General features: G+C 41.7%; 5 protein-coding genes and 1 long non-coding RNA gene across 15 annotated transcripts; 3 read left to right on the forward strand and 3 right to left on the reverse strand.

Moving 5' to 3' along the window:
- Positions 1 to 10,889: 10,889 nt before the first annotated feature.
- On the reverse strand, positions 10,890 to 26,692 carry MEMO1 (mediator of cell motility 1). 2 transcript variants are annotated; one of them, XM_083604356.1, is made up of 9 exons: positions 26,132 to 26,692; positions 19,129 to 19,210; positions 18,296 to 18,364; positions 17,414 to 17,526; positions 16,039 to 16,150; positions 14,572 to 14,714; positions 13,278 to 13,354; positions 11,883 to 11,987; positions 10,890 to 11,537 (listed from the first exon to the last, which is right to left on the reverse strand). In XM_083604356.1, the coding sequence occupies exons 1-9, from the start codon at positions 26,190 to 26,192 to the stop codon at positions 11,406 to 11,408; spliced, it is 894 nt and encodes a 297-aa protein (XP_083460482.1). In that variant the 5' UTR covers positions 26,193 to 26,692; the 3' UTR covers positions 10,890 to 11,405. The 2 variants fall into 2 exon arrangements, with proteins under 2 accessions (XP_083460482.1, XP_083460483.1); XM_083604357.1 differs by lacking the exon at positions 26,132 to 26,692 and adding an exon at positions 19,728 to 19,848.
- Positions 26,693 to 26,845: 153 nt separating this feature from the next.
- LOC310758312 lies at positions 26,846 to 33,032 on the forward strand. Of its 2 annotated transcripts, none has more exons than XR_014545701.1 (2): positions 26,846 to 27,040; positions 31,595 to 33,032. It is a non-coding gene; the product is annotated as an uncharacterized lncRNA (long non-coding RNA). The 2 variants fall into 2 exon arrangements; XR_014545702.1 differs by having other exon boundaries at positions 26,846 to 27,002.
- Positions 33,033 to 35,614: 2,582 nt separating this feature from the next.
- On the reverse strand, positions 35,615 to 39,785 carry DPY30 (dpy-30 histone methyltransferase complex regulatory subunit). Of its 2 annotated transcripts, none has more exons than XM_083604413.1 (5): positions 39,464 to 39,785; positions 38,567 to 38,634; positions 38,436 to 38,483; positions 37,221 to 37,363; positions 35,615 to 35,794 (listed from the first exon to the last, which is right to left on the reverse strand). In XM_083604413.1, exons 2-5 carry the CDS (start codon positions 38,600 to 38,602, stop codon positions 35,722 to 35,724), a joined length of 300 nt encoding a protein of 99 aa, XP_083460539.1. In that variant the 5' UTR covers positions 38,603 to 38,634; positions 39,464 to 39,785; the 3' UTR covers positions 35,615 to 35,721. The 2 variants fall into 2 exon arrangements, with proteins under 2 accessions (XP_083460539.1, XP_083460540.1); XM_083604414.1 differs by having other exon boundaries at positions 39,433 to 39,628.
- Positions 39,786 to 41,909: 2,124 nt separating this feature from the next.
- On the forward strand, positions 41,910 to 76,366 carry SPAST (spastin). 5 transcript variants are annotated; one of them, XR_014545672.1, is made up of 19 exons: positions 41,914 to 42,283; positions 42,695 to 43,494; positions 47,146 to 47,232; positions 49,478 to 49,561; positions 55,105 to 55,200; positions 60,236 to 60,423; positions 61,951 to 62,084; positions 62,412 to 62,505; positions 63,396 to 63,470; positions 64,381 to 64,452; positions 65,891 to 65,966; positions 66,341 to 66,432; positions 66,837 to 66,916; positions 68,170 to 68,212; positions 68,910 to 68,989; positions 69,410 to 69,480; positions 70,479 to 70,519; positions 72,365 to 72,755; positions 72,963 to 76,366. XR_014545672.1 is itself a non-coding variant. In XM_083604315.1 (18 exons), the coding sequence occupies exons 2-18, from the start codon at positions 43,083 to 43,085 to the stop codon at positions 72,485 to 72,487; spliced, it is 1,845 nt and encodes a 614-aa protein (XP_083460441.1). In that variant the 5' UTR covers positions 41,913 to 42,283; positions 42,695 to 43,082; the 3' UTR covers positions 72,488 to 76,366. The 5 variants fall into 5 exon arrangements, 4 of the variants coding, with proteins under 4 accessions (XP_083460443.1, XP_083460442.1, XP_083460441.1 ...); XM_083604315.1 differs by having other exon boundaries at positions 41,913 to 42,283; positions 47,149 to 47,232; positions 72,365 to 76,366; XM_083604314.1 differs by having other exon boundaries at positions 72,365 to 76,366.
- Positions 76,367 to 76,925: 559 nt separating this feature from the next.
- On the forward strand, positions 76,926 to 94,122 carry SLC30A6 (solute carrier family 30 member 6). 2 transcript variants are annotated; one of them, XM_083604330.1, is made up of 14 exons: positions 76,926 to 77,715; positions 78,973 to 79,579; positions 79,633 to 80,187; positions 82,270 to 82,312; positions 82,666 to 82,731; positions 83,246 to 83,326; positions 83,935 to 83,970; positions 84,467 to 84,561; positions 85,901 to 85,949; positions 87,795 to 87,914; positions 88,005 to 88,107; positions 89,373 to 89,420; positions 90,013 to 90,081; positions 90,234 to 94,122. In XM_083604330.1, exons 3-14 carry the CDS (start codon positions 80,160 to 80,162, stop codon positions 90,732 to 90,734), a joined length of 1,239 nt encoding a protein of 412 aa, XP_083460456.1. In that variant the 5' UTR covers positions 76,926 to 77,715; positions 78,973 to 79,579; positions 79,633 to 80,159; the 3' UTR covers positions 90,735 to 94,122. The 2 variants fall into 2 exon arrangements, with proteins under 2 accessions (XP_083460456.1, XP_083460455.1); XM_083604329.1 differs by having other exon boundaries at positions 78,973 to 79,059; positions 80,103 to 80,187.
- On the reverse strand, positions 92,904 to 114,683 carry QPCT (glutaminyl-peptide cyclotransferase). Of its 2 annotated transcripts, none has more exons than XM_083604352.1 (7): positions 114,585 to 114,683; positions 102,467 to 102,613; positions 98,548 to 98,829; positions 98,273 to 98,452; positions 97,246 to 97,345; positions 95,266 to 95,382; positions 92,904 to 94,858 (listed from the first exon to the last, which is right to left on the reverse strand). In XM_083604352.1, the coding sequence occupies exons 2-7, from the start codon at positions 102,539 to 102,541 to the stop codon at positions 94,713 to 94,715; spliced, it is 900 nt and encodes a 299-aa protein (XP_083460478.1). In that variant the 5' UTR covers positions 102,542 to 102,613; positions 114,585 to 114,683; the 3' UTR covers positions 92,904 to 94,712. The 2 variants fall into 2 exon arrangements, with proteins under 2 accessions (XP_083460478.1, XP_083460477.1); XM_083604351.1 differs by lacking the exon at positions 114,585 to 114,683 and adding an exon at positions 108,324 to 108,802.
- Positions 114,684 to 114,885: the final 202 nt, after the last annotated feature.

Here is a 114,885-nt window from a genome sequence, read left to right on the forward strand (position 1 = left end):
TTTATGTATGCTACTACTGCGGCCCATGTTTTGTTAGCCCCAAAATGGAAAATGAGTGAGGTCCTAACTAAAGAAGAATGGCAACTTAGGTTGACAGAATATGCACAACTCGCAGACTTAACATATAGAATAAGAGAACAAGATGAACATAGGTTTAAAGAAGATTGGAAAACATTTATTGAATATATACGAAATAATTGTGTGCAGCTGAAAACGCTGGCAGCATTAAGAATTTTTTTTGTAAAATATGCAGAGATTTATTATATGTAAAATGAATCATGGAAAGAGAAGAAGGGAAGTCATAGATATCTTAAGGATGTAAAATAAGTATTTTAAATTGTAAAACAGAAAACTCAATAAAATTATATACAGTGTAACCTCGAGTTAAGAACTGAATTCGTTCTGGAGGTCCGTTCTTTACCTGAAACTGTTCTTAACCTGAAGCACCACTTTAGCTAATGGGGCCTCCTGCTGCTGCCGCACCACTGCTGCACAATTTCTGTTCTCATCCTGAAGCAAAGTTCTTAACCTGAGATAATATTTCTGGGTTAGTGGAGTCTGTAACCTGAAGCTTATGTAACCTGAAGCGTCTGTAACCCGAGGTACCACTGTACAAAAAAGAGAGAATCATTTCCTCACCATCGCAACAACAGTAAAAAAAATTTAAAAGCAGTTGTAGCTACAAGGGTACAATGTTAAATCTGAAAGGAAGTTTCCCACTCAGTCTCACTAGATTTTCAGGAGTTAGGAGAAGATGTGTCCATAGTCCTATTTCTTTCTTCCACTATCAGTGTGGAATTCAGGAAAGCATGGTAATGGGGTCACCTGGGGCTACTAGTCAGGATTAGCTAGTAATCTCCATTGTTGAAGGTAGTATGCATCTGAACGCCAGCTGCTAGGAATCATAAGTGGGGTAAGTGCTGTTGTACTCTGGTCCAGCTTTTAGGCTTCCCAAAGGCATCTGGTTGGCCACTGGGAGAGCAGGATGCTGAACTAGGTGGACCACTAGTCAGATCCAGCAGGTTCTCCTTATATTCTTCTCAGACAACATAAAAATCCCCTCTGTTTCAATCTCAGTGTTACACTTTATAACCAGACCCAATGCTGAATCAGCCCTAAGATATTCTGCTTCCACAATATTCATTGCAGAAGGAGAGAAGAAATAGTGTTTTCACCGGGTTTTCTTGGGATGCAAAAAGTCCCATGGTCAATTCCTGGCATCCCTTGGGAAAGACTGAAACCCTGGAAAGCTGCTGCCAGTCTGTGCCAACAATACAAAGTTATAAAGAGCAATGGTAAATAATAGGTACCGCTCCGGCGGGAAGGTAAACGGCGTTTCCATGTTCTGCTCTGGTTCGCCAGAAGCAGCTTAGTCATGCTGGCCACATGACCCGGAAGCTGTCTGCGGACAAATGCCGGCTCCCTCAGCCTATAGAGTGAGATGAGCACCGCAACCCCAGAGTTGTCCGTGACTGGACCTAATGGTCAGGGGTACCTTTACCTTTAAGGCAGCTTCCTATGTAAGAATACAGACAATTAAATTGTGATCAAATCAAAAGATTGCACATTGTTTAACTACAAAAAGAGGGAACACCATTTTGTTTTTACAACGTTAGCCTGCCTGAAAGATGAGTAAATTTCTGTTTGCTTACTTTTTCCTCTTTTTTTAGACAATCTACTGTGCTGTTGCCACATCTCTCTACCTATTGGTCTCTTCCTCAGCAAGAGGTGGATGTGGATTGCATAGACCACCCGCCTCGCTATGCAATCCACATCCACCTCTTGCTGAGGAAGAGACCAATAGGTAGAGAGATGTGGCAATCTGATTCATGAGGTCACTAGCTATGACTCAGGAGGAGTCCCCAGATGTTTTGAGCCAGTGAACCTAAATGGAATTTTGAGAAAGCACTGTGGGCACCAGAGTGTGAAAAGATTCAGAATAAATCCTTAATATTTTTGTTGTGTGGCATATGTACAAGCACCATCCCACTTTGATGGGCATGGTTGGGGAGATGTGTGTTTCGTGCTGCTTCAATCTGACCAGTACGAGCTGTCAGTTTGCGAGCTATTCACTACAGAGAAGAGATATGGCAGATGGCAAAGGGCATTCAGCAATATGCCATATTTCAGACAGTCACGCGTGGTTCCTATCATCTAACCTCTTCTAATCTCCTATACTCATACGATGTTAGAATTCTGGAATACTAGGTAATATATGTTGGTTCAAGGAGAATGTGTGTGTGTGTGTGTCTGAGAGAGAGAGAGAATTCCATGAATGCCAAGATCCACGTTTGGGGCAAGTACGTCTGGTGAGAAAACCCCAGCAGAGATCTAAAATCACAAAATACGCATCAAAGCAAGGAAATATAGGCTGTTAGGCTTTTAAAATATGCCCTTGTGAGTTCTAAAACTCCCCTCTTCCCTAGCATAGAAAAAGACCCTACGTTTGGTAAGTTTAGAATGGTTTACTTACAAATTCTCCAAAGGTCAGATTCCTGGGCTTTTCCATGCAGCATTCAGAAAAGTTGCAAGGGCAGTAAAACGTTGCTTAATTGCAAAGCAGTGAAAGTTCATAAATTATTGGTATAGGTGGCTTGTAAGAACCATGCAGTTGGAGAATGGAGCAACCAGCTCAGACCTCACAAACTGAGCTTCTCAAGTAGACCGAGGGAACAAGGCTTGATTACCTAGTCCCTCCCAAGGTGAGCTAAATCTAGCAGGGCAGCTTGCTTTATGGTTTGAATCCCTTCATGCATTAATTAGACTTAAACATGTTGGTTATATGAGCCTAGTTATCCCTGTATATCAATCAGATCTAGATCTAGATCTAGATTGACAGATAAGCTGCAAAAGCGCTATTCCATGTGTATGTTCAGAATTCTAACGTTTACTGGCTAGAGGCACACCAGGGAATATAAGGGCTGTGACTACAACCTCTGAATTTTTTCAGTTCCCGTACAACCTGCCAGTAATGTGGAAAGGAAAACCCTGCCCTCACTCCCCAATAACAGGAACAATTAGCAAAGGTGCCAAAAATCAGCTCCAAATTCACTCTTTAAAATGTCAGATCCAACAACAAGTATGCCACTCTAAATTGTAAGTGTAGAAAGACCCCCCCAGGCTGTTGGCTAAAATAGAAAACACTTGAAAAACGTGAGGGCATAATGCATGGTGGCTGTTCTGCATCCTAACATTTATGCAGTAGTTCAGAAATGGTTAAAATTCAGAAAGTGCACACCTACAAAAAGGCAGTTTCATGTTTGTGCATCATTTCTGATCTCCTGGCTTGATCTATAGCCTGATATTAACACAGGTAGCTTCCTTGAAAGGAGCAACTGACAGAAACGCATTTTAAAAACCCAATAGCGACATCTGCTGTTTAAGCTGCACATTATGCATTTTATACTTCCTGAATATACCAACCAGTTGATGGTACTATAACAGATTCATCATTTGTAAAGCAGTTTTTAAATTTTGAATGGGACTGTATTACAGCAGTTTCATTATCACAAGTCCAACTAGGATTTTATAAGTTTGAATGATCTGCTCTGCATCTGCCTTTTAGATTGTGCTTCTGGATTTAATATTATATTATCTTCATCATCCTCATCAATATACAGTAATAAAGCATCACAATTACTAAGCACTGTACTAAGCATATTCAGAGGAGGAAAGAACTACAGTATATGCACAGGCTTCTGGCTTCACTATTTTGGAAGGCAACAAGCGTTTTAAAGCTACAAGGATGTGATGTTTACTCCATTGTGCTTCAAACATTAGCAGATGTGAAGGCAAAGGAAAGCCAGCATACGACATCAACATCCATTTATCTTATGTACAATTTCTGTTGCTTTAGAGTATCCCCTTGGCAAGACTTACTTATAGCACTACATATGTCACCCAGGAACAAGCCAGAAGAAACAAACACGATATGAGAAAATTCACAAGGAAAGCATTCATAATAGTTTGTTTGTTTTTTAATACAAAGACCGCAGCTAAATTTAAGAGACCTTTTCTAGGCCTCCTTGGATCTTATTGCACTAAATATGGAACATGACAGCTGGCATATGCAAGAGAGTTGTGTTTTATTTATTGCATATATGAGACGCCCCATAAAATAAGTTCCCTAGATGTTGTACAAAGATTAAAAACAACGTAACAAACTTAAGAGGCAACCAGCAAAAAAACAACCACCACAAACTCAGCACAATAAAACAGTACATACAGCACAGAACTAAAACAGCCATCAAATGACGACACAAAAGAGGTGTGGGAAACCTTTGGCCTTGAACTGCAACTCCCATCAGCTCTGGCAAGCATGGCCAATAGCCAGGGATGACAGGAATTGTAGTTCGGAAGCATCTGGCGCAGGAGGGCCAACTTGAATAAAATATTGTGGGGGTCCAGGTAAGCCCCGCCCTACATAACTACCTATCTGTCACATGATGCAGTGCGCACGTGAGCACACACACACACACAAATATTTTATTGTGGGCAGCGGCATAGCTAGCTGCTTCGGCTAGGGGGACGGGACAGGGCAGGGCGCACCAGAATCCCAGTTCCTAAGTCCCATTCTACTCTGGTGCCCTGCAGGCCCATGTTGCTTTTTTGGGCAGCACAGAGCCTGCAGGTGTCCGAGCCACTGCATCACTCCCAGGAGAGATGTGTGGCTTGGGTGCGGTAAGTGCTGCCCTCCTGACCCCCTTCTGATTGTGGGCGTAGTGTTACGAAAAAGGAGCAATGCTGCCGAGTGCTCCAGGTGGCTGGAAAGCCAAACAGGATGTTGATGTTTTGGGACTGTACTGTGGGAACAAGGGACAGTCTATTATGTGCACTGAGCACCGGATGTTAGCTCAGAGTATCACATGACCCTGTACTGGAAGTACATGGGAGGAGTTATTCACTCTCTGCTGTTGCTGCTGAGGAGTGCAGACATGATTTCTCTGCACTGCTGGAAAGACAGAAATAAAGGCATGTAAAGACATTTCTGTCTGTCTCTTTCCCCTCCCTGGGGATGGCAGGGAAGAGGGAGGAGGGATGGTTGTGTTCTTCTCACGTTGGGAAGGATCGGCCAATAGAGATCTCGCCTTGTCTTGCCGGGAGTCGCTGACGGGGGAGATCAACAAGGAATCCAAGCCGGGCACCTGGACAGTGGCTGATATGGCTTCAGATTCCAACATAGAAGCCCCCACGGCCTCTAGGAGTTGGTTCCTATGATCTGGAGCAGCGGTCAGCAAAGTTTTTCAGCAGGGGGCCGGGTCCACTGTCCCTCAGATCCTGTGGGTGCCGGACTTTATTTTGAAAAAAATAATGCACGAATTCCTATGACCCACAAATAACCCAGAGATGCATTTTAAATAAAAGCGCACATTCTACTCATGTAAAAACATGCTGATTCCCGGACTGTGGGCCGGATTTAGAAGGCGATTGAGCCGGATCCAGCCCCCAGGCCTTAGTTTGCCTACCCATGATCTAGAGGGACAAAGTTTCTCCACAGCTGCACTAAAACGAGAAACCATGTCACAGAGACTCAAAACCAGGCCTTAAACGTCCTGGGAAAGGAAGAAAAGTCTTAACCTGACACCGGAAAGAGAACTACCTCCAAATGGGATTATTGTTCTTCTGCAGGATGTTTGTTGATAGGAAGGAAACCCTGTCAGCATCTTCCATCGCTGTCCAAAGAGATGCGCTTGCTGACAATTGGTTACCAGGCCAAATTCAAGGTGTCAGTATGTAAAGCTCCCAACACCCTGAAGCCAATTTACTTGAAGGATTGCCTCAACCCATCAAGCCCACTGGACTGCTTTGATCTGCAGAACTGGCACTTTTGCAAGTGCTGCATAATGCTCCTTCCACACTTCCACTGAAGTGACCCTTGTGTGTGGAAGCACTCATGCTCTGAAGCTCCTTGTCTATCAATATTAGGCTGGTGCCTTTGTTGTGTGGCTTTCAGTGCCTGCTAAAAACTTCCTTACTTAAACCAGCCTACTCAGACATGTACTCTTATTGTATATATTTCCTTTAAGATTGCTGATTTTATCTAGATAAATTTTGTTTGCTTGGTTTTTTTAAAAAGAAGTTTTAGAAGGTATTTTTATGTATATGCATGGGCATAGCCAGTGGGGGGGGGGCAGGGGGTAGCTGCCCCCCCATAAACCAAGTAAATCAATAAAAATACTTAACTGAGGTTCTCCCCCACTCCACAACATATTTCCTGGCTACACCCATGTGTGTATGGTATGTTGTTTCATGTAAAGTGCTTAGATGCTGGTTAGACTGTTAAACGACATATAAATATTGCTCAGTAAAAACATTGCACTATATTTTACTTCAAAAATAAAGGCTAAAGCCTGAGGCAAGATGAGTCCTTGATCCTTTTCTAGCCATAGCTGTCAACCTTTCCCTTTTCTTGCGAGGAATCCTATTCGGAATAAGGGAATTTCCCTTTTAAAAAGGGGAAAGTTGACAGCTATGTTTATAGCACATCCATTCATCTCCAATATGAGATGCGACAATCAATTGAAACCACCTCTCCAGACCCACGAAAACATCTGGAGAGACTTATTGGACTAGAGTCTTTAATATGCATCATAAACTTGTTCTAAGCAGTGGTTCCAACTTTAAGCTGCTATTAAGTTTTTCCCACGAAATGACAAGACTAGCTGCTATTGTTGCTTTCTATGGTATTTTAAATTATGTGTGAAAAAGCAATGAAACATATTTTTAAAATAATAATAAAAGCTAAAGAAAACATTTTTTAAAATGGGTTCCACGATGCTTTGACCTATTATCTAATGTATTCAACTGGTATTCTACATTTTTCCAGTAGTGATACTCATATTGTATAACAGAATCAAAACTTTATTATTTAAAGGTAAGCTGTATATATAAAATACACTCCAAACTCTAGACTTTGATAGGGAAGTACAATTTGCATGTCTTCAAATGGGAGGACAAGGACTCCAATTTTCTCCGGGACAAGAGGAAAAGTTCCCTGTAGTTTCAGCCAAAATCTATTTCTATTAAGGTAAAAATTAGCTGCAAAATTTAAGACTAAGGATTTAAACGAAGCAAGGTGGCAGACAACCCTCTAGGCAGGATGTATTAGCATATACATATTAACACTAATACTACCTATGATACATGGAATATGGACAACAAGGCCCACTAAACATATAAATGAATTTATAATAGAGGGGACAAAAAACTCATTAGGATTAATATTGTTACTTAGGAGCTCAGCCGTGCTGCTATTTTAAAATATCTCCTTAAGTACCTTGACTGTAAAACTCTATTTGTCTGGAAAGATAGATAAACTCATGCTGACCAAACAAAGGAATGCAGTCTTCAAGCTTCTGCCAAAAGACCCTATATCACACAAGGCTAAAAGTATCTAGGCATATAATTATTATTTATTAAATTGCCCTTCATCCAAATATCACAGGGTTGTTGACAATACAAAAACACAAAAATACATAACAAAATACCGCAATCCCCGCCCCCCAATTTGAAAGGCCATAGTTTAATTGTTGCCTGGTTCCTAAATATAAATGAAGGCGCCAGGCGAGCCTTCTTGGGGAAAGCATTCCACAAATGGGGAGCCATCACAGAAAAGGTCTGTTCTCCTGTTGCTGCCCTCTGGATCTCTCACGGAGGAGGCACATGAAGAAGAGCCTCTGATGATGATCACAGGGTCCAGGTCGGTTCATATGGGGAGAGGCGGTCCTGGAGGTATTGCGGTCCTGAGTTCATTTAAGGCTTTATAGGTCAAAACCAGCACTTTGAATTGGGCCCGGGGAACTAATTAGCAGCCAATGCAGCCAATGCAGTCAGGCCAGGATTGGCATTATAAACTCATACTGATTTGCCCCCTTTCTCCTTTAGATTTTCAGATCACTCATGCTGCCCCCCAGCAATGTGTAATTTATCCCGTATCATCTTCTGTCTGCTATATATTGCCCTTTTTTCATTTGGAAGCCTCTGCAGTTTTATCATTCAGCATAAGCACACAGCTCCTTCTCAACTTATCTGTCGTGACCTCGTCTTCTATAGATTTGCTGGTCTAGCTTAAATACTCCCCTCTGTAAACATTCCTTTGTGCCTGTAATAAACTGCCCATTTTATTAGCCCCAACACTGGCTCTCGACTTACCACTACAGTTGTACTTCGGGTTAAGAACTTAATTCGTTCCAGAGGTCCGTTCTTAATCTGAAACTGTTCTTAACCTGAAGCACCACTTTAGCTAACGGGGCCTCCTGCTGCCGCCGGAGCCCGATTTCTGTTCTCATCCTGAAGCAAAGTTCTTAACCCGAGGTACCATTTCTGGGTCAGCGGAGTCTGTAACCTGAAGCGTCTGTAACCCGAGGTACCACTGTAATTGAAAGGTCCAATTGTCCCCATGATGAACCATGATTCTCGGCTCAAAGACCAACACATGCTCCTCCTGTGCACATGTGAAGAGCACACACTAACAATATGCACAAATGCAGTTAATTTCAACCGAGTTGAACCAATAAGGACTTTAGGAGGATAGGCATCAAACTTCCAGGAGAAACAAGTATGTGGATTTGGCAGGGTAGAGATGTCGGATATTTATATTATTATTCTGGAAGCCCTTCCCACATGATACAATCTTGCAAGTCACATGGCATTGTATGCTTCCAGTTATCATCTAATCCTATTCTCTGTTTACAATTCTAGGAGCTACTACACATCTCCAACTCAAAATATATTTACTTTTTACTGGATTAAGGAAGAAGACAGACCAAGAGTTTTTCCTACAGGAATTTTTAAAATTCTCAAATGGCCTGAAGAACAATCTGTACCAGCAGCACTAAATTTATAGATGAACAGAAGGGACATTTCATTGACAGGATAAGAAAAGCTTATGTGATGTAGGCTCTGGAAAACAGAATTATTTTTAACTGTTGACTGAAAAGAGAGAGACCAAGTAGGATGGGTTACATGGGCATTTATTAGTAGCTGTTTTAGTTTTTGTTTTTTTTTAAGTTGCTTCCCTTAATAATCAAAGCTGGTTAGCAGTAGGTCAGAGAAACTGTAGTTACAACTGCCCTGATTATGTAACACTACAGGAAAGTCTCCTCCCTGCGCCATTTTTACCAGTACTAGAATTTTTCCAAGCCTATGTGAAGCACCAGTTTAGATACCTTAGGGGGAAAGTAGCAAAACACCAGGTGGGTTGCAAAGAATGACAAAAGTGAACAAAGAAACACAAGACAGAAGTGATCAAAGTCATGGATGCAGCATAAAAAGCTACATTAGAGCTTAGACACCAGGACCTGCACAGTAAAAAAAAAAATTTAATGTTATCTAGTGTGGTACCTTGTAGTTACTCCTATCTGAGAAGATGGAACGCTGCAGTGTCTTCCATCTTGACTCTAAATGTGTCTCCTCTGAATGAACTTGTACATAACTGTACTTAAATCATAATCTAATAATCAATCCAGTGCATGACATCGAAAATCTCTGAACTACACCTAGTAGTGCCCATAATTACTCAGTGAGCTAAGTGGATTAAGTTCATTCAGAAACTCTGAATGATTTCTAGTTCATCTTCACATTCATTCCCTTTCCTCTTCTCCACCCGGCCACAAAGCACTGAGGGCCCAGACTCTTAGCTTCTTTTTAAAAAAATTGGGTGGAGCAAGTAAAGAAAGTTGGGAAGTAAACAGTCAACACAACCTTCTAAGGCTTATTAGGCAAATATGGAGGCACTCATGTCGCTAGGGTTGTTTAGTCACTTAATCACTAAGAAATCAGAAGGAATGTGAGGCATTTCATGTATCTTCCTTGCTGAATAGATCTGCGGGCTTGCAAATGGGGCAGCTTGCAGCAGGAAGTACAGAAGCAAAGCAAACAATGCCTTGCACCTTTAACAGCTGTATGGCTGGCATGCAAAGTCCTTGCATCAGCTCCTACACTTTTAAAAACTGTCATTCTGCACCATGTGCACAGGGAGAAAGGGATGCCAAGGGACTCCAGGAAGCACCATTGCCACCAGCTGCCTTCACATGCAGCACTGTTCTTCCAAATCTGCATACCCTTCTCCTTGGCTACATAGCTCTATTTTGGCATGCTGGGACCCTAGGGGGAAAATCAGTGCTGGGATTCTTGAAATTAAGGCACAGGAGGACCTCAGATAGACCTGAATGGCCTCACTTCACAGAAGATTAGTGCCGCATGAGAAGGCCAAATGAGGTAGCAATAGGGCCCTACAGGAGCTGTTCTGCACCCTGTTGCTGATGGATGTAAGACTGACATTCTAACAGAACAGGGTTCATTGTACTTTAAAGCAAGGGTGAAGAGCCTATGGCCCAGTGGCCAAATGCAGCCTTCCACACCTCACTATTTGGCTCTTGGGATATTTCTCAGGCCACATCCCTCACCAGCCCTACTTCATATCCTCGAGTGTTTCTGCCTGGCTGACATGTGTCCTTGAACTCTTGGTTGCATGAATGGAGAATAGATAGGGGTGTGTGAAGGAACTAGCCTCCTGTAAAAGGACGTTTGCAGTACATGCCGTGACCATTTTAGGTGCCTCCAATTGATGTGCAATTGCCAACGTGTAGGTCCTTACGGATCCAGAAGAGGGCATAACAGGGCACGCTTATACGTGCTCTGCTGAAGTGTGCCAGGGCCAGGAACAGAATCCCTGTGCAAAATGGTATTTATTTTCCTTTACCCACTTTTGCTTCTGACCTTGTCTACCACAGGCCTGAGGCTCCTGGAAGGTAGCTCAAATAGGAATAGGGCCTTTGGTCTGACAGCTTTGAAGAAATCACTCATGGGAATTTCTGGAGAGGAACAAGGAGAAAAGAAAACTTGCCTGTAGAAAAGAAACCACTCAAAGCAAATCACATCACACCAGGTTGGTTTGTGCAGCCCTTTATTAGCAACTAAAATAGAAGATATTTGTTGTACAACATGGGTAGTAATTGACTATACTGGAGTTTTATTATATTCTGATACAGGATCTTTTATAAATGCATTTTTTATTAAAAAGCTTCCACCCTCGTCTGTTTACAACTTGCAAAACTATTCTGAAAGCAGAGTACATGTGCACAGGTCTGCAGAGTGCAAATCTGGGATGTGGTAAATGCTTTTACATGTTGTACCTGCAAGGGGACCAGCGTCTGCCACCATCCCTTTATAGCCACTGGCTTTTAGAAGTCACAACATTTTGACACCAGCCTTCCTTCCCTTGTCCTAAACAAGAAAGCATTTTAAAATGAGTTGTAACTAAGGAAGGACTACACCTACTAGAAAAAGAAGAGTTCTATTAGTTTGAGGTTTCAGTATACCCAAAGACCAGGAACTGCATCTTTGTAAGGGCAAGGCTGGGACCCCACTGGGTGTGCAGGTGTCATCCCTGAGTAGTCAGAGGTTCAGTGGACCATGAGCGCTCCTGCTGCGTAACTCACTGAGCTGTCTTGCCAGTTTCGACACTGGCTTGACTGGGCATAATTCAAAAACGAGAAGCTCATGTTCATTCCATTCTTCTGGAGCTCTGTGATAGCCTAGGGGGAAGGAAAGCAAAAAGGTTCGCTGTTTTGGAAGTAAAGTTGACATTCCAAGAGAGGCAGCACTCCAGCGCCTTATTCATAATGGACTCTTGCAAACTTTGCAGGGGAGGACTGGTAGGTATCAATGCTCAGTCCCCACATTACTGAAGGGGAAATGCTACTGGAAATTCAGGGTTTCCCTCAAGAATTCAGTTCCACTCCAAACTCTGCTAAGAACACCACCCAGCTGAGTACGACAAAAGCTAAACCACAGAAGGTTTGGTCACCAAGGAGAGTGTATGATATTTTCTAATAATGGCATTTGCTGCTTTTGAACTCTGCTTAACAAACAGTACTTACATTTAGTAAAACCCCAATGGGATGTCTTCCACATATCGTATTATGGTATTTCTTCAAGTAATTGCTAAAGGACACAGGGTCAAGCTGCTCTATAATGCTCATACCCTAAGGAGAATATCAATATTATGATCAGCTATAATTTAGAGCTGCATTTATTCATAACCAACATTTATAGCATGCCAAGCATGTTACCCGAGAAATACAGATATCAAACACAGAAAGTGTTAACATGTAGGGAAATACCTAAGCTTTACAAACTTTTTTTGTAAAAAAGACAGTTATAATTGTATTACTGTGTATTATGAATACACAGTATCATATCACTCAATGTGATATGGTTGTCACATCACCTGCGGGGGGGACCGACACCAAATTGAGAAGCTATCAGTAAAGTGGAAGTTCTACATAACACATTAGGTCTTTTCCTCCCTGACCAGCATGATCAAGAGTTTTCCCCTTGAATTTTAGCTCCAAATCCAAAGAGTTTTGTGATAAATTGGGAAGGCCTAGGCCCAACACCTCCTCCCATTAGAGCAGGCATCCCCAACCTGTGGCCCTCCAGATGTTTTGGACTACAATTCCCATCATCCCTGACCACTGGTCCTGTTAGATAGGGATCATGGGAGTTGTAGGCCAAAACATCTGGAGGGCCACAGGTTGGGGGTGCCTGCATTAGAGTCTACAACTGTCTCTTAGAACAACTGGTAGCATGCTCTTAGCATGCTCTTGATGCAAAGAGCCCCACTGAATCAGACCAAGGGTTGATCTACTCTAATCTCGTTTCTAGATGTCTCCATGGAAACATCTACAAGACAGGCATGAAGACAACAGCCATTCCATTCGGCAGCTTGTATTTAGATGCAAAAGTGCCTCGGAACATGGAGACACCATTTAGTTATCATCACTAACAGATGTTGACCTTTTAAAAGCCTTCTAAGTCTGCAATCACCTCCTCACTTACCTGAATTCACTAGGACTTACGTGGTTATGATTGCACTGCAAGATAGCTATGAATTCTATAGCATAATTGTGCCTTGTGAAAAATTACTAAGTTCTCCCTGCTCCACCCCCCCCACCTGAAACTACTGATGATCAAACACCATTGGGAAATTCTGAATTCTAGCAATGAGGGAAGAAACAAGGAGCATTTCTGAAAAGCTTCCACAGGGATCATGGACTTCAAAACTCTATTTCCCAATGTTGTTGATGGCCACATGTACCGCGGCTATGGATTCCCTCCTAGACTAGGGATAGATGAAATGGTCTTGATCCAGTTTGCATCTCTTGTGTTGAAACAGAAATGGGAATGTGTTATTTGGAGCTCTGAAAAACTCCAGGAGCCCTCAAAAAATGCAGGAAGAGCAGACAACAGAAATTATGAAATTTAACACTTACCATTTTATCTAGGTTTTCAATGGACCTATAGATCTCTCCTTGAGACTCATCATAGTAACTGTATCTGAACCGCTGACCTTAATTAATCAAATTAAAGAAGAAATGAGTAACTAGACATATATTATGTGGTTATGATTTTTTAAAATGAAACAAAGTGGTATCTGAACAGGCAGCACAAATCTATGGTGTACTGCATCTTTAAAATACTCTCATTCAGTATACTGACTGCATTTGGATGATCAGTTTAATGATATATGATAATGTCTTCTGCCCATGCACAGAGTCTTTATGCCCATCCCTTTGTGTGAATAAGCTCACAAACCAGCAACTCTTTCATTAACTATTCTTTCCCTTTTCTTCCAGCACTGGTAACAGCTTTAAAACAAGCCATGGTGTTAAATCACAGTGTGCTTAAAGGCTCATTTGTATCTCAGGTTATTAAGGTATCTCAGGTTATTAAGGTAAAAAATGACTTTTTGAACTTTTCCATTATATTGCAATAAACCTAATCCCAACAAGACAGCAACCAATCAGATTAAAGTGTCCTCATAACGCAAACATGATTTCTATCAACATTTGGCACTATTTCTATCAACATTTGGCACTATTTCTATCAACATTTGGCACTAAGGAAATATAGTATGGTCATACATTAAATATTTATTATTTTAAAGTAAATTTAAACTTGTATCAATAGTTTAAAAATAAATAAAGACATCATTTTGGTTTATGTTGCTTTATTTGCAAAATGCCAGAAGAGCTGTTGTTTTTAACTGCAGTGCTTTAAAAGCTTGGGAAACTTTAAAATGACACAAAAGCCAGAAAAAACTAGTTCACAGCTGCCTTCTTTTGCTGGCTCTGCAATTCTAATTTGAGTAGAATGAAGCAAATATGAAAAAGAGTGATCAGATACTGGTTTGGAATGCAAATTATTAAAACTGCTGGTGAATCCTTGCCACCCTGACTCAACCATGGGAAGAGTTCTCATTTTTCATCACAAAAGAATGTGTCATATGAATTTCCTCTTTTAATAATAAATGTAACTCTTAAGACTGTGTGTATGTGTGCTTATCTCTGTGTATATGGTTGTGTGTGTAAAGTCAAGCTCATGCCTTAACTACGACTGTGTCTTTTGTCACCCCTGCCACACCATGAAGGTGCAACCAACACTTCAGCTTCAATTCGCTCTAGCAGGTTTGTCAAACTAAAATGCATTTGTAACATACACGTATTTTGTGTATATTTGCCAATGTATGCAACTGGAGTTCACAACTATTCACATGCCTCGACTTACCCCAATGACAGAAGTCAGAGGAAACCACAAAAAGATTACAAGGATCTGCTAAATATTTGCTGAAGAGTTTTCCAAATTCCTGTTCTTTTGTCTCACTCAGTGCTCCAACCAACACAGGAACAATGGTAAACTCATCCTTATGGCTTAAAGAAGAGAAAAATAAGTTTGCATTGTAGAGATTCAAGACAAGATCGGTGCTGAATGGTCCCCTCACCCTCCTGACTATGCTGCTCCCACATGCAACTCCCCCCCCTTCTTGTAGGCCTGCCTCCCATGTGAAAAGCACTGAACACACCCCATGCCACATATTCTGAATCCATGATTCAGCCTTATTTCTTAAAAAAAAAGGAAACAATTCTTTTTAAAGATCGTTTTGATCTGTTGCCATATTTATCTAACTAGCACTTTCTAAAAGTTTGCACCTCATCAGCACACTTTGAATAGCGCTTAAGCCTGACAAAAACAGCTTGCTGTAAAGCAGGCTTCCTCAACCTCGGCCCTCCAGATGTTTTGGGCCTACAACTCCCATGATCCCTAGCTAGCAGGACCAGTGGTCAGGGATGATGGGAATTGTAGTCTCAAAACATCTGGAGGGTCAAGGTTGAGGAAGCCTGCAGTAAAGAAACACAGTATGTTTCTGATGACCAAGCCAGACTCTCTCTGTATTTCAGAATCAGAAATAGGTACTCTGGTAGTGATAGCTTCATAAGGAAAACAAGCTGTGTGTTGTTTTCATTGTCTCATGCCCAAAGGGGCAGTGATTTTTCAAACACTGTTTTGTTAAATAGATATGTTTTATAGTCACACCTGAGATGTGTAGTCAGTAGCTTATGCTTAGACTTGTATTTTGAAGTGGCTGAGTTGTAGAGTTTATTGCTGAGTGAACCTTTGTAATTAATTCGACACTGTATTGCTTATATGTATTATCTACTATTACAAATTGTATTCATAGAACAGTTTTGTTTGGATTTTAAATTATGTTACCATGTTTTAAACTGACCTGAAGCTATTTGAGAAAGAGTGGTATATACATTTCTTAACAAACGTTTACAGGTAATTTATGGAAAGATGCTGCCGTTTTGTAGGATTTGGGTCTCCTATAATTGGAACAAGCTGCGCAAAGTGGGATAGTACACTTCCTTGATTTTTGCCAATACTTCCAAGTCACATAAGGAAGGATGGAAGGAACATATAATAACAGATGTAGTAAGATGAGATAAAAGCCCTGACCGCCTGAACTCTACCCAACCCCTACTGATTTCTACTCTAAGAAATTATCCGTGTGTCTAAAAGTTACAGCCTACAGCTCTCTTACTCGTTTTAATGAGCTTAAGACACTTGAGGATTCCAGCATACTGTATTCTACATTAGTGGAGTATGGGAGAAACCCATACATAGATTTATTAAAAGCAGGGATTCAATATGTACATTCTACATATGGTGCAGCTTCTTAAAAAGTAAATGTACCTTTCCATGGCTTTAGCAGTATAAGGCAAATGCATTTCAATACTGTGTTCATCTTCATCTGTTTGCAGAGACATGCGCTCAAACATTCCAGTCTTCCATAATTCTGCATAAACTAAGAAGTTTTGAATATATTAGTCTGACTAAAAAATAGCAGAAGGCTGCAACAACTGAATGAGAAGCTGTCTTTCTGCTTTATCAACTTTCTGGTTAGACTGCATTATACTCAAACTAGGATGAAGTGTATCTCCTCAACCAAGTTTTGTGATATAAAGTGCCAAGTTAAAACCTTTGCCTTCAGGCTGTATGGAAGAGCAGACAGTTTATGTATTAAGATTACCAGTAACCACTGGATAGAGGCAGAATCAAAAATAACCTATTGGGGAATATCTGTTTATAGAAAACAATGATTGTAGGTGCCTATAGATTTTTTCATGTGCTCAGAAAAGCTCTCTCCCTCCCAATCCTTCTATTAACTCAGCTAAAGTATTTTAACTACAGAAACTCTCCTACTAATTTACAGGCATGTCAGTCTCTTTTATGCAAGACAAAGATCCTGTGTTCCTCCAGATGTTGTTGGACTACAGCTCTCATCAGCCTTGGCGGTGCTGTTGGGGTCCAACATCTGTAGAGCCAATGGTGCCTCCCCTCTGATGCAAGATTTGATATAAAGACTATCACAACTGAAATTAGAGCTAAATTTTATTCTGTAACCCATCTCACTTATCTCCCAATATTTATTTTAGTTACAAGGAGTGGCTTTATATATTTTAGTGTACTGCATCAACTTTGTCAATGAAGGACAAGTGGTTACTGTAAGCAGGCAAAATCCCAACAGACTTTGTTCTACTAGGGAGGAAAATAAGATTCTAGGCTCCTGAAAGTGTTCAGTAGTATAACTGCACAAAAGCAGAACTATGGCTACCACAGGAATCCTTGGACAAGTGTCCATTTGGTTCATTCATAAGACACTATTCTGTTAGTCCTGTTAGTTCCCAAGGTTTTAAGATACAAACCAACCAAAGGTTTAAAAAATCAAAACATGAAGAAAACAAACAAATGAATGCCTTCTCCCAGATACAAAGCTAAGGTCACAGAGTGCAAATAAAACAGCTGGGTTTGCAGAAAAGCTGGTGACAGTCCAACAAAACAGACTGAATTATTTCAATGAACTCCTTTACTACATGAATTCTAAACAGTGCTCTTCCTTAAATAATAACCCATGTTAGAATTACTTCCTGTGCCGTACCCTATTTTTATTTTATGAGAATATTTAGAGGTAAGTCAAATAAAAGGAAACGTCACAATGGATTAATCGTTTTCTAAGAATTAGTTTTGCTTGTGTACTGCAGTGGTTGTGTATTTTATATACAATTACCCTTTTGATCAATTCGCAGATCATATAGTGGGGTTCTATATATATCCACACTGGAAAGTGCACACCGGGAGAGGGGCACGTGGTGGGAAGGCCCAAGGATGAATATTCTCCGTCTGAGGGTGAACAGAAAAGATGTAATATTAGCGACTGTCTACTCAACAGAAAAACAATGGATTCCATGACTAGCTAAAGACAGGTGAACGGTTCCACTATCAACGTTTGCACTCCAGCACACATGGACATGCCTCCTGCTCCCTGGTTACATCCCATTACAGTTGTGTCCAACCAAAGGGTTTTCTACTTGAAGGGAAAAGACAAGGCTCCCAGTTGGATGCCTTTATTACAGCTCTTTTTTATGTTATCACTGTAGTGTGGCAAGTGAGATGCTACATCATGTAGCATCTAATTTCAGAAAATGAGGACTGTATGGTCCTGATTGCATACAATTCCAGGCAATTTTAAATACAACCCGAAAAATGGTGCTGTGGTCCAAACTGTCTCCACCCTATATAGAAATGTCTTCACATATGTGTGCTCATTGGTGCAATCTGGAGCCAAAGCAATTTGGCATCCTGATGGCAACCACAATGCCAAAGCTAACACAAGTATTGGGTGGGTAGGGTCAAGAAAAGGGGGCATTGACACTAGAACTTCACACAACATTTATCCATTCATTCTATGAAGTATACTGTCTCTCAGAGGCATTGTTCAATTTGCCCCAAGGATTGGGACAAAACAGCAAGTTATCTCCATTATGTGTCAGCCACTACGGTACAGGTATCCCTCTTTGCCGCTACCTAAAATGACTTCTGTCTTAAAATCAGCATGTATGCAAATCAAGTTCTGTTGTACACACTCTAAGAATCTTCTAAAGTGACTTACGTGACTGAAGGATCCACTTGTTTGTACGCATGAGCTGCACACGACCCACAGTAAGTATAGCCTGCATGCCTGCAAAAAACAGACACGTTGTACAAGATTAACAGTCAGCATATTGCTGGTCCATATAGGGGAGCTTGCTGATGTTATGGAGTTGACAAGCAGCATATATTCAACTGGCCCTTGAAAAATGCAACAGCAGATATAAGCAGCATGCCCAGTTGGTACACTGACAATCAACAAGCAACTCAGCTTACTTACGTGACTCTCAGACAGCAGATATGTATATACCCTTATCAAGGTTATGTTTGCAAGACACAGCAGTGTCTTGCCTGAATACGCCTATGACCTAAAATTGTGATAAGAGACGGCTGTAATTTGAAGCTATGAGCATTCTACTTCTTAAAGCAAAACCATGTTTAAGATTGAAATATATGAGTAGTAGTCTTCTGAGCAATTACAAACAATGCTGAAATGAAATAGCACACTACCTTTCATGAACACAAGAAGTGTTCTCTTCTCTGGTGCTAGGGACTCAAGCGAAAGGAAAAAGTCCACACATTCAGAGTAAGGGGAATGCAAGATAAAGCACTCTCCTCCCTCTGAATTAGGATAGTTGATAGAAATAATCAAAACAAAATAGGACGAGGAAATCAGACTCTGAAAATGACACAAAAGAATCACCTGTATCAGGGCAGCTAACCAAACTGACAGACATGAACTGGCCTATTTCTCTCACTCCAAAAGCACCACTTTTTGCTGCAAATATTGGAGTGTGACAATTTGTAACAGTTCTTTTAAAATGGTCTACATGTGAAAATAAAGAAAAAACTTACGGTGCAATAATAGCTCTAGCAGGCCTCTTTGTAGATTGTACTTGAGAAAGCCAACCTTCTAGTTGTGCACTCAGCTGAGGTCCTAGAAAAAGAGATAAGGCTTTAAAAACATCAACCACAGGAGAACCAAAGAGCCATTCTTAGAATAAGCAAAATGGCCCATAGCGGCAAACCATAGCTATAACTGTGCACAAGTAGCATTCTGGTGCATGCTGTTCAAATCATGCCTGTCCTGCTCCTCCCTTTGCCACGATGGGAGGAAACAACCATATCACTGGTTTAGCATTAGGTGTGAACCAATGTGCATGGTTTCTCTCTTTCCAAACAAACCACAGGAGGAAGCCAGAGAACAATACACCACTAGTTCTATTCAGCATGTGAACAGTGTCATTTTAATGCTTCCGGGTGGCTTCAAAGATGATACCTTGCTAAATTCATTTTTAATCAATAATGTTTGATATTTCACAGGGAGTCATGACAGGAAATATACCTAATAACATTTTGAAGAATTTGAAAAACACTTATACATTAACCGGTCTATTGACAAACAGCCGCCAGCTTGATTGTTGCTTTGTATTAAACTCACATTAGCAACTGACCTATTTCAACCCAAAGGAAAAACTGCATTCAAGTGTGACCCTTTCCAATATCTCTGCAACATCCCCTCTCAGCGCTGCATCTAGTTGTGCCAAGAGCTACTGCTGCCAAAAACGAATTCAGAAGAGGATTGCTTCATTAACACACCACTTGGAAGTTCTATAAATACATGCTTAAACAAACTACACAATAAGGATAATTTTAAAAAGCTAAAGAGGAGTGTGGTAAGAAGTGCCTGGCTCCAAGGCATCATTGAATATTAACAAGGAAGGGTAAATATGTGAATTCATGGAAGCTGTATCGTTTAATGATCCACTGTAGTTTGAACATTTACATAGGTATTGGCATGGAACTGAGATGATTCTAGAACTGAAAGCACCTAATCACCTGATGCCATTGTTGCATCAGGTAAATGGCAGATGGGCAACCATCTGTCAAACTTGGTCTGAGACAAAATCCTGATAAAGATCTAGCCTGCAGAGTCAAGGTTTCCCACCCATGCAATAGTTTGGGTGGGATTTTACTTTGGCACATCCAGTTTAGAAAACCCAATTGACAGCCCATAGTTCAGAGCAGGGCCTTGACAGCAGGAGCTACAGTTTGTTCTTCCTCCTTTAAAAGTTGGCCTAAATTTGCATCTCTAGATATAAATTATTAGATGCAAAATTGTGTTCTGGGCATGTGCCGCAAGTCTTTTAAGTAGCAGCTCTCCACACCATGTATGTGAGCATCCATTTGATTTGGTAGTTCTCATTTCCAGTCTGCAGCTCCGCTTTTTTTACTGCTATCATAAAACCTAGACCTGGCTAGTGGATGAACAGTTGCCACACAATGACTTTTCCCCCTCCCTGTATAGCTGTGACAGGCAGCTACCTCCCATAAAACATTTGATGCAAGAAGATGCTCTGCATCAAGGCTACCTATGAGACAACACAAGATGGAGGGGCTGCAGGGAGTTGGGCGGTGCCTACTATTAAACCATTTCACCACCTGCAGCCCTCACATCCTGATAAACAGGCTCATCACAGCAACCAGGGCTTGTAGCAAGTGTTCCTGTAGACACATCTTCACAATTTCTGAGGAAAATTAATTAAAATGAGGAAACGGTAATCTTTGCGTCTCCCTGGAATAACTGGATTTGAATTAGGACCCAAATAGGCCTCTGTTTTTAAATTTAAAAGGAAATGTTTTAACGGTATCCACTGAAGCAGCCCATACTGAATCAACAAAATGTGACAAACAGCAAAATTTCAACCACGTGAACAAGTAAATTATTATACATGCTGAAATAACCTGCAGGGGTTTTTCTTTTTTGGGGTGGGAGGGAAGAATCTATCACTGGAGGCGGGGCCAGTTCTCCAAAAATTTGCTCAAGGTCACATTGCCTGTAAATGTGTGCTCTTTCTTTCTGCTATAGCATAAAATGTAAACCTTCAACAGTAGTTAAGAGTTCATTTTGAAGCTCAGGATCTCTTTTTCAAAGGTAGAGCGTCACTTGCCAAATTAACAAAAATACAACTATATACGATGTCCAATCATTGCAGGCTTTTCATGGGTTTTTTTTTTGGGGGGGGGGGGACATTATCTCCTCTATGCAAGTAAATCCAGCAATTGCTTTGGTTACTTCCATTCACGTACTAGTAATTAGTTCACCTAGCATGTAAAACCTGGGAGGCTGCTGAATTTCTGAAAAACACAATATCTCATCCAAAATCAGCATGTGTGGAAAGTACTTTAATGTTCACAGTGCATTTTCTTTTTTCCCCCTTTTTTAAAAAAATCATTTCATTTGTTCATTTAGCATGGAATGCCCCTTAATGGACTACAAACACCCAGTAACCTGAACTATATAAATTGCTAAAGTTCAAAAATCCGCAAATAGAAAACAAAAACACCTATATGGAAAAGCTTGATGCTTCCATTGGTAAAATAAAACAGTATATGAAGATCCATTGGTCTACAATGGACCAAAGTTGCTTTCGTAAGTTATCTTTCATTTTTATAGATATACTTTTGAACACCACTTGAATGCAAGAGTGTAACATCATATCTTCCAATAACGAATTTTTCCATGACACAACCTTTTGTACGTGCAGATATCTAATAAGAGTACACAGCTGCCTATGAAAACACATGCCACAGTATATGTTATGGTGGTAAAAACATACAAAGAACACAATTCAATGCATGTTTACTCAGATGCATGACCAGCTATATTCAATGGTATTTGTTGTTGTTGTTTAGTCGTTTAGTCGTGTCCGACTCTTCGTAACCCCATGGACCAGAGCACGCCAGGCACTCCTGTCTTCCACTACCTCCCGCAGTTTGGTCAGACTCATGTTTGTAGCTTCGAGAACACTGTCCAACCATCTCGTCCTCTGTCATCCCCTTCTCCTTGTGCCCTCAATCTTTCCCAACATCAGGGTCTTTTCCAGGGAGTCTTCTCTTCTCATGAGGTGGCCAAAGTATTGGAGCCTCAGCTTCAGGATCTGTCCTTCCAGTGAGCACTCAGGGCTAATTTCCTTAAGAATGGATGCATTTGATCTTCTTGCAGTCCATGGGACTCTCAAGAGTCTCCTCCAGCACCATAATTCAAAAGCATCAATTCTTCGGCGATCAGCCTTCTTTATGGTCCAGCTCTCACTTCCATACATCACTACTGGGAAAACCATGGCTTTAACTATACGGACCTTTGTTGGCAAAGTGATGTCTCTTCAATGGTATTTACTCACTAGGAAATGGATGTAGGACTGCAGCTTATTTAAGATACATTTCAGTTGAACAACAGAAGCATTAACAGCCTCTGGAATACATTTTATTCCCTATTTCTTTGGATCATAGTCCCCAAACTGAAGCCCGCGGACCGGATAAGGCCCGAGGGACTAGTTTATCCAGTCTGTGGCGACCCCCACTGCCCGCTCTTACCGGTGCTGCATGGCTGCCCACTTCCGGGTCGGAGGAGCACCGGAAATAGCATGTGCGCAGGCGTATGGGCACGCGCTCCCCCACCCTCTGACCCGCCACGCCCGGCCCGAGGTGCACTAAGTTTGTGGTGGTAGCTCTCACTTGCATCCATGACAAAAACAGGATACAAAACTGTCCAGACATACTGTTTTTTCTGAATTTGTTTGCCTTGTAAATAAAATATAATTTGGAGTGGGTTGGCTTTCCTTCTTTCCTCCTCATCACAGGGTAATTTGCATCTGGAAATTTTCTGATGCCCCAGAGTGATCCAATTTAGCATTTCTATTTTACTTGTATTTAGCATACAAAGCTAAAAACTTTGAAACTGCCAAGCTTAGAATCATAGAATCATAGAGTTGGAAGAGACCACAAGGGCCATCGAGTCCAACCCCCTGCCAAGCAGGAAACAAGCTTGCCTAAACTCTGCAACTGGCATCTATTCAGTTACTAATGAACTTATCAAACAGGAAAAATATCCATAGAAAAATAAAGCACTGTAAAAATTTTCACCCTTCATCATCGTTGCTTGACATATCCCTTGGCAACTTGTTGAGAATGGTCAAGGTGCTTATCTTGCATACATATAAGTTTTACAGAGCTGTCAAAGACTGACTTGTATTTCATGGCCTTCTGACACATCCTTTTACATATTTTTTCACACATACATACACCAAGTAAGAATAACACTTTGTGCATTTGATGACATGGGCTCTTTTCCATGAAATCTTGTGCCATAATAAATATGGTAGTCTTTAAGAGCCACAGGACTCTTTCTTCTTTAAATGAAATTTGTGTTTGCACATCACTTTGTGGTTTGGCAGTTAAGTATTTGCTGCAGCAAAATGGCCTGGCATATACAAGTTTCTCTTGTAACTGCTAAGCTCACATTAGGTTTTTCTGTAGAGTAAGCAAGAGACCCCAGGAAACCTGTCTAGCCAGCCGGTTCAGTCTTCTTTGTCTTGCTGCCAGCTCCCAAGAGCAGAAAATGTGTTTATTCAGCAATGCATCCAGCAAGCTTGGACACTGCATGTGTATTACCAACCAGTTTTAAATCCATTGCTACACCTGCTAGAAGTTGTGAATTGACACTTTATCTCCTGCAGCAATAACCTCCGCACCCTGATTTCAACCTGTCAAAGTTAGGAAGAGCATTGCATCATCCGCTTGCATGACTTGCCCTTGTTCCTCCATCCACACTGTATTTATTGATTTATTAAATTTATATGCTGCCCCTCATCTGAGGATCACAGGGTTGTTTACCATATCAAAACACAAAAATACATAACATAGTAAGAAACAAAAACAATACCCCCAGTTTAAAGGGTCATACCTTGTTTCATTAGCCAAAGGTCTGGGAGAAGAGAATGTTTTTGTCTGACTGCAAGGAGCAGTCTGACTGCAAGGAGCAAAGCTTTGGGGGAGACCTGCTTTGCCTCATAACAAATCCCAAAGCATTCAGAAGCACCTTGCTTCAGTTCTGGATTCAGGCTTCCTCCAAAGTAGGTGCACATTCATGGCATGTATTGCATCCCTAAACCTACACTTCCAGTTGGAAACAATCTTTCTTATGACAAGCAATTAGGAGTGACTTCTAAAGGTTAAGATACCTACTACAGTTGCTAACAAGCAGACATGCAGCTAGCAAGTTGCAAGTAGCCAGCTGCAATGTACATATGCTTGTCAAACCTGCTGCTACCTTCTCTCTCCACATCACATTTTTCAGGTAAGACTACAAACCATCAAGCCAGAGAAAGTAAGTGTTTGTTTTGTTTCAGTCCTGAAGGTTCTTTTGTTTCTTTGTAAGGCCAAATGAAATATCTGGTTGCTGCATACAATGCATATAGGAAGAAAACTCATTCTGGAACATGTACGCCTTTCATCCTGCAGAGGGCAGTTCTGTGTGCAGCATTTCCTCAGGAGGGCCAGAAGAAAGAAAAGGGGGCAAAGACTGACAACACCACTGGTCCTATTTGCTCTTTTTAAATGGTATCAGAAATCCAGAAACACCAATTAAAAGCATTATCTCCCTCATATCTTCTGTGCCTGTTCACTTTAAAAACGCAGGTATGGGGAAACACAAAGACTTCCCTACAAACATACAGTCCTTAAGTCCTTTGTTCTTCTTAAGAGTAATGCCTCATTCTCTGGGGGTTTAATAAACTGCAATGGTTATTTTTTAAAAGGGAAAAAACAGTACACTAGGCAGTACAAGATGCCGGACTTGACAAAATGCCTACTAGCTCGATTCAGAGACAACTGCTGCGTTCCCATAATCCATTTCTTTCCCCTCCCCCGTATTACCCTAAATGACCCCTTTTCATTCACACACTTCAGAGCTTTGTCGGTTCCTTTAACTCGACACCGAACTACCAGGGGATTCTTCTCTTGGCTTCTTTTTCACAATCGCCTCTCCCGAAATGCGCTGTTTCCTCAGGGTATAATAAAGGGAATAGGAACCAGTACAGTTTCCTTACAATCCCCGGGGCGATCTCTGGGAATCTCTTTTCTCCAGGCGCCGATCTCCCCACCCTTCTGGAGCTTGGCCGGGAATTCAACCACGGCAGCTTATGGAGGGCAAAGGCAACCGGAGGTTCTAGAAAGGGCTTCGAAATGCCCAGCGGAAAGTGCTGATTCAGTCGATGGCCCACCTGCCGGGGCGAAGGAGAGGGGGAAGCCTTGTTCCCGACACAATCAACGCCGGATTCCGCGCCGCGATCGTCGCCTGCTGCCATCCCAACCTCCCTTCAATTCAGCGCCATGTGTGTGTGTTGCAAAACGCTCCCTTCCTTCGCCCCATGTCTTTTTAACGCCAATTACACACGCACACACAAATGAGTCTCATGGCACCGTAGAGATTCACAGAATTACAGGGCAATCCTAAGGATGCCTACTCATCACAGGTCAGTCCTACCGAACCCCTCAACGGGGCTTACTCCCAGGTAAGTATGAACAGGGCTGCAACCTCATTGTGTGACAGCTTTCGAGGGTTACAGGCCGCTTCACCAGATCGCTGCATCCGATCTGGTAGACTGGCCACAAAAAGGTTGCGGGCCAGTAAATCAATTTGCCTTTAATTGGCCACGAGATTCCTCGCACCCTGGAGTGAACACTCTGGGATTGATCACGGACAATCGTCCGTGGGGCACCCATTATTCCCCCATTTTCGGATAATAAAAAAAATAGCCTCGCATTCCCGGTAAGAGGTTGAGTTCGGCCCACCTTTGCAACGACCGAGAAACCGCATCGTAGCGGCGCCGGGCGGTCAATTACTCGGGATTAAAAATCTCCAAGGGCTTTATTCGCCTCGGTCGTTTAGACGCCGATCCCCCGCGTATAAGAAATGGGCAAAGCGGGCTCACGGAGAGCAATCCCGCTCCACGACGGAGCAGCCTAGCCCCTCGCCCCCACAGGCCCCGGAAACCCCTGCCGCCCCAGCGCGTACCTGAGGCCGTGTACCAGCTGCCGGCGTGGCTGGCCTCCCGGCAGAGCACTCGGTTGGACATCTTGGTGCCTGAGCCGCCTATGGTGTTGGGGGAGGCGGGGGTGAAGGGAGGCAGGGGGGCCTGGGGAAGAGTCCGGCCGCGGCAGCCGCGGTGCTAATCCCCCTCCTCCGCCTCCTCCCCCAGCAGAGCCCAAGCCCCCGCGAGGGGGGGCGGCGCTCCCGGAGGCACGGCGAGTAGGGCCGGCGACGAGGCTGGGGAAGCGGCGAGCACGAGGAGCGGGAGGGCTGCGGGCTCGGCCGGAGGCTCCTCCTGGCCTGGCCCGGGCGGGGGAGGCGGAGGAGGCGGCGGCGGAGAGGAGAGCCCGAGAGGGACAAAGGCCAAGGCAGCGACCGCCGCCCGGGCGAAACCCACAGAGCAGGCGGCAGCCGCCGGGTTTGGCCTAACTCGGCTCCTGTGGCAGAAGGACTACACCAGCGCGGCTCCCCATTGGGCCAAGGGAAGCAAAAGCCCTTTGGCGATTGGGTCGCTCTTTGCCTAGTCCCTCGACGGGCGCAGCCGCGGCTTCCCATTGGGCGGCGGTCCGAAAAGCGCCCTCTCTATTGGAGGAAGCAGGAAGCGTGGGGGGGACCGTTTAAGATTGGCCGAGTGGAGTTGCCGTGGCAATGGCTTCTGGCCTTCGCTGATTGGCGGGGCTGTGTCTCTGAGGTGAAGGGAAGATTAGAGGGGGAAGGTTGGCTGCTGAAAGGGCCTCCGGGCGGGGAGCGGGGTCGGAGGGGCATGTGGAGCCGCCCGGCTGCTCGTCCTGACAGCCGGGAGAGAGGCTTGTGCGGGAGCCCCTGTGCCCCCCCCCCGTCGCGGAATGGGCTCTACGTAAGAGTTGAAACGAGAAGTGCCGTTGGGCGCCGGAAGTAATGTGGTTGTTCTTTCAGCCTCCGCTTCTATTCCGACCCGTTCTCTTTCCACTATTCTTTAATATGGAGACAGGGTTCAGGGTGGAAGAAGTAGTGCGTAATCACATCCACCTTCTACATTTAAAGCACACGACTCGCTCCCCAAAGTTTCCTGGAAACTGTAGTTCGTTAAGGGTGCTGGGAATGGTAGCTCTGCAATTCTGTAAATAACAGTTCCCAGGATTCTTTGGGGAGAAGCCATGTGCTTAAGATGTGCTTTAATTGTAGGGTGTGGATTAGAATAGAGCACACTGCACGCCTGAGATACTTTACGATGGCAGCCACAGCCTCCACTGTTCAGAACATAAAAGGCTTCACTTTATTACAGTATTTTAAGACCAAAGGTCTCTCTGGCTCAGGTCTTTTCTCCCAAATGAAGCAGCTCTTTGAAATCCAAGAGCAACCTAGTGTATTCTGCAACACTGCTGGGCATTATGCTTTGAAGCAGTTCAGAATGACAAAATGGACTGGGCTGGCCCTAAATCAAATTTGCCATAGGGACAGCTTTCTAAAATGGAGGGCTGGACCACAAGCTTTATCTTGCATCCTGGACAAAAAGGCAGGAAGGAATTGTGGCCAAGTCAGTGCAATCATTTCAGAAAGCAGCGTGAGTTTTGAGCTCAGGAGCGGCTGTGTGACAGAGTACTAACAAGTTCCAAATTTGCAGTCCTGCAAGCATGTAAACAAATGTTTAAGAGTTGAATAATCCAGTGACAGGAGGACTGAAGTGTAAAATGCACACCGTTTTTATAGTTGCATGCTTAGGTTCACTTTGAGGGAGATGAAACTGGATCATGGTGGGTTATACAAAGGCAGCCACTTAATCCTCTTCAGCTCTTCACCCACCCAATTTGTCATCTGGTATATTATTGGACCGCTGCCATGGAGACACCAGCAACCCTCAAAGGCCTCTTCTTCCAAAATAGCTAATAAGACTGAACTGGGGAGGGGGAGTGAACATGGAACGTCATTAGATTGGAGAGAGGGAGTGAAAAGGAGGCAGAGCCCTGGAAGTCAGCAGAGGAAAAGCTGAGCAACAAAGCCAAAGGGGAGGGAGTCTCTGCTTTACTCTGGAATATCCCATCTATCAAAGCTTGGTCTGTGCAAGTACAAACATGCACCCACAGCTTCACAATACCCTTGATTTTTTTAAATGTTGGATGTAGTAACCCAATATGAACAACTAGTTCCAGTCAGCAAATAGGCTGATACTGTAATTCATGGGAAGTAGCAAATGTGGCTGGATTTGGGTAACCATGAAATAATCTAGTAGCACAATTCAGGGTTGAATATCCTTTAAAATTTAAAAACCTAAACACTGTGTTGCTAAACTTTAGGTTAATGTTAGTCAGGAAATACTGGAAACACTGGTTCAGATCCAGAAACCTTTGTGGCTTACCCAAAGGCTTAAGGTGGAGTAAGCAACAAGCATTGCACATTTTAAATGAATGGACTGGAGTGTTCAGTTTAAGGTAGCAATGCTGTGCAGACTTGTTTGGGAGCAAGAGCTTTTTGTTCTCCAGACTTTTAAAGTTTTGAGCCCTAGGCTGCAATTCTATACCTGAAAGGCCCATTGAATTCAGTGAGGCGTCTGAGTTTACATGCACATGATCACACTGTTAAGCAATTTAACTTGATGTTGAGCTTAGTGTAATTTATTTGTAAGTGTGCCATGCATAGGATCCAGCTGGATTACATACAACTCTATTAATTTTAGGCAACTTGTTATCGGGGGGGGGGGGCACTGTGAGGACTGGATATGTGAAATCAGCATATCAAGTGTCCTGTGTAGTGATGCCTTTAGGTATTGCTTATTCTCTGTTTTCATGCAAGATTATTTTAGCAAATGGAGGAACATCTGGAGTACCAACAGGATTTTCTGAACCCAGAACTGTATATTGATTGGGCCCTTCACACAACCAGCATAGGGGAATAATAATACTGGCCTACCTTGCAGGGCTCTTGGGATTACAAAAATACTACGCATGAAATAATCTGAACATTTGAGATGTGCTATATAGATTAGTCAAATCTTTCGCCAGTAACTGTTCAAACTAGATTCTGAATTGCTTTGTGACATAATTATATGTCCCTTGTGCTGGTAGTCATGGCATTGAACCTAAATCCCCAAACAATCCAATATATAAATACCTCATGCTGGGAGCATTAGTCACCAAACTGGTTATCCTTTCAAGAAAACTGATAATTAATGCAATCCCTTTTATTTAATGGAGAGACCCTTTATCACCACACATTTGCTCCTGTGTTGATTGCTGTTGAAATGTTTAGGATAATCAGACATGATAATAGAAGATGGATTGATTCTTTGCGATTCAGCAAAAATTCAGGTTTGGGCAGTTCAGCAAAAATCTGAAGAAGAACTGGTTTTTAAAGTGTTGTGCTCAACCTATTATTTATCTGTATTAATAGCTTTTTCTGACTTGTAGTTTTGTGGTTCTATTGGAACATGCTGCTTTGAGTTCAATGCTATGACTCCATTTCCCACACACTTATTTTGCAGAATCATTATTCACCATGGAAATACATGGTGTGTGCAAGCACATGCACGCACGCACGCACGCACGCACGCACACAAATTCAGAATCCTGTTACACTATAAGCATTCTCTTTCCCACCCCACCCCCTCTGCAAAACATGCTTTCAATTAAAAAATATCATTAGGGGCCTGTGAATTGGAAGTAGGGAAGGTCACAAAGGCAGAGTGCTACAAATAGCAATTTTCACTTATGCCAGTTAAGGGTTGCTAAAACTCCCTGAGAAACTGAAGGCGCAAGCAGTTGTTATGAGAATCACATTCTTTGTCACTGGAATTGCTTGGCCAATTTTTCGATGGGATTCGATTGGGGTTGCCTGCAGAATGTCCCTGTTTTGCAAGAGGGATTTAATTGTGTACTGGAAATTTAGGTTTGTGCAACTAAATCACTCTGGATTAAAGCACTCTGTACAACAAATCCACTTTTAAAAAGGAGAGTATTGGGAAATGCACTGAAAATAATGACAGATTGACAGGTAGACCTATAACCTCTGTGAAAACTTATCCGGATGAAATTAGGGTGAATGCACATTGTTGCACTCTCCCCAGAAACAGATTAGAATGAAGATAAAGAGCAGGCATAATATAACATCTGTGTCAACTTTATGCAAGCAAATCAGGATAAGTGGTTGATAAACAAGTTATCCTCCAAACTAAATAGTGTATTAAGTATCACTATTGCTATATAAGTGGGGAACATGAAAATTCCAGTACTGTACCTTATTCGACCACTTGTTTTCCCTTATGCCAGTCCTGCTACCTCTGGAACAACATAAAATAGCTTGTTTTGAACATGCTTTTATCTCCATCTTCATTTGGCCTGGGAAAGCTCAGCCTTAGCATGCCAAAAGATGCTTCATGTTCATATGAGAGTTACTGAAAATGATTTTAGGCTCCATATCAAGTGTAAGAATTATTTATATCAGACTGCTGATATTTTGCTTTGCTGCAACCTACTATTTCTTTCTCACTTTGACTCCTTAATAAATACTAAGTGCTTTGCAGACTTAGGATCATCTCACCAGAGTGTTTTAACTAGCTTGGGTCCAGACCAGAGATTTGTGAAAAGGTATTGGGAATTACTTGATTGATTCTGGCTCCAGAGGACAGGCAGATTTGAAGGATGTTCCTTCCCTGCTCTCAATAAACCCCGTAGCTCTGAAGTGCCTTCTGCTTCAGAGCTAGAGAGATAATGCAGGTGGTTGTGATTTTTAAAGGGTCACTCTTTTCTTGGTGGCATTTCCCTTTTTGTTACACATCACAAATCTCCAGAGTTCTCGTCTATAGAAAACTACAGCCGGTAGTGCTGTCCTGCTAGGGCCCTTGGCTGGTTCTGCTATGTAGCAGGCTGAATTGACTCGCTTCTGGTGGCATGGGCAGAGGAAGATAGGGGACAGCAGGAATCAGTGCCTGAATTATGCAGGGAGATTTTGTCAAGCATTAGCCCTAGCGAGGTTGGGGTGCCATTAGGCTTTGCTTTAGGTAGCGCAGCATCTTGGATCAGCACTGCTGGGCTTAGAGGATTTGCTGCATTTTCAAAAATGCAAAACAGATTGCACTATGCCTTGAAGACTTGAGACATCAGAGTGAAAGCTGGCAGGCCTACTGAGGACAAAATGCAAAGGATGGTTCCCCAGCACATGCACACGCACCCATTTTCAAGGACCAGGAACAAACTAGGGTCCTCAAACACTCTGCTTTATTGGTTCTATCAGGTGTTGCAAGAATTTTATCGTACATCCTAGCATTGTTAACCACAGCAGAAACAGAGCTGTGCTTTGTTGTGTTAGAAAAGCAAACCCCTTTCAGAGTCGCTCAAATTTCTTGTTTCCATGACAGTCAGAAATGTAGTTTCTTTTACGGCTTCATGTTTCCTGCAGAAGACCTACCTAACAAGCCCTTTTGCAATGTACAACTTTGATTTGTGTTTTCTTCCATCTGTCCTTCCTGGATAACAGGTGACACATCATATACTAAGATATGTTGACATGAATGACAGCTGAATGATTGGAATGCTGATGGTGCCTGGCAGCTGAACTAAAGATTGGCAGGGATGTTAAGAAGATTGGTCTTTGAAATACCAGTTTGATCTCAAAAGCGCATGGCCTCTGAATTGTTTGGAAACTTCTCTGCAGAGTGCTTTTCAGGTCGAATTCAACAATTTATTCATGTGCCACAGATGATGTACCACCATCTAGTCTCGGTGTTTCATGAGATCAGAGGCGCCACCTTCACCAGAGGATTGAGGGGGCCTGTGCACAATGTCCTGATGCACTGACGTCATGGGGGGGGGGCTCTGAACATTGAGGGGGCCCAGCTGCTTAAAAAAAAAAAATCAGGGGATCCCACAGTGCTTCAGCCCCTAGGAGCCGGCGCCACTGCATGGAATACAATGGTAAATTCCAGAGCTAAAGAAAGATGGAAGCCATTGCATTGTACTACTTGCTTCATTTATGGAAAAATAAATGTTATTACTCAAGTTAGTCTAGATTTACACTACCTGGAAATCCTTCTGAGATTAGGGAGTTTCTGTACTTACACCGGAGAGAGGGAAAAATGAACTATGCACTTGGCCAGGATACTTCCATGTATTCTTGCTTCAAATCTTCCTCTGTCTAAACTGTGAAGTACACAGAGCTGAAGTACCTGGATTGTTCATTTGGTTAGAGTGTGGTGCTGATAACACCACGGTGGCAGGTTTGATCCCTGTATGGGGCAGCTGCATATTCCTGCATTGCAGGGGGTTGGACTAGATTATCCTCAGGGTCCCTTCCAACTCTAAAATCTAAGTAATTGTAATCTCCGAAGGCTCAACTCTGCCACCATCTTCCTCCCTTTCTGCTGATTCTTGTGTCTATTTTTAGATGCCCCCTTGAGGTAGCAAACTGAAAAAAAATATTCTTTGACTAGGTATATGGTGCTATGTTAAACCTATGCAGGTTGTATCCAATGATGGCTTTGCCTGGAAAGTGCTTCTGCTCATCTAAGTTGCCTGTGAAAGACATCTGACACTGAAAGCAGATTTCTTGGCTGTAGACCCAACCTGTCCCTCAGTCACAGATCCTTACAAACCGGCTCAGATGACAGTGATAAGAGGAAAGCACTCAGTGAAAAGGTACAGAGTAAGGCGGCTAGGTAAAAGAGAGGATAGGGCTCCTGCACTTTTAATAGTTGTTCAGAAGACCAGATTTCAGCAGGTGTGGCTTGCAGGACAAGACGGATCTGTTGCGATTCTTCTACACAACCAGTCATGCTTCAGGTCCCCCCGTTTCCTTCTCTTGAAACACCCCAAATCAGCTGCTTAAAACAGCTGATCCATAATGTACAGTGTTAGGTGTTGCTGCTTTTAACCCTGTAAGCTGCTTTATTTTGCATTAAAAGTGGTATATCTGTGTACTGTTTGGTGATTTTTGAAATATTAATATATATGTCTGAGTGTGTGTGTGTGTGTGTGTGTGTGTGTGTGAGAGAGAGAGAGAGAGAGAGAGAGAGAACTTTTAAATAAAATAAATAGCATGGCACAACAGTGAGGCTTTTTAAAATATATATACGGGTTTTTCAGTTTGGACAGAAATAAACACCAGTAATCTTTCAACCCTAGTTCAGCATCATTTGTGTAAAATGGCTTTAATCTTTTTTCTCAAGGGGTCCCTCTCCTGGCTGCTGCTTTGCCTGCAGTACCCAGGAGCTTAATTAGAAACAAGGGCTGAACATACTGAAGCATAAAAATAAATATCTGTATTAGAAAACAGTTTAGCTGCTGGAGAAACATGAGAAAGGAACAAGCAGAGTTTTACAGTAAAATGATAACAGATGCTAGAAAAGTTCAGCATATGGGAGGCTACGTAATACTGAAAAGTATGAAACGTTATGGCTAAAATAATAAACCAAGTATTTGCAGAGAACATGGGTAACACTACAGTGGTGCCCCGCAAGACGAATGCCTCGCAAGACGGAAAACTCGCTAGACGAAAGAGTTTTCCGTTTTGGAGGTGCTTCGCAAAACGAATTTCCTATGGGCTTGCTTCGCAAGACGAAAATGTCTTGCGAGTTCCTGCGGGTTTTTTCCCCTCCCCCCCTTTTTCTAAGCCGCTAAGCCGCTTATCCGCTAAACCGCTAAAAGCCACTAATAGCGCTAATCCGTCAATGGGCTTGCTTCGCAATACGAAAAAACCGCTAGATGAAGAGACTCACAGAACGGATTCTTTTCGTCTTGCGACGCACCACTGTATTCTTCAAAAGGCTGTGTTATCTTTCAGGGGTACAAGCTTATCAACTAATAGTTTATTTATCAGTGGAGTTTAAAGATAAGAGTACTGAGGCTATTTTGATTACAGTGTGTTATTGTTATAAATTATTTTTTAAATAAAAAATGCCCTTTAAAAATGAACAGAGATTTTTTTAAGTGAGAGTTCTCTGTCATCTCCTCCAGTATCACCAAAGGGGACATGTAACAATAAGATTTATATAAATATAATAAATGGAGTTTTTTTAATTCATCGGACAAAAAAAATCCAAAAGTTTATATTTAGCAATACTTTTACTTATTATATCATAAGTTAGATCAGCGTAGTCAAAGATGTCTTACTGAGCAGTGCTGGTCTCCTGATTATGGAACTTCCTCCCTAAATGGGTGCATTTATTCCCTGTCAGTGATTTTTAAGCAGACTTTGAAAACGCTTTCCTCAAAACTGACATTTTAACACTCTGCATTTAACTGCTGCTTTTAATGATTTATTCTTTGCTGCTTGGTTTTTGTATTTACACTAATGTTGTATTTTTACTGTCAACGATCATGTTTTAACTGCAGCTGTCATTATAACATTTTAATATTTTGGTTGTGATTTTGTGATTTGTTCTAATGAGCTTTTATCTCATGACCCACCCCGGTTAACCCTGAGAGGTGGCCTATGAATACCCAAGTAAATGAATAGGGCTTGTGTCCACTGCCATCTAGGCAATGAAGCCTGCACTTTCTTTTAATATGTAGTTATTACTATATTTGTTTTTGTGCTGCAATCTTTATTCTTCAGCTTGAAATCATTACTGTTCCCATTTAAGTTAGATCCATCCACCAGACAATTGTTCTTTGGATCTGGTAACTGATGCACTGGTTTGTTTGTTTTAATAAAAACTATTTAATGGGCTGTACTTCTCTGGTTCGCCAGAAGCGGCTTAGTCAGGCTGGCCACGTGACCCGGAAACTGTACGCCGGCTCCCTCGGCCAATAAAGTGAGATGAGCACCGCAACCCGAGTCGGTCACGACTGGACCCAATGGTCAGGGGTCCCTTTACCTTTACCTTACACCACTAGTGTGGTTTGAGGTGCCAACTGATGTCTGATGCCAACTCTGCCTTAGATCCTTTATAACAATAGCTTCGACATTTGCCATGTTGTATCTTCATTGCTAGGTTTCCCTTTCCTCTACACTGGTATAGTCTAGCTTAGCTAGCCACAGGATAGGACTCGGGGAAATAGTCGGGAGCTTGATGGGCTATGGGACAGTCGACCCCCTGCTCATTCTTTGGACTGTGAAGGGGAGGCCTCTCAGACTGCACAAGTCAGAAGGTTCTGCTGATGACAATCAGCTGGTTGCAGGGGGTGGGGGTGGGAAGGAAGGAATGAGAAAGGAAGCAATGAGAGCCAGTGTGATGTAGTGGTTAAGAGTGGTGGACTCCTAATCTGGTGAACCGAGTATGGCTCTCTGTTTTGTCTCTGATGTGACTGCATAACAAAAGCTGTCTGGCTCCCGCTTTCAACTCAAGCCGCCCAAGGCTGCTGTCATCAGCTTGTGTCTGTCCTTGTTGTACCTCCTGGCCCCTCCCACTGGCAAAAAACTTTTTATTTTCGCTGTGTTGTATACTTTCCCCTTTCTTCTAAGGCTGTGCATGTATAGGCTACAGTGTCGATTTTGCTGACACAGCAGTGGTGTTAGCTCCCCATGCCGCTGACATAACTCAAGAATAGGCTAAAGAAATTGAGCAAAAGTGATATTTTTGTTGTTGTAGGATTTATACATCAGACAGTGATTCATGGTTATTTAGCATATATACTGATCAGTCAAATGGTCCTCTGAAGATGAAATTAATTTCGGTCCTCAAACTGTGCCTTATTTTTTAACAGGTATGCTGCAAGGAATTCAATGGGATTTGGTGGTCTGAAAATAAAAAGAGAATAGTGGTTTTGTACATACCTACCAATTCAAGAATTCTTTTAACCTCAATTAAATTATCAAAATTACCCCCATAAAAGTAGTTTTAGGAATGGAATCCACAGTATGTAGTAGATTTAAAAAGACTAAAAGTACTTGAGTATTGTTTGGGATCACAAAACATTTTACTTTAATACATTACGGCGGCAGTCCTAACCCTACTTATCTGGGAGTAAGCCCCATTGAATTAAACAGAACTTAACTGAGTAGACACGGGTTAGGATTCTGCCATAAGTAGCAGGCACTTGGTAAATGTAGAGTTGCAAGTGAAAACATTTTAATTTCTTATATCATTAGCATTTTTCTCTTAATTTCATCTGTGGTAGGCTAAATTCCAAAGTTTCAAAGAATGTCAGATTTTTACAGCTGTTCATTTGATCTGCTTTTTTATTTTAACTTGGGGCAAGTGTTAAATTCCTTAAAATGGAAATGAATTCCTTAACTCCTATACTGGACTGGCATGGCTTAAAGCTGTTGAACTATAATATTACATGGTTGTTATTGGGCCTGAAAAATGAGGGGGAAATGCTTAGATTTATTTACTTTAGCCTTACTATCTATCCTAATCCCCTTCTGCTTGGGAAGGGAAATGAGAGAAAACTACTCTGTACCCCTCTAGACATATGGAAACAGGGATTAAAAATATGTAGATTTAGGAATGCTTGGCTCTAGGAGCTCCCACCATCTCATCCTACAGAAATAACAGGAGAGAAGTAGTGATCCAGTAGCAGTTCATCCCCTCCTTCCCCCCACAAAAAAACAGGATAATGAATGCTGTGGTCTCTCATCATAGCCATGTCAAGTCAGGTTGTATTCTATTTACTACAGGCCAGTCTTGATCTCCACCGTCGTTCTTTTTAGACCTCTTCCAATCCTAGCTTTGCTAACTCTAAAATGAAACTGGATACTGTACTCATCTGCATCATGCTGTTCATAGTGCTTATCAAATTAAGGCTGATGACCAGAGCCAGCATAACTTCTTCCAGTTTGTGTAGAAATTTTCACACTTCACACAAATGCATTAAAGTCTCATTCCCAAACACAGCAAATGTGGTGGCAATAAGTGTCAGGACTATATCAGTTCAAAATACAAGTGTGGGCTCACATGAATGAATTATTCTTCATACAAAAATGCTTGAAAAAAGCATATCAAGGGGTAAGGTCTAATGATGCAAAATGCTACATTTATTATGTGCAAATGATTATTTAGCATGCAAAATTCATTCACCTGAGCTCCTATCCACTGTTGTAAAGCCCAGCCATATATTTCCCACCTCACTTGCTGTTTGTAAGAACTAGGCCTATATAATGACTGCAAGCAGAAGTTTGTGAACGTTGTTAAGAATGAAATCATGAAAGATAAATATGTTACCTTTCTTTTGCAAGTACTGCAAGACCTTGTAGTAAGATAGGCACAACTGTCTGGTCCAGATAGGCACGTGTAGGTAGTGACTGAAGATCTACTTTCTGCTTTGATGTTTTCTCTGCACTTGCTTTCTCATTTTCCACTATTCGCTTGAAATGTAAACAAACACTAGATGAAGACAGCAATCCAGTGTTTAAGTTGAAAATATAAAGTCATGCATTTCGGGACTATCTAAAAATTGACCAAAAATCCATATGTTTTACTTATTCAGTGAAATAAGTACCGTATTTTTTGCTCTATAAGACTCACTTTTTCCCTCCTAAAAAGTAAGGGGAAATGTGTGTGCGTCTTATGCAGCGAATGGAGGCTGCACAGCTATCCCAGAAGCCAGAACAGCAAGAGGGATTGCTGCTTTCACTGCGTAGCGATCCCTCTTGCTGTTCTGGCTTCTGAGATTCAGAATATTTTTTTTCTTGTTTTCCTCCTCCAAAAACTAGGTGCGTCTTGTGGTCCGGTGCGTCTTATAGAGCGAAAAATACGGTATGTTTTCTCCAAAAAAACCCCATGCAGAACCCCCATTAAAAATGTTTGTTTCCTTGAAAATTCTGTTTGCTTACTGTGGCTCCATGAGACAGCCATTGCTGTTTCATTGCCTGATTTTTACAGATTTACAGCAAAAATGTCTAGATGAGGTGAATGGTGGTGAAATCACCTGGATAGTGAAATAAAAATTGTTTTGCACAAAAAATGCACACAAATATGCAAATACATTCAATAGGTTAACATCAATCTGAGGATCTTCATATATGCAACAGTCTTTGTAATACTAATGCCAGGATGAAAGCTTTTAAAAACAGCAAAATAAATCTCTCTCATTCTTAGCTGCACAAGCTCAGGCACTTCTATAATAAATACCTGAGATTGTAAAGTTGTATTAGACAAGCTATTCTAACACACAAGCTATTCTAATTGAGTGAAGCCCCTATCCCTAGCTTCACTCAATTCTATGAATAAACAACTTTAGCAAATTCTACTCTTTAAGTGTGTCGAGATGAGACTATTATTAATTTATTACCCACCCTTCACTCAAAGTTCCCAGGATGGGCAACAACCATTTACAATACTGTTTAAAATCTTACAATTAAGAAATACAATCACAAAAAATGGAGCAGATCCCAATTTCAACAGGGAATAGTTAACTCTAATGATAAACTTAGTTACCTCTACGTTCTCTGTAAGACCATATTCCGCATGAGGATTTTCTGGAACCTGCAAAGCATCACACAATTATAAAATATCTCTTACACACACAATCTCACTAAAGCAGGTATTGTTGGGGGTTTTGGCATTACCTGTGGCTGGCTCTCCATAATCTGTTCTGTCTCCATGATGTGTGGAAGTTAAGCAAATACGAAGTAGTCTTTGGGGGAGGGGGGGGAAACAGAAGGTTATTGATTACACTGTGACCAGTTTTAGAAACCTCTCTCTTAAGTTCATAGTTAACTATCTCTTAAGCTGATAGTTCATATGTTACCAACAACTTCCAAGTGTCTTTTGGTATGACACATTTCATATCTTCCTGTTAAGGGATTTTTTTAAAATTAAAAATAAAATATCTCTTAGCAACAAGATCAAGAGGTTTGAATGTCAGTTATTTTAAGCAGAAAAGTTAATTTCTATCCAAATGTTCTGGGGGGGGAGGGGAGGAAGAGCCAGAAAAATGGGAGTGGGGTGGGGGAAGCAGGATCAACTACATGCACTGCTGTAAAAAGCAATGATACGGGGGGCCTTTGGCCCTCCAGATGCTGCTGACCTCCACCTCCACAAGAAGCACAGAAAAGAGGTAGGGATGGCAGACCAAGAGCATTTGGAGGGCCACAGATTCCCCATCCCTGTTGTAATGGCTGCGTCTTGAACTTGCGCACGTTTACTCAGCTGTAAGTTCCCGTTATTCTAATGGGTCTTGCATTACTCCAGAGTAAGCGTGCCTGCAGCTGCAGCCTATGCGTCCGTAAGGAAAAGCTTCATTCGATCGAGGAGCAACCCGATCTGCCTGCCTGCCTGCTTTTCCTTTCTTTAAGGCAACCGACCCTCGTGGCCCCGAAGGACCCCCGGAGCCCGAGCCGCAGAAGCGCCAAGAGGGCAGCAGGCGGCCCGGGACATCCATTTCCCCGCTCCCCGGCCCCAAGGCTGCCTCAGCGGAGAATGGGCGCCGCACCTCGGTCCGCGGCTCGGCAGCCCGCGCTCACCTCCGCTTAGCCGAGCGACTCTTGGGTTCGAGGATGAAAAGCCAGCAAGAAAAAAACCACCCGTCGCGGAGCAACGAGCGAAACAATCCGCGAGACGAGTCGTAAACAAGGAACTTCGGCTGTCGTATAGCGGCGCGCCGTAAAGGAGGGAGCCGGGAAATGTCGCGCTTCACAGGCGGTAAGCGATTCGGGCCTCTAGCGCGCCTGCGTAGTGGAGAGAGCTCGCCAAGGCAGAAGCGGCGGGGTGGGGGTTCGCTTGTTTGAGAAGCTAAGGACTCTCGGTCGCAGCTCCTTCTGTAAAGGATGGGCTTTAGCGTGGAGGCTGGCTCATCGCACAAACGCTGTCCTCAGTTTCCGGCATGTGAAAATCAGAATAAAAAAAGAATACTTGTTCGCTTCTCTTCACCCCGATCAAATGAGTTTGAATTCTATTGTAGTATTTCTTCATTCTGTGTAATAATAAATCATCTTGTCTAGCAAATAGTACTCAAGTTTTGTGCAAAATGTAAAAAAATATGTAGGAAAGCAAGCAGTAAAACAGCTGGTGGTCATGGCAACCAGCATCTTTTAAAAGCTGGATCGAATTAAAAGAACATAAATTTCAAAGGGAACTGGGCCAGGGCTGTAATTCAAAATGTGCCTGTACAGAGAAGCCACTAATTTAGCTTGCTGTGTTGAATTGACAGAAAGAGCAAACTCTCTCATGAAGGGAGCAGGATATCCAGGTGGGATTGAGTAGTAAAGCAACTCTAGTAAGAAAGTCACTAGGTTCTAGTCTACTTTCTTCAACAGGTTTCTTTAATTCTAGTGTAACACAAGGAGGGCTGATACATCCAACATGGCAACTTAATTTTAAATGCTGAGTATCAGTCACTCTACATTGGAGTGTGTGAACCCAATATTCCCTTGGCTCTGCTAACATATGGGCAATGATATCATCCCATTCCCTGCAGTGGAGGTGAATCTCAGAAGCATCAATATTGCAGCGAAAGCACAGACTCATTCCATGTGCACAAAGAGGAGGAGGGGATGCTGGGATACAATATTAACATCCCAGGCAACCCTACCATTGGAAGAAAGGGTACTCATTCTCAGGGTATGACTGAAGTTTGCCTCCCGTATTCATCAAGAAAAAACAACTGCAGGTTTTCAAACTTTTGAGGGAAAACTCCTAGTTAGGAATATTCCATTTACTGATGTTATTCGACCCACAGGACAGATAATTGCATCCTTTAACAATGGATCTGATTGCCTTTCCTTGGCAGCATAATTGTGATAGGTACAAATTATAACGTCTGCAAATCCAAACTGATGCTTTTCCACTGCTTTTCCACAACATGCTTATAATTATTATTTGTGACATGAAAATTGTATTCTAGGAATTAGCTTTCATATAAATGCATTACTGATCCTATACAGTTAGGTATTACATTGAAATCAGTAGGTTCAAAAGTGATTAATTCTGCATAGGATTGCATTCTATGTGTACTAGAAATTAGATAGGTTGTCTATATTTTATATGCCATCTTCCAATTATTTGATTTTTAAAAATTATTATTAATAACCTCATCACAGCCTGATGCCCTCAAAGCAGTACACAAGATAAAATGAGATAAAAACAACAAATAATAATACACACTCCAAAAACAATAAAACCATTTCTAAATATGAATAAGTAATATTCCATAAAAGGACTGAGTCACACTTCAGGGAAAGTCTTCAAAAACATCTTCAGTAGCCACCTAAACATCAAGACATTGAGCGCCTGTCTAATCTCAAGCAGTAATTAATTCCTGGGGGCTAGAGCTTCAACACTCAGAGCCTTGTTTCCAGTACAAACTAAGCACACCTCTGAGGCATACAGTATTCTCAGCAGTGCTCCTCTAGAGGTGTGCAGTTGCCAGGCAGGGCTATATGAGGCAAGATAGTCCCTTAGGAAACCTATTCCAACTTTTTTTAGGGCTTTGAATACTGAAAGTAAAACCTTTAATGGTGCCTGATAGCTTTTTGGCAACGAGTTCAGCTCCTACAGCAGAGGTGTTATATGGTGATGGTGAAAGAATATCCCAGCCAACAACCTATCTGCTGCATTTTGCACCGCTGCAATTAAGTTCAAGGGTACATAGATCCCACATGGAGCACATCACAGTAATCTAGCCTTGAGGTTACAAATATCAAGACCACAGTGGCCAAGCATCTCTGCGTAGGAACAGCCAGAGCTGCCCTAGCAAAGCTGGTAAAAGGCATGCTTGGCTACCAAGGTAATTTGCACACCAAGAGACAAACATGGGTCCAGAGACGCACCCCCAGACTATATACCTGTTCCTTCAGAAAGAGTGCAACCCCATTCAGAACAGACAACTGGCCTACCCCCTGGACATGGGAAATTATATAGGAAGAAATAGTGACATTGTGATGAGCCATATGGTAAAATAATGTATTGGAATAGTGAATAGGGCTTCTAGACAATTCTTGTTTTAAATAGGTCCTTTATTCAAAAACATAACCAGCATCACATATGTCTCTTGATGCTTTGCTGCATCGTTCTGTAGAATGTAATTTTAAGTGTTTTATATTACTTCGAACACCCTCAGTTTAGTTTTTAATTGCGGGGATCTGTAGAAACCTTCCCTCCCTCCCTTCTTGACTTGACATTCTGTCAACAGGCTGAGGACAGAAGAAAGAAATCCTCACTCCCATTACGCATTGTATTCCCTTACTGACTACATTGCCCAGAGTGCACCGCTTCCACACAAAGCGGGAGCAATGTAGTGTGGAGGAAGAGGGGCATAAACCCTGCCTAGTACTGTGTTGGCTTTTGTTGTTGTTGTTGTTTAGTCGTTTAGTCGTGTCCGACTCTTCGTGACCCCATGGACCAGAGCACGCCAGGCACCTCTGTCCTCCACTACCTCCCGCAGTTTAGTCAAACTCATGCTGGTAACCTCGAAAACACTATCCAACCATCTCATCCTCTGTCGCCCCCTTCTCCTTGTGCCCTCCATCTTTCCCAGCATCAGTGTCTTCTCCAGGGAGTCTTCTCTTCTCATGAGGTGGCCAAAGTACTGGAGCCTCAGCTTCACGATCTGTCCTTCCAGTGAGCACTCAGGGCTGATTTCATTAAGAATGGATGCATTTGATCTTCTTGCAGTCCATGGGACTCTCAAGAGTCTTCTCCAGCACCATAATTCAAAAGCATCAATTCTTCGGCGATCAGCCTTCTTTATGGTCCAGCTTTTACGCCGACACTAAGAGACACACCAGGCAGCCAACCCGCTATCTCCGTTAATTACGTGAGAAGCATTGCGTGATGGCAGCCTTACGGGTTGACCCGCCTCCTTCCCCTACCGTCCGTAGTGCCGAACACGCCCCCTATTGTCGCTTATGCGGTACGCGCAGGCGCAAATTGACGAGAGCGTCCAGGCGGCCGGCGAAGGGCTGCTGTTACGGCGCTCCTTATTCAGGAAGCGTCGCTGCGCCGATTGCCTCGTGCGCGCGCTTGCGAGTGCCCCTGTGCCTGATAGCGGGGCTGAGGGAAAGGGGCGTAGCCTGTGCCATGGCAGGCCCGCGCGGCTGGTTGTTGTCAGTCGCTGGCAGCGGGTTATGGCGACGGCGGTGGTGAATGAATTCTCCGGGCGGGAGAGGGAAGAAGAAGGGCTTAGCCGCCTCCAGCTCCCCGACTCGGGCCGCCGGGACTTCCTCTCCACCCGGGGCCGGGCCGGCTCCCTCCGTCCAGCCCCACCAGCAACAGGCAGCTGCGGCGACGGCGGCGGCTTCCCCTCACAAGCGCAACCTCTACTACTTCTCGTACCCGCTGTTCGCCGCCTTCGCCCTGCTCCGCTTCCTGGCCTTCCAGCTGGGGCTGCTGTTCGCCTGGCTCTGCGAGCGCCTCTCCCGCGGCGGCGTCCTCATGGCAGCCGCCAAAGGCACCGCCAGGGCCGGCGCCGGCGACGCTCCCGAGACGGTGCGAGCCTGCCACAAGCGCGCCTTCGAGTGCATCTCCACGGCGCTGCGCATCGACGAAGACGAGGCCGGTAAGGGAGGCCCCGCAGAGGCGAAATGGCTGCGGCAAAGGATGGGGGGGGGGGAGAGCGGTTGTGTTGAGAGCGGTTGAGGACGGTGCGGGTGGAGGGAAGGGGAAAGGGATGCCGCCCAAGAGGACAGGGACGGGCGTGCGGCGGGGAGAAGCCCCCTTTCGCCGTCGCCTCACGCCCGTCGGATGGCTGCGCCCCCATCTTCGGTGCCCCCCAGTTCCGTCAACCTCCCCTTCCCGGCGCTGTGTCTCCTTAGGCTCCCGAGTTCGCTCTTGTCGCCCGTCTGCTCTCGCAGTCGAGGGGACTGAAGAGTGTTTTTTTAGGTCCTCCTTGTAGTGTCGCCAGCGATGGTTCAGTCCGCGCGCAATTAGTTAGATAGGCAGGGGTTTAAAAGGCATGGGGCTTTGAAGAGTAGAATTGCTCCAGAGTGAAAAGCCTGTGGTGGTATATTCATCCCATAAGAGGCGGCGAATGTTAGGATGTATGGAGGGTGCTGACATGAAGGACTTGGTGGGTGGAGTCTATGTAGAGGGAGGCTTTGCTGTGAATGTGAAAGAGACTTTGTGTTACCCGCTTAGTCTCTTTGTTCTCCGAGTTCAGCTTGTACTACTGTGGTTCATCATACACCATCACCAGCCGCTGCTTCTGTTAACTTGTTTGGGCTGCATATCAAATTCAAGTTTCTAAGGGGTTCAGACAAATTCTTGAGATGGCAATACTGAGGGGGGGGTGTATAGAATGGTGAGCTCTGGAGGCAAACTATTCAGAAAGGCCTTTTTTTGTTAGGGTTGACTGTACTGTAACTTAAACAGTAGCTGTTAGTCTTGTGAGAGAACATGAGAGTTCACATATTTTAAAGCTAAATCGTTTGCCATTTGTAACCTTCAATGCTTCCTGGTTTGACACTTTTGGTAAAAGATAAGCCATGGATAGAAGCTTTTAAAACACTGTGTGCAGAGACTTTCGAATCTTTTAAATGTCTTCCACCACCAATCACTTATTGTGATTACAGCAACAATCATGCTGTAAATAAATAGGGACTGCAGTGAGGTTTGTTGTTGTAGATTTTACTTAATGTAATAGGTCAAGACCCACTCTTTCCATTTACTTATTGGGTTGTGATTTAGAATAACAGTGAAAAATAGCCTTTCTAATGCAGCAGTCACAAATATTTTTAAATACAATAAGCTGGATATATTGAAGCAGCCTTACACTGACTTAGACAACTGGTTGATTCTAACCTCTCTCTGGGTCTCAAGCAGAGGTTATTCCCAACACTGCTACCTAAGATACTTTTAGCTAGAGATGCCAGGGATTGAACCTTTTACATCCAAAATGTGTTCCTTACCACAAGTTATGGTTCTGAACAAACAGCATTGGACTGCCAACATATGTAACAAAAGCAAGAATTAAGACTGACATTAAGAACATGATAAGAGCCTACTGGATCAGGTCAGTGGCTCATCCACTATCTTGTTTTCATAATGGCCACCCAGTTGCTTGTTGGAAGACCGCAAGCTAGACATGAGTGCAACATCACTCTACCCAACTGGTATTGAGAGGCATAATGCCTCTCACAGTTGAGATAGACCATTGCCAGCATGGCTAGTAGCTTTATACAGTGGTACCTCGCAAGACGAATGCCTCGCAAGACGAAAAACGCGCAAGACGAAAGAGTTTTCCATTTTTTGAGTCGTTCCGCAAGACAAATTTCCCTATGGGCTTGCTTCGCAAGACGAAACGAGTTCTTGCGAGTTTGTTTCCTTTTTCTTAAAGCCGCTAAGCCGTTAATAGCCGCTAAGCCGTTAATAGCCGCTAAGCCGCTAATAGCCGTGCTTCGCAAGACGAAAAAACGTCTTGCGAGGCACCACTGTAACCTTGTCCTGCATGGATTTTTAAAATCCTCTTTTAAAGCTGCCTAAGTTGGTGGCCATTGATGCCTCCTGTGGGAGTGAGTTCCATTGTTTAATTATGTGTTGCCTAAAGTACTTTCTTTTAGCTGCCCTCATTCTTCCAACATTCAGCTTCATTGGATGTCCATGAATTCTAGTGTTATGAGAGAGGGAGAAAAAACTTTTCTCTAACCACTGTCTCCATGCCATGCATTATTTCATAAACATCTATCATATCACCTCTTGCATTTTGTTATTTTTAGGAACTGATGGTGAATTCAAATGTGTCCAATCACTTTCAAAACATACGCTTGAATTGGGTATTTTTTTCAAGTTGCCCTTTTAGTTTCCCTAATTAGTGATTGTGGCACTACATGGCTTCCTGGAAAGTGTAGAAATAAGCAATATCCGGGAGTAATATAGCTGATTGCCCATTGTTTTGTATGAGAAATTAAACAAATCTGAAACATTAAGATTAAACCTTTCTATCTCATTTGTTCAGCAGAATCAAGATAAGGAAGTAAGTGAATGAGCTCAAGACAGTTTGACAAGCCTATGAAAATAACTTTCCATTGCACTCTGGGTGTGCTGACCCCTGCGATTTCCCCAAATGTGGGAAGTTCGACTGCATAATTTGTGGTAGGTTTAGGATAGGTTAGGCTGAGAGAGTGCGGGAGCCGGGGTCACATAGTAAGCTTCATGACTGACTCCTAGTATAGCACGCTGATTCTTCACATGCAAAAAATTACGGCAAAACTTCATGGACTGTATTGCAAACTGTGTCAACATATTAATGTGGTTTGATCAGTTCAGGATCTGAACTGAAATAAATTCTCACATATTGAATGGGTAATTGCCCTGCTTGGATGTGCTTTTCTCCCTCTAGGCATGTGGATTTGCTTGCTAATGTGAGCTGTCTGGAGCTCCTTGCTTTTAAGATGCTTTTTATAGTTCACCTAATATAACCATATCCTGTTGAGTTCCGGAGTGTATGGATTTACTTGTAGCAGCTGATGTGTGGATGATCCAGCATTCCTGTGTGGGATTGAATTGGGTAACTTTCAGACTTTGATAGTGTGCTCTCTTGGGTAATCTGATATTAAAAACAAGGCACTGTGAATTCATTGACTTCTCACATTCTCTTGTGATCCAGATTCTCATTTTTCTATCTAAATACTTTATTGACACTTTGTTTCTTTAAAACAAAAACAAAACAAAAAATGGAATTTGAAGGCAGTCAGAGTAGCATAATGTCAAGGTGAGTTCTGAACCTGAAAGTCTGAGGTCACCTGTCACTTCAGTCATGAACTTCCTAGATAGCGTTAGTCAGACCACTATCTGTATACCTTAGCTTTCCATCTGCATATGGGGATAGTTGATTTACTTGTCGGGCTGCAAGCAATCAAAAGCACAATATGAACATTCTGTATTTCATCAATCCCATAACAACTCTTGATGTGTAACTGACTTTTCTGCACATATTGTTATTGGGTTGCTTTCTGAACAAGTTTTAATACTGGGTTGAGATCCAATGTAATGTGGAGCAGTTGCCCCCCTGCGGGCCCCCACAAACCTCAAAATCTGTTCCAGAGGGTTGAGCAGATTTGGGTTGTTGGGAGCTGGAGGATGGAGAAGAGAAAACAGAAGTCTGAATGTGCATACTGGTAGCCATCTTCAAATAACTTCCTTAGGCTCTATACAGTGTCTGTAGTTCTGACCATTCTTCATAACGGAAAGTATGCAACCAACTTTTTCTCAGCAGGACAAAAGGAACAAGCTGTTGAATGGTACAGAAAGGGGATTGAAGAACTGGAAAAAGGAATAGCTGTGCTAGTTACTGGTCAAGGTAGGCCAACCTTGTGTCTCTGAAACTGTGAGCTTATTTTGATCCTAAATTTAAATGAATAAACAGAAGGAGCAATTGAAATTGGTAAAGAAAACCTAGTAAATCATCTTCTTTTTTTGCAGAATTAAAAAAAAAGTTTTTCATGGTTAATTTTTTTTCCCTCTGACCTCGAGCCATATTACCATGGATTTTGGGTTTCCTTGAGGTTAATCACTAGTTGTTTGCTCCTGCTGCTGCTACATGGCCAGGAAACAAGCCATGGTCTAGTTTAGCATTATGGTTGGGGCTTATTTGGAGCAAAATTTACAGACTTTGTTTAAAATATGTTAGCCACCAGACCACAGCTTGTTTCCTTGCAATGCAGCAGGAGTGGTAGAGGAGTAGCGTTCATGTTGACTTTCAAATGTTTGCTGAAAATTTTTCTTTGCCGTAAGGCTTATGCAGACAATTAAGAAACATTTCCCATAGTAGTCAGCTGGTGATCTGTTTTAATTGTTTATGTGGTTTTTATTGTATTATAATTGTTGCAGATGGCTTTGGTATTTTTCACAAAATTGAGGTAGACAAATATGTTTATAAAAAAACAACTAAACCTTAGTTTATGTTTGAATGTGATGTGTGAACAAGGCCAGAGTTGTTGAATGCAATACACTTCCTTAATTGCTGACAGCTAATTGTACTTGAAATAAAATCTCTGTTTTGGAAATACTCAAACTGATACTCATTAAATTTTCTAAATAATAACCAAAAAAATCATCCTTGACCATTGGTCATAGCTGCGAGGCTTATGGGAGTTGGAGTCCAACAACATCTGGAGGGCTACATGTGTGATTTAGATCAGCACAATTGCAAACCTTTTCTTTAGAACCTTCAGGCCTAACCAACACAAATAGCAGCTTGCCCATAAGGAAACATGCTCAAAATACTGTGCATATATAAACTTTCATGTCAGAACTTAGAAATAAGTTTTATCATGACTTAAAGTCTGATGAAGGCATTCTGTGGTGCCCAGGTGCTTTTAACCCCTTTCCCCACCATGCCATCATCCTGTCTGTTGCCAGTTCTTCAAAAGAATGGAGTACGTACAGAAATTTGACATAATGCAAGAATAAAAATCCTTCCAGCAGGAGTGCCACCTTGGCTCCATGACCATGGGTGCCATGCAGTGAGCTTGGTCCTGGCACCGAAATTTGTGGGTGCCCAGACCCTTCATGGGCAATTTTGTGGGTGCTCGGTTAGCCAGGGCCCCAGCAAGTTGGCACCTATGCCTTCCAGATAACTCTGAACCACCCTGAGACATGTGGGTATAGGATGGTATATAAATTCAAGAAATAATAGTAATAATAATAATGGGTTCATGTGCTAATGGTTCACTCTTTTTTTGGATAGTTTATATTATCTACCACTTGTTTCTTAGTTGAACTTTTATTTTGAACAGATAACCTGGATTTTGTTTTTGTTTGTCGCAGTTGTGGTTCTACAAAGTATCTCTGCTGATGGTTCATGTTCTCTTTTCAGAAGGGCTGGGGATAAAATTCAGTCATATTTTTTGGCTCGTCAATCTTGCTACCTTGGCACTAACATTTTTGGTGTTGCTTTTAAAAGCAAGTTGAAAGCTTTAAATACATATTTAATTTTGATGTAAGAAGGCATCCTATCTGTAAATTGGCAAAACAAGTATACTAAAATTGTAATGTAAATGTGGCATGGGAAATAGTTAGCATTTATTAATATCTTAGAAGTTCTTGTTGTTGTTTAGAGATTCCTGGGGCTAAAATCAATCCAAAGGGTTGCACTTCATGTTCCTTTAGAATGTTTTTTTCATCAGTTTAGAAATCTGACATACTACTTGTCAGAAAGAGACCTAATACTATTGCTAGTTCCATATCAGCATTTTGAAATAATGGCAGGGAATAGAAAATATGAACAGGGAGCAGGCTAATTGCACATGTAATGGGAAAATACAGCTAGTCTGAACACGTTCTTACTACTTTGTTCATTTGCATATTTTCCTCATTTGAGCAAATGTCCCTGAAGAGAGAAGAGCATGCATAGACTTGTTCTAATGTTAGATATCTATGCAGAGCATCGTTAGGGTTTTTTTTGCTACGTCAGTTACTTCTAGATGTATGGATATTTTAAGTAAGTTGTAATTTTAATATTTACTTCTCTTTTTTGCTATAGTGTGGGACAACATTGCTGTTGTACTTATGCTTGAATCTGAATATTTAACTTTCTTTTTAAGGAGATCATTGTGATCGAGCTCGCCGTCTCCAGTCTAAAATGATGACAAATTTGGCAATGGCCAAGGACCGTTTGCAGCTGTTAGGTATTACTTAATATTTTTATTTTGGAAAACGGGAAATGATAGTTACATAATGCATATATTTAAGAAACATTTATTAATCTGGCTTATTAATTTTTGAAAGGGGTATCTCAGTGTTGGATTTTAATTGCATAGAACCTATATACCCACTGTGACACAGATACAGGAATATTGGCAGAGTCTGGGTCTTTTAGGTGGAGGGATTTAAAGGGGCTGTGAGAAAAACAGACTCAAGACACTACGAAGATGAAGAACTAGAGTTCTGGAGTTCAGTTGGCTCTCTGAAAAGATGATTTATTTGGTACACCCAGTGGAAGTAAATCCATGTTACACCTAAAATAAACATTTTAAAAGGTCTCTTTTAGTAAATCTGAGTGAATTCACAGTTTGTCATTCTTACATCAAGGAAAAAGAATAAAGAATCAAACTAGACAGTCTGTGTAAGAAACCAGCCTTAGGAGGATGCAAGTTTGTGTGGAACAATGGCATTGAAAGAGGCTGCTTAACCCTTCCCCTTCAGACTGTTTTTCTACTTAAAACCCAACCACTCCTGCTGCAACTAACTATGGGCAGAAAAATGGATACATGCCATATGTTAAGCAGCCTACTCACCTCCTGGCATATCTCCACTCAAACCAGCAGCCTCCTGAGACTGCTCTTGGTGTAAGAGATGCATGCAACTTGCTGCATGTCACATTCCTATATTGCAGTGATGAGTGTTGGATGTAGGAACTTAAGTAAAGCTTTAGAGCTGATGACTGAGTCACACTAAAAAAAAAAAAAATCTAATCATATTCCCTGGCCATTCACAACATACAACTTTTTTTCAAGAGAGCATAGTAAAAACATAAAATTAACATCGTATAGCTATAGTATGTGCTCTGTTAACACAAGCTTTTTAGGTATGAGGAGTCTGGCTTAAGTACCGTATTTTTCGCCCTATAGGATGCACTTTTTCCCCTCCAAAAATGAAGGGGAAATGTGTGTGCATCCTATGGGGTGAATGCAGGCTTCAGGAAGCTATCCGCAAGCCTTGGGAGCCCGCGGGAGTTCCCACTGGGCTCCCTAGGCTTGCAGATAGCAGCCTGCATCCCGAAGCCTGGGGTGCGCTGAGCAGTGCGCCCCGGGCTTCGGGCAGATATCTGCAAGCCTTGGGAGCCCGGCGGGAGTTCCCGCCGGGCTCCCTAGGCTTGTGGATAGCAGCCTGTTCTGGGGTCGGGGGAAGCTCGGGCTTCCCCCGCCCCAGCCTCGCACCTGGGGGGGAAATAATTTTTTTTTCTTTATCCCCCCCCAAAAAAAACTAGGTGCGCCCTATGGGCCGGTGCGCCCTATGGGGCGAAAAATACGGTAATAGTCTTTCTGAGCTATAACTGTACCTCTTGCCTCTCCCACCCATTCTTCCATTCTCTCCCCCTCATCAGTGTGTTTCTAGTCCTACTCAGAGTTTCAGTCACAGAAGGAAGGAGATCTTTCTTCCCCACAACATAGTTTAAATGTAACTCTGTTTTTTCTGGAACGCGCCAAATTCATCTTGCTGCTTTCTTCTTGAGATGAGGGCTTCGAGTAATTTATTGGTCCTGCTGACACAGAAGCAACTGAGTCCTTAAGGTGCCATAGGACACTGCTTTGTTTTGCTGCAGCAGGCTTAACATGGTCATCCCTTGCAGTAAGTCTTAGGCCAGATAGTAGCCCAATCTTATGCATATACTGTATATTCAGTAGAATCCCTCTATTTAATGGATAGGATTTAGATCACATGTTAGCGTGCATATGCCTGTAGCTTAAAAGTCAATCTTATAATTATTTGTTTTATTTATGTGCTGTTTTATGGAAAAAAAACTATAATTTTAAAAGAATTTTTATTGTAGCATTTATTGTTAATAAGGCTTTAGGTGAGTTATTGCCATTGCATAGATAATTTTGACATAGAGTGTAATACTTAATATGCATTGTTTATAAGCAGCAGAAATCTGTTTGAAACTTCGTGCAATTATGGAAAGAAACCACATTTAGTTTGGAGGGCTGATAATGGCTTCATAGTGATTTTTTCATTTGTGGGGTAGCATAGGGCTCTGTATTGTTGTTCCATGTTTTTTAATATCTACATGAAACTTCTGGGGGAAGGTGTCCAAAGGTGTGTCACCAGTATGCTGACAGCATGCAGCTGTGTGTTTTGTTGCCATCTTTTGATGTAATTGAGGCTGTTGAAACCCTAAACCAGTGCTTGAAGGCATTTGTGGGACTGATGAACTGAGGTTAAATCCAGGCAAGACAGAGGTGCTGTTGGTTGGAGATTCCTGGCTTCAGAAGAAGGATTACAACTAGCACTGGACAGGGTAGCATTGTTCCCTGAAATGGGGTGGATCCCCCCCCCCCAGCCCAAGGGTTGGATCAAGGACTAACTCACTTGAGTTATTTGGGGGGGGGCAGGGAGGGACCACCTACTTTTAAAGTCACCTGATGTCATCAATTCAGGTGACAACAGAGGAGCTCACTTTCAGCATTGATCATCTGATTGGCACTGACAACAAGCCCTTTTGCAGATGTGATTTGAATTCAAACCACACATGTGAAAGGACAAATTCAAAGGGGCTCACTGAAAGTGTCAGTTGGTGCTGAGAATGGGTGCTGCTTGCCAAGGAACACTCAGGAGTGCATTTTAAGCTCCCCATTGTTCCTTTGCAGCTGTGTCTTTAGTTGCCTGGCATTGCAAATGCTATCAGGTGTGGGACAGGTAGGCATGGTTTGGCGGAAAATGCTTTGTGGGCCAAATAAAGCCCATGCAACAAAGGCTCCCCACTGTTGCTGTTAAAGGACCCAAGTTCTCCTGGCTTCAGTACTGACTGGGGGAGACCAGGTAACATTTGTATCCCGGAGTGTACTTTATTGACTTTGGCTGGTACACTAAGTACAGCCCTTTCTGGAGCTGACAGACCTAGCCACAGATCTGATCCATGCTGTGGTCACATCTAGACTAGATTAATATTGTAATGTACTGTATGTGGGGCTATCTTTAAATATAGTCCAGAAACTTCAGCTGCTTCAAAGCATAACCACCAGAGTTCTGATGGGTGTATGGCAGTCAGCTTCAATAACACTTGTATTCATTAATGACACTGGCTGCTAATATGTCTCCAGGCCCAATTCGAAGTGCTGGTTTTAGCCTTGAAAGTTCCAAATGATTTGGGCCAAAGTTACTTAAAAGGCTACATGCACCATACCATCCTGCCCTCGCACAGATATCTCAGTTAGAGGACCCCTTGATGTATTCACCTCCTAGATCTTTTATGTGAATGACTAGGAGACAGAGAGGGAGTCTTTTGTGGCTCCACAGTTTGGACTTGTGTCCAAGTAGAGCTGTGGTGGTCAGCTTTTCAAAATATTTCAGAATATTCATTTGTTTCAAATTGCCTTCCAGAGATAATTTTTTGTTCCACTCACTTAAGGAAGCTGGAATGTTTTTGTGTTACTAAAATTCTGAGTTTGTATTTATCTGTGATATTTATTCTTGATTTTAATGCTTGTAGTTTTTATTGGTTGTAAATCTCTTTTGATAGTCTTTGCCTGGAAAAGCATCACACAAGCATTTTAAAATAAAAATAGTTTAGAGCATGCAGGTGAAATCTCTCAACATCTTCACCCTCCATCAACAAGACATAGCCGTTTCCATAAGCCCTAGGTAAAGCGTAAAGGGACCCCTGACAGTTAAGTCCAGTTGTGAACGACTCTGGGGTTGTGGCCCTCATCTTGCTTTACAGGCCAAGGGAGCCAGCGTTTGTCCGCTCCGCAGACAGTTTTTCCGGGTCATGTGGCCAGCATGACTAAGCCGCTCCTGGTGCAACGGAACACTGACACCAGAGCAGTGTATTGAAATGCCATTTGCCTTCCTGCCAGAGCGGTACCTATTAATCTACTTGCACTTTTGGCGTGCTTTCAAACTGCTAGGTTGGCAGGAGCTGGGACTGAATAACGGGAGCTCACCCCGTCGAGGGGATTTGAACCAGTGACCTTTTGAACGGCAAGCCCAAGGCTCAGTGGTTTAGACCACAGCACCACCCGTGTCCCTATGTTGGAACAAAAACTCAAGGAGGCATGTAACTAAATTTGACAAGTGTTAGAAATAACTGGCCTTATGTTTGGCTCTAGGCCTCTTATCGTGCCACTTTGTCTCTTGACGTATGATGAAATCATCAACTGGGGTCACCTTTTGATCTAAAGACAACTGGATAACAACACAAATACAGTACAGTGTACTTGGCCTGATCCAGCAGGCTCTTCATATGTAATTGAAGAATGCATTTTGTGAGCCAAAACTGCATTGAAAACGGTTGCTTTTTGACAGTGGCTGTTTTTCTTTTCTGTGTGGGTTGGATTCAAACTTGCATGCAATGGAGTTTTGATCATGTGAAACTCGGCTAGAGGAACAGAGAAGGGGAAGATTATTTTTGTCAGTTTCTCCTTTCTTGTGTTGCCCTCTGAAAAGCTGATATCAGTGGCTGCAGGCCCCTCTGCAACAATGGACAGTGGCACTGAGGGCTGCAGGGGGAAAGGGGGATAGTAGAAAATAGCCATCTTTATTCCAGGATAAGCTTCTACTAGATCAGAATCACTTCCATCTGCAGAATGGCAACCCTGCACCCAACCTTTCTTTTGCTAAATAAAATGGGTGTTGACCAACCCCTCTTTCTAAAACCAATTAGTGTGAAGAACTTCAAATAAGTTAAGTGTGTGAATGCTGCAGGGTGTTATGACGAGTCAAGTTCAAGAGGCTGTTTAATACAAGAGAAACTATGTTACTTCAGATAGATGACAAATAATGATTGTCATAAGGGCTGGAGCGTTGGAATTGAAGCAGTATAATTTCTTGGAATATTTCTCAAGTACACATCATACTTTAGAAGTGGCAGAAAGACTTCATCAGTTTACCCCAAATCTGCTAATTGTACAATAATCCTACACCCCTTTAAGAATCCATTTTCCCTTTAGGATATTTGATATTTAGTAATGTAGTGTTGAAGTTTGAAGATGCTAATTTGATCAGAAAAGATTATTCTTGCTCAACCTTATTATTAATTGAAGAATTGTTTGATGTAATGTAATCTGCTGAAGCAAGCATTAGCTGTTAAATATGAAGTGGTAATTATACACAAACATTTGCCAATAAAGCGTACTATAAAGATAAGATCTGGCTGCAACATGTACCAACTGGTTACAAGCTCTCTCACCTAAAACCTTCTTTTTCCCATGGATAGAGATACCTGTGCATACAGCATTGAAAAGTTTCCCATCAATCTTTTACATTGTGGTTTCTGACTAACTTGGTTATTGACTGTAATTCACAACCTTTTCATAATAGTATATCATCTTTTAGATGTTCTTGTAGCTTCATAATATAGCAAACATAAGACACATGCTTTCTAACTTTAATCCATTTCAAGTCAATCAAAGGCAAAGTCATTTTTTGTGTGATTTAGTGTACGTAACTTCCATGGGTTCATTTTTTGTTTTTTATTTGTCCTTCCCCACCCTTCTGTTTTGTTGCATAGAGAAGATGCAGGCAGTTAAGCAAATTCCCAAGCTGCAAATGGAAATCTGTAGTGACAGTACTAACCTGGTATGCCGCAATGGACATCTCCAGTCAGGTGGGTTTGGTTTTACCAGCACCTAAATAATTAGGGGGATGTCTCAGTATATATTATGTAACAAAGAAAATAAGCAGTGCTAAATTGCCTGCTCCTAAACAATTTTTAAAATGCTTTTCTACTGAAAGGTTTCTGTAGTACATTCTGTCCTCAAAATTGTGTTAACATTGCACTTGTTGAACTCATTTCCTTGTACTTTGAAGTTCACCACATTTTAAATGAAATGGTTCCTAAGGCAAATCGTTAATTTTTAAAAATCACATGCTTTTAAAATGCGGTTTTAACAGTTTGAAAAAAACCCCTGCATTTTGTGAAATATCGTATCAGGAAAAAAAGCTGGGAGATTTTAGAGGCTGCTACAAAGTGAATTAAGGCAAAACTATATAACTGGATTGTTTTGAATTCTATTTTATATTAACATCAACCAAAACAATATTTGAATACACTTCCCGTTAGTTATATTCTACTTTTTATTATTGGTCATTTCTCTTTTGCTGCTTGATGTTAGAAAGTATTCCTAGAATTATTGTAAAAGGCTGCATATATGTGAAGGTTAATTGTGTTGTTAACTAGGAGAACTATATGTGAGAGTTGGTTGAAGTCATATATTTGGGGGAAGGAGTGTAACCTGACATTCTGAAAGTATGCACTAAAAAGGAAAAGTGAACTTAAAACAGCAGATTGCGAAATGTTCATTGTTAGTTTTGTAATTTTGTTAAGTGGGGTAGCCTCTCTGCATACTAGCTAATTGGTCATCTCAGTTATTTTCACTGTTTGTAGGACAAATGCTTTCAAATGAACAGATGCAAATACTGTTGAAAGCACAACTAAGCTAAAACATAAGCATGGTGGCTTAATATTTTTGCTTTAGAAATTTGGTATTTTAGATGAGAATCCCCACAGATTTGAGGTGGAAGGGGTTTCCTCAGTTATTTTTAAAAAACCTGCCTGTTACTTTTGGGCCATAAACACTCTCATTCTTGTTAACCATTCTTAAATGAGGCTTTGAAATACTACCCGCCTTTCATATACTTTTGCTTAGCTCATGTACACGGCTAGAGCTTCCATAGAATCATAGAACCTTAGAGTTGGAAGGGATCCCAAGGGTCATCTAGGTCAATCCCCTGCATGCAGGTTTCTCAGCTAAAGCATCCATGAAAGATGGCCATCCAGCCTCAGCTTAAAAATCTCCAGAAAGGAGAGTCTGTTTTAGTGCTGAACAGCTCTGATTGTCAGAAAGTTTTTCCGACTGTTTAGTCAGAATCTCCTTTCTTGCAACTTGAAGCCATTGGTTCGAGTTCTACCCTCCAGAGCAGGCATCCCCAAACTCGGCCCTCCAGCTGTTTTGGGACTACAATTCCCATCATCCCTGACCACTGGTCCTCTTAGCTAGGGATGATGGGAGTTGTAGTCCCAAAACAGCTGGACGGCCAAGTTTGGGGATGCCTGCTCCAAAGCATGAGAAAACAAGCACGCTCCCTCCTCCATGTGACAGCCCTTAAGATATTTGAAGATGGCTATCATATCTCCTTTCAGTCTCCTCTTTTCCAGGCTAAATATAGCCAGCTCCCTCAAGCGCTCCTCATAAGGCTTAGTTTCCAGACTCTTGATCTTGTCCTCCTCTGCACACATTCCAGCTTGTCAACATCCTTAAGTTGTGGTGCCCAGAATTGGACACAGTATTCCAAGTGTGGTCTGACTAAGGCATTGCCAGATATCAGATTAATTTTAATTAGTTTTTGAAGGAACAGTATACTTTGGTTCCATTTAATGCAAGTTGTTTTACTAAATAATTTGAATCTGTGCTAATGATTGAGAATCAGTAATATCTTCTTAATTGCAACATAAAGCTGTTAAAGTTTAGAATAAAATTGCTCTTCCCTAACCATATTTGGGAAGTATTCTCAAGTAAGGATTACTCCTAAGAAGTTTTGCTCACTTCACATAACCCAATCTGGTCTCTGGTTTACCAGTGAGTTACAGGCAATGAGGTGAAGCAGGAAAAATTTAGAACACATGTTAATCTCACGTGTGAATCCAGTCAAACACAGGTAGTGACTTATCAAGTTGTCTTTGTGGTGGTGATTGTGATGAAGAGTTCTCTGCCATTTTTACATCCTAGATCCTTGGAAACATTCTGTGATATTGCTGTGTGCTTCCAGGACAAAGTTCTGTCCTGAGTTGGTATCCAACTAATTTTGCAGTTCGGTCTTCTTATGCTTAGAGTACCTTCTAGTCTAGTTTTGTGGTATGAGGATGTAGATAAGGGGGTTGGAGAGGTGCTGCCTACTGCAAGCCTGCTTAACTGGTTCCCTTCTTGGCTTATTGCATCTAGCCTATATACCTATTTACTAGAAGGAGTGATTCCAGCTGCTTTGAAATTAACAGTTATGAGGTTGCTTCTGAAGAAACTCTCCCTGCACCCCAAGAGCCATAAAAATTGTTGGTTAATCCCAACTCTCCTCCTTGGGCAGAATGCTTGATGGTTGGTTGCCAAGAAATTCCAGTTACTCTTGAATCAAACTCTCAGCAGTATTGGTACAATCAGCCTCCTTTTGGAAAGACTCCCTGATTTCAGAATTGAAATCACAGTAGTATAGTAGTAGTAGTAGTAGTAATAATAATAATAATAATAATAATAATAATAATAATTTATACCCCGCCCATCTGGCTGGGCTTCCCCAGCCATTCTGGGCGGCTTCCAACAAATTATTAAAATACAGTAATGCACCAAACATTAAAAGCTTCCCTAAACAGGGCTGCCTTCAGATGTCTTCTAAAAGTCTGGTAGTTGTTCTCTTTGACATCTGGTGGGAGGGCTTTCTAGCTGAAGGGCCACTTCCAGGTACTACTGTTGGATCCCATAGGATATATGTTCGTTATGTGGTCCTACAGGGTTCTTTTTTCTCCCCTCTTCTGTTTCACATTTACTTGAAGCTGCTGGGTGAGGTCATCCAAGGTTTTGTAGTGTGGTGTTTCCAGTGTATACACTCTTGTCTCTCCTTGACAATGGATTTAGTCAAGGTAGTGGAAGTGCAAAGTTGTCCATTGGAATCATGAATGGACCAAATGATTGCCAACAAACTGAAGCTCAGTCTTGTCAGGATTTATCTACTGTTAAAAGATGTTTTGTCTAGGGAACCAGTAGTCAACCAGTTCTGAATGGGAGTGCACTCCACTCTGCAGATTTATTTATTTGGGTGGGAAATACTCATGGTTCTAGCTTTAATACTGTTCTTAGCAACCGTGAAATCAGTGGATGTAACAATATTTTTAATTATAACTGGTTTTGGACTATTTTAACCGTTTTAGAATGTTTTTGAATTGTGGGTATATTTGCAGTAGGTAGGACAGGATATATTTTCATTTAACAAAAGATACAATAGCCTGTCCACAGTTATCAGTGCTTTGGCAGCTTCCAGAATAGACAACTGCAATGCTTTGTATTTGGGACTCCCTTCTGAAGTTCAGTTAGGTTACTAGCTGGGATCAGGAATATAATGCTAATACCTAAAAAGAACTTCATTGGCTTCTAATCTGTTTCCAAGCACAGTACAAAGCCCTGCATAGCTTGTGACCTGTCTCCTTCCTTATCAATCTACTTAGGTGTTAATATGAATGTTTGAGGCTGTCCTTCAGATACCCTTGCCAGATAAGTTGAAGATGGTGGTGACAGGGGAGAATTTTATTTATTGTGGTGCCCAGTTTGTAAAATTCTCTCCTCAGAGATTCTTACTTGGTGCCTATTTTTCTAGGACTATAATGCACAAGACAAAGATTTGTTGGTTTTCCAGACTTAAAATTCTTTTTATCTTTTGACTTCTTAATGTTTGCTGCTGTTACTACTTCATTGTTCATTGTTTTATTTATTGTCCTTAATGTTTTGTGAAGTGCCCTAGAAATTTCAAACTGAAGTATGGTACAAAATTTTAAAATAAGTGGAGAGTGAGTCTGACATTCTAAGATTTACAATATGTTTTTACTTCTTTGCGCTTTCAACTTTTACACAGTACACTGAAGTGACAAAAATGTGATTTGGTAAAGATAAAGCATGCTGGATCATGTTGGTCAGGCCACGTAAAATAAATATGTTAGCTAAAGTGTAGTGGCATAGGTGGAATTATTTTTCAACTGAATTTCAGGATTATTTTCAGTTAAACATGCAGCAGTGTAACATACAGCAGTGTAGCAGTGTAACAATGTAAGAGATGAACTATAATCTTCATTCAGAATTTCCCTGTTGGGTCGGTTACTTGTGATATTGTTGGCATTGTGTTTCCCAGAAATGAATCATAGGATGTATATTGGACTTGGCTGACATAAGCCATATCCAGCTAGAATTTTGGCTGCCTCTTCCTATTCTAAAAACTTAACACCATTCAGATGCTGCAGAGTTGATACTTTGCTTCATACAGGTATAATGTAGTGATTAAGAGACTCGGTCCCCAGTTCAGATATTGTCTCTGCTATGAATTCATGAGGTGGGTCAGTCTTGCCATCCTCTGTTGACAATATGTGGATAATAATACTAACCTACCTTACACTTTTCTATTTCTTATTAAGGATTGTAACATTGGTTTAGAGTTTTGAATATTCTAGGTGCTACATAGATGCCTAGCAATTATGATTATTCTAGTGGTAATTACAGTTCATCTGTATCAAGTGAATGAATGTATTTGTAGGATTCTAAAGACCAGAAAACTTATTTGCTGTAGTAATAAATCTGATGGTTGACAGCTGCATGTCCAGTAGTGTTTAAACAACTAATAGTTAAATAGAATTTGATTGACTAATCTGAGTTTATGGTGGTCGAGGAGTGGTATTAATGTAGACTTACTGGAATCTTCTACCAAGCAAAAGCAATTTTTACATCACTAGTAAAACAAATATGAATATGACTCCTCCACTTTAGAAAATGCTATAAAGCAGTACATTTGATCAAGATGTCACTCATTATTTTTAAACAGAGGATGGTGTGCAACTAGTTGTTTTGAGTATACCCTATATTTACATATCTGTGTCTTTCTTTTTGTAGAAAGTGGCGCTGTTCCAAAAAAGAAGGACCCATTGACTCAAACGAGTAACTCACTCCCTCGTTCAAAATCTGTGGCAAAAACTGGATCTGTGGGGCTTTCAGGGCACCAAAGGACACCTAGTTATAGTGGAATATCCAATTTTTCTGTACCTAGACAAGGAACTGTTCCCGCAGCTTCAACTCAGAAGGTAAGGCAGTAGGCTCCATGTGCTGCTTGCTTGCCAGTTTGTCTTCATAATAGAAACGTTACTATTCAAAATTGAGGAAATACATGGTAACAGAGAGCTTTATTTCAAAGCTTAGAGTCTTTAATTGCAAAAAGAGTTTCTAAAGAAAAGTGCTACTTTTATTGTCCTATCTCTTTTTTTGATTGAGACCATGTGTTAGAACTTGGCAACCAGTAGTGCTATGCCTGCTTGAAATCAGTTAACAAAATGGCCCCAAGGGTATGTAGGTGTGCAGTGGCTTCATTTGTGATTCAACTGCTTGCTAATAGGAAACTAAAACAGGTGTCCATACAGTTGACTGTCCTTGATCATCTTTCTGAAAAGATGGTTGGGTTTTCCTCAGTTTAAAGTGTGTCAGAAACCTGCACAATTTGTTTCATTAGAGGATGCTACAGGATAGTAAAATGTTGTGTCACTATCAAACCACTTCCTCTCCACCATTACTCTTAAAATCTTACACCTGTTGGTAGTCTGTGTTCATTTTTCTCCATGTACTTAAGGAGAATGCTTAAAATAACTGTCAAAATAGAATATCCTGGTAAGAATTTTCAAGAGTCCAAGACCTCCAAAATATTGTTGCATGAGCTAAAAATCCTAACATACTTGTTGATTGGTCTGAACTGGTGGTGAATAACCAGGAAACAGAGCTTGAGAATGTGGTGGATAATCTATGCAAAAATCAACAGAATGTGTGGTAGTGATGATAAATGCAAATTTCTTACAAGGGTTGATTAGGAAAGGGACTGAAACCAACTCAGCCGGTATCATTCTGCTTTCATACAAATCTCTGGTGCAGATGCATTTGGAATATGTGTACAGTCCTGATTACTCCATCTCAAAGGATTTCAGAATGAAAAAGCCACCTGAATGATCAAGGGATTGGAGCATCTCTGCCAGGGGTCAGCAACCTTTTTCAGCAGGGGTCCGGTCCACTGTCCCTCAGACCTTGTGGGGGGCTGGACTATATTTAGAAAAAAATATATGAACAAGTTCCTGTGCCCCACAAATAACCCAGAGATGCATTTTAAATAAAAGGACACATTCTACTCATGTAAAAACACTCTGATTCCTGGACCGTCCGTGGGCCAGATTGAGAAGGCGATTGGGCCGCATCCGGCCCCCAGGCCTTAGGTTGCCTACCCCTGATCTACAAAGGGATGCTAAAGTGTGTGAAGCTCTTCAGTTGTTTTTTTTTTAAAGAACAACTAACATGAGGAAGGAACATGACAGAGGTTTCTACATTTTTTGCATGGAGTAAAGGAAATTCATTCCTTTATTTATGGAAATCGGTATTAAAATATATGGTGATTGCCACTGACTTGAGATGGCTCTAAAAGGGGATTAAACAAATTCATGATGTGTAGCTCTGTCAGCCATAATAGCAGTGGAACCTCCAGATTTAAAGTCAATATTCCAAGGAACTGGGGGCTGTCCTTGTGTTTTTCCCCCAAACAATATTGAAATATTTTTTAAAAATTGTTTCTTCAGGCTACTCCAAAAAATAATAGAGCCAACAAGCCTTCCACTCCTACAACTGCTGTGCGAAAAAAGAAAGACATGAAGGTTTTTAGAAACGTGGATAGTAATCTTGCTAATCTTATTCTCAATGAAATAGTAGACAGGTAAGCAACATCAGTGGTTGTCTTTAATAAAGACAGGGTTATTTTTTTAGATTGCTATGTAAGAAAAGTGGGTTTTCCCCCCTAATAGGGCAATTAAGATAAAACATATTAATTTTTCTGTATGAGTTGATAGCAGAATTTAGTTTTGGGGGTCTAAATAAAACACGCAGGTGTGGTTATAAGAAATAAAACATTGAATATAAATGTGGGCAATTTCATAATTTTAATGGATTTCTTAAATGGCAGTAGTGGTGTAAAACTAGCCAGGGGTACTCCAGAGCAATGAAATGTCTATTGTTGCACTAATTGGTATTCTGTATCTGTTAGTGGGCCATCTGTCAAATTTGATGATATTGCTGGGCAAGAGTTGGCTAAGCAGGCACTGCAAGAAATTGTTATTCTTCCTTCACTTAGACCTGAGGTAAGCAATATGTTTTCTATCAGTTTTTATATTGCACCTTAGAGCCTTCTGTTCTGTGTATAAATGATGTATGCTATTTATGTTAATGCTGCTCATTTACAGTTTGGGATTAATTCACATAATGTACCAAGAAAACGATCAAGATTGTTTCCAGAGAAACCTTGCTATATTTGCATCTCTTCCTTAAAAGTAGTAATAAAAATCATGATTCTTCATTGTAACCCAGTGGGGTTGTTAATAATTATGATTATTCAATGGAGTGAAACTTATCTAGTTGCATGTAGCCCTCTTGTCCATAGTATCTATTTAAAATATTTATAAACCGACTTTCTTAGATCTAATATGTGTTCTATATATAGCATTGCAATATGTATACTAAGTAGTAAAGGTAAAGGTAAAGGGACCCCTGACCATTAGGCCCAGTTGTGGCTGACTCTGGGGTTGCGGCGCTCATCTCGATTTATTGGCCGAGGGAGCCGGCGTACAGCTTCCAGGTCATGTGGCCAGCATGACTAAGCCGCTTCTGGCAAACCAGAGAAGTGCATGAAAATGCCGTTTACCTTCCCGCCGGAGCAGTACCTATCTACTTGTACTTTGACGTGCTTTTGAACTGCTAGGTTGGCAGGAGCAACGGGAGCTCACCCAGTCACGGGGATTCGAACCGCTGACCTTCTGATCGGCAAACCCTAGGTTTTGTGGTTTAGACCACAGCGCCACCCATGTCCCTAAATAATTATATAATCCAGTGGTCTGGATGACCTGTCTTTTTGAAAGTTACATCTTTTAAAGAAACATCAGTGTTAAATGTATGTGTAGATACTGCCTGTTTCCATATAACCTTATGCTTGTTTACAGTCACAAAACTGTGTATAACTAAGCTATTCTTTCAGCTGTTTACAGGGCTTAGGGCTCCTGCACGTGGATTGTTGTTGTTTGGCCCACCAGGAAATGGAAAGACGATGTTGGTGAGAAATCTGTTTTGCACTCTAGCATGTTGTTCAGCTCAGCTTTTTGAGAACTTTCCGCATTTGCTTTCTCTTTTTATGAAAGAAAAGTGTTGAATAATCTATTTGAAATAAGAGAGTATTTTAATGTTGGGCTGTTTGCACTCTGCTTGGAAGAATCCTGAGAATTTTACAGTATCTTATGAGGAAAGTACAGATAACTTGCATCTTACACTTATTTTACTTAGGCTATCACAGCTTTGAGGGAGTAGGTGGGTAAATTAACTTATGCTTGGAGAGATGGCCCTAGATGGTTTAAGTGAATTTGGTGCTTGGTATTAACATGCAAATACTCTCTTTAAGTTAAGAGTAGGAATGAGCTGTATACCTTTATGGAAAAAACCAATGCTTTTCTTGGTCTACTTTCAGTAAATTGGCATTTCTTTTTTTCTTTTCTTTTTTAAAAAAGCTTGTATAAGATGATGCATTGTGGTGCTTTAGTGTAGCACATTTGGTACATCAGGATTTGTAAAACTGTTTTGTTTATTTCCTAATACTTTATGAATAAAACAAAAAATGAAGTGGAAAATTTTGCTTCATAAACTCATGTTATCTCAAATCCAATAGAGGAAGTTGGTTCATATTCCAGTTTTAATAGTTTATGTATGAATCTCACTGTGCAGTGGTTGACAGCCTCAGATTAGCTGCATATAGTTTTTATGAATAAATTTGAAGAGATAAAGCATTTGAAAATTCAGCTGACTACCTTGGCAGACATGTCACACTTTTAGGGAATGACATGCTATATATTGCTAAATCAATGATAGACTATTTGGATTTTCCATAACTGTACTGTACTATTATACATTTAGTAAGAATCCTGTAAATCTTTTATGCAGTAGTCCTCACTTGGCATTTTCTCTTATTCAAGGCCAAAGCGGTGGCTGCAGAATCAAATTCAACTTTCTTTAACATAAGTGCTGCAAGTCTAACATCAAAATATGTAAGTAGCAGTTGTATATTCTAGTCGTATACTTTTGAAAAATACCTGGGGTTCTTGATAATGTAGGTTTGGCTCAAAAAAATGTAACTGGCACCTGGGCTTTTTAGGAGCATTTGGCAATGAAAAGTTGCTATAAACACATATTTCTAAATAAATGTGAAGAGGCAATCACTTAAATTTCACTGCAACTTGTTAAAACCTATGACAAAGTTATTGGCTTGGATCCTAACTAAGTTCACAGAAAGAAAGTTTCTTACCTGCATTCCCCTGCAGCTACGTACACCCCCAGAAATCATCTTTGTAAGGTTGGGGGTGAAAGAGGAGAGTGCAAAATATGGTCTGAAGCTCAACATCAAAAAACCTAAGACCATGGCCACTGGTCCCATCACCTCCTGGCAAATGGTAGGAGAAGAAATGGAGGCAGTGAGAGATTTTATTTTCCTGGGCTCCATGATCACTGCAGATGGTGACAGCAGTCACGAAATTAAAAGACGCCTGCTTCTTGGGGTAAAAGTGATGACAAACCTAGACAGTGTCTTAAAAAGCAGAGACATCACCTTGCCAACAAAGGTCCGTATAGTTAAAGCTATGGTTTTCCCAGTAGTGATGTATGGAAGTGAGAGCTGGACCATAAAGAAAGCTGATCGCCGAAGAATTGATGCGTTTGAATTGGTGCTGGAGGAGACTCTTGATAGTCTCATGGACTGCAAGAAGATCAAACCTCTCCATTCTGAAGGAAATCAGCCCTGAGTGCTCACTGGAAGGACAGATCGTGAAGCTGAGGCTCCCATACTTTGGCCACCTCATGAGAAGAGAAGACTCCCTGGAAAAGACCTTGATGTTGGGAAAGATTGGGGGCACAAGGAGAAGGGGATGACAGAGGACGAGATGGTTGGACAGTGTTCTCGAAGCTACTAATGTGAGTTTGACCAAAATGCGGGAGGCAGTGGAAGAAAGGAGCAACAAGAGTAAGACACTACTAAACGACTAAACAACAACAACAACAAAGGTTGGGGAAATCCTCTTGAACAATGTGAGATGTGGCAAGGGGGCCTGTTGGGGGGCATTGCCCCCAAAGTGAATGGACTTTTGTCCAATTTTGGCACAAGATTTGAGTAATTTCCGCTTGCCAAGCAGATACCCCACCCACAAACTTCAGGAAGGCCTCCTGAGCTGCCAGAGAAGCTTTTTGAGGAATGCAAAAGCAGGAAAAGCCAGGTGTTTTCCTTCCATGCACTTCCTTTAATTGATTGTGTTGGGATCCAAACCATTGAGTTTAGGTTTTTATTCAGGAAGGCAGATAACATATATTGCAAGTACCAGCACAGAGTTGGTGTCAAAATTTGGTCTTGGTCTTATTTTATATAAATGAAAAGGATGAGAATGAACCATATTAACAAACTGTTTTTCTGAAGTACATGCCTTATCTTCTTTTTAGGTTGGTGAAGGAGAGAAACTAGTGCGTGCTCTTTTTGCAGTAGCCAGAGAACTTCAACCTTCTATAATTTTTATAGGTAAAACTTTAGCATTTTGTATTTAAAAAAGTAAAGCAGCTTCAAACTTTAACTTGTAAAGCAACCTAATGTTGTGATCAGGAAAAGCTGCATCATAAGCTATTGTCCATTTATTGGATTTGTTTTATAATTTAAGTAAGTAGGATGTTTACAGAACTACCAATATTATATTGGAAGCTGCTCTGTGAATATATATTAAAAAGTCTGGTATTGATGTACTGAAGACAAAAAAAGACTTATGCATGCTCGTTCTCAAATACATTATTAACTTCATGGCTCTCAATAATAGATTTTGAATAAAATACAAGTTATTTTACTTACTTCAGTTATATTATTATAGGAAATGTTATAATGTTGCCACTTTCAATTTTTAGATGAAGTGGATAGTCTCTTATGTGAAAGAAGAGAAGGTGAACATGATGCTAGTAGACGTTTAAAAACGGAATTTTTAATAGAGTTTGATGGTGTAAGTATTAGCTTTGGTATGAAGCTACATCAATGCATACCGATTTGTTGTGTTTAAACTGTGGATTATCCCTTTTATACTTAGTTCTTTTTAATCCTGAAGAGCAAATAGAGAAGGGACAAGGAATATTTTATTGGGGAAAAGGGAACTGTTTTCTTTTCCTATTTTGCTGAACTCCAAGTGTTGTCCAAAGTGGTGGCTGGTAAACTGGTGCAATATGAAGTCATGAAAACCAGTGAAGTTGTTTGCATTTTTATAATATGGAACACCAAGCAAAGTTATTGCTTAGCAAAAATTAAGAGTTTACCAATCTATAACATTAAGCTTTTTCAGGTAACTATTTTGTGGCAGTATTAATTTCCAATTTCTAAATATTTAAGCTTTGCTTTTTTGGAAAAAAATAGGTACAGTCTTCAGGAGAAGACCGAATACTTGTAATGGGAGCAACTAACAGGCCACAAGAGCTTGATGATGCTGTTCTCAGGTACTTTAAAACATGTGTTATTAACAGCTGTACATAGTGAGGGTTGGCATAGTAGGTATTCTTGATCATTCACTTGGTATGTGTTGGGTTCCAGTATTTCAAAGAATAATTTAGGGTGTGTTTGTGCACAGAATTATTGGAATCTGCACTGTAGATGTGGTATCACACAGGGGAATTATTGAAAATATTTCATAGCTGCTTGGAATGTTTTTAATAGGAATAAAACAATCTTACAATTTTCCTTTGAAAATGTATGAGACATAGGGTTAAATCTAAAGGTGCCTTTCCAATTACAGAAAGTCCTATTGCTTCTGCTAATGTATGGGAGGATGTGATTCTTTTTCTCCAAATCCCTCCTTTCCATGCCACATCCCATACTGTTTTCCGAATATTCTGCAGGGTCACCCCAGTCCTCTAGAGCAGGTTTGTGGATCTGTAGAAGGGCAATAAAATGGACAAAAATCTCCTGTTCTGGTAGCAGGTGCAGAAAGTGACCCTTCCATGAGCAAAACTCTTTGTTCATGTGATCATAGGATCCAACCTATGTGATTATTAAAATCTGTTTTGTATACCTTTGGGGCCCCTTTCTTGAATGCTAGCATTTAAATATTGGTGGCTGGGAATGATGCTACCTCATTAGCAACTTTCCTTGTGGGCATGGGGCTGTTTTTCAGGGTGACTTAACACATCAAATGGCACAGCTGAGATAATGAGGGCCAGAAGGTGATGGGGATGAAGCTAGCTCTTTAGCAGAGGATATAGGCTGCTGTAGGTAGTACAAATTTACTGTTAGAAAATATTGAAACAATTTGAGCTGAATAATAATAAGGACTGGGAGATCTACAGGTCAGTCTTGACTGCCATCTGTACAGGCATTATGTATTGGATTTGCTAAAACAACAATGTACAAATTATAAGCTTTCTAAAATAAGGGATTCTGCCCCCCCTTACTGGCTGCTTCTTTTTATAGACAGTTGCATTTTTCAGGCATCAGATGCTATTGAACACCTCTGTAATGTCATATGACATATTTTAGCCAAAAATATATCTGTGAAAACAGTGCATTTATTAAAATTATTCATGTGTAGTTGTAGTTTTAAGCTATTTTTAGTATCCTCTTACTACAGAAATTCTTCTTTCATACCCTCAGAGTATGATGTTTGTGCTTCAATTGTGGCATGATATAGAAAATGGGCTTTTTACATACCATGCTTCCCTAATCATAGTTTCTGTATCAATATTTGTGTTTTCAGGCGATTCATCAAACGAGTGTATGTATCATTACCAAATGAAGAGGTATGTAGCTTGTGACTGCATTTTGTACACAAGACTGCCTCACTGCTTGTTTTTGGTGCAAATTTGTGATAGATTGAAATCTTTCGTATAATTGCTACAAACATGAATTTTCAGTGAGCATGGTTTATAAAAGAGTTTACAGCATAGAATACATCCTTCCAGCTCACAATCTGCTTGTCTTTTCACATTTTTGAAAATCTAAGCTTTCAGTAAAAAGGATTTCAAGTCATATGGAGGAAAAATCTTAATCAGATGTTGTCACCATATGTTCAAACTTTGAGAAAGGTCTGTGGTTAGGTGTTACTGCCCAAGCTGAACAATTCCTCTTTCATTTTTAGTTCCTTTTCTCCTGCAAACCTCTTAATAGCTAGTGCTTCCTTCTTTCTCTACTATTACCCCATTTTCTGCCTAAATTCCATCTGGCAGATAACCTTACAATCTGGATTGGTATATATGGGAGGAGGTAATTTCTTCAGGTAGACTCATAGTACAGAGAGCTTTTACTGAGGCAAAACCAACACTTTGACTGGGCCCAGAAATGAGCTAGCACCCAGTGCAGAAAAGCACAGGTGTAATATAATCATATTGGCCAGTTTATGTCTTTGGCAGGCTGCTTGTTTTAAATATTTTTATAACATTAACTTACACAAGATTTCTTGTTTGTATAGTTATAAATAGTGAATATTGTGCCTTACAGACACGACTGCTTTTGCTAAAAAATCTTTTGAGCAAGCAAGGAAATCCATTAACCCAAAAAGAGCTGGCACAGCTAGCTAGGTGAGTAACTTTATGTTTGTTGTTCATTACAGCTGGTGTATGTGTAGTAGGATTTGCAGCTGTTGCACATCAGCAGGGATTCTAAAAATAATTCTCTTGAGTATGCCATGCAGATGTCTTCCTTCCTTAGCTTTTTATGTAAATATCAATACTTGATGCATCCACCAAACATAACACCACTGACAGTTTGATACTAAAGCTAAACTTTCATTACAGAAACATTATACATTCAGTATAATACTAATTTTAAATTAACATTTTATTTAGGTTTTTTTATTTAGGTTTTTTTTAAAAAAACAACAACAACAGGCTGCTTTTGCTGCAAGCTAGTAACTTAAAATATTGTAAACTTGCTGAGTTTCTTTAATGCAGTTATCCACAGGAAAAAACTGAAATTATGTTCACTTTCTCTTTACAAAGAATGACAGAGGGATACTCAGGGAGTGACTTAACAGCATTAGCAAAAGATGCAGCACTAGGTCCTATACGAGGTAAGCTTGGTTACCTGTTAATGAAAAAAAATGAGATCATGAACCTTTTTCTGTTCTGTGCTGTGCTAGATAAAGCCTTGACTTCAAAGATTTTTTTAAAATACAGCTGGATAGTATTAGACAAGGATTCTTATTGTGCCATTCACTATGAAGAGATTACATGATACAGGACACCATTTACCTTCCCCGCTGCAGCAGTAAACCATTGAGCCTCTTGGGCTTGCTGATTGGAACGTTGGCTCGTTGCTCTGTCCCAGCTTATGCCAACCTAGCATTTCGAAAGCATGCCAGTGTAAGTAGATAAATAGGTACTGCTGTGGTGGGAAGGTAAACGGTGTTACCATGTGCTCTGGTTTCCGTCATGGTGTTCCATTGTGCCAGAAGCAGTTTAGTCATGCTGGCTGCATGACCTGGAAAGCTGTCTGTGGACAAATGCCAGCTCCCTTGGCTGAAGCGAGATGAAAGCTGCAACCCCATAGTCGCCTTTGACTGGACTTAACTGTCCAGGGGTCTTTTACCTTTACACCTATTTATCTACTTGCACTGGTATGCTTTTGAATTGCTAGGTTGGCAGAAGCTAGGACAGTGCAATGGGACCTTTATAAAAGTATAAATACTCTGTTATATATACATTCTAGAACTAACCATTTATTCCAAAGCATCCGTTGCATCTCTCAACAAAACTAAGCCTAGTATCCAGTTTTAAAATGCTTAAAAAATCATAAATGGAATGAAGCTTTAAAATACAAATTCATTTTTCTTTATTTTAATACTGTCCTAGAAATAATAATTTTACAATATAGCCTTAGTAATTTTTTCAGATCGGGACTGAAAAAATAATGGAACCAGGTGATTGCTGTTGATGCCTTATCTCATTTGACTATTACTTAGTGTGTTTCATTTTCCAGTACTAAGATAGGGATGTTTCAGATATTGGGACTTCTGGTGGGATATATTTTTTTCAAAACACATTTGATAGTTATTTCTTTAATTTACAGAACTAAAACCAGAGCAAGTGAAGAACATGTCTGCCAGTGAGGTATGCTGTTTTAAGATTTGCTTTGCCAAACCAACTAGTTATTTTTGCTTGTTTTGTTTTTACAACTTCTATGAAATAGAATCACTCTCTTGTTTTCAGATCTTTCTGCCTTATATTTTCATAATGATTTTGTGATTTTTGTTATTGCTGCATTGGTTGTATAAATGTGGTGTTCACTTTAGGTTTGGAGATATTCCTAAGAGCAGAGCAAAGCTGTCTAGCTTTTAATACTTGCTGCTGCAGCAATTTACCTTTTAAAACGAGTTGTCTGATTTGTGTATCTAATCCACAAAAGACAACAAAACAGCCTGAAAATACTTCATGGGGAAGACGATCTCTAAGTAACATGGGATAGATCCAAATTTGCCCCTCAGGGAATGTAATGTCTTACTCCATTTGCACATGGAACCAGGATCCAGCAGAGGTTCTGCACCCCCACCCCCACCAAGATGAAGCAACTCTTAGAGCCCAAGCCCTTCAGATAGTCTTTCAAGGGGTCACAGGAGGCTGCAGATAGAAGGAGGAATTGGCAGGACCACTTCTCCTTGATTCAGCACAACTGAAACTCTGAGGAGCGCAATTCTGGATCCAGCCTGATGTCTGTATACTAATCGAGTATTGATAACATAAACACATGCTAAAAGTGGTCCCATTCCCTTTTCATTTCAAATTTCATGACGTACTACTGTATCCCTCAGTCTGTCTCGCCAGCTTGTCCTAGCAAACACTGCCTGCCAATAATACAACCTCATTTATAGATGGAAATAATCCCTTAAAGGACAGTTTCTTATCGCCAGGCCTATTGCCAAGCACAACAGCACTAAGATTAAATAAGCCTTTTGCATGTTCCTTAAGTGTAAAGGCAGCATTTACACCCACCCCAGCACTGGAGTGGAGAGAAATTATGCCTCCCCCTGCCCTTACCCCTGAACTTAGCAGTATAGTGTTAGACACTCTGTGTGTGTGTGTGTGTGAGAGAGAGAGAGAGAGAGAGAGCGCGCGCACGCGAGAGAGAGAGAGAGAGAGAGAGAGTGCTGTTTGCCCACATGTCTGGGGGAGGTTTGTGACAAGCGGGGGGTCATAGAGGCCCGTATGTTTTCCTCTTTTGTGCTTTTTGCCCCATCAACTTTTGTCCTGCTCTCCATAGAAATGAGGCTCCTGGATGGTTGGTTATGTTGAAATCAAGTACTCGGGTTGAAAGCAGCTCTCCATCTTGACTTTAGGATTTATAGCCTCCTAGTCAGTACAGTGGTACCTCGGGTTACATACGCTTCAGGTTACAGACTCCGCTAACCTGGAAGTAGTACCTCGGGTTAAGAACTTCGCTTCAGGATGAGAACAGAAATCGTGCGGTGGCGGCGCGGCGCGGCGGCAGCGGGAGGCCCCATTAGCTAAAGTGGTGCTTCAGGTTAAGAACAGTTTCAGGTTAAGAATGGACTTCTGGAACGAATTAAGTATGTAACCAGAGGTACCACTGTACTTAAACACCGCAGGCCAAGGATTCAAGTCCCAAAATGTACTGTACTGTTTAAAACACAGCCAAGACTATAAGACTGAAAGTTAAAAATGTTCATGCTAAGCAAATACTTCTTTAGTGACAGGAAATAATTCATGGCCTGTGATTTTGACTGAACTTCTGTTCTCATGTATTAACAACACCTGGAATTAAGGCAGGATTAATTTTATTCTGCCTGTTACTGATACTTTTCCCTATGATCCTGACTTTTGTTAAGTTTAATAGCTAAATGAGCATATTTGATATTCTGATTCAGTTCAGTCCAAAATGCAACTTAGAAAGCAAGCATCACCAAGGTGGTTAATGTAAAAAACTTTCTTTGCTTCTAGATGAGAAATATCAAATTGTCAGACTTCACTGAGTCCTTGAAGAAAATAAAACGCAGTCTCAGCCCACAGACCCTGGAAGCTTATATTCGCTGGAACAAGGACTTTGGAGACACAACAGTTTAATATGCATCTTTGTCAAAGGAAGGGAAGAATGTTGCCAGCAAGGGACGGTTGATGCAAACTGCTGCTGGAATGTGTCCAGAGTTTACAAGACTTTATAGAACTCTAAATATCTGCACTAAAGCAGGGAACTGACTTAAGGAAAAAACGAATAGAAATAGGTTGATCAACATCTCATAAATCTTAACATCTGGATTTACAGAACCCAGGGCACTGTAAGATAGAGCACAGTAATATGACACAGGGGAAGAACTCTAGCAATTGAACAATGGTAGGAAATGTAATTTGTATATTTTGTTGATGAAGTATTCCAGTAGGATTCTCAGTTGGGAAAACCCTTTTTTAATTTGCTCATGACATTTGCTTTTGCTTTGTTCTTGTAAACTACTAATTGTAAGAGTATGATTCATTCTCTTTTTTCTTTTTTTTTACCTATGTATCAATAATGTGCCAAATAAAAACACTTCATATGCATCAGGAAGGACAGCATTGTGAATACTGGGACACAAAGAAACTGGTCTGCTGCCCTTCATTCTCTTGGAGTTCTACAGTCATAAAACAGCTTAGAAAGCTTTCTTTCACAGAACAGCACTGACCATTTCAACCAAATGAAACTCTGAATGGATTAAAGTTACCAGTTTTACGACATTCACTTCCTGCAGTGTCTAATGTATTTATATAAACTTTCTGTGGTAGGATACTTGTTTCTATACTGTTGTCTCTTAGACCAAGAGTAAGGATAAAAGGACCGCAGTATTTCTCTTTGGTGTTAAATTTCATATTTACAGTGACAGAAACCCAAAGAAGGTTCTTCTTGGGTAATTTTATAATCTTCTGGTAATCGTGGTCTTGGTTACTTCTTTAATTGCATTAGACTTTTTATATCCTTCATGTGCTTGGTTTGTAGAGGCACAGCTGACTTTAAAAAGGACACTAAATGTAAGAAGAAAATTTCCATCTTTGATACATTGATGGAAGTTGTCAAGAGGATGGAAAATTAGAAGAAACAAAGAAAATTCTGTTGAGAACAAATGTATGCATATTTTCTCAATGTTTAAAATTATGCTTTCTAGTTCTAGGGAAGATTTAATTTGACCATATTGATTTGAAATGGGACTGTCAAAATTCTTTTGAAAAAATATAACTCTTTGCCATTGAAGTAAAAAACAAAACCGATTGATCTTGAACTGAGGGGCTTTGAGCACTTCTACATAGCCTTCTTTATCTATTGCAAGCTATCGGCGTTGATAGCATGCTAAAAGTGCAATGCCATGCTAGTTGCGCACATGAAAATCTAAATAGCTCTAAGACCTATAGTGGTTGCTAAAAACAAACAAGATTTATTAAGGCACTGCAACTGGATATTTCACTATAATGGCTGTTATCTATAATGGCTGGTATCTTCATTAGTATCCGAAGCTTGAGAGTAAACTAATTGTGAACAGCCTCTGGAAGCTGAAAAAAACTTGATATTTCCTCACACTTTGATGCCTTCAATGTCCTTCTAGTTTGTTTGTAATCTTTAAGTTTCTTTGCACTGAAAGTTCAATGTAGGTGGCATTACTTGCTGTTTGGGCTAAAATTTGTCATGCATATTTAGCGACCATTGAGTATCATCTCTTGATACATAACTAATCACAGATTTCCTTTCTTGGTCAAGGCCACTTCCCTGTATCGTCTGAAGGTAGAAATATTGTGCAGTGCCCCTCATTGCATGAATGGTAAAGTAGGCCCTATGTGGTAGTACAAGTTGACTGCCTACATGGACAGAAAAGTCATTATTTTTGAATAGATACCATGAGCTATTTATTAGACGATGGATAAATTAATGCGTGACATACACCATATTTTCATTGTGAGGAAACACTGATGTGATTATGACATGATTGTGTGTAAAGTGATTCCAATTGTATTCTATCTTACGTACAGTAAGCTAATATAATAGTTTTAACTTTTTGGAAAGATCTTACTTGTATAAGTTGGATGACCCTGTCATGAATTCCCAATGTTTTCCTAGAACATTGAGCTTTTATATTTTGAATCACCTTCCTAACTGAATATTGTGGTTAGGAAACCTGGATAAGATTAAACAAGTAGAAAAGCTTTGTTAAAAGCTCAAAATAGTTCATGTCTTGAAAATGTATGTGGTGATCCTAGTCACTGATTAGTTATAACTTAAGGCTGAAATTGTTTGCTTTAAGCTTACTAACTACATGGGACTAAGAACCCCTAACTGAGTTCAGACTTACACCCAGTCTAGCTAATTCTAGAGCAAGCAATTTTATGTAGGCCGGAGTGAAGGACTCGTTGCTGCTTGAGAAATTGCCCTCTAAAGGCAATATTCAGGAAATGTGTTGAAGAATTTTCCTGCTGTTTGAACCTAGCAATACTTAACGCTCTAGATGCATTAAATTCTGAATGAGTCAACTGAATGGGAAGACTTCAGCAACAGCTGCTTACTTGAACAAAATACAACTCTCTGTATCCTAGTGTTCCTTATGCCCTTTTGTGCTCTGTAATAGTTTTGACCGTTCTATGTATTTCCAGTTGTTCCACAGGAATTACAAATGTTTTAGTTTGGTTTTCTTGTGTTTTTTTCCATTGGTGGGAATGGCAAGCCTTTCACTCTTGTACTCAAGTTTGGTGTTGTTTTTTATTTAAAGATTATCCAGAGTTCAGTTAAACAAATTAACTCTTAACACATACCAAATTCAAAATGGGGCTGGGGAACACAACTGTGTGGTGCAACTAGTGGTTACCTAATGGTGTAGCTCTTACACTCCTAATTTTGTACTACCTTAAGACAAATGTGGACATGACTAATGCAGTTTCATTCACCTTATAGGGTGATAGCCAATGTTAACCAATACTTAGAGGAGATCTATTAAAATAAATGAACTGAATTAAAGTCCACTGAGTTTAATGGGTCTACTCTATCACACATATTTCAGTAATATGATTTGGTCCTTTGCTTGTTGTCAGGTGTCTTAAGTAGTTGCTAAATTCATATGTATTATAGCATAGACCTTAAGCCGTTAGAGAAAACCTGGTGATAACTTGAGTTGAGTCCAAGATAATGACTAGATTTGTCTATTGGTACATACTGCAATATTGTATGTGACCATTTGAGGTATCATTTGTTATAGTACTGGAGCCCTAGGCAGCTGAAAGGAAACTACAATAAAGTATTAGACTTTCCATCTAACTGATGCATTATGCTAGTCATAGCAAAGAACAACATTTGTATATGTATATGTAGATTACATTGACTTGTTCCCTGAAAATGCTATTAGGCAGCTGTAACCTTTTCTGTCATTGAGGGATTTTCTAAAGTAGCATCCTTTAAGAAGGACCATGAGATATAAATAGCTGTTTTGAATTTAAAACCAAAAGTCCTGTCAAAACCAGCAGCACTGTTCATACTGAGCAGTTTCAAAGCTGTGGAAAGACTATGTTATATTTCCTCAATGAGAATTCTCAGATGGCTTCTCCCCACCCCCAACTTCTTTTTCTGAATATTGGACATAGTTATTCAGTATTAAGATATGAAACCTTAATGGGAAAATGTGTAAAAGCATGAAAAATGTTCACATTGGATTGAGAAGTTTGATTTTCTTGATAACATGTTGCAATTTGTCTTCATGTACAGTTTTAGTACTTTCCTAGGTCCAGATTCATGCCTTTCAGATCTGTTGCCTATGCTGTTAATATTTCTCATGTGAAAGAAGATCATGGAAATTTTTTGAAGATTATTTCCATTTGGTTTCTCTGAAACAGTACTAAAAATTAATGTAAGTTCTAATGAAATAAAATGTGTAAAACAACATTTTTAATTTTTATTACCTCAATTTGTTAAGATTCTAAATAAAAAAGTTAAAACAATAATTTGGGTGATTACTTTAATATTACAAATGCTGAAAGCAAGCCCTTGTCACATGCAACATGTAGATAAATTTAAACTAATACCTTTGTTCTACCAGATGTGAAATGTAACACTCCTAAATATTTTCATCTAAGTATTTTATCAAACTAACCACGTTTTCCAGGTAACTTTTGCCATTATGAAGTTCCCCTACCATAATCTCTTGGTCAAGGGATGGGAAACATCCAGCCTATTGGCCTAATCAGCATCTTCCTCAGCCCATGTATCCAGACCAGGATGGGGATGAGAATTGCACCCTTTCTGTGGTGGAGTGGAGAGGGCCTTATTTTCATCTCCATCATGGCCTGAGTGGTTAGGGTGGGGAGGTTTAAAACTCCCTGCCCTAACACCAGGAAGAACTCCCTCCCAGTGTCTGGATGGTAAAGAAAACTTGAACCTTCCCTGCCGCTCAGCAAAGGTGTGGGAGGGCACAATTTTCTTCCCACCCTAGTTGGAGGGGAGGGTTAAACCCAATTTGTACCCCATTGCTGTGCACTAGGCATTACTAATAGAAAGAAAACTGATACCACCTCTCAGTGGATCAACTGAGGAACAGTGTAGGTTTAAACCACCCTGGAGAGGGTGTACCGCAATGGGATGTAAGGGTTTGCACAGCTCAGCGGAGAGTGGGAGCAATGCGTGGCCCCATTGAGTATTGGAATGATGTCCTTGGGCTGAAAGAGTTCCCAGCTCTACAGCAGAGAGCATAATCATAGCAAGAATCTAAATGTGCTTGTGGCACTTCTACCAGTAGATTTAACACTGACTTAGAACGCTGCGCTCTTCATTCCTTCTCTGCGGTCGTCTGCGAGGCGAGGTTAAAGAGGGATACAACAAGGGTACACATGATGCATATTGATGATGAATAAATAAACGAACACATTGGAAGAGAGAGAGACGGTGTGTAAAAGCCAGGGAAGGTTTCCCCCGTGATCCGTTCCCGACAGCGACCGGCTGCCTAAAAGCGCACAGCTCCTCCTCGGCTTGGGCGCCAACGACGCTGCGGCAACGCTACCGGCTTTAAGAGACAGTTTCCCCGTTGCTTCACTCAGAGCTGGCGCATGCGCAGCTGCCTTCCGCCCTCTTCTCTTTCTCTCTCTCGCCCCGCCCTGCCTGCCACAACGCTAACTAAGGCACCGCGGCATCTTGAGGAGGCAGCGCCGGGGCGAAGGCCTCGCGTCAGTTCCTGCTCCTATGCTGGGCTCGGCCAATTACACGCCGGCTCCTTCGGCTCCCGCCTCGTCTCCATGGTGACAGGAGGAGCCAGCCTTTTCCGGCCCCTTTGGGGAGCCACTTGTTCCTCAACATGGTGAGTTGCCTTCTGTTTTCACGTCGAAGCGGGGCGCGCGGGTGGGGAGGAGGGACGAGGGACGACGGTTGAGGCCTCGGACTCAGCTGGCGCGGGGAGAGCCAACGCGCACGCGCAGCTCGGGGGTGCGGCGCGAGGACCTCTCAGAACCCCGGTTCTGGCTTGCCAGTTCTTAAGGCTTGGCTTCCTTTCATTGGGTAGCTGCGGAGGCTGACGTCACTTTTCAGAGGTCAGGCTCTCTGCGCCTCGTCATGGCACCGTGACGCTGCTTCTTCACAGAGGCAACGCGGTGTAGTGGTTACGGAGCAAGGCATATGAGGTTGCCAGCTTTCGAACCGGGCCCTGCAGCTGTTCCCTTAGCAGCAGTTCGAACTGCAACCATTAGCAAGTTGGTTTACAGGCCCATGCCCTGTAAAAAGGTTCTCCTCCTCCTGTGGACTGACTTGATAAGTTGTTTGAAAAGCAGGGTATAAAAAATTAGCAACAGTTTAATGCAGTGGTTCCCAACCTTTTTTGGGTCATGCCCCACCTAAGCATCTCTAAAATCCTGATGCCCCCCCCCCTTGTGACATATAATTCTTATTATTCAAAAAGTGAACTCTTATTCACGTGGAGGAAGCCTAAAACGCCATTAACTGTTAATAACTCATTCTCGAATTGCCCCCCTCTTAAAAATCAAATTGTACCCCACATTGGGAACCACGGGTTTAATGTGTATCAGTTTTCTACAAAGAGACCCTAGCCTGGACTTGAGGGGACAATCTTGACATGGATGTCTGAGTTCAAACTCCTTTTCAGCCACAGAGTTCGGTGGTAGGCCCCTGAGCAACTAACCATCTGTTAAGCTAACCAAATTTATAGAGATATAGTGGAGATAAAACCACCTCAAAATTATTAGAGGCCAAATGGGTTAGAAATGTGATAAATGGAAAAAAACCCCAAACAAACACTTGGTGCAGGATGCTGTGATAATGAGAGCTTCATTTACTGAATTCCTGCCTGTTATATGGCTCTTAAGGGCACAGGAGCTTTTACAACCCGGGCTTGTCCCTGCTTGCCAGGGTTAACTGTATTTATTCTTACCTCCTAAGTGAGTGTTACTTTGCGACAGTGTGTAACATTAGTGAAACAACTTTCCTTATAATAAAGGGCAGTGTTCAGAAATCAAGTTCATTTTGGGGAATGTGACTGAAGAAATGAAAGTTTCAGTAATTAAGAGATTGACAACGATTTTTGCTATTGCTTTTTTATTTGCAGGGGACAATACACTTATTTCGCAAATCACAGAGGTCTCTACTTGGCAAGTTAACACAGGAATTTAGATCAGTAGCTGCTGATCGAAGGGTAAAGTTTTCTTTTACAGTTCAGACACTAAAACTCTAGTTACATGTCTTCTCAGAGAAATATACCTCTTTGCTTGCTGTAATAGAAACTTGATTCCAATAAATATTTGTTTTTCATTAGAATATATGCCATTAATGAATGATTTTGGAAGAGGGACATACTGCCAGGTTGTTTCAGACAATGCATATGCTGCAATTGCCTGTATTTATTTACTCCTGTTTGATTTTAATTTGTTGTGTGATTTTGTACTACTTTCTGAACTGGTGAGAGTCTCCTTGCTGTCTGTGATTTTATGAAGTTAGGGATGAACACACTGGCTGTATACTCTTCCTTCGCCCATCTCCTCCTCCTCTCCTGGTTTATTTTCATGGCTACCCCGAGTTCCCCAGTTTCGTAATTCTGTCTTCATGTAAGCTAGGATCTTTGCGCTGAAAGTGGCACAACAGAGGAGGGAGGAGCACACTTCATAAATTGTTTTTGAGGCTTTGAATGACCATCTGAATGAAGTGTAGATACAGCTGTCTAGAACAGATGTGGGGAACTTTTAGCTCACCAGATGTTGCTGAATTACAGCTCCCATCAGCCCCAACAAGCATGGGCACTGGCCAAGGATAATAGGAGCTGTAGTTTAGCAACAACTGGAGGGCCAGACGTTCCTCACATGTGGTCTAGCCTAGCAGTGGTTCACAATTAGCTAAGCACTGTGGACCCCCTGTTTTTCAAAATCCAAGTGATGGAAACCCTACTTTTGAAAATTTTGATATCTCTATGGTACTTTTTGTTATGTGAATGGTGCCAAGGACTCCCTGGGTGGGTTACATAGATCCGGGGGGGGTGTGTCCATGGACCACCAATTGGGAACCATTGGTCTAGAGTATGCTTAGCTGCTGTCTCTTGAGATCACCATGAGTGTTAAAGCTAATGGTGGCATAAAATGCTCATTCAAAATTGTGTGAGTGTGTTGCAGGATTGTAAGGTTTTTTATGACAAATAAGCTTTATTTCAATTCCCTTGTTAAGTAGTCACTTTATTGTCATTTACAGTCATGGAAGATCTTGTTGTTTGGTGCAATAAACATAGTATGTACTGGCTTCCTCCTTATGTGGTGCAGTTCAACAAACAGCATAGGTATGTTTATGTTATTGCATTTAAATGCTTCTGCGTAGTAAACTGATAATAGTATTAATATAATGAAGCAGAATCCTCTATGTGTAACAGAATTAAGCAGTCTATATTATAACTGGAAGAGTTGTAGATCTGTGAGCATCTTGTGATATCTCACTGTTTCTATCTTGTACTTCTTCCAAAATGTATTTTAAATGGTCTGAGCATTCTTCTTGTTCCTCCCCTGGAGTATTCTTGAGGCAGGCCCTATTAAGAATAATCCTACAGTCTGTAAGCCTTTGTCTGGATTTGCAATTTATTGCCAGGTCTGTACCAGATGAATGCTCCTTGATCACACTGGCACTGTTAGTTCTTAAAGTACTTAGAAATCTGTGGAGCTAGCTACTTCTGTGCCTTTAATACTGTCCAGATTGAAGAGGGGCACATTTCCCCACATTGCAAATATGCATGCATCACGGATATAATGACTGCTTCTTGTGAGTGGAGCTGATCATGACCCTGTGCACTTTTTTGCCTTGGTTGTCATTTTTATTATTGCTTAGGTTTTGCAAAAGCATGCCCTTCTTGGGTTATGTGGCTTGTGCAGTTATGTAGAGATTTTTTAATTTTATTTTTAAAGTTAAATCTTCGGCTCTGGTGAGTGGGTAAGATAATTCTGACATGTATGGTGCTCCTTTGCACCTAGTGCCTTCCTTGTTTCCTGGCAACCAGACCCCTCATCTTGCTCTAGGCCAAGGATGGGGAACCAGTGGCCTTTCAGATGTTGGTAGACTAAAACACTTGTGGGCCTGGGCCACGCTGTTTTGAGGCTGATGGGAGCTCAGTGATACAGCAGATACTTTGCATGCAAAAGGCTCCAGCTTCAAACAGAGAGACTCATGTCTGAAACCTTGGAGAGCTACTGCCCATCAGTGTAGACGGTACTAAGCTAGATGGACCAATGGTCTGACTTTGTATAAGGCAGCTTTATCCCTAACATGTGGAGGGCTAGAGGTTCCCTATCCATGCTCTAGGCATTGACTTGAAGGACAGGAGTGGAGTAGATCAGGCTTCCCTGAACTTTATGGGTCTAGGAGCACATCTGAAAATTTAAGAAACTGTTGTGGGCACTAGGGCTAGGTGATATATTAATATATCGTCCAAAACTGATTTGAAGTTCATATTGTGATATTGGTTTCATAATTTTTGACATGGCCTGCCAATATATTGTGAATCATGATGTGTGAATGTGCTGTGCAAAAATCACAATACTTCTCTCAATTCCTTCAGTCCCTGTTAACTCTGCCAGCATAGCTCTTCCCTACTTCCTGCAGGGGGCAGCAGATCACAAGAGCAGACGCTGGCAGAAATCACGATGTGAGAAAAACCGTGAAGCCAGCCAATACCTCTACATTGCTCCATCCTTATTCCAGACATTGTGATATATCAGTATATCACAGTGTTTAGCTGGTGATAGTGTTGAAAACCAGATATCACCCAGCCCTAGTGGGCACCACGATACAGCCATTTCATAGATGAAAAACTGGTGATGCTCAGAACATCCCTAAACATGCAGACTCTGAAAAAAGAACAGGCAAGAAGAAGAAGAAGAAAGAGGAACCCTGCCCAAATAGGTAGCCCCTCCCACCAAACAATCCCCACAAATTAAAATCAGACCAAAAAATGAGCAGTTTTTCTGAGGGCACCATGATGCCCATGGGCTCTTCATTGAGACTCCAGGAGCAGCTGCTTACAGTTTTAGCTGCTGCTTGTCTTCCAGCTGCAGTGGAGCAGTCCCAGAATATTAGCACTTATAATTCCCTTGAGCTGTCTTGCAACCCACGGTTTGACTACTGAGCATATGAGCACAAAGCATAGGCAACCAGTAGTCGTGATGCAATATTTGGAGGGTCACAGTTTCCCCACCACTATTGTAAAATGTGTCTTGTATCTTTAGAAGACATGGGAGTATGTAGGTAATGGTATGAAGTGTTTAATCCTTGAAAGGAATATTTTGCAGGCAGGAGAACTTGAAGCTTCTTTACTGTGTATTCATTCTTTATTGTGTATTTATGTGTAAGTAAAGTATAAACCTTCTTTCCACAGCTTTAACTGCATATACCTACCTAACTATCTTTGATCTTTTCAGGTATGTTTTACTTTAAAAAAATCCTCATCTCATTTTGTAACACTTCCATATAATGTATGTGACATTTTCTTTATACTGTTATCTAAAACCAATGTTAGTCATACCCATGGTAGACCCATGGAAATTAATGGGCATGACTGATCAGGTCCATCAATTTCAGTGGGTCTAATCCAAGTACAATGTACCAGGAACTAAGACCCGTTGAACATAATGGAGCTTATTGCTCTGTCTTTCTGTATGCAGTTGCACTGCCAAAGCAACTTTATTTCAATAAATTAATGAATTATTGAAAACTGAGTTTTTATTAGCTAAATTTTGCTTATTTGAATTTCCATTGTTTTCTTTTAATATAGTTTAATAACATGCTTGATAAGTTATTGGGTAATGATGAAGAAGCCCAGCCCAGCTTATTCATTTGGGTAAGTGATATGCTGATATTTCATGTCTCCTGAAAATATTTGTTCTAAAGTATGTGATAAACATGTAAGGGGTTTTTTAATTAAAAAAATTATCAAAGTCTGTCTATGAAAATGTGCAAAACTTGTACAATCAGCCATATTTATATAAAGAAGTTTGGAACTTGCATGCAAAAATGGTATTGTGTGTAAGATTTCATTCTAGCCTTGTTTTTGCCTGATACCAACATATATATTCGCTTCAGATGCGAGACCCTTAATGCAGGGATTGCCAACTTATGCACCTATAGGTCAGATCATCATCTGTCCCCTGCCCTGCACCATTTTATTTGGTCCCTGAAGGCCTTACACCATTTTAACCAATCTATGAGAAAATAGTTTCCTCACAGTTTATTGTACAGGACAAATAATTTAGCTTTGCAAGCAAGTCCCTCTGAATGTGCTGAGAGTTTTCTTCCTGATCAGAATACTTGTCTGCCCATATTGATTTTAAAATGTTTGACCTCTCAAATTTCAGGTTTGAGAGATTTGAAGTCCTAGCAGTATTTGCTTCCACGGTTCTAGCACAGCTTGGGGCGCTCTTTATACTCAAGGAAAGGTAGGAATATTGCTTGCACTTACGACTGATATGTAACAAGAGGAACTAAATAATGCTAGAAGTCAATTTTAATTTTTGACACCATAGTCCTCATCTTGCTGCTTTGTGCTGGTGTAGATACACATGATGTGTGGCTAAGGCTGTAATCCTTTGGTCCTTGGGATTTTGTGAATCTCCCTCTCCATAGGCAGAGAAAGAGGTGCATCTTTGGAGAGGGAGTTCCAACCATGGGGGCCTCCCTGCAGCAGCAAAATCCAATGGCAGAGAGGGGTTCTTGGGACAGATTGGGGAAGGCATTGGATCTGCTCGGTCCAAAACCCTCCTAGTCCTCTAACCCTGTCCTGGAATGAGGCAAGGCAGGGGTTGGGGGGGGGAGTGAACAGGCCCTGGGGCTGGTATATGCATTTTTGTATGTGTGTTATTTAAAAGGAGAACCTCCAAAGGGAGGCAAAAAAGAAAGATGGGCAATCCCTCATCTTCTACCCTGCTGGCATGAGCTCAGAGGGATTTGGATCCACTATGCCTCCTGTTCCACCAGTAGGATTGCTTTGTAACAGATGTCTTGAAAGAACAGTTAACTGTAAAACTATTATTATTGTGTCTTGTAGTGCTGAACGATTTCTGGAACAACCAGAGATTCACACGTAAGTGCTTATAATATGCAAAAGTATTGAATTAAATATTACAGGGATAAAGGGGCATGGCTAATACAGTGTTAATTCTCCACATTACTACATTGTTAAACGCAGAACAATAAAGTTTACGCTGACATGATATTGAGGCCATTGGCAAAATTCCATTTGACTTTAATGTCTCTCAATTATATTTGTAGTTATAAATTAACTCTCATAGTTGTGGGGCAAGATATTTTTAAAAAAGATTTTTATGTGTTTGCTGCTGAGGATGTAACACTCATAGATAAATATTGTAGAGCAGAACTGTAATTCTACTGTGTACATTGGAATAAGATTAAAGAAATAAATTTTCTATTTCAATAAAAGCTGATTAAATGTAGCTAAATGAAGAAGAAAAATGGGATGATAAACAGGTTAGTAAATAAAAAAAAACTGGCTAAGGTAACTAGTACTTGGTGGAATATTATGATAGTCAATGGCAATAAAATTGATTTCTTCTTTTTAGGGGTCGATTGTTGGTTGGTACCTTTGTGGCACTCTCCTTCAACCTGTTTACAATGCTTTCTATTAGGAATAAACCTTTTGCTTATGTATCTGAAGGTACGTAATGAATACATGTGTTAAAACTAAAGTGAGTGAATGTCCATGGTTTTGGAGATCTGACTTACTTAGGGGAAAAAAAATATTACTTTCTGGCTAGCCACTATTTTTGACTGCCACCAAGCCCCTCCTCTCCCTCAAATCTTCGTGTATGCCTAGAGGGCCTGGGAGAAATAGGTGGTGTTTTCTCATTTGCAGTGGAGAAGAAACATGCTCTCCAAATTGTACTGCCAATGAGAACTCTTCGGTGAGTTATGCCACTTGCCAGAGAGCCTGGGGCAATTCTTCCTGACAAATGTACTTGTGGGTGCCTCTGAGTAACAGTTGTTCACATCTAGATGATGCTTTATCTAAAAAACAGTTATGGAAGGTGTGTAAATCTTAAGTTGATGAGGCTTGCTTATGCACATGTCACAGGCTGATTTAGGACAGAGCCCCCGCACAAGTCACAAGTCGCTGAGCCAAGGGGGCACCTTTCTGCCTCCTCAAAGCCTAGTAAGGACCTGGTTTGGGAAGTAAGTCTGAGGGCTCTGACAGGGTCCTAGAGTCCTCCCACCTCCTTCCCAAAGTCTAGTTAGCACTTGCCCAGCTTTGAGAAGGAGTCGTAAGGACTCTAGGACCCTTTCAGAGTCTTCGCGCCTCTTTCCCAAAGCCCAGCACCTCCCTTACCTGGCTTTGGGAAGGTCGCAGGAGGGCTGTGGGGGGGCAGCAAATTTTGGCCTGCCACATGGTGCCATATTATCAAGGTCTACACCTGCAAATGCCTTTTATAAAAACGTTTTAAATGTCAATAAGCTTAAGTGTTCAGTTTCATATATATACTTGTCAAGCTATAGTATTTTTGTCTGATCTTTTTATTCACTGGACTTTGGTTACTGTTGCTGGGGGAAATGTTTTATTGGATTTTCTCTTTTTTGGGGGGTATAGGATGATTTTAACTTTTGCATTGCTCATTTTGTCATTTTGCATTTTTTATTTCTGTAAGGCATGTTGGATTTCCCAGAAAGGCTTAGAAATATTTTAAAATACTGTTTTAAGAAACACATGCCACTGAACCCTGACTCACACCTGTGCAAACCAGTCTTGTATATTGTTCTTACAATATCAGAATACTATTATTAAAGTAATGATGCTAAAGAACACTGTAGCTATGCTGGCACAATAAGTGAGTTGACCTGGAACAATAAAACATATATCCAGACCTATTATTTTCCTGCAGGCCTCACATAGAATTGCACTTGCAGTTTTCAAAAATAGGTTTCTGTGTGTTTTAGTGACTGACATGCTATCATAAGTATTCTAATAATAATATTTGCTATGGTGGGGTTTTTTTTTGTAGCTGCAAGTACAAGTTGGCTTCAGGAACATGTTGCAGATCTCAGTAGGAGGTAAGTTAAAAGGATGATATGGTAACAGAATAATGGAGCCATAGAATTATACAGTTGGAAGGGATCCTGAGGATCATCTAGTCCAACTCCCTGCTGTGCAGGAATCTCAGCTAAAGCATCCATGACAGTTGGCCATCCGACCTCTGCTTAAAAACCTCCAAGGAAGGAGAGTCCACGACCTTTCAAGGGAGACTGTTCCACTGTCGAACAGCTGTTACTGTCAGAAAGTGCTTCCTAATGTTTAGTCAGAATCTCCTTTCTTGTAACTTGAATCCAGTGGTCGAAATCCAACCATCTAGAGCAGGAGAAAAGCCTCCTCCATCTTCCATGTAACAGCCCTTTAAATATTTGAAGATTGCTATCATATCTCATCTCAGTCTCTTCTTATCCAAGCTAAACATACCCAACTCCCTCAACTGTTTCTCATAAGACTTGGTTTCCAGATTCTTGATCATCTTGGTTTCCCTCCTTTGCACACGTTCCAGCTTGTCAATATCCCTCTTAAATTGTGGTGCCCAGAACTGGACACAGTACTCCATATGTGATCTGCCCAAGGCAGAATAGAGTGGTAGTTTTACTTTCCTTGATCTGGACACTATATTTCCATTGATGCAGCCTAGAACAGCATTGCCTTTTTTCTTTTCTTTTTTTGTTGCTGGAAAAATAAGACGTTACAGATCAGCAGCTGGCAGCCCTTGGACTAAATCTTCCCATGCCTGTTGCCAGTGAATGGCAAGGTTTATATAGAAGGAATAGTGAGTTTGGCCATGGGCCTTGCTGGTCATGCAGTTTGACAAGACCAAGGACTGCCTCTGACCTGCACCTTCTTCCCCCTGCTAAAATGGCCTTACTGTAAGATGAGTTACTGAGCAGAGATAAAACAGAATTTAGAAGACAAGGTACATAGTTCCTACATTTTCCCAAAGTATTCAGTTGTGGTGGTCTGTGTTTGCTCTCATTTGGTGTAATGGTGTAGAAACCTGACATCATTGCTAAACCAACTGCCCTATGTTTCCATCTGGTCTTGGGAAAAGTGGATTTCTGGGAAATGTTTCTAGAAAATGTCACAATAATATGAAAGTGTTTTGAATTTGCTAGGTTGATACTTGATGGCATCTGTCTCTGCTCTGGTTAACATCGTGAAACACCTCCCTCTTTATGAGTGAGAGTAGGATCAAGAAGAGTTTGAATTCCCCAATAACGCTTGTATCCTGTCCGTCATCAGATCATGGTGGCTGGTGATGGCCTTCATGTTAAGTTTCTTAAAATACATATATGAAAAAGCAAGATGATTCCCCATGTCCACTTTTGCATAAAAAGCTGCCTTATAGTCAGACTATTATAAGTCAGACTATTTCTCTGCCTAATCCATTCTGTCAACACTTGATTAGCAGCCGCTTTCCAGGATTTCAGGCAGAATTCTGTTTCCCAGCATGTGTCACCTGATCCTCTTAACTGACGAATGATGCCAGGGATTGAATTGAGAACCATCTGAATGCAAAGTGTGTGCTCTGCCCTAAATAAATAAGTTATAGTTGGAGAGGCCCTCGTGTCATTTCAGTAGCTAAAGCCTTTTATGAAACTGGGCACCATCAGTTAGAGCTGGGAGGAAATATCTGTAACTAAAATTGAAGAGCTTTTTCCTTGATTTTATTTTAGCATTTAGGTATGCTCCTGTCCCTTATATCATTTCCCTCAGCAATAAGGCTCACACCTGAGTCAAGTAGAGTTCCCTGTCTGCAGAGGGCTGCCATAAGAGCCATCACTGTACCTATAAATTGCGTGTGTTGCTGTTTAACTGGATGTTTCCACTATTGATCCATCTTATTCCTCGCTTTCTTTTAGTTTGTGTGGGATCATTCCTGGGCTGAGCAGCATCTTTCTTCCACGCATGAACCCTTTCATCTTGATCGACCTTGCCGGGGCTTTAGCTCTTTGCATTACATACATGCTAATCGAAATTAAGTAAGTACTCATGAATTTAAAGAAGACATTCATAGATACTGAAGGCTGAAAAACAGGTGTGCCCGCTAATGTTACCCTTGTTTCTTTCAGTAATTATTTTGCAGTAGATACTGCCTCTGCTCTAGCCATTGCCTTGATGACTTTTGGTACCATGTATCCCATGAGCGTCTACAGTGGGAAGGTATTGCTTCAGGTGAGCCAATGAGAGAAGTGACTTTGTGATAGCATCTTTCAGTGTAGCCAAGGTTGGCATCACCCATTTAATGTAAAAAAAAACACACACACAGCCTCTCACTTTATGAAATGTTAAAAAATGTTCCATATTGCACCTAATATGCGGGATTTGCAACAGCTGCCTATATGATACTGGACCCAATTTAAGATGCTGCTGTTGGTGTATAAAGCCTAGAATGACTTGGAACGTGGATAACTGATGGAGCATCTCTCCCCATATCAACCAGCCTATACTTTGAGATAGTTGAGGGGGCCTCCTTCATGGTTCTAGTGCTGAGTGTGCTCTGTCATTCTGGGATGCAAGACAAGCACTTATTGGCCATTGTGCCACAACTCTAGAATTCCACCCCCCTGGGAGTGTGGCTGGCATAATCATTGGTGGCTTTTCACCATATGGTTAAAAACAGATCTTTTCTATGTCTTTAGAGGCTCTGTTTAGTTGGTTCTGAATTTGAGTGCTCTACTGTTGTAATCTTTTATTTGTTTACTTGCCTTTTGTCTTCATGAATGTATTTTTTAAGACTGGGGGATAGTGTTATGGGACAATCTGGTGGAAAGCAGTCTCCAAATTTTACAAATAAATAAATGTAAATTTTAAAATATTTCACTGAATTGTAAACAAAGGCCTACAGGGGCAGAAAAAGGCCTGGTGAGAACTGAGCATGCTCAAGCCCCCAACAACCACAGAATGATGCATGTCAGTCAGGAAAGAAAACCTGGAGGTGTGGGTGGGGACGGTTACGGAATGGAGTATCCTGGGAGGAGAACACGGCTAGTTTGCTAGAACCTTGAGCAAGAACGCACCTATTAAGAGGTGAAAGCACAGTGTCGCTTTTTAGAGTCCCACTTTAGTGTCCATAGTGCATCCTCAGCAGAAGCGGCTTCTGGGTGTAGGGGATCTGCTATGCTAACTTCCTGGCATGTGGGCTGCTATTCCTTAACAGAGTGGGAGGTAGCGGGGAGGTCAGTGTGGCGCAAACACACTGGTGGAGCCAAATCCAGTGGTGTTCTTGGTGCATCTGCATTATGCCAACTTTCCTGCCCCCTCACCCCCTCCCTCCTGTTAAGCAATGGTAGCCATCTGCCAGGAAGCTGGCATAGCAGCTCCACTCCATGTAGTGAGCCCCTTTTATTGTCTTTAGATTGTTGAGTCATTTAAGAACTATTGGGGGGGGAACCCTCTTTGGCAGTTTTTAAAAGTAATAGTATTTTTTGTTTTTTCAGACAACGCCACCTCATGTGATTGGACAGCTTGATAAACTTATAAGAGAAGTAAGTTAGTTTAAAATGTTACATTGGTATACAGTGGCCAGGGCCACCCTTGCCCCAGAGCATGCACAATATATATATTTTATGGGTTGTGTAGCCAAGGGAGAGGAGGCAGTATTTCCTTATTTTCTAATACTGGTGTTTCAGTTTTCAGTATCAATGAAATATGTGCTTTTTGTAGGAATTTGGTAAACGGCCTCTCCCATTAATTTTCCAATGATCCCTTTGTTCACATTTTTAGTTTGGATACTATAGAAGCTATAGATATACATTTTTTAAAAAAATAACATTCTTAATACTTTACTAATAAATTAATATATAAATATAGAATGTTCAGATCAGTCTTATGAGATGTATCTGATGCTGTCCTGTGTCCCAAGTGGAGTAGCCTTTTGAAGAATGCAGTTGGTGGAAGTATAAATAGGCTTACATCTTGATCTTCTGCATGTTTACATAGAAAACACATTGATTTCAAGGAGGCTGGACTCCAAGTGAGCTTTTCTATTAACACAACCCTTGGGGCTTTATGAATAAGCTGTCAGAAACATTAGCATTTTAATACTAATATTGTGATTCATTGTGTGTCTTCAATTAGGTTTCTACATTGGATGGTGTCTTAGAAGTACGAAACGAGCATTTTTGGACATTGGGATTTGGTTCTCTGGTATGTATCCCCCCACCTGACTTTATTTTATTTTTTCAAAACAAAGCATGTCACTCTTTTTAATAACATCACTTGAAGATTGTTTCTCTCCTGCACAGTTTGTTTGCTTCAAGTGCAGGGGAGCAGTGAGCTTATTCTTCTTTGCTTTCTAGGCTGGATCAGTACACGTGAGAATTCGAAGAGATGCTAATGAACAAATGGTACTTGCTCACGTGACCAATCGGTTGTATACGCTAGTGTCTACGTTGACTGTTCAGATTTTCAAAGATGACTGGATTAGGCCAACCTTGACCTCTGGAACTATTGCAAACAATATGCTGAATCTTTCAGATCATCACATCATTCCAATGCCACCTCTAAAAATGGCAGAAAACTCTAACGTAGCTACATCTACTCCAGCTAAAGCAAGTAGTCCTCCTCCAGAATTCTCCTTTAATACACCAGGCAAAAATATGAATCCAGTCATTCTTGTGAATACTCAGACAAGGCCCTACAGACTAGGCTTCAACCGTGGAACTGTACCTTACAGCAGTGTCTTCACGCAAGGATTTGGAGTCCCAGGAATAGGGGCAACCCAGGGATTCAGGACTGGTTTAATAAATGCTCCCCATAGATATGGAACTGGCACTCAAGGTCAGCCCAGGCCCCAATAAACTATTTTCTATATTTATTGTTTGATTATTATTTTTATCTATTATATTGCTCACTTTTTTCTACAAGACTGTTCATATTTTTAAGATGGACCAGGATCAAATATTTCCAATCATGAAAATGTGTTTTTGTTGTTTCATTTACTATCTCTGACTGTAAAAGTTGCAGCTATACAAGCGGTGAGCTTATTCATATTTTATTTTTGTTTTTGTAAGTGATTACAGTACAATATATCAAGGAACTTCAGAAGATAACAAATTTGGCCAGAAGTGAGGTTCTATATCTTTTTCTTGATGGTGATGAAGAGTGTTTCCAATTACCAAATTTCTCCAAAACTTCTTTGCCTATGATGTAATCATACAATCATTTTTAAAAGTTACATTTTCCTTAATTGGAAAGGTGTGTGTCATATATAAATGACCACTTGGAGGTCCAACAGACCCACTTGAAATCTTATTTGACATTAAGAGATGCTTATCTAAATAAATACTTTATATTGCTGCCAGGTTCACAAGAGTTATCAACTCTCCTATGGTGTTAACTATCACAGATTCATTTTTATTTCTGCCATCTGTGTTTGACAGTGTGCTGGGAAATCTTAGGGTGGTCCTTTTAAACTATTGTTAATCCTGTTTGAAGAGTTCAGAGTAGTGGCATGGTATGTGGAATGAATTCTTTGGTTAACCTAGTAGCATTTTTTATTTATGGAAACACTGATTTTAAAACTTCTTTCCAGCTGCTTTTTAAAAAGTGATGGTACCTCTCTGCATGAAGGTAAACAAGGTGCTTAAATGGGAAGTATAGCAACAGGCCAGTCACTCTGTTTTTTGTTAGCAGTTTCAACTAGCATGGTCAGTAACTGATTTGAGTGCATATTTTAATGTTTTGCTAATAAGTATTGTGATATTTTTCCTTCATTCTGTTGCCAGTGAAAATTTGTATATCACCTGCCTACATTATATACTGTATCTAGTTTTCCTTCAGTGAGTCCTTACCTACAAGGGCACATGATTTAGATTAGTTGGTGACCAGCATCAACTTTACTTTTCTGCCATGGAAAACCACAAAGTGTGGCTGCCTCTCTCCTCCACCCTGCTCTCCAAAACAGTCACACTAACAGCATGCAAGGAACCAGGTTGCTGCAGCAGGCATGTGGACTCTTCCACCTTCTTCCTACCTCCAGGTTTCTCTCCACAACTAAAGGCAGCCATTTACATTCCTACCCTCTCCTGTTTGTGATTGAGAGGACCCTTCTGCAAGGAGGATGTGGGGGTGGTGATTTGATTTCAGGATTTGACTTTTCCACCTTCCCTTTCCCAAATGCCTTGCTGGACAAAGATACCTTTCTTTTTCTAGCTTGTCCTCTGCTGGGTGTCTGGTTATTTTGATTGTGAGATATATCCATTTAATGCTAAAAGGGCACATGATGTTCTTTGAGGCAGGACAACTGTACCAGAGCCATTTCAGGTTTTCCAAGTCACTCTCCTTGATGTGGAAGAAGTTTATATGCCCTCTTCCACCCAGCTCAAAGAGGCGTGTGTCATTGGGTGTGGGTAGAATTTAAAACAGGGCTGAATCCAATGTTGCTGCTCTACGTGTGCAACCGATTTCCATGTGCCCAGTGGAACTTCCTCTCTAAGCCTCAAGATCAGCTGCAAAGGGATAGGGGTCCCTCTGGAGCAGATTTGGGGGTGTTGGATTCTGGGGAGAGGAGAGGAAATGGAAGTTGTGTTGTATGAGTGGAACTCTCTTTGGTATAGCTCATACATTCCTTTGGGCTGTTTGTATTCTGCTAAGCCACAGAAATTGTCCAGTAAAATCAATTACCGCCATACCTCGGGTTGAATGTGCTTCAGGTTGAGCGCTTTTGGGTTGCGCTCCGCAGCAACTCGGAAGTAATGGAGCACATTAATTCTGGGTTTTGCCGCTCGCGCATGCGCAGACACTCAAAATGACGTCACGTGCATGCGCGGAAGCGGCAAAACGCGACCTGCGCACGTGCAGACGTGCTGTCGCGTCTTCCATTCCGTTCAGGATGCGAATGGGGCTCCGGAACAGATCCCATTCGCATCCCAAGGTACCACTGTATCTTACTCATTTTGTATATCTTGGTCCTTCAGACCAACATAACTCTGGAGAACTAAGTGTGAGGGAGAAAATAGGCTCCAACAGACTTAACAAGTGTTTATTTTATTATACAGTGCCAATATACAAGACACTCGCTTATCCAAATGTAAACACAAAGAATGGTGCTCTGTTTTTAAAGACTACATCCAGGTCACTACATATTCAAGAATTAGATACAAATCAGGACTTTTATTTCAGAATAACTCAGTAGTGTAAATGTTAGATCACCTATCCAAAGTGGAAAATTTACCAACAGCCATAAGGTAATGCTGTTAATCCTGCATGCCTGGTACATGGTTGAAGGCTTAAACATTCTTTCTAACAAAAGCATTCCCAAGTTTGGGGTATAATGAAAGATAATGGTTATAGAGTGTTGGATTGTGACATGTGAGACTAGAGTTAAACTCAACACTCAGCTGTAAAGCTCCCTGGGTGACCTTGGTCCAGTCATTGTCTCTTGACTTAACCTATCTCACCAGTTTGTTGTGAGGATAAAGTGTCTCATCTTGTTCTCCTTTGAGGGATACAGGTGTACGCAATAAATTCCCACCACTACCATATACTAAAGCCCATAGTTACAACTATTTAGAAGGATATAATTCTACAGACCATGCTTGTGTAATTGAGGTATTGGAGCTCAAATGTATTTGCAGACATCCTGCCATAGCAACAAAGCTCACAAGTTGCAGCATTATGTTCCCACACAGGCCCAAACTCTGAAGGGAGGTGGTGGGGAATAAGCAAAGTGGAGGGAGGGAGGCAGTGAATCTTAGTGGTGGAAATGTTCTGCGGGTTCAGGGAAGAGGGACAGGAACTGGGAATTGACCAAGGCCATCAGAGGACGATGTTTTAGCTGTAGTGGCAAAACTATTCCGGTACAATTAAAGCAGGGTTCTGAGATTGAACTGTACAATGAAATCTGCAGGATACTACCACTGATGTGCATTGTATGTGTTTTTAAAAGGATCTAAAAATGCAGCCTGAAAACATTCAGAGTCAGGGTGACTTGATATATTCAGTGTAATTTAGTTAGGCATCAAGCAGTTGCTTCATCTATGATTCACCTCTAAACTTGAATTTCACTGTTGAATAATTGCCTGTAGAGATAACACAGTAAGATGGAATGACCCACCACCTGATAAATGATTGTAGGGCTACACAATCAGGGGATTGCGTAGTAACATTATGATTTAAAAGAGACCTTTATCCCCCTCCCCACCTTGTACAAAATGGTAATCCAGGCATAGGGACTCCCTTTACCCAGTTAAACTACAAGTTATGGCACAGTAAATGAACATTTATTTTGGAACCTCATACAGTGGACCACTTCATGAGATTCATCTGGACAGAAGAATATCAGAAGAAATAAGCTACAAGGATGGATTCCTCTCATCACCTATCTTCTGTTCACATTTAACTGCATACCAAGTATGCACTAAATTATTATCACTTGATGTTAAAGGAAATAGCACTTAATTTTCTGGAATGTTGCTGTAGCTAAAATCATGAAATACTGTACTGAATATCATTGTGTAGCATAATGAATCTAAGCCTTTTCATTTATTTCTTCTTCAGTGAAAGATGAACAGTTGTGTTTTTCCTTCTACTTGAACACAGTTTGGTATAAATGTTTATTTTCCCCACTGCCAGAATTTGGTTTACCCACAGTTGTGTGTACCACTAAACCTTAAAGAATTGCTGTTCTTTCCATTTTCCTCTAGGGGGCAAATATTAAAAACTAAGCTATGTTATTCCTATAGTCTCCAAAAGCTTGTTTTTGGAAGCAGTTAAAGAGGAACCGGTGGTAGCCTTAAAAACAGAGCAGGAGTTGTGTGGGAGCCAGCAGTGTGCCATCACAGATTGAGATATTCCAGCACAAATACTTGTAGAATCTTGTTGAGGTTGTCAGTGGTTGGCTTGTCAAGATTTTCTTCATTGTCTTCCATGGTGTGCCACACTCTAGGGAAAGGAGCTGGGATCAGATGTAGGATTGGAACCCCTGGAGGGAAGAAAACAAAGAAGATGATTCTGGAGATTACTGGACTTCTGGGCATGTACGTTACTTGGTTATATAAACACAATAGCACTGTGGTGTTACATTCTAGTCCAGTGATATTTCTTTAGTGAGTATTAGATCAGAAATAATTCCAGAGCTTACTGGTAAGAGGGTAAAGAAATTAGAAACGCAACCATATAAAAAAGAACTTTAAAAAAATGATATCCACCTTTCAAGCCCTACAGAAAATGCAATAATATCACATCATTAGTTAATGCTGAACATGTTTATATTTTAATGTTAATACAGGTATGTATAAGGGCCTGCCTTATATCCCTTCTGCCATTGCCCCAAGTTCTCATCTTTCAGACTCTGCTGCCAAAAGTATAATGTATAAAAGGTTGTCGTACCTCTTCTTAAAAATGGAACGTGGTCATCCTCTACTGGATGTCTTCGTAAGTCAGGCCGGAAATAGGGCCTTTCAGGAGAGTAATTGTTTAGCAAACCCAAAGCAACGAGGTTTTGTTCTGCAGGTTTTTTTAAAAAACATTTTTAAAAAGTTTAAACAGTGTATGGCAATATTTTGTTAAAAAAGCCAAGACCCTAAATTTGAAATGTTTTAAACATTTTGACCATCCTTTCCTAACCCAAGGTCCCCAGATGCTAGCTAGAAATGATGGGGGTGTAATCTAACAACAAGTGGGGCTCGAAGGATAGGGAAGACTAACTTTGATGCACAAATGAGTAATACACACCCCATACACAATTTCACACAGTACAATGGCCTTGTGAATGATGCAGCCCATGTCTTGTGGGGGATTAGCAGCCAAACAAAGCTACTAACACGAGTTTAACCAAACTGCGGGAAGCAGTGGAAGGCAGGAGTGCCTGGCGTGCTCTGGTCCATGGGGTCACAAAGAGTCGGACATGACTAAACAACAAAGCAGCCAAACAAATGCATATTCTTGCTAGTTAGCATGAGAGGGCACTAATACCACAGAGCTGTTTTGTTGATAGGCAGACCATAGAAATACAAGTGGTAGAGAGCGCTCTGTGTGATCTCATTTCCCCTCCTTTTCCTGGAGAGGAAGGAACATAAAATACTTCCTGTTCCTCTTTTCCTTTGACCAGTGTTGGATGCAGACATGTCTCCACTTGCTCCAGCTCCAGGCACATGCTTGAAGCTGCTTATACTGTAAATATTTTGCCTGCATAGATTTGCTGCTGCCATTGTTGTGATCCAATGCATAATTATAAAGTAAGTAAATCTTATTTTTAAACTTACTTTACCAGTTGTTGCCTGATTCTTAAGTGGGTTAAAAGGGGGAAAGCCAACTTATTTCATAGTTGGATTTGCTCAAAACAAGGTTTTACAGCCTAATTCCTATTAATTTTGCTGCCAAGGGTGGGATTTCGAAACTCTGTTCAACCCAGAATAAATTGCAATGAATATAACCTCTCCTACTTATTAAAACCCATCCCCACATGTACTACCTGTGGCCCTCCAGATGTTGGTGGACTCTCAACTTCCCACATCCTTGACCACTGGCCACAAGGGCTGGTGCTAAAGGGACTTGTAGGCCAATGATGCCCCATCCCTGATTTATGACATCTCAGGTTGAAAACAAACCAGTTTGGGCTTCTTATATGAAGTACAGTCATCCCTTGGTTTTTGAACAGCTTAGTTCTCGAATGTTTTGGCTCCCGAACGCCACAAACCTGGAAGTGAGTGTTCCGGTTTACGAACTATTTTTGGAATCCGAACATCCGACGTGGCTTTTGATTGGCTGCAGGAGCTTCCAGTAGCCAATCAGAAGCCGTGCTTTGGTTTCTGAACATTTTGGAAGTTGAATGGACTTCCGGAACGGATTCCATTCGACTTCCAAGGTACAACTGTACTGCCAAATGCTGACCAGCTAACAGCCCATGCTAGCAAACTCACTGGGTAATATTAGCATAGATTTTTATCTTACAGAGTTGAGTCTGAAAAAGAAAGGAAGAACTTGGTTATTGTCTCAGATGTTTATGAAATATGAACTCTGCTGCGAATCAGCTGTAGGCAGTTGTTTATTGTTTCAGCTGCTTTTTTTTAAATGAATTAATTCATTGATTTTAAATGATTTGATCCTGTGAGGCTTATGAATATTTTAATAAAGAAAATGTGAGATGGGTTACAATATGATATGTGAGTACTATAGTCAGAAATTATTCTTCTCATTAAAATTCCACCCCAAGGCAAAAATAATTGCCATATGCAGAGCTGTAAAATTTGGAGAGTAATTTACAGCCAGAATTTAACTCCTACACACATGAAGCTAGAAGAGCTTAGAGTTCCTGTTATGGCAACCATTGTTTTTTAAGTCATTATATTTTGCATAATCTGATCTTACCGATCGCTTCAAGTCTCCCCAGCCACCGGGCTGTGTTCAGAAAGTAAAGGGGGAATGTTGGGTTCCGAGCACCGATTAAATCCAGTAGCACAAAAAGATCCTATGAGAAATTAATAAAGAAATAGGCCTTTTAAATGTCACTGACAGAACCCTATAAATATGTTGTACTGACTGGCCCAAATCAGGGAGTGTTGACAGACCCAGGGCTTATCCACACATACCTGTCCTGTTTTCCAAGCCCAACCCACACTTTAAAGCTTTTTTTTTTTGCTCCAGATCTTTCCCCGCAAAAAACCCGCTCTTTAGAGCAGAATTGGAGCAAACTGCAATCTCTGGAAAACCCACATTGCCATTTGTTGCACTTAGACCTGGTTTTTCAGGGATGTTCTGGGGCAAAAAAAGTAGTAGTGCTCAGACAAAGAGCTTTAAAATATGGGCCTATGCCTGGAAAAAGCGAGGCAAATAGTAATTGAGGATAAGCCCCAGAGACATTTTGTGACCCAGCCATTCACATGGTTGAACATTCACTGTGGACAGTGGCTCATACACGCCCAATGGCTGCATACTGCTATTTGAAACACGGAGATGATTCTTCCACAATTCCAGTGAGAGAGTAAGTTACATGCCAAATTGCCTCCCTTTTAAAAATCAACAAGACTTCGGAGTGTTTAATTTTGGCTGGATTATGCCCAAGATGTCATGCAAAAAAAAAAAAAGAAAATAAAATGCTCTGCATCCCATAGCTATACCCATCAAAAGATTGTAAAGCACTTTTCTGCCTCCATATACCCCATATCCTTCACCAAGCAGAGGCTTTTTCTGGTCCTGCTTCAAAACATTTCAGACAGTTGCACCAATGAGAAAAGAGAAATCTGAGAAATGTTGTGTGAATATATATATATATATATATATATACACACACACACACACACACACACAACATTTCTCGGATTTGTTGTCTAGATCAGTTACTCTAGCGCATGCACCTCACCCCACTTCCTTCTCCATCCATAAAGTTCTCACTTACAATGCCCTGAATCTGAGTTGTATGTGCGGCGCCTGGAGGGTGTGGAGTCGATGCCATTTTTTGGGCCAAGTGCCGAGAGCCATATAAAGAATCTGAAGGGGACCATCGGACGAAAGCTTCTTCGCCGTCAAAGAAAATGAGCTGCAGGGAGAGATCTGACTTGCCATTTATGACGGCCTTCTGTGGGATGAAGGGCGGAGGACAAAATGCAAGGTCAGTTGCCATGCTGTGGTTCATGGTTAATGCAGAAACAACTGCAGAAAAGAACAAAATACCTTCAGACAATGAAGCTGCGTGTCCAGGGAACGTGCCAATTCTAGCATCATAGCACAGGGCACCGCTGAGTCGGTGGCTCCGACAAACACTTTGCCGTCCGACTGTGGTGGGAAGTATTTTGAATCGTAATGGCAAGCAAGCACCAAGTGGCGCTTGGCAAGGGGATTGAGGGTGCTGATGATGTTTGAAAAGGTGCGGTATCCGTAAGGAGTATGGCTCTGAAACGTGTCTTCTTCAACTACCCAGCCAGCCTGTAGTCCTTGAAGACGATGCTTGATATGCTGAAATGTATACAGCCACAAGTCAAAGGAGGCAAACATTTCTTATTTTCAAGCAAAGTTGTATTTAAAAAAACTGCCTAGAAAGGTGTGTCATTATCTACTGAAATTCAACACTGACAGCTTAAAGGTAAAGGAGCCCTGGATGGTTTAGTCCAGTCAAAGGCGACTATGGGGTTGTGCTTTGAGGCACATGGGTTTGCTTTGAGGCCGAGGGAGCCGGTGTTTCTCCACAGACAGCTTTCCGAGTCATGTGGCCAGCAGGACCACTTCTGATGCAACAGAACACTGTGACGGAAGCCAGAGCGCACGGAAACGCTGTTTACCTTCCCGCCACAGTGGTACCTATGTATCTACTTGCACTGGTGTACTTTTGAACTGCTAGGTTGGCAGAAGCTGGGAATGAGCAACAGAAGCTCACTCCGTCGCAGGGATTTGAACCGCCGACCTTCCAATCGGCAAGCCCAAGAGACTAAGTGGTTTAAACCACAGCGCCACCCGCATTGTTAGCCATATGCAGAGTAGAACCGTGGAAATCAAGGGGCTTTAGTCTAGAAGGCCAGATTCAACTAAGCTGGAGTTTCCAAATCTGCTCTGGAGGATCAAGAGAGCATCTAGAACACAGTGGGAGGGGAGGGGGATCCTCTTGCCCAGCAAGCAGAAATCGGAAGAGCACAACGTTAAATTTGTCCCATGGATGCCAATTTATCTACTCTGACCGTACCACCCTACCCATTATTGGGAGTAGAGGTGGTAAGTTGTTCTAAATTGTTTTTAACATTTTGTTTTGATTGTTGGACATTGGATTCTTATCTCATTATACATGACAAAGCCATTTTTCACCTTCTCACCCCTTGCTTTTTCCTGTAAGACCTATTGCAGTCATTAAGAGTCGTCAACAGGCTCATCACAGCTATCTGCCAACCACCCATTCCCACCACCCTTCTGAGTAATACCCCTCCCCACCTTCTCACTATATAGAAGGATCTGGCAACTTCTGTTTCAGGGTATCTGAAGAAGTGTGCATGCACACAAAAGCTCATACCAAGAACTAACTTAGTTGGTCTTTAAGGTGCTACTGGAAGGAAAAAATTTTTTTTGTTTTGACTATGGCAGACCAACACGGCTACCTATCTGTAATTTTGATTGTTGTAACTCACCCTGGGACCTGGGGATAATGAACTGGAATTGAATTGAATTGTAATAGTTTGGGCCAGTTAAAGTCCAGAAGATTAAAGGTTGTTCAGTGGAGGCAGCCAGAGATAAACCTTGGTATCCACTTGGTGTCAGCGGTGAAGTTAAGATGACAGAGCAGTTGGTTTGCTTGCCTCCCTTTCCTCTCCTAATGCTGGCTACAGCCTGTGCTGTCACAGAAGGCAACCAGGTTTGGGACCCTAGCTGCTGTCAGTTAATGACATTTAATTGCCCCTCATTGATGTTTCCTTAGCAACGTGTCTCATCTGCTTTAGAAATGGTCCCTGCGGCACATTTCATGTTATTGGAATAAAGGTTTAACAGGGCATCTTATATAACACTTCGATACGTATGCGTAAGAATCATGCTGTACAAATGAAGAGAGATGTGACTAAAGGATAGCTCTTGATTCACTTCCATGAAATCAAGCCAATGAACAGGAAATCCTGGATTCAGTGCTTATGAGAAGCAATATGAGAAGCAATAATTAAATAAGATGGACCAGCAGTAATGAAAACATGATGCTCAGTGGATCCCTCTGTGCATTATGAGGAAGGAAGCCCCAGTAAATTACATTTAAGCCCAAGGTCCGGAGAAGCTGATGCACTGCCATCTGTAAAACTAAGCGGGTGAAGACCTCAACAGTTTTTGGGTGGGAAGTCAATAACCTTAGAGATTACTGAAGGAACAACAGAATACTAATGAAACAAAAAAGCAAGAAAATGCACACAAGAATTCAGGACAATCGTTCACCTGTCCTGTGGTGGAGACTGATATCACACACACACACACACACACACACACACACCCCCGAGAGAAGGAGAGAGAGAGAGAGAGAGAGAGAGAGAGAGAGAGAGAGAGAGAGAATGAATGAGAATGAATATTGTCCACTCCAAGCAGAGTGCTAACCTGCTATTTGACATTGGAAATCTATACCTAAAGGAGACATTCTGGTAAACCCAATTTCCATTCAATTGCATAATTTAATATTCTTTCTAGGAAGTTTTTACTTTGATATTGCTCTTCTCCCCTAGCAATACAGATTCTTGTCTATACATGCCCGATGACTGCTGTGCCAGAGATGTCACTGTTTTCTATTTGTTTGAGCTCTCTGCCAGTAAATCTCCAAGGAAACTACAGCACTAAATGCAATAGATACTCTTTGAAACTGGCTACGCACCTCCCCCTCATCAACTGCAGATCATTAAACTCACCTGTCTTCAGGTTGCAACTGCAACAAGATGGCTCACAGCTGTTTGAGGGCCTTTCCAAGGGATAAATGCTCAGCTGTTACACATTCTGTGTTCACTTTGTGCAACCTCCCTCAAAGTTCTACTTCCACTGAAAATATTTTTGATATTTCCAATATGCAGCGTAGCTATTTTATTTCATTTCATTTTTTTTTGCAACTGAGGAATACAATTCTTCCTCCAGCTCGCAAAGCTATGCCATCTGGTCCATTATATGAGAATGTGATATTATATTACTGGTGCTAGATCAGATATATTTATTATTATAACTATTATTTATTATATTTATATACCACCCTTCATCAAAAGATCTCAGGGCGGTTCACAAGACAAAAGCACAAATAAGTAATGAAAGCAACAACAAAGCAATACAATAGTTGGAAGTGGCTTCTTGCTATAGTAAGGTAAAGGTAAAGGACCCCTGACAGTTAAGTCACGAACGACTCGGGGTTGCGGTGCTCATCTCGCTTTACTGGCTGAGGGAGCCGACGTTTGTCCACAGACAGTTTTCTCGGGTCATGTGGCCAGCATGACTGAGCCGCTTCTGGCGAAAAAAAAGCAGTGCACGGAAACGCCGTTTACCTTCCCGCCAGAGCTATTTATCTATTTATCTACTTGCACTTTGACGTGCTTTTGAATTGCTAGGTTGGCAGGACCTGGGACCAAACAATGGGAGCTCACCCCGTCGTGGGGATTCGAACTGCTGACCTTCCGATTGGCAAGCCCTAGGCTCAGTGTTTTAGACCACAGTGCCACCCGCGTCCCTTCTTGCTATGGAGGCTATGTTCTGTTTCTACTGCCAGAGGCAGTATGCCTCTGCATCCCAGTTGCTAGAAATCACAAGTGGGGAGTGTGCTGTTGCCCTCTTGTGAGCTTGCCACGGACATCTGGTTGGCCACTGTGAGAACAGGATGTTGGGCAGCTGGGCTATTGGCCTGTATCTGCAGGGCTCTTGTGTTCTACATACAGAGTTGGGAGGGCCAAGCCACTGCTGTGAATGCAGAGATTCTTATGGCAAAATGTGACCTATAATCTATCAGGTTGTTATAATAGACCATCGTGTGAGTAATTTACCGAGAACCAGTGCGAACCAGCGTACTTAGAACTGGTGGACAGTTAGAGGTATCCTGGAAACAGAAAGGGAAGGATTATTGCAGACATCAGTGTGAACTGCACGTTCAGCTCGTCAGACTCACCTGACGCACAGCATAACTGCCGGGTGATCCTGGATATCGCTCAATCAGTATCGGGTGCAAATCATTTTGCCACATTCGGTTGATATCTGTGTGAGCAGCAACTTGTTGGATGCTAGTTGCATTTAAAATGGTTGGACGGTGGGAGTACTGAGGAAGGAATTGGAGGCAAGATTATTTTAACGTAATAAATAATCATAATGAATGACTGGATGAATTTTGCTATAGTGTTTTGTATATGACAGTAGTGTATGAAGTATTATTTAAAAGTAACCATTAGCAGTTTTCTGTTAAAATAATCATCCAAAGTGTCAAACAATGGAAGTATGTATACACATGCGTCCCACCCCCCAAAAAAGAGAAAAACATAGAAACATATCAGCATAATAGTTGCTGCATATAACTGGTGGGATCCAGACTTTGCTCCGAACAATAGAGAGGCGGGTTGGGGACCCTCTAGAACAGGTATCCCTCAAGGGCCAATGGCAGAGGCCCAAATCCTGAAATGTTCTGTGATTGGACATCATGTATCGAATCAGAACACAGGAGCTCAGAATCCTTAGTCCAGACTCAAGCTCAGGCAAACACAGACCACTGAATACATAACAACAGTAATAGATAAAAAACATTTATTGAAGATTGCTGGCCCATCTGTTTTGGTGCTTGGTGACCGATACAACAATCTTAAAGAATAAACTCTCATAATAAAGATCTTATTGGTTATCTGTTACTTGCACAGACATCCATTTCAGGTTTTTCCATGCCACTGTGCCAGCAGTCATAACTAGCAGCCTGGGGCTGACTTCAAGAAGCTGGAGTATGTGCAGTAACTTCCTAATTCATCTGAAAGCAAAGTGGAACCTCAACATTAAGGGAAAGTCATGGGATAGAAAGGGTGGTGGGACTTCATAGCATATGGGGACTGTCAAGAAGGGTGGTAAAAAATAAAAGAAAGGCAAGGCTATGCAGATGAACATAGCTGAGGTAAATAAGCACGCACATATGTACATTTGTGTTTTGAAAGTGTGAGCACATCATTGTGTGTACTGATAAAAGCTGGGATGTGTATATGATGTGTATTCCTGTAATTACCATGTCTTTGCTCCTGCCTCTTACAAGGTCAGCTTTCTAGGTATCTGGGGATATCTGGTGGGTCTACGTTTTTGAAGTTATGTACAAATGCCTCATGTTCATGACTAAGTAGGCTTCGAATGCCACGTGTGCCAAATTTAGGGTCTGCCTCATGAGGAAGTAAATATACACTTCCACAAGAGGTGCGAGATTCCAGGGGTGCAGGCGCTTCTCCAGAGTATGTGTTTACAGTACTTGGGAAATGAGACATGGCAGAGACTGTGGTGTCTTTATGATATATGGTTTATTTACACATATCTACAACCTGAGCCTAAGATGGAGAGGTTCAAAGCATTACACTTCAAGAGGGTCCTGCCGCTCCCCTTGCTGCAACCTCCAGTTAAAACTGACAGCCCATATTGTGCTCTGACCCCTCCTCTCCAGCTTGCTATGTTTAACAGACTGAGACCTTTCCCCCTCAATCACACCACAGCCAAGTGAAATCATAAAACTTCCTCCTAACAAAAACTCTGTCATTGTCTTCTGACTAAGGATCTCAGAGCTCAGGGAAGGGCTCCACCCATTTATTGACTGGCACAGAGTCTTTGCTTCGCTGATAGCTTTCTTAATAGCTCTGCATCTTCCCTTTTGTCCTCTTTTAATGGTCCATCTTCCTGTTTGGCCTGTATTTTAACATGATAAATCTAGCATCTGGTAGCCCATTTTAAGACTCCAAGCATTAATTAAATTATAATACTTACTAAATCCAGAAATTATGGGTACCTTGCACCCACAAACTCTGGAACCCAAACTCAAAACAGTATAATATAATTTGAGAGGTATGAAAATATGCAAATAGCTTGGGAGAGAAGTCTCGAAGCTAAACAGAGAGGGTCTTTGCGGATTTTAATCTTCTTCTTTTCATAATTTTTAGCATGCTCAGTTTACTGTGATTCTTAAATTATAGCTTTCTTTAAGTATGAATAGTGGAAAGCATTATGCATCTTAGCCAACAGGGCTCTTTGAACCACAGTGAGATTAGAATGATGTTAGCGGGGAGAAATGAGCACACTTAGCATGAAAATCAATAAAAGACACCTACGATGGCAATCTTCCTGGCAGGACCAAACAAACATTTACTGTAGCCAGTGACTGCCATTATAAGACAAAATACAGTAATGCTGTAATCATGCTAATGCAGAAGAATATGTTTTCTTTGGAAGCACAAGAGATAAATGGAGAAATGGAATTGCTAGGTCTGATCACTGATTAAAGGAATTATAGTTTTGAAAAGTTGTAAGATGTCTCCCCTCCCTATTATTTCATGTTGTAAGCTGAGCTGGGTCTCCTTTTGAGTAGAAGGGCGGGGGGGTGTATATGTACATCCTCTCCCCCCCCAAAAAAAATAATTAAGGAAATAAATGATTCACATTGTGATATGCATGACTTTCTTTACGGGTTTATTTAAAAAACAAACAAAAAAGAGCATTAATAGAAAACATAATGCACTTCCAGACAATTACCATTTTGGAGCGGGAATCAATCACATACAGTTATAATTGCTTGGGAAGTTTTCTGCAATAAATGCAGTACCAGTGTGGTGTAGTGGTTAAGAGTGGTAGTCTCGTAATCTGGGGAACCGGGTTCGCGTCTCCGCTCCTCCACATGCAGCTGCTGGGTGACCTTGGGCCAGTCACACTTCTTTGAAGTCTCTCAGCCCCACTCACCTCACAAAGTGTTTGTTGTGGGGAGGAAGGGACAGGAGAATGTTAGCTGCTTTGAGACTCCTGAAGGGGAGTGAAAGGCGGGATATCAAATCCAAACTCTTCTTCTTCTTCTACCCTCAAATATCAGAGTTTTTGTGATAAGGAAAGCGATGGGAAGACACACTGGAAAGTGTTCAACATTGTCTAGCCTCCTCACAAACAAATTAGGATGGGTGCCCAATATACTGGTAATCTGAAAGCCCCCAAAGAACCAGGCTGTGATATATAGCCTGGGTTCTCTGACCACCCGTGCAAGGGCTGTTGTGTGAAAATACTGGTTGTGCATCCTGTGCAACAGCTGTGCAAATGGAAGTGTATTATGCAGCAGGAAATATAGGAGTTACAGCAATCTGTGGTACGACAGGTTTCAAATGTGCTTCAAAGATATAGTGTGTACACAGCTGCAGAAAGGGAGAAGAAGGTAGCACTGGATTTTGAGCTGACACATGGGTGAGCAACAGTAAGTTAAAACAACGGCAGCAACTGAAATGCCATGTTTACTTGCCCTTAAGTGGATAAATTCTGCCGTTATTTTTCTGCCTACTTTGGCATAAATCCTGGAATGCATCTGAGGCCCCATTGTATGTGCTTTAACATCATATGCACACAGACAGAGCCATTATTTTATAAGACACTTTGATGTCAGGAAATCATACGTTCTCTTAAAATGGATGACCCGCTAGATCAGAAGCAGCAGAAAACTAGACAGCGTTTAATGTTGGCCACAATTATCAGAGACTTCAGAACAAAGATATTACAAAAGTACAGCATTAGGAACGCTCTTGTGAACGGGGGGGGGGGGGGGGAATCCATATTTAGGCTTGGCATATGATCTTGTAATAAGGAACTTACAGATGCTACCTTGCTTGCCCTAGCCTGAAATCTGGGATGGGGAACCTATGGTCCTCCAGACTACAATTTTCCTTGGTTATGCTAGGTGGAGCTGATGTAGGTTGGGGTCCAACAGTATCTGAGGAACCACAGGTTCTCCATCACTGCCCTAGATTACATCAAACCTGGGACAAAAGCAGCAAGGGAAGGAGTAAATAATTGCTTGTCCTTAAAAACATAAGGCTTAAAGACGCATCAGGGCTTTCTGTATTAAGCATATATACTGCGGTTAAAAATAACCCACATTTCCCCATTGCCTTCAAATGGAATTGAATTGAACCCAGGAGGCCTGGTATCTCAGGGTCTAAGGGACTAATTTGCATTTACTTTATGCCAGCATAAGAGTGCTAACCAGGCAGTAAACATGTAGCATTATTGAATGTAATGCAATGCATTATTAATACAGTAGGACAGCACATAAGTGTCTGATGTTAGCATTTATAGGCAAGTTTGCATGAAGTTTCAAAACATGCTTCCTGAACTTATGCTATTTGGCCATACAGAGACCTTCCCCAAAACACAATGCAGTGCATGTTGATTGTTCAGCTTTGCACTTGCATCGGTGGCTGAGCCAAACCTTCTACAACCACAACCACGCTTAACAGCAGCACACTGTCTTATGAAAGTCTTGTCCAGTTCGGTTCAGAATGGTTATCATAGGGGAAAAGAAGTGTGCATTGTTAAATAAGGTTGAAATCTGATGTGCCTTGGAGTAGCAGGGCACACCTGACACCCCACTGCCCTCTCATTTTTTATTGTAGGGTTTGTTTTGTTTTGTTGGTAGGGGAGGGCTGCCTGTCTTTTGGAGGGGGTGTCCTGCTTTCTTCGGTCTGTTTATTTTGGGGTGAGTAGGTGCTGATTTGCAGAGAGGGGTTCTGAACATGCCCAGTTTTTCATTCAATGAAATGGGTATTTTTTGGTGCCCATAACCATTTCTTTAGATTTGAAAATGTTCCTCTGGGGCCAAGAAAGTTGGAGGCCCCTGCTATACCCACTTTGGAGAAAGCTTACTTAAACTCAGTAGGAGAAAGCTTAATTAAACTCAATATATAGGATTGTCCATTAAGTGTCTGTCTCCATCAACAAGCACCTTGATATATATAAAATGGTAATCAGATCCATGTAACCAGATCCATATAATCAGATCCATATATGGTTATAACCATATAACCTAAGTATGTAGCTCCAATCTAGTTACAAAGTTAGCCACCATTTTAGTTTCTGAGCAGATTTTGAGAAGCTTAATTTGAGATTCCTGGGGTACCAGCATATACCAAGTGTGTGCTCTAAGGTAACTCAAAATACAGTGCACCATTCTGGTTTACGATTAAGTCCAGTTGAACTCATTGGGACTTCTGAGTGTATGCAGAGTTTGACTGTTGTACGTGCATTGTAGGTTGTATTGTAGGGTGCATTGTAGTTGTAGTTTGCCCTTTTACTTAGTGCATTTGCACCCTGCTTTTCTTCCATCATGGAACTCCACACACACACACACACACACACAAAAGTCTGCCATCCAGGCACCAATCAGACCCAGAACTGCTTTTGAAAGACTGGCATATCATGTGCCTTCAGACCATGCCCTCTTTTGATTCACTGTGATTCACTCTCAGCCTGTATCTAGAGTGCATTTGCTTGTCTTTCCCTCCTGTTTTTTTGGGGTGCTCTGCATTGTGTCAAGATGATTGGGCTGAGTGGGTGGCATTTACTTGTACACCACCCTGCCAGATCGCCTATTTTTAACATACACAATCGCCCTACTAGATCATCTGCCTTAAGGCCCTTCTGAGAAATCCACATATAGAAACATACACAATTATATAATAAGTGGAAATATAAAAGACATAATAACTGCTGGAACACCACAGAGAGTTCATTCCTCCCACACACCCATATTATCATCTTAAAGGCGCACCTTGGCACCAGTGATTTGCCAGTAAGGATAGAGAAATCTGATGCCTGATAAACTATTTTAAATCCTGCAAAGCCATGGTGACTGAGAGGCCTGTGACCTTTGCCCACACCAAATCCCTTCATCCCTGTCATTCCCTCCCCCCACATGCTACACGTAACCCTCCCCACAGAAGCAAAATTACAAAAAGCCACCAGAGAGAGAGAGACCCCCAACATACCTTTTCCTGGGTCCAGTCCACTCGTCCACTCACGAGCTGAGGGAAAGAGGCCAGGGCCAGGGAGAGTGTCCAGGCCAGGCATAAGGATGCTGCAGCCTGGCTGCCTTTGCCTCCCCCAGCCATGCCTCTTCGGAAACGGCTTCTCCTGTTTATGTGGCAACACCCGAGGCTGCCAGTTCTCTCGCTGAGGAGGATCTCTCTGCGCAGACAAGAAGCAGCTTCGAAGTACTAGGCTGGAGGAGGAGGGAAAGGGGGCAGAGCTGGGAGAGCAGGGCAGCCTTTCAGCTGGGAGAGCAGGCATGAGATGTGCGCGGCTGCATGTGATTCACCCGGCAGCCTCTACCTTTGCATCTGCTCTCGTTAATTAGGCACCTTTTCTGCTTCTTAACATGCTTCCTGCCTGCCTGCCCTACAGAAAATGGAGAGGGATGTTTATTCACACATCCAATCAATCCTTTGCCTATCATTTCCTCAGGGAAATGAATTCTGTCCCTGGCACCACGTCAGCAGCATCAGGAGGAGGACATATGACTAATTCCTCAGACTTGGGCAACAGCCACAGCAGGATGGTCTTTCCCCTCCCTCATTTCCTCTCCTCTTCCCCCAGAGATACAGGGAGTGTAGCAGTGCTATGATACGGAGGAGGGTGGGTTATTTTTTTACAGCTAAATACATAGTGAGGTGCACTTTGTGGTTTTTTCCTCAAAAACAAGATCCCCATGAAGTAGTATGGAATCAAACCACATTGTCTGTTTCTGTTGAGAGTGTGTCATTTCAGTGCATTCAACCCCAAGCGCCAACATAAATTCACAGGGTTTTTGGTTTTTTAAAGCCACTTATTTTAATCTCCTACAGAAAGCTTAAGAGCCTAACTATTAGGTCCTTTCAAAATAAATTGCACTATTGTTGTTAATCCTCTGTATGAGCCTTGTTAATACATCAGTCTAAGGCTGCAATTCTGTGCATCTTTATCTCGGAGTAGGCACCACTGAATATACTGTTATGCATTTGTGGGGTGCCTGGACTCCCCTTCTAATTCCTGGGTGCCAGACACTGGATTTAGCATGTTAACATACAAGGCAGGAGCCAGCCTGGTAATGGCCTGTTAAATATGATGGGGGGACAAAAGGAGTAGTTTGAGAGGGCAAATGGGAGGGGCCCCTCCCTCAACTCAGAATGAGTTAGAAAGACAAGAGCCTCTGAAGTAGTTTTAGAGTTGGAAGAAGAGCAGTTGTTTTAGGATTGCAGTTGATGATGATGTGGGCTGGAGGGGAAATAGTTGCAGTCTGTTAAACACGACAAGCTGAGCAGAGGGCCATGGATGATTTCTGCTGGCACCCAAGACTGTGGCCATGGGGGAAGCAAGAACCTCTTGGAATGTTAATGCTATGAACCCTTTAATGGCAGGCTTAGGTTGTATACATGTGTAAATAAACAATATATCATAAAGACACCACAGTCTTCACTGTGCCTCATTTTCAAAAGGAAACATGAACCCAGGGTAAGTGCCTGGAATCCCTGGAATCTCACACCAATTGGGGTGGCATGTAAGCAAGTTAGCATACATAGGATTGCATTGTAAGTCTTTGCAAAAAGATGGGTTTGCATTTGGGTCTCTGGTATTCCTTAAGCACCATCTCCAACTCCTTGAAAGATTCCATCAACAGTGTCTCCGATTTTTTTCCACATCACTTGGGAAGACAGGTGAAGTAATGTCAGTATACAGGATGAAGCAAAGATCACCAGTGTTGAAGCAATGATTCTTCAACATCAACTTTGTTGGACTGGTCATGTTGTGCGGATGCCTGATGATCATCTTCCAAAGCAACTACTCTATTCCGAACTTAAAAATGGAAAGCGTAATGCTGGTGGTCAACAAAAGAGGTTTAAAGACTGTCTCAAGGCAAATCTAAAAAAATGTAGTATAAATACAGACAACTGGGAAACACTGGCCTGTGAGTGCTCCAGTTGGAGAACAGCCTTTACCAAAGGTGTCATGGGCTTTGAAGACACTCAAACTCAGGATGCAAGGGAGAAACATGCTAAGAGGAAGATACGCTTGTCAAATCCACACCGTGATCAACTCCCGCCCGGAAACCAATGTCTCCACTGTGGAAGGACGTGTGGATCCAGAATTGGCCTCCACAGTCACTTACGGACTCACTATTAAAACCGTGTTTATGGAAGACAATCTTACTCGGCTACGAGTGATCGCCAAAGAAGAAGAAGAAGAAGAAGATTCCTTCCTTCCTTTCTTCCATCCTGTGAGCCACAGATCCAAGGTAGCACATCTGCTTTTTGTACAGAAGGTTCTTGGTTCTCTCCTTAGCATCTTCAGGTGGGGCTGGAAGATACCCTTGCATGAAATCCTGGGGAGTTACTGATACTCAGTGTTAATACTGAGCTGGATGCTCATACTTGGAATAAAACAGATTCCTAGGTTCCAATTATTTGGCAAACAAAGCTGGTAAGATGGTCCTGGTTGTGAAATGAAAGGCACATGGCTAAGAGGAAAGTTCTGTCTCATGTCACGTCACACAAGCTTCCCACTCTTTCCCTACTGCAAGCCAGTTGGTCCCTTAGCAGTTGGCTTACCCTTTTATATGCAAATTCTGTATCATCTTTTGCAGGAGGAAGGCCCAGAAATTAATCAGGGGCCACACATAATAAGACATCTGACAGATGGACTAGCGACAGGTGAAGATTTCCCCACAATTGTATTTCCATGCTGGAAAAAGCTCTTGACTGAAAAATTTCTGACTGCTACCCCTGCTCTGCTTTTCTCCAATGCCATTTTAACACGGCTGAGGCAGGGGAAAATTTTTACCAAGCTGGACCTCAGGGGAGCGTACAATTTGATTAGGATAAGGGAGGGGGACGAATGGAAAACCACCATGTTCACCCCTCTGGGGGCTTTTGAGTACTTAGTCATGCCATTTGGATTACAATCGGGCTCCGCCTGCTTTCAAGCATTCATGCACCATGTGTTGGGGCCCCTGCTGTACAAGAACTGCGTAGCCTTTTTGGACGACGTCTTAATCTATTCGGACAATGAGAAGCAACATGTCAGAGACATCAGGGAAGTGCTAAAGAGACTGCAGAAGCACCAGTTGTGGGTCAAGCTGGAAAAATGCCAATTTCACGCCAGAGAGGTCAAGTTTCTGGGGTACAAGTTGTCAGACAAGGGCCTAGCTATGGACCCAAGCAAGGTGCAGGCAGTGCTGGAATGGAAGGCCCCCAAAACCCGGAAGGATGTGCAGAGGTTCCTAGGGTTCAGCAACTTCTACAGGAAGTTCATCAAGAACTTCGCCCACTTGACAGCGCCCATCACAGATTGTCTCAGTAGCAAAAAGAAGTTCGCCTGGACAGAAAGTGCCCAGTAATCCTTTGAAAGACTGAAGAAGGCGTTCGCTTCGGAAGAGCAGCTCCTGCACGTTGATCTGGAGAAACCCATGAGGCTGGAGACCGACGCGTCCGACCGAGCCATTGGGGCAGTACTTTTGCAGCCAAGGGCCAAGCGGGGCTGGAGGCCGTGTGCCTTTTTCTCAAGGAAGCTGAGCAAGTCGGAGCAAAACTATACGGTGTATGACCGCGAACTGCTTGTGATCTATGCGGTGTTTCGCCGATGGAGACATCTGTTAATAGGGGCGCAGCACAAGATCCAGGTTTGTACTGATCACAAGAACTTGGAATACTGGAGGACCGCGCGAGTACTCAACCAGAGACAGATTCGATGGGCACAGGAGTTCTCCAAGTTTTCCTTCGAGATCCGATACGTGCCGGGAGAGGAAAACGTAAGAGCAGATGCTCTCTCCCGGAAGCCGGAGTACATGGAAGGAGAGGGACCGCCGGAGATCTGACACGTGTTCCCCGAGGACCGATGGGTGTGGGGGGGAGCGTTGGTTGGGAAACGAGAACTGGCCAGGCTTACTAGAAACGACGTGTTCGCTCAAACTAAAATCAGGGAACTCTGAGATGGAAGGGAAAACCATGGAGGGTTTGAGGAAAAGGAAGGGCTACTGTACTATAAGGGGGCGCTGTATGTACCGGGGGAGACCTTGAGGGGGAAGGTACTCAAACAACTCCACGACAACCCAACAGCTGGGCACTTTGGACAGCACAAAACCATGCTGCTCGTCACCAGGCAGTTCTGGTGGCCAAGGGTGAGGGAAGATGTACGGGAATATGTACGGGGGTGCGACCGCTGCCAGAGGGCAAAGGGGGAGAGGGCTGCCCCCGCAGGGTTACTGGAACCCTTAACCATGCCGGGAAGACTCTGGGAGGTGGTGTCCATTGATTTTATGACAGATTTGCCCAAGTCAAGGGGGAAGACAGCAGTCATGGTAGTAGTCGATCTACTGACGAAGATGTGCCATTTCATAGCTTGCTCACATGTGGTGACGGCAGAGGAGACAGCCAGGTTGTTTGTGGATCACATCTTCAGGCTGCATGGGGATCCCTCGAGGGTCATCTCAGATCGTGGGAAACAATTTACTTTCCGGTTCTGGAGGAAGCTCATGAGCTTGCTGCAGGTCGAGGTGGGCTTCTTGACGGCGCGACACCCGGAAACCAACGGGCAAGCAGAAAGAGCGAACAGTATACTCCAGCAATACCTACGCTGCTACGTCAGCCAGAGACAGAACGATTGGGTAGAGAAACTAGCGCTGGCTGAATTTGCGTACAATAATGCTGAACATGTGTCCACGGGAATGAGCCCGTTCATGGCCAATTATGGGTGTCACCCCAGGGCCTTCCCGGGGAGGGGGGAGGAAGGATGGAGTGTACCTGTGGCAGAGCAGTCTGTGGAAGAAATGGAGGCCTTGCACCAGCAACTCAAGATGAACTTGGAGCGGGCCAAGGAAGTTTACAAGAGGCAGGCAGACAAGCACCGTCGGGAGGGGGAGGCCATACGGGTGGGAGACCGAGTGTGGTTGTCAACCCAAGGGTTACCCCTAAAGGGAGGATGCAAGAAGTTGCAGCCAAGGCGGCTGGGACCTTTTGAGGTAACACAGCAGGTGAACCCTGTGGCATTCAAGCTCAAGTTGCCTGACAGCATGAAAATACATCCGGTGTTCCATAGGTCCCTGACGGATTCTGCCAGCGACTGAGACAGCCACGAAGCTAGAGGCTGTCCAGACAGAAAGGGTTCAACCAGGTAACCTAGCCAAGAGTGGCGGCAACTTACGCATGAGCAACCCCTAGAACCATTACAGTCGTGTCCGACTCTTCGTGACCCCATGGACCAGAGCACGCCAGGCACTTCTGTCTTCCACTGCCTCCCGGAGTTCGGTCAAACTCATGCTGGTATCTTCGAGAACACTATCCAACCATCTCGTCCTCTGTTGTCCCCTTCTCCTTGTGCCCTCCATCTTTCCCAACGAGTCTTCTCTTCTCATGAGGTGGCCAAAGTATTGGAGCCTCAGCTTCATGATCTGTCCTTCCAGTGAGCACTCAGGGCTGATTTCCTTAAGAATGGAGAGGTTTGATCTTCTTGCAGTCCATGGGACTCTCAAGAGTCTCCTCCAGCACCATGAATTGAAAAGCAGTTATTCAAAGCCTTATACATCTCCAGCCAAGATACCTGAGGAAGCACCTCCCTGCTTAATTACACCCCAACTGTTGGGGCTCAGCAATTAATCTCTGCTGTGAATGTCACCTCCTTTTGAGGCTAAATTGTCTCCCAACAATTTACAGAACATTCCGTCACAACCCCATGTTTACTGCTTGAGATCCACCCACTCCAAGTGCTTGCCTCAATTAGACAGCCTATTATGTTTTCCTTTAACAGCAGGCTTTTCACCTCCAAGTTTTCCTTTAACAGTAGGCTTTTCACCTCCAAGTCTGATGTAGCATACTTGGGTTGCTTTTATTCTCCCTGCTGGGAAGATAATGCTGTTTACATTTTTTTCTTTGGGTTTTGGTTTCTATGGCAGTGTTCTCTGCTTTCAACCAGCTTTGTCAAGTCAGGTAAAGCTCCTGCTTACCAACAGATTACTTGTACTTCCTTAGAATGGGAAGAAAGAATGTGTGCTTCTTAATACATTGTTGGACTTCAACTGCCATCAGCCCCAGCCAGCATGGTTAATGGTCAGAGCTCATGGGATTTGGAGTCCAACCATGTTTGGAGATCCACAGGCTTCCTATCCTAACTGTACAATCCTTTAAAGTCAATGGAAGTCTGACATGGAACTTGACCCATTCAGCTGTTGCTGCCAGACATAAAGTCCAACCTAAAGACATTTAACTTTATCTATAAATTACCTAGCAATCGATGGGCTGCAGAGGACCCATTCTATGAGTAGGGAAAGGTAGAACTAAGCAGCTTAAGCATCCCCTGGAGCAGCTCTTTGAGACCAGGATCTGAAAAGCAATTACAGAGTAGGAAGATTTCTTTTAATGCACCACCCTAGCGTAGATTATAACTAAATTGCTGCACATGCAATCTAGCATTCCTGTAAACAAGCTACAGATTATTCCATCACATCTAGTAGCTGGTGTGGGAATTGGATGCTTTCCTTCTAGGCTGATAATTCTACTTAAAGTGGGAGAATTAGGCAATCAC

This window comes from Podarcis filfolensis, assembly GCF_964270895.1.
Source record: "Podarcis filfolensis genome assembly, chromosome: 3".
Lineage (NCBI taxonomy): Eukaryota > Metazoa > Chordata > Lepidosauria > Squamata > Lacertidae > Podarcis > Podarcis filfolensis.

What these genes read in the sequence shown, in the direction of transcription:
- MEMO1 (XM_083604356.1), bottom strand. Translation starts at nt 26,192, where the DNA reads ATGTCCAACCGAGTGCTCTGCCGGGAGGCCAGCCACGCCGGCAGCTGG. An exon ending in CAGCTGGTACACGGCCTCAG is followed by an intron (nt 19,211 to 26,131) that starts GTACGCGCTGGG and finishes CTCTTTTTCTAG; the next exon opens with GACCTCAGCTGAGTGCACAA. An exon ending in CAAGTGGATCCTTCAGTCAC is followed by an intron (nt 17,527 to 18,295) that starts GTAAGTCACTTT and finishes GTTCACCCTCAG; the next exon opens with ACGGAGAATATTCATCCTTG.
- DPY30 (XM_083604413.1), bottom strand. Translation starts at nt 38,602, where the DNA reads ATGGAGACAGAACAGATTATGGAGAGCCAGCCACAG. An exon ending in GTCTTACAGAGAACGTAGAG is followed by an intron (nt 37,364 to 38,435) that starts GTAACTAAGTTT and finishes TTACATTTCAAG; the next exon opens with CGAATAGTGGAAAATGAGAA. An exon ending in GCAGTACTTGCAAAAGAAAG is followed by an intron (nt 35,795 to 37,220) that starts GTAACATATTTA and finishes TTTTATTTTCAG; the next exon opens with ACCACCAAATCCCATTGAAT.
- SPAST (XM_083604314.1), top strand. Translation starts at nt 43,083, where the DNA reads ATGAATTCTCCGGGCGGGAGAGGGAAGAAGAAGGGCTTAGCCGCCTCC. An exon ending in CAAGTCTAACATCAAAATAT is followed by an intron (nt 64,453 to 65,890) that starts GTAAGTAGCAGT and finishes TCTTCTTTTTAG; the next exon opens with GTTGGTGAAGGAGAGAAACT. An exon ending in CTTGATGATGCTGTTCTCAG is followed by an intron (nt 66,917 to 68,169) that starts GTACTTTAAAAC and finishes TTGTGTTTTCAG; the next exon opens with GCGATTCATCAAACGAGTGT.
- SLC30A6 (XM_083604329.1), top strand. An exon ending in GTTGCAGATCTCAGTAGGAG is followed by an intron (nt 85,950 to 87,794) that starts GTAAGTTAAAAG and finishes GCTTTCTTTTAG; the next exon opens with TTTGTGTGGGATCATTCCTG. An exon ending in TTGATAAACTTATAAGAGAA is followed by an intron (nt 89,421 to 90,012) that starts GTAAGTTAGTTT and finishes GTCTTCAATTAG; the next exon opens with GTTTCTACATTGGATGGTGT.
- QPCT (XM_083604351.1), bottom strand. Translation starts at nt 108,446, where the DNA reads ATGGCTGGGGGAGGCAAAGGCAGCCAGGCTGCAGCATCCTTATGCCTG. An exon ending in TGGACTGGACCCAGGAAAAG is followed by an intron (nt 102,614 to 108,323) that starts GTATGTTGGGGG and finishes TTCCTTCCTCAG; the next exon opens with TACTCCCACCGTCCAACCAT. An exon ending in CGTTCCATTTTTAAGAAGAG is followed by an intron (nt 94,859 to 95,265) that starts GTACGACAACCT and finishes TCTTCCCTCCAG; the next exon opens with GGGTTCCAATCCTACATCTG.